This window comes from Hippocampus zosterae, chromosome 19 (assembly GCF_025434085.1).
Source record: "Hippocampus zosterae strain Florida chromosome 19, ASM2543408v3, whole genome shotgun sequence".
In the NCBI taxonomy this organism is placed as follows: Eukaryota; Metazoa; Chordata; class Actinopteri; order Syngnathiformes; family Syngnathidae; genus Hippocampus; species Hippocampus zosterae.
Window position 1 is genome coordinate 5,411,575 of NC_067469.1, and position 120,852 is coordinate 5,532,426.

General features: G+C 44.5%; 8 protein-coding genes and 1 long non-coding RNA gene across 27 annotated transcripts; 4 read left to right on the forward strand and 5 right to left on the reverse strand.

The window, feature by feature from the left end:
• Nucleotides 1-2,330: 2,330 nt before the first annotated feature.
• Nucleotides 2,331-31,199, forward strand: LOC127592380 (1-phosphatidylinositol 4,5-bisphosphate phosphodiesterase beta-4-like). 3 transcript variants are annotated; one of them, XM_052053083.1, is made up of 40 exons: nucleotides 2,331-2,503; nucleotides 4,464-4,513; nucleotides 9,179-9,256; nucleotides 15,347-15,445; nucleotides 15,974-16,054; nucleotides 16,224-16,283; nucleotides 17,246-17,389; nucleotides 18,122-18,201; nucleotides 18,279-18,332; nucleotides 18,417-18,498; nucleotides 18,578-18,678; nucleotides 19,147-19,204; nucleotides 19,684-19,792; nucleotides 20,062-20,272; nucleotides 20,339-20,432; nucleotides 20,526-20,605; nucleotides 20,781-20,865; nucleotides 20,940-21,030; nucleotides 21,117-21,212; nucleotides 21,341-21,489; nucleotides 21,559-21,654; nucleotides 21,751-21,895; nucleotides 21,993-22,077; nucleotides 22,497-22,621; nucleotides 23,260-23,311; nucleotides 23,697-23,799; nucleotides 24,019-24,183; nucleotides 25,763-25,967; nucleotides 26,744-26,832; nucleotides 26,904-27,063; nucleotides 27,155-27,204; nucleotides 27,287-27,352; nucleotides 27,488-27,603; nucleotides 27,882-27,957; nucleotides 28,028-28,203; nucleotides 28,301-28,402; nucleotides 28,620-28,677; nucleotides 28,768-28,854; nucleotides 29,085-29,118; nucleotides 29,523-31,199. In XM_052053083.1, the coding sequence occupies exons 4-40, from the start codon at nucleotides 15,362-15,364 to the stop codon at nucleotides 29,597-29,599; spliced, it is 3,726 nt and encodes a 1,241-aa protein (XP_051909043.1). In that variant the 5' UTR covers nucleotides 2,331-2,503; nucleotides 4,464-4,513; nucleotides 9,179-9,256; nucleotides 15,347-15,361; the 3' UTR covers nucleotides 29,600-31,199. The 3 variants fall into 3 exon arrangements, with proteins under 3 accessions (XP_051909043.1, XP_051909046.1, XP_051909045.1); XM_052053085.1 differs by lacking the exon at nucleotides 2,331-2,503 and adding an exon at nucleotides 2,520-2,771; XM_052053086.1 differs by lacking the exon at nucleotides 29,085-29,118.
• A 1,303-nt stretch (nucleotides 31,200-32,502) lies between these two features.
• lamp5 (lysosomal associated membrane protein family member 5) lies at nucleotides 32,503-35,593 on the forward strand. The gene is made up of 6 exons (XM_052053544.1): nucleotides 32,503-32,670; nucleotides 33,599-33,777; nucleotides 34,161-34,289; nucleotides 34,607-34,703; nucleotides 34,835-35,023; nucleotides 35,229-35,593. The coding sequence occupies exons 1-6, from the start codon at nucleotides 32,619-32,621 to the stop codon at nucleotides 35,408-35,410; spliced, it is 828 nt and encodes a 275-aa protein (XP_051909504.1). The 5' UTR covers nucleotides 32,503-32,618; the 3' UTR covers nucleotides 35,411-35,593.
• Nucleotides 35,594-37,175: 1,582 nt separating this feature from the next.
• On the reverse strand, nucleotides 37,176-73,561 carry pak5 (p21 protein (Cdc42/Rac)-activated kinase 5). 5 transcript variants are annotated; one of them, XM_052053533.1, is made up of 14 exons: nucleotides 72,887-73,561; nucleotides 62,714-62,818; nucleotides 62,476-62,548; nucleotides 61,666-61,889; nucleotides 60,514-60,552; nucleotides 49,904-50,740; nucleotides 47,256-47,465; nucleotides 47,027-47,153; nucleotides 46,505-46,659; nucleotides 46,155-46,288; nucleotides 43,648-43,774; nucleotides 43,414-43,539; nucleotides 43,187-43,321; nucleotides 37,176-38,409 (listed from the first exon to the last, which is right to left on the reverse strand). In XM_052053533.1, exons 2-14 carry the CDS (start codon nucleotides 62,732-62,734, stop codon nucleotides 38,254-38,256), a joined length of 2,364 nt encoding a protein of 787 aa, XP_051909493.1. In that variant the 5' UTR covers nucleotides 62,735-62,818; nucleotides 72,887-73,561; the 3' UTR covers nucleotides 37,176-38,253. The 5 variants fall into 5 exon arrangements, with proteins under 5 accessions (XP_051909493.1, XP_051909494.1, XP_051909495.1 ...); XM_052053534.1 differs by lacking the exon at nucleotides 60,514-60,552 and having other exon boundaries at nucleotides 72,887-73,557; XM_052053535.1 differs by lacking the exons at nucleotides 62,476-62,548; nucleotides 62,714-62,818 and having other exon boundaries at nucleotides 72,887-73,558.
• Nucleotides 73,562-73,732: 171 nt separating this feature from the next.
• On the forward strand, nucleotides 73,733-78,445 carry LOC127592623 (galectin-3). 4 transcript variants are annotated; one of them, XM_052053540.1, is made up of 8 exons: nucleotides 73,733-74,657; nucleotides 75,881-75,919; nucleotides 76,027-76,296; nucleotides 76,388-76,855; nucleotides 76,933-77,021; nucleotides 77,366-77,537; nucleotides 77,618-77,742; nucleotides 78,069-78,195. In XM_052053540.1, the coding sequence occupies exons 2-8, from the start codon at nucleotides 75,914-75,916 to the stop codon at nucleotides 78,070-78,072; spliced, it is 1,134 nt and encodes a 377-aa protein (XP_051909500.1). In that variant the 5' UTR covers nucleotides 73,733-74,657; nucleotides 75,881-75,913; the 3' UTR covers nucleotides 78,073-78,195. The 4 variants fall into 4 exon arrangements, with proteins under 4 accessions (XP_051909500.1, XP_051909501.1, XP_051909499.1 ...); XM_052053541.1 differs by having other exon boundaries at nucleotides 73,736-74,657; nucleotides 77,645-77,742; XM_052053539.1 differs by lacking the exon at nucleotides 77,618-77,742 and having other exon boundaries at nucleotides 74,049-74,657; nucleotides 78,069-78,445.
• Nucleotides 74,706-75,968, reverse strand: LOC127592626 (uncharacterized). Its single transcript, XR_007960160.1, has 2 exons — nucleotides 75,829-75,968; nucleotides 74,706-75,727 (listed from the first exon to the last, which is right to left on the reverse strand). It is a non-coding gene; the product is annotated as an uncharacterized LOC127592626 (long non-coding RNA).
• Nucleotides 78,446-78,825: 380 nt separating the features above from the next.
• LOC127592620 (mitogen-activated protein kinase-binding protein 1-like) lies at nucleotides 78,826-91,555 on the reverse strand. Of its 3 annotated transcripts, none has more exons than XM_052053532.1 (30): nucleotides 90,975-91,555; nucleotides 90,635-90,726; nucleotides 90,133-90,195; nucleotides 90,004-90,061; nucleotides 88,479-88,649; nucleotides 88,269-88,406; nucleotides 87,415-87,597; nucleotides 87,126-87,286; nucleotides 86,822-87,011; nucleotides 86,398-86,535; nucleotides 86,141-86,310; nucleotides 85,872-85,963; nucleotides 85,576-85,701; nucleotides 85,055-85,125; nucleotides 84,288-84,409; nucleotides 84,144-84,219; nucleotides 83,951-84,062; nucleotides 83,681-83,744; nucleotides 83,495-83,590; nucleotides 83,222-83,414; nucleotides 82,659-83,011; nucleotides 82,469-82,572; nucleotides 82,255-82,404; nucleotides 82,118-82,184; nucleotides 81,630-81,773; nucleotides 81,385-81,542; nucleotides 80,850-81,302; nucleotides 80,346-80,426; nucleotides 79,938-80,023; nucleotides 78,826-79,515 (listed from the first exon to the last, which is right to left on the reverse strand). In XM_052053532.1, exons 1-30 carry the CDS (start codon nucleotides 91,074-91,076, stop codon nucleotides 79,276-79,278), a joined length of 4,254 nt encoding a protein of 1,417 aa, XP_051909492.1. In that variant the 5' UTR covers nucleotides 91,077-91,555; the 3' UTR covers nucleotides 78,826-79,275. The 3 variants fall into 3 exon arrangements, with proteins under 3 accessions (XP_051909492.1, XP_051909491.1, XP_051909490.1); XM_052053531.1 differs by having other exon boundaries at nucleotides 80,181-80,426; nucleotides 83,510-83,590; nucleotides 90,975-91,554; XM_052053530.1 differs by having other exon boundaries at nucleotides 80,181-80,426; nucleotides 90,975-91,554.
• Nucleotides 91,556-92,018: 463 nt separating this feature from the next.
• On the reverse strand, nucleotides 92,019-106,136 carry magl (MAX dimerization protein MGA-like). 8 transcript variants are annotated; one of them, XM_052053524.1, is made up of 20 exons: nucleotides 106,067-106,136; nucleotides 102,722-103,785; nucleotides 101,697-102,123; nucleotides 100,454-100,553; nucleotides 100,259-100,372; nucleotides 100,049-100,141; nucleotides 99,720-99,821; nucleotides 99,322-99,643; nucleotides 98,671-98,839; nucleotides 98,143-98,362; nucleotides 97,755-97,918; nucleotides 97,501-97,675; nucleotides 97,208-97,422; nucleotides 96,692-96,895; nucleotides 96,075-96,363; nucleotides 95,164-95,606; nucleotides 94,702-94,953; nucleotides 94,445-94,556; nucleotides 93,894-94,337; nucleotides 92,019-93,401 (listed from the first exon to the last, which is right to left on the reverse strand). In XM_052053524.1, the coding sequence occupies exons 2-20, from the start codon at nucleotides 103,753-103,755 to the stop codon at nucleotides 92,869-92,871; spliced, it is 5,412 nt and encodes a 1,803-aa protein (XP_051909484.1). In that variant the 5' UTR covers nucleotides 103,756-103,785; nucleotides 106,067-106,136; the 3' UTR covers nucleotides 92,019-92,868. The 8 variants fall into 8 exon arrangements, with proteins under 8 accessions (XP_051909484.1, XP_051909482.1, XP_051909485.1 ...); XM_052053522.1 differs by having other exon boundaries at nucleotides 102,722-103,781; nucleotides 105,578-106,128; XM_052053525.1 differs by having other exon boundaries at nucleotides 100,259-100,369; nucleotides 105,578-106,128.
• A 1,041-nt stretch (nucleotides 106,137-107,177) lies between these two features.
• On the reverse strand, nucleotides 107,178-108,561 carry LOC127592624 (uncharacterized). The gene has a single exon (XM_052053543.1). It carries the CDS (start codon nucleotides 108,201-108,203, stop codon nucleotides 107,262-107,264), a length of 942 nt encoding a protein of 313 aa, XP_051909503.1. The 5' UTR covers nucleotides 108,204-108,561; the 3' UTR covers nucleotides 107,178-107,261.
• Nucleotides 108,562-114,560: 5,999 nt separating this feature from the next.
• Nucleotides 114,561-120,283, forward strand: LOC127592398 (bromo adjacent homology domain-containing 1 protein). The gene is made up of 6 exons (XM_052053130.1): nucleotides 114,561-116,160; nucleotides 116,723-117,045; nucleotides 117,128-117,287; nucleotides 117,373-117,452; nucleotides 117,700-117,791; nucleotides 118,009-120,283. Exons 1-6 carry the CDS (start codon nucleotides 114,597-114,599, stop codon nucleotides 118,202-118,204), a joined length of 2,415 nt encoding a protein of 804 aa, XP_051909090.1. The 5' UTR covers nucleotides 114,561-114,596; the 3' UTR covers nucleotides 118,205-120,283.
• The last annotated feature ends 569 nt before the right edge of the window (nucleotides 120,284-120,852 follow it).

The window sequence follows — 120,852 nt, forward strand, 5'->3', positions numbered from 1 at the left end:
GTACATTGTCTGCTGCACTGATGATGGTTGGGGTGGGGGTGGTGATTCCGTGTGTGCCTGGGGAGAAGGGGAAGCCCTTAACCACCAACTTCCTGCCATTGCCTTGGCAACAACAATTCTCAAAGAATTCCCAAGAGGAAGGCGACTGACTGTCGGACAAGCTCTGCTGCAAACACGCTGCCTGGATTGTTTGCTGCAGCGGATGAGAGATTTCAGCTCAGTGAGCATCTGATGGATTACCTTCTGCACGTGGCCTTTTTCCCCTCTGTGATGACGAATAATAGTAGAGGAATATGATTTTCACGAAAAAGTGAGTTGTTTCAGACTCACCTCCCAGGCACATGCTGAAGACTGTGAAGGGTGAGTTTGACATTCCTTTGCCCATTTACATTTCAGAATGTGATTTGAAACGCTCTCTGTACTTTTCATGAAATTTTGATCATGGCCACGGTTTGAACCAGGAACAGATAAATCCCGTGATCATAGTCTGCTTTTGCTGTCTGAAAAGCTTCGTTTGAAACCTTCAAAGCCCATTTTGGGACCCTAACCTTGATATTAGCATAACTTCACTTTTTTTTTTGGTTCATCTAGGGAAGCTGTCGCAAGCATAAACTGTGTTCAACATATGTAGCCTCCCCCTCTTCTCAGGTCGCCCCCCTAACGAGTGGCCAGTGACCAGTTTTCACAAGATTGAGCATGTTACGTAAGCGTAGTCGGAGGATGGCAACGAGGTGTCCTTGGAGTGGACGTTAATGAGGCTCTTCAACACGCCGCGACTAAGGTAGGAGAAACATTCACACACAAGAGAATGCAGCATACGCATACGAATTAGCACGGGAATTGTGATTTGATATGTATAATCGGAACGCCGCCCCCCCCCCCCCCCACACACAAAAAAAAACGCTTTTTGTTGTGTTTTTCTTCATAAAACTTTTTCTGAGCCTTGAAAAACTTTGGCAGTCACACAAGTCTGAAAGATGAACTATTTACTGAAAGGAAAAGCTTTAAAAAAAAAATCTTTTCAGTTCGACAGATCAGTGACAATGTGACGAGCGAGTACCTTTCTATGTGTGACGTGTCCTCAAACCTGTTGCGTGACTGCGATGTGTTATTGGTTCAGCCTAATAACCTGCAGCCATTGTCCTGACTCTTGTTTGCTGCGCCAATATTCTGCGATGTTCTATTAAGCGCCACCGTCAAGCCGCTTGCGCAACATTGTCACTTTGCATTCATGTTTGTGTGTGTGTGTGTGTTATGGTATAGTTTGTGCTGCAGGAGGAGTGACTCATTGTTGTCCGCATGCAAAACGTCAGTGCCGGGAAAGGTTACAATCATTACGTATTGATTTTTGGTTTTCACAATTCCTTACAAATTGTTTCTCGACAACGCACGTTTTATTTTCAAGGTCACAACAATTCCAAAATGTCCCCGCGCGTGCCTTTTTTCCATGTCATTTCAACAGCCACAGTGATGGGCGTGGCCTGTGTTTTTACTGCCTTTTTCGTTGGCCGTCGCAGCAGCTCCTGTATGATATTAATATTACAATCTCGAACATTGCTGGTGCCAAATCATGATTTATGCCAGATGCAGCAAAGCAGCGTTTCAACATCACGACGACATACAGTAGTTTTCTGGCATTCCTCATTTTGGTGGCTCATTTTGCTTCAGAATGCTTTCGAGATTTCACTGAACCCTGCATCAGCTCAAGACCTTCGCAAACCACCCAGAAAAAAAATGTCAATCCAGAATGGCTTGAAATTATCATGACTTAATTGTTTCCCGAACAGTTCTCAAACTACCTTGCGCCGGATACAGCCAAACATCCCGAGAACGTAGTCGATACATCAACCATTCTGACATTGGGCCACGAGCTTGCTTTAATGTGTTGAGATTGCCCTTGCAACAACTCAAGACTGGATACAGCAAAGTAGTAGAACATAACTAAGACAGAATTTCTGGCGATGGGATCAAGACATTCCTGTGCTGGATGCAGCACATTTTCTATTAATTCACTATTGGGGCTGTATTTTCCAAGCTTCAAGATCCGTGTTGTCACCATTTGCTCCCACGCATATCATTAGAAATTGGTTACTGTATTTCTTTGGCGACATGTGCAGTCTATTGTGCGTGCAAAGGGGGGGGGGGGGGGGCGCGCTTTTAGTGTTTGCCCGGATCAAGGGACGGCGGCTCCACTCGTCAGCTGTTAGACAGGCAGGGAGGAGCTGGATGTGCTTGGGCTGGATGACTCACTCTCCGCGCACTCACCCCCCCCCCCCCCCCGTCTCTCTCTCCATCTCTCTCTCTCTCTACCCCCCACCCCGCCCACCCCCTCTTACAATCAAGCATAACAAAAAGAAGAGCAGCTTGTGAGTCGGACGTCCGCTGCTCCGTCTCCACGAGCCGGGACCACCACCAGCAGCAGCAGCAGCACTTGCGGGAAGACAAAAAGGAGATAGCTGGGGAGGGAACGAGTCGCACTGGACTGCTTGTTGGACTCCTCTGGGTACTCAGCATCCTTCTTCTTCGTGGATAAAAATAAAAAACACATTAAAAGCTTGCGAATCTTCTAAGAAGCTAGCGCTACTCGTACTTGTTTAAAACGATCCTTTGCAGATCTTTTTTTGCAATGCAACGCTCGTGTTGTTTTTTAAGAATACAAAAAAAAAACTTGAATAGGATAGCTCGCGTCACATTTATTCCACGCACAGCTGGAGACAGTTCTTCGCTCATGGCTAACTTGCTAGCGTACGCGGAGCTTGAAACGTTAGCAGGTTAAAAAAAAAAAACGTGACACATTTTGTTTCGATGCGTGTGTACGTGTAAGCGCGCGGGGGCTTTAAATGCAAAAGAGGGGGGGGAGAGTATTGATGTTTCCGCGGTCTGTAAGGGTAGTGGCGGTGAGGGGAAGGCACAGCTAGCCGTGTAGCGGGACAGAGGCAGACTGCAGCCGGGCAATGACAAAGCCGGTGCCCGCCGTGCAAAGGCTGCTGGAGTGTTTGTTTTTATCAGGTTGTTTACCGGAGGTGCTATGCATTTGTTGTGTGTGTGTCCGTGTCCCATATAATACTGCTGCATGCAAGGTGTCATTGCTCAAGGTCTCTCCTCCAGCATCATGGAGGCAATACGAGGAACCCTGCAGGATGTTTTTGTCCCCCCCCCCCCAACCTGGTGTTGTTTTCCTGAAACTGGAGAGGTGCAGGATATAAAAATAAATTATAGATAATATATGAATATATAAAATATGAGAAAAGTATAATATTCCCAGGATACAATTATAAATAAAACATTGAAACATATAATATTCCCAGAAAATACACCTCTAATTTTGGAGGAATGTTGAATTATAAGAAACATTTCCAGGGGGAAAAAATTAATATATGAGAATAAAGTCTTCAGGTTAAGAGAATATTTTATTTTTTAGGCTTAACGTTGAAATATTAGGAATTTAAAGTTATATTGTCAGGACAAAATTATTACAAGAATGAAGTCGTTAACATTATGAGAGTTAAATTGTGAAGTTCATCATTTTACATCGTAAAGCACAGGGATATTCTCGTAAAACATGAAATAAAATGGAGGGTTTTAAATGAAATTATCATTATCATACTGGGAAAAGTCACAATTTCTCCCAAAAAAAAAGGTCGATATTATAAATAGACGTATGTTAACCCAAACCTGTGTTATGATAGCTATGTTTTCGTCAGTTTCAATTATAACAAACAGTATTCCTTTCTGCTCTGTTGCGATTAATTTCCCGAAGCAAACGTCAATGGCAACATGTCTGTTGCTCGGTGTGACAAGTGTTTGTTCACGTGCACCCGGCATATTAAGTGCTCCATATTTGTTCAGTGTAATAACCCGCAGGCAAGCCGCTGGGTGTATTTGCTCTATAAACAGCTCCCAACTCTTTGTGTAGCATTTTCCAGAAACTTTTTTTCTTCATGTCAAACCATCTTCCCAAAGATGGCGTCATGTGAGTGGTGTGCGATGCCGTTTTATTTACGTCCCCTTTCAGTTTTACAGGTGCCATATTGCAACACATCAGTCTTAGTATTACCATTTGAGATGTGGTGTTTATTCATTCACATCGACCATCCATACTGGTAATTGGGGCATGTTTATGAGAGGAGACTTGTTCTCTCCTTCTGCTTTTTTCTGTGCCTCCTTTGCTTGTCCTTCAGGTGAGCGGCTTCCAGTCCCATCGAGTCACTTCCATACTTTCTCTTCACGTCGGCATCCGTGACAAGGTTTCATTGTTGCCTGTTTGCTCTGATAAGGCGCGTGTCTGACTCCGCTGCTGGTAGGCGTTATGATTTGTGCCATGCTTTTCCCCAACGGGAGGGAACCGGCGGCCTCCTCCCAGGCGAGCTTCCGACTGTAAAGCAGCCAAATAAGCCCCAATGGCGTGATTGATGAAATACTCTCCCCTTCTTACCGTATGTCCTTTTTTTTTGTCTCTGCAGGCTGGCCGAGATATGAGCGTTTCCCGCTGAATGTAATTAATGCAGAACTGGTGAGTTGTTTTTTTTTTTTTCCTTCTTGGATATTAGGCCTTTACATCTTGAAACTGCTTCGTCATTATTCTTAGGCCAAATAAATCACCATTTTGGTGACATTTCTCATATTGTGGTGCCTTGAGATACGTGTTACTCCACTTGCGGGTTTGTTTTTTTCCCCCGATATGAGGCGTTGTTTGGATAATTTATTGTATTTTGTTTTGCTTTGACTCCACCAAACTCACTTTACACTACATAGCACCTTGGCAGACAGCGAACAATTCGTCAACGAAGATTGATATAAACCAGAACTCAAATGTGATTTGGCAAAATTCAGCCTCAACAGTCTTATTTTGCTGCGTGAAATTTGGGAGGCGAGTCTGAGTAGAGCCACAAAACATTCTCGAGAAGCCATGCCCAAAAACACGCAGGAAGACTGCCATTTTGGTTTGAAGCCACCATTTTGCCCATTGCCTTTAACATCTCATTCATCCATCAGATTTTGTCCGATACCAATTAAGAACTGTGCATCCTATGCAGAAACTTGACCAGATTTGTCAGTTTACGTCATCGTGTGTAAGGCGTGGTGTGCATGCGCCGCACCGTGACAACACAGTCACTGCGAAACAGGGCCACTGCTGCTGCTGCTGCGTTGAAGCTTCCCAGAAGGATGCCGTAATGAGGCAGGGAAGTGATAGCTCCCCATACGAGGTTCTCTGCGTATTATGTAATCTGTATTAATGATGACATCATGTGTAGCACAAGGCCTGCGAGGGCGTGATTAGCATTCGGGTGTTTTACGCCTTCTCTGTATATCAGATTCTCAAATCATGTCTTGAAGTTATCGAGTCATAGTCTAAAATTAAGTCCTGTAAAAAAAGGATCTTTAAAGTCATTTAAGAAATGATAGCAAAGAAGAAAACAAGCAGGCAGCTACTTAGTGCTAACGTAGCTGTAATTGTCGTCCACTTTTTTTTCCTCTTGAAGGCGACAAAAGCTATCAGTCTTTTTTTTTTCTTATGCTAGCGCTCTGTTCAATGCATGCCCACACACGTGAACACCCGCCATCTTCCCCCATGGCTGCGTCCACGGTGGGGATACACGTGAATGAATTGTGCTCTTCCAATTAAACTGCCGACCTTCGCTCCAGAACGTCGCAATACTCGACGGCGTCCCATCCTCTGCTGGATTGCTATTATTACACACAGCCGGCCCGCTAAAGGCTCTTTAGTAGAAGTCAGCAATAAAAATAAAAAAAATAGCAAGAGCACAGATTATTATTACTGTAGATCAAGCAAAATAAATAATTATGTAACATTTATCCATCGATATGTGGCGCGTGGTGCGTTCGTGCCGATTGACTTGCATCATCCAAAGCCGCCGTCCTCGCTTTTCATCCAAAGGATTGAGCCTAATTTATGGCCTGCGTTTTCACAACCGTCCTTTGAACTTTATTGCTTGTAAAACAAAAACCCGAGGATTGCATTTGAGTATTATAAACGGGGGGGCGGTGGGGGCAATGGATTTCCCAAGCCAGCGCCAGATATTCGTCAGCAGCCACTTCTCGTCGCTGTCGTTTAAACAAACATCAGGGCCCGGCGTATAAATCCGTTATTAGGAGGCTGTCATAACAAACGGTGAACATTTGGGAAAAGTGCATCGCCGTTTCGTGAACGCTACTTTGAGAAATTCTTTAACAGAAAAAGAAATGGACCACTTTTTTTTTCTTCTTTTTTTTTTTTTTAAATTACAACGATGAAAGTAAAGCATAAGTAACCACTGTTTATTTTACGATATATACAGCGGAACAAAAATCTATTCCAGGACTACCCCAAAGGAAATAATAGAAATAACAATCGATTCTGGAACCAAACCATTATTTTCAACTTTTTTTTTTCCGTTGACCAGCTAGGCATTTTTTAAAAACATTTTAACCTCCTTTTAACACATTTCTATCCATCCGGTTATTAATACAGTGGCCCACATCTCTCCTTTAATCACTCACGAATGAGTAAACGCTCATTCGGTGCGACGCTGACTTGATTCTTGGACAAGGAAACGCTGTCGTTCTTTTCAAGGTGCGGGAACTGATGATTCGATCCGTGTTCTCTTGCTGACTCGCTCAGTGGAAGAACAGAAAAATGACCGAGTCTCAACTCCCCACTCCAACCTTGGAATTGAAACTTTGGCTCCTGACAAGCTTTTATAAGTCCGTGCCGGATGTAATAATTCATTTGTTCCACTTATGATCAGGCTTTGCTGCAGATTCTTCTGCTGCTTCGTGGATTTGCCTAAAACCTTGACAGAACCAGACCTCAAAGTGCATCTTTTATTTGGAGTCTTATCCTATTTGCATTTTTTTCTCTATCTTTTAGTTTAAACTTTGTTAAAATTCTGTCATCGATGACACAGTGACGTTTTTATTAGTTTTCCCCCACGAGCTACATCATGAATAAAAATAAAGTCAGCTGATTTCAGAAGTAGGCATGCAAGCCTGAGGCCAAACCTGCGCCATGCTTCACAAATGAGCTTGTGTGTTTTTTTTGGATCACAAGCACATCCTTTATTTCTTCATACATTGGGCCTTTCCACCTGTCTTGAGGTGAACCTCTACCAAAATGACGGAAATTTGGATTGGTTTCTACTTCCTTTTTTTTTTTTTTTTTTTGCTCCCATCCTTGCGGGTCTCTTTGCCGGTATCGATCAGCTTTTTTTGCGATTTGCACTGACTTGTCTCGGATGCCGTGGAGCCTTTGATTCTTGTTTGCGCTGTCTGACAAAGACGTCGACTGGCTGCTTCTCTAGCTCGCCACCCTATGCGTCGAAACTTGGTCCCGTGTTTGTCTTCTTCGTTTTCAACCGAGGGCGGTGTTTAAAGAGCATTTTATTGTCGTTGACTTATTCTTATTAGACTGGCTCACCTCTATTTACTCACGCATGACAGTTAGGACCATTGAAAGGTTACTAAAACGTGTACAGTTGACTCAGGTTTTGCGGCTGTGGCAGTTCTCTCAAACAAGAGAACATGTTGCAAATCTAACTCACCTCAGCAGGAAAACGGTCCCCCTTTGAACCCCAAAGACCCTTTGCCCATTGCGCTCCTCTGTTTAATTGATTAAACACCAGAATAAACCGTCCCTTCCATTCCGCTGCCTTAAAGCCGCTCTTTCCAATCCGGCAAAAAAAACAAAAACAAAAAAAAAACTCCCAGCGGGCCTGTGGGGATGCAGCTGCATGACAAAAACCTGCGTATTTGCTTTGGAGAGCGCTGCCGTCGTTTTATGTCCCAGAGGAGCCATATGAAACGGGAAGATGGCTGAGAAATAACCCCCCGCGGGGTGTTTGGGGCAACTGATATTCCAGCAGACACCAGGGACAGGGCCATGTTTTTTGATTCAGACCACCAAATGTATTTTGCTAGCACTGATGTCACTTGTAAAAACGTCCTTCCTTGCCACCTTGGCTTCTATGACCTCCAAAGAGCTCAGAGAAGCCAAGTCGGAACCACAATTTCCGTTGGTTGTTCATTGACCTGACATGATTGTCTAAAAAAAATTACAACAAAAATGTTCTGTACATAGAGTGAAAAGGTGTTGCGTCTAAATAAAAAGGAAATGTTAATCAAGCAAGTCCTATTCTAGCAATGAGCCCGCTAATGGATGTTATCGTCCTTCAAAACTCCTCCCTATCACTCGGTACATCAGGAATTTTCAGTAAAACTACTCTCGTGGTCGAAATCTATCTGCCTCGGTGGAGTTCTGCGCTCTGCGTTGATTGCATAAAACATCAGGTAGTCTGTGAGGCTGCGTTATATTTAGAAGAGCCTATTCCAGGTAACATGGGAGCGAATGACACTTCGCCGTGTCCCATCTCATGATACCTGTGGGATATGGTGTGTGTGTGTGTGTGCGTGTTTGTGTCTGAGTGCGCGTGAGTCTTTGTGCACCCGTTGTTTTAATCCCTTGCGGCATTGTCGATGGTGAAGTGACGCCGCCGGGGCTCTGCCTCTGTGTACACCTCGTAAATCCTCACATAGACTGCCGCTTTAATGGTAATTGCACACGTCGTGTCCCATCCAAATACGGTCGACGCCTATACGGTACAGTACGTCCTTAACGCGGTCTCAATCTCGATGGTCTATATCGGTTCCATTTGTTTCCCAACTGCTCACCTAACTAAAAATTAAAAAAAATGCAATCAAAAATCAGTATTCCCCATTGAAATGAATGGAAATGGCATTTTGCTTCTGGTGTTGTGCCCCCGCGCTGCCTCCATTTATCCGTTTTTCTTTTTACCAAGCAGGCCTCAAGCACTTCCTGTCCTGCTTGGGAAAAGCCATGGAATTATTGAGCGCTTTATCTCCTCAAATGTCTTCTTCTTGAAATGCATTTACAGTAATTGGTACTTTTTGTAATGTCGCAAAGCAAACTAATGCAGAGAAAGAACGATCGTTTGTAAACAGTAATCACCATTGTACCTCGGGTGTGTGTGTGTGTGTGTGTGTGTGTGCGGGCGCATGCGCATGTGCCCACGAAACCCCCTCTAGGCGCCCTTATTATTACTGTAAGTGTACACCATGAGACTGAAGTCAGCAGCGTGATTACACTCAAGAAAGATTAAATTTTCTTCTCGCTGTCTCCATGACCCCCTTTTATTTATTTTTTTATTTTTTCTGCTTTCAGAGTGGTCTCGTGCTGGCCTTTGCTGTTTACCCTCCTCCCCCCTATACCTCCCCTCATTTTGCCGCCCCACCCTGCTCGGTAAGTACATCAAGATAACGTCACTTTTGAAATGCGAGAATATTAACTGTGGTCTGTGAAGTTGTGTACAAATGAAAAATCTGCCTCCCTCTCGCTAATCATGAATAAAATGCAGCAATGATACAGTTGAAATCAAGTCCTGGGCATCATACTGGGGTCGTTAAAGGCAATCATTCAAATCGACTACTTTCGCTAAGCAGCACAAACACGAGAAGTGTTTACTCCACGGGTGGGGATGGAAACATAACTTAGTATGTGTGTCTAATGATGGGTCAAGCAATTTGTGTCAAGGCCCAAGGGAACGCTCAGGCCCGGTGGCCTTGTGAGCCCCCCGTCCCCCCCCCCCCCCCGTCCCTGTCAGTATAAATACACACTGGGGTGCAGATCACAGGAATGTTTGTCTGTGTACTTGTTATTGAGTTGTGTGTGTGGTGTACGGCGACATCTGCATGATGTCGCCGCTATAAGCAGGCGAACTGAAGGCCATGACTGGCCCGCGGGTTGCTATGGCGACCAGTTGGGTCAGAGATGAGCAACCTCTGTGGAGTGTTTGTTTGTCAGGCAGGTTTTCCTCCTCCAGCTCATCTCGCCGTCTGCCTGAGAAACACTCGTTACAAAAAAAGAGGATATCTATGAGATAGTCGCTTTCATACTCAAGGGCCTTCGTTATATTTATACAATTACGGAGGTGCGCCTGAATTGTGGCCTTGAATTTATTCCCCCCACGTCATTTTGGTCCATATTAAGCTCTTAGCTGCTCGGTCCAGAGCAAGTCAGTCCCTTGCGGCTCACGCAACCTTCCAGTTTCCCAAGTCGCTGCCAGAATGAGAGTCAACTTTCAAGGTGTGACTCAAGTGGCGGCGATAGTTGCAATGATTCCTTCTAGTTGGCCTCGGGACCCTCTCACAGTAGGTTGAGCCCAGCGCAAGACTCACATTACGGGGGAAGCATGTGACCCCTGGACCTCGGAGCTGCTCCTCCTCCACCTTCTCTCTATATGGACATGTTCTATTTTCCTCAGCCCCCGAGCCTAGCAGGGATGCGCACATTCTCTATCAATTCATACTTATTTGGGCAATGGGAGAAATCCCTTATTTTTGTCCAGCTCATCTTTCCCCCCCCTCCCCTCCCGTCTTCCCCTTTGCTGTCTCTAACTCACGAGCGTGTTTATAGCAAGTTTCCCCTCGTTGGGGTCATGTTGTGGATAGCAGCCGCATCATCGGCTCACATTTCAGACTTAACATTACTGTACCGCGGCCAGGTGGAATGCATTGTAGTGTACTCCGCTAGTTAGTAACGGGTGCATGGCTCTCTTACAGACCCTCTCTCAGAAATAGGCAGATCTTTATTTTTTCTTTTTTCACTTGGTTGTTTAGTTATACACTTGACTGTCGAGTTGGCACCCCGGAGACCAATCTATTGCTTTGCAAGACATTAAAAAGCTCATTTTTTAAAATGTTTCTTTGAAGACAGAGCCCCCAATTAGGTACGTTAAGTCAGGAGGGCCTGAAAGTTGACCTTGTGGAAAGTTGAAATCATTTTCCATTAAAATCGCAAGCGTCTCAGATACCACTGTACACTTTGGTTAGTGTGTGTGTGTGTGTTTTGGGGGAGGGGTGTCCTTAGTTTGTACTTTGAATATTTTTGACCATGTTAGGGCAAATGCGCTTCAGGAGAGCCTTCCTCAAGTTATGTGTAGTTGGGCAAACTGAACCTTTGACCTCCTAATCTGCTATCACCGAGACCATCACACACACACACACACACACACACACACACACACACACACACACACACACACACACACACACACACAGTTTCTTACAGCAGTGGGGACCGCGCGTGATGTAACACGGTAATTTGGGTATAATTTGATGTTTTCACTCTGGAGGCCAAAGCCTTGTTATCTAACGTATTCTGACCAAAGAATTCCAACGCTGGCAGGTTGTCCTCGCCTGTGGCACCTTTTGTCACCTCCAAGTCGGGCACAAACGCATCCGTGCTCAGATTAGGTTTAAGCCTGTCCATTTAGATTGCGGTGTCCTCACATGCCAGCAGGAAAGATTATTGTATGAATATTAGGCCATCTGTGTGTGTGTGTGTGTTCGCCGCGTGCCAGCGCAGCCTGAAACGACATGCAGTTTGGAGGCAAATGCACCCTGTCCACGTTGTGAGAATTTTGACTCGATTTAGCTTTTTTTTTCCCCCCCCCGCCTATTATGTTGTGTTCCTGTTTTTTGTCCTCGGTCAGCATCCATCAATCCCAACAGTAGTTGCGAATATATTGATGAAATGAATGTCATTGAACTCGTCTTCCACTCCCACGCTTGCTTCCATTCAACGTGCTCCCAAATAACCCGAGGACAGACTTTATTTAACCGCCCGTTCAACCCATTCACCCCACCACCTCCTCAAAAGCCTTCTTTCACTGATGTTATTGCCCTCAGCTCAGCAAACACACACACACACAAATTCAGTTTAGTATCCTCTATTCAGTAAAAGCTTCAGGCCGTCATTTATTAGGGAGACGCTTCGTCCATTAAGCCACGTGTTAAATTCTTTGGATAGCTCAATTTGGCAGCGTGCGGATAGTGAAGTCTATATGTAGAGCTCTTTAGGCCATACCTGGTCTTGGGTGTTTGTATGGATGTATTTTATCAACTAATTGACATCTTCCAGTGGGAATTAGTACTGGATATTAGCCCCCACGGCCATGTTTGAATATGGCTAAGCCAACGAATGATTGATATTTGAGGCAACATTGGAACTCGTCACGTTGGTACTTTTTAGAACAGCAAATGAATGACGTAACCCGGGGACCCGTGAGTGATGGTGAACTATAATAGGCAAAAAGAAACATTGGGGGGAGGCCTCGCTTGGGTCACAGCAATCTTCCTTGAAACAGTTTTAAAGTCTGATTTAGGTTGACATGAAATGCGGATTAGTGGTTTTTACAAACACGGTAAGATCTTAATGCGTTTGTACTTAAAAAATCTCTCGAACAAATGTGATGTTTAGAAAAGGGAGCTTTTAACCTCTTATGTTGTGGGTCAAATTGACCTGTTTGAAACATCCCCAAAATATATGGTGGCGGTAATGCAAGGCAGGGGAAAAAGGAGATCGGGTCTAGCAGGAATTGCATGAGTTGTAATTCTAAAGTATTAACAACGTGTAATCCATGGGATGTCACAATGAATATTTCTTCATAAAAGACATTGCATGTCCAAAGTTTGGAGTCATTTCACACAAAGATAAAGTGCACTGCGTCTATTACCAAGCAGAACCGGCTTACGCAACAGCATGTGTGCAATTGCCCACCCAGAATAATACAATCATCGTTTGCTAATTTAATATATCTTACCACCCCTAGTTAGAACATATTTTAATGGACCGGTCAAGGAACGACACAGCTGCCGGGTGGCGCTTTCAATTGCTTTATTGAGCAAACTGCGCACTTTTGGTACCAACCCTCGTGTCACAGGGCCAGGGAAGGATCTCCATCCGTGTTTGCTTTGCTGCACCTTCAGCCTGCTGTTGACTGACTCATGAGCCAGGAAAAAGAAAAAAAAAAAAAAGATGGCTGCCTTGCTTCCACTGTCATATTTGCTGTTTGCTCAGAGAACACGGGCCGTATTGCAGTCGTAAAATCTCATATTGGATTAGAGAACTTTTCCCCCCTGTGTAAATGTCGGACCCGTATGGGTGATATGCGCTGCGCAGTCAAGGCAAACATGAAATCTGACACAAAGAGCATTTCATATGACATGTCACTCATGTATATGTGTAACCCTAACCCTTTTTTTTTTGGGTCATGTTTTGTTTGTTTTTACAAATAGGGCAAATATCTTCCAGCAAAAGGAGCTCATCTCATGTTGTTCCTTCGACCGCAAACTGGTCGAGACCAATTTAAAAGCGCATCTGCTGGTTGCGGCCAAATAAGGTACTCTTATTTTGCCTCTGTTGGTTCGGGACGCCGTTTTTCAACAATCGGTTCCATTTGGCTGTAGAGAATCAATAAAAAAAAGAGAGAAATGAAATTGTCGAGTCTTAATGCCACTCGTCCTGAGCACCTAAGGCGAATTGAACCCGTCCTCTCTCAACCTTTACACTGCCTGACGGATGTAGCCTCATTTTGGTTTATGAGGTGTGGGACCGCTGGGTGTTCTCTATCTTTTGTAATTATCTCCTTGTCAGGGTTTTGGGCAGACGGTGCTCGGACCTTACTCGCTCCCGCCTCAGTCTCTCACCTGCGCGGTACGACCGCAACCCAAAGCTGTTCTTGGACTTGCGTCATCTCTCAGGGAAAATATTACCTAACGCATTCTGTGGAGATCTAGCCTAGCGCAACCCCGACAGGACGGCGCAACCCAATTAGACTAAATTAGGATCCAGCTACAATCTGATTTGGGATTATTCGTTAGATTTAATCAGATGTTAAAGACCATCTGTTCAATTGCGGAATACTTCTTCTAGCTGTGTAAAACACAACTGGATTTACTTACGGAATAAAATGCCATTTTGAGGGCTTTCCCGTGTTGATAAATATATTGTTATATAGATTTTTTTTTGGAATGATTAAATGATCACAGCGTGAAGTGATTCATAGTATACATGAGATAAAAAAAAAAAGAATGATAAACAAATTCAAATTTCTATCCATTAACTCATTCACTCCCAAAGACGGTTTTAAACGTCTTTTCAGACTTGGTCCAGAATTGGCTGGCACTGAATGAGTTAAGGTGTTGTCGAGCTAATGGTTGTGCCGGTACTGGAACCAGATTGTTAAGGCTTAAAACCCTAAAAGTCCAATAATATACTATTTGAGCACTTTCATTTTTCATCATTTTATGCTAATCCATGCTTTTGGCCAAGTGCACTGACATGAAGTTGTTTTTCTGGGTTTCTGTACTGACTCCCTGCCCGGTCTTGGTCATTAATCAGCAGAGGACGTAAGCGTCAATGTCCCCCCCCCCACCTCTCGACACACCTCGTTCATCTGTTCTCACGGTCTCCCGGTAGGATGCCACAGATGGTAGAGCGTTGGGTTAGATGGACTCGGCCCATTTAGTTTTATTTCGCCGTTGACGGGCGCGATGAACTTGCCAAGCGCGCTGTGGAGCCGTGATGCAAAACAAGCAAACGGGAAGGAAATACCAGTTGGTAAACAAACACAGGCTTTCAATCCGCTGCGAAATGGACTTGTTTTTCATGCAATGACATCATCGACAGGGGATCTGTTCGTCGTTACCATGACATTACAAACGACAAATATTAGACGTCAATGGTCGGTGAAATGATTTTCTTCCATGTGGCCAACAGAAAAAAGCTCCACGGCAGGGAGTGAGTTAAGTCGTATCTTGACATCAAAAGATGCTTCATCTGCTCTTGGCATGCCAGTGTTCATCGCCCCCCATCAAGAGCAGACACCCCCCGCCCCGCCCATTGGCCTCTTTCTACTCTCTGTCACATACAGCGGTTTGCCTCACCCGTCTCACCCCCCGACTGATCGCCAGCCACTTTTTTTTTGTGGCATCTCGCCTCTTGTCACTTGTCTGTGCTTATTTTCCCCGCTTGTGCCCTTCTTACTGACTTCTCTTTAGTTTGTTTTTTAGCATGAAGCCTGTTCGCACACCATCTATTCGGTATCGAGTAGGGATTTTTCATGGGTGACCACGGGAGGCGAAACTGCCCCCCCCCCTTGCAAGAGTGTCTCCATTTTGAAATAGTCATAAAAATAAAGATATACACCACTCAAATCGAATCAATAAATGTTCCAGGCTGTTAATCGCGCCGCATTCCACAGCGAGAGCTGCGATATTGCGTCAGGCTGGAATGGGGGGAAAGAGCATTAACAAGGTTAGGCAATTTTTTAAAAACGATAAAAGCCGGGGAATGAAGATAAACGAGAGCTGTCAGCGCGATCAAGATTGGAGTCACAGTTTATGACACGTCGTTTTGTTCTCGAATATTCGATTTTTCGCGACAGTCCACCCAAAAAGAAGCGAAATGACGTTTCCGTGTCCTATGCCAACTGTATTTTGCAGATGTTCAACTAATTGTCCGACTTGCGTGACTCGCCTTGTGTCGCAGGTCAGGTGAGCAGCCATGACAAAGTCGTACGAGTTCAACTGGCAGAAGCACGTGCCCGAGTTCATGCAGGAGGGCGCCCCATTCGACAGGTTTGATGAGGTACAAAAAAATAAAAATCTGCGGTTTTCTACGGGTATATCACCTGTGCAATTTTTGGAGTATTCTTTTATCTTGCACATCAATTGAATGCTCAGAGCAAAGGTAAACCTGGCATCTCGCTGACAAGCCGTAAGTCCGTTGTTTGTATTTTTACGTGTGAATTTGAGCCAATAAACAGTCGGCATTTCGGAAACTAGAAAGCCCGCAGGCGATATTCTTGTCTTGATTTTAAATCGCCTTTGCCAATTACACCCTCCACCCACGCGCACACACTCAAGCAAATATGCTAAACAGCATGGATTTTATTTTTTTTCTCTTCTCCCACAAGCGACACCCCGCTGAGTGACTGATTCTTTAGAGAGTTACTGTTTGTTATTATGCGCGAGCCCGTCAGCAACCTGTTTATATACTTTTTGACGGTCGTATTCCAGGCCCGCCCACAATAGGCGAACATCTAAACCATAGGGAGAGAACGCGTCCAAATATCCACTGATGGATTGATGAATGAACTATTTTGCCTCTGTTCAGGACCCGTACATCTTTGAACCCAATTGTCAGGTTAAAGTGGACGAGTATGGCTTCTTCATCACCTGGAAAAGCGAAGGAAAGGTACCAACTACGGCGAGCACCCATTTAAAACCCACAAATGAAGTTCTTCTTGAGCTTTGATAAGAGTCTCATTTTGCTGGAGGTGTTATATTTAAGACAAACGCATGTCTGGTTCCTTGCTCATTAATTGTCATTACCTTTCCTCGCCGCGACCTCGTCTCCCCCGCAGGAGGGCCAGGTGCTGGAGTGCTCCCTCATCAACAGTATCCGTGTCGGCGCCGTCCCCAGGGTGAGGAAAAAGCCCCCCCATCCCGCAGTCATGAAAAAGCAGCATAGGGATATTATTTATGTCGAGAGCTGCGCTTTTATTTTTGATGCACCGGGTTAAGGAGTTTGCACGTTCGGGTCAAAAGCTGACACCGAGAAGACACCGTTCCTCTCTGAGAATTCATTATGCCACGATATGAGAGCGAGGTCGAAATAGACAGCGGCTCGTAATAGTCATGTTGGAAGCCAGCTTGCTTTTCTTTATTTTTGATCATATGGAGGAAGATAGAGGTGCAAATGTCAGACAGACAAAAGGAGAGAGAGACGTGTGTGGTGTACATATGAAATATCAATAACAGTGTCCAGACGGCCCCCGTAATGTAGAATTAAGAAGCAAGCCATCAAGTTGCCCACCTGCACGACACAGGTTTGAGGCGGCTTACGTGGCCATTAGCAGCTCGCTCTGCACTGTTGACATTCAGCAGACGTGCGCTTGTTTTATCCCTAAGTGGTGTGTGTGTGTGAGGGGGGGGGGGGGGTGTATGCATGCATGCGTGCGTGCGTACGTGCATGTAAGGCCACCTATCAAGATGCTGTGGCCAGATATTGGCTCCTCTTGTTGCTGTAGCCGTGCTGCGTGAGGCGCGATGAGGGGGCTTCTCCTGCGAGGCTAACGTTATTACTTACACAAGCAGACATAATGCAATGAGCCACGCGGGAGACGAATGGCACTTGGTTTGCAAATATGTTGGCCTCGCTCTGCCTGTTGCTAGGTGCCTTGCTTTCACCCTTAACACACACGCACGCACACACTTGAACACAATTTCATATAGCGCACGTGATTGGCCGCGTGTTGTGCAGTGGTGGGAAGTAATAAAGTACAAACACCTTGTTGCTATACTTGAGTCCATTTTTCAGTTGTGGAAAAAAGAATGAAAAATTAGGAGATATACGCCTGATTTTGGTTCTTCTTTCCCATGCCAGGACCCAAAGATCCTGTCGTCGTTTGAGGCCACGGGCAAGACGGAGGCGGACTTGGAGGGCTGCGTCATCTGCATTTGCAGCGGCGCCGACTTGGTTAACCTCAGCTTCATGTTCATGGTGGCGGAGAACCCAGACACGGCCAGGGTGAGTTTGTTTTCAAGAATGTGCTGCTTGTCGCTATTTCTCACTGAACTCGGTAAGAATAAAAACAACTTTGTTGGCATCCCAACAGCAACATGCAAATAAAGTCGGCTAAGCTCACTTAAAAAAAAAAAAAAAGCTGAATTTATATCTCACTTGCAAACAGACAAGTTGATTTTAGCATCGCGACGAAAGCAAGAATTCTCAGCCAAGCGAGCTAATTTGACATCACAATTGATATTAATTCCTAAAATCATCTACAGCTTTGTGTCATTTGAATAATTTTTTTTTTTTTAAATCTTGAAAAGTCACAAAAGTCATAACAATTGCCTAGAAACTGTCAATTCCAGCCTTAAAAGAGGCCGTGTGTGGTTTTATCGAGGATGTCTACGCTCTGCAGTGTTTGCCGCCACGGGGTGACCCGATATTTATTCATCAACACACACACACACACATGCACGCGCGTGTTTGCCCACAGGTTTACGCTTTCACACACACTCACCAAGACACCATCAGCACCTTCCGGCATGCACGTGGCCCGTCGTAGCAGACCTCAAGACATGATAGAGTTATTTACATCAACACGCACGCGCGCGCGCGTGTGCGCGCACACACACACACACACACACACACACACACACACACACACACACCATAAAGAGCTCGTGTCATCTTGCTTAATGGCTTGTTTAGTTAGTTTCCTAATACGCAGCTCCTGCCGTCTTGTGTGTCCAGAAATGGACGGAGGGGTTGAGGTCGGTGATTCACAACTTCAAGGCCAACAACGTGTGTCCGATGACTTGCCTAAAGAAGCAGTGAGTGCAACCGGCAGCCGAGCAACGTACAGGTCGTCGACTAAATTGTGTCATACGTCCGTGTGCCCTTGTCTCAGCTGGATGAAAATGTGCGTCCTGACCAATGTTAACGGCAAGATTCCCGTGAGAGGGTAAGAGCCAATTGGCACGGAGGCACGGACTCCTTTTTATGCCACTCACTCTTTTTTTTTTTTTTCCCCCCCTCCAACTCCAAGGATTACCCGGACGTTTGCGTCAGGCAAGACGGAGAAGGGCATCTTCCAGGCTCTTAAAGATTTGGGCCTTCCCAGCGGCAAGGTGGGCTCTCTCATGCGGCAACATGCAAGCTGAAGCTTAAATGAATGACGATTTTTTTTTTTTTTTTTTTTGCCCGCAGAATGACGAGATCGAACCCTCGGTGTTCACCTTTGACATTTTCTACGCGCTCACGCAGAAGATCTGCCCTCGCACGGACCTCGAGGACCTCTTCAAGAAGATGTGCGAATCCGTCTTCCTTCTTCTTAAGACGTTGGACCGCACTTTGTGTACTTGTGGACAAATCCCGACAGACAAGTTGACTTCGGAGGTTCCACTGTAGCTGACTTTTTTTTTTTTAACCTTGACAATGAACACAAAACGTAGTGCCCTTGCGCCGCGTCGGATTCACGTTAGCTTCGCCAAAACGAGAATCGCCGTTAGCTTACCCACCGACCGCTGCATCCTCTTGCGAATAATTGTGACAAACATTGTCGCTGCGCCTGCCGCACTAACGAAAGCCTCTAACCCACTTCTCAAAGCATTAATGATCTTCGACCTAACGAAATTTTCCCCACAAAAAAAAAAAAAAAAAACCCGAAGAGCTTGTTGTTCCGAATCATGTGAATGGACTGCCTGCTGCGTGAACGACTGACCATTTCCAGACGCCTAACATTTTTGTTTTCTCTCTTCTAATCGATTCCTTTGCAGCAATGGAAGCAAAAGTGATTATTTAACAGTAGACCAGTTAGTCAGCTTTCTCAATGAAGTAAGCGCTTTATTTGTTTATTTTTCTCTCTCCGCGTGGGTGTGTCTTTCTGAGAGAGTTGGCACGTTTTGTGTGAGCGCCCGTGTGTTTGCCTTGCCTTCACCACCCTCGGTGTCTCCAATAGGACTCCATTAAGGAGACTATTTCAATTCCAAGGGCGACTTCTTTCAACGCCAACTCTGCATGCCATCCCTCAACCCCCCTCACCCCACCACCCCCCAGCCCCTCACCGTCCTCACTCCCTCTTGCTTCAGCCTAAGCCAGTGTCTGATGGGTGTTGCCACGGCAACGGGAGGGTAGACGTTTCCATCCTGTTGCTTCCCGCTGGCTGTGTTGTGTTTCTGTGGCCACTGCATCCCACGTGATACAACAGAGAGCATCTATTTGTGATTTGGCGTCACGTTCGAGTTATCATCCCTGACGTGCAACTTTTTCGTTCAAGCCTTTTCTTTTCTCATTTTTTTACGCTTGCTCCCCAGAATCAGCGGGACCCCCGGCTCAACGAGATCCTCTTCCCGTTCTATGATCCCAAGAGAGCCACACAGATCATTGAGAAATATGAACGGGATGAAGAGCTAAAGAAGAAAGGTGAGAGAGGAGGAGGAGGAGGAGGGATGAAACCGGAAGCAAGAGTTCTGTGGACCTCTGCTGCCATCTGTCAGTGGTCAAAAGAAACTACAACTAGTTGTTCCATATTGTTGGCAAGAACGGCTCAGTTAGTTTTTTAAAAAAATCTAAATTTCTATTCAAATTAAGAAATTATTCCCATTATTGCACAAGCAACTTACAAACGTAATTACGACATGTGTACCAATCAATCAAGTTGATGAAATGTCATCCATTTCAATCCTCTCCAGGCCGCATGTCCAGCGACGGTTTCTGCCGCTACCTGATGTCAGACGAGAACGCGCCGGTGTTCCTGGACCGCCTGGAGCTCTACCAGGACATGGACCAACCACTGGCCCACTACTTTATCAGCTCGTCCCACAACTCCTACCTGACAGGCCGACAGTTTGGCGGCAAGTCGTCAGTGGAGATGTATCGTCAGGCCCTGCTCTCAGGCTGCAGGTAGTTAATTCAGCACGTGAATCCACATGAGCGGCTCGGTATGCAGATGTTGATTGTGGGCGTCAGATGTGTTGAGCTGGATTGCTGGGACGGCAAAGGAGAGGACCAGGAGCCCATCATCACTCACGGCAAGGCCATGTGCACCGACATCCTGTTCAAGGTGAACTTCGGCTTTCGGGAACATTTTTGCATGGGGTGGTGGCACCCTCTTGTGGATAAAGTTGGTTACTACATGCACCGTGATTCCACGCAGGATGTCATCCAGGCCATCAAAGACACAGCTTTTGTCACCTCGGAGTTTCCTGTTATTTTATCCTTTGAGAACCACTGCAGGTATGTTGCACTGTTGCGATGACGTCGTGTTTTGACGCGGCGTACAATTGTCACCGTGTCACATACACAGTTCAGGGCCTTTGCCCAATACTTTGTAAATGCGCCTTTCTCAGCAATTACAGCCTCGAGTCTTTTTTTGTGTGTGTGTAGCACATCTGCGTATGTGTGTGTCCAGTAAACCGCAACAGTACAAAATGGCCAAGTATTGCGAGGAAATCTTTGGTGACTTTCTCCAGAGGCTGCCACTGGACAACTTTCCGGTAACGTCTCCTCTCTCCCGAATCACTTCAGCTACTCGCTCCAATTGCACCGTATGACCGTTCAATTTTTGCAGATCGAATCTGGCCGTCCTTTACCCTCGCCCAATGACCTCAAACGAAAAATCCTCATCAAAAACAAACGCTTGAAACCGGAAGTGGAGCAGAGTAAGTACGCCACCTGTCTAACGCGTCTTCATCTTTATTCCCGAGCCATTCGGTGGTTTTAACGTGTTTTGTTGCGCGTCATCCAGAGCAACTGGAGGCCTTCAAGAAGCACATGGAGGCGGGCGAGACCAACACCACAGCCATCATCATGGGAGAGGAGAACGAGGACGACGCGGAAAACGGTTGCACTTCAATGTCATTTTCATTCGACAGCAGAGGGCGCTCTAATGACAACATGGCCGCAAAATGAAAAACAATCGTCGCTCGAGTAGCCGCTTTTTTTCTCAATATGCGATGACGGTCTGCGCAGGAGAAAAGGAGCCTGAAGAGAAGGACGTGACCTCAGAGGCACCGAGCAGCCTTTCGGAGGCGGCCAGTGACAAAGAGGCCAACAGTGACTCTCAACCAAACGCCGCGAGCGCCAAAAAAGCCGAGGAGCGCGGCAACAGTCTCAAAAAGGTGAGACGAAGCCACTTTTACCAGACGAGCTCCACTACCGTCGCTTCATACCGTCCCATTGCGGTCCAGGTGCCTGAAGACGAGGCGACCGAGGTCTCCGAAGCTACGGAAGTAGCCGACACGACAGATATCTCTGAAGCATCTGACCCGGATAACAACAAAAAGGTTCGCGTTTGACATCCCCCACATCCGGACCGGCAGAACATGGGGCCTGATCCAGTTTTTTAAAATATTTTTATTTATTGTTTTTTTTTTAATCAGGGCGGCGAAGGCTCCGAGGACTTGGAGGAGGCTCTGATCGCACAGTACACATACGTGGGCGCCACCACAAACATCCACCCGTACCTCTCCGCCATGGTCAACTACGCGCAGCCCGTCAAGTTCCAGAGTTTTGATGTGGCTGAGGGTAACTTTGTGTTTATCTCTTAAAATTGATCGTGCTTATGCATGAAAGAATGTTTGATGGCAGTACTGACATTGACCTTGTGACTTTTGCTCCGTAGAGAAAAACATCCACCACAACATGTCGTCTTTCAACGAGTCGGTGGGCCTCGGCTACTTGAAGACCAACGCCATCGAATTTGTCAAGTATCCTTTGGATTCTGGGACAGACGGTGTTTCCCAACCTTTACATAGCCCCCCCCCCCCAAAAAAAAAATGCTTGTCCGCTTTGCTTTGCATTCACATCACATCACATTTGTGAGTAAACTATTAGTACAATAGTATTAGACAATTAAGTGAATTTGGGTCATCAAACAATTTGTCGTTTTTTTTGTGATGCTTTTTGCTGTTGGATAAAATTTGAACCATGTTTGATTGGGCCTCACATATTGCCGCACAATGCTGTCTTCTTCCAAAGGGACAGCTTGACCCAAGCTGTTCACACTAAAAATAGTTCCGCCGATGCACATGATGCGCAAGCGCGCACCCATGCGCACACACATGAACACGCACCCGTGCACATACACGCTGCGTCTTTGTCGGAATGTTCCTGAGCCCGAGCGCAGCTACAACAAGCGTCAGATGAGCCGTATCTACCCCAAAGGGGGCCGAGTGGACTCCAGTAATTACATGCCTCAGATCTTCTGGAACGCCGGCTGCCAGATGGTCTCGCTCAACTTTCAGACCCCAGGTACCTCATCACGCCACGCTGGGCCCCCCCTGGAGTGTGCACACTCAGTTTAACATTTTTTTTTAAGCAATTTATTCCATTGGAAGTAATGAGCATGGAAATTTTATATGCCGCAGTCAGTGAATTGTTTGATCTAATTCTATTCTAATAATTCTAATAAAAATCTACATTTATTTTGAAGGGTCTGGAAGCAAAGAAATGCTTGCAATATATCAATGTTTTTCAAAGTGAAGACAATTTGCATATTTATTACTTAGCAAGAAACATGAATTTGCATTGGAGGGCCACATAGAATGACGCGGCAGGCCAAATCTGGGCCCCGGGCCTCGAGTTTGACATATTCTTTTGTCCGTACCTGGCAACGCAAATGAGCAAAGCGCTTTCAAAAATGGACAGAAAAGACGAGCGGCGGTCTCTGTTTTGCCACACTGCACTTCCTCGCCATGCCATTATCGCGGGCGCCAGCCTGTTGTAAAGCAGCTGTTGCCCCGCCGCCCGAGGCTAAAGGACCGTTGAACATATGGCGTCTCCCGCAGCTGGCCATGTGCGAGGCCAGAGGCATTGGCACGAGAGGATGAGCACTGTGAGCCCTTGCTATACTTTTGATTTTTCTGTGTGTTTTCCCTCCTCCTCCTCAGATCTGGCCATGCAGCTGAACCAGGGAAAGTTTGAGTACAACGGCTCCTGCGGGTGAGAGCATCTCCTTCCTCTCTCTCTCTCATATCACTTAAAGCTTGTCACATCTCATTAGCGGTTGCCGTTGGCAACTGTAGCCGCCGCCTCGTGCTCCCCGGGGCCTGTAAGTGTGTTTTCTGGGATGTCATCTGTCTATCCCCTCCTCGGAAACGCCGCCCCCACTCACCCCGAGGACTCGGACCTCACCGTTAATGCTGGAAATGTAATATGTGTAATATACAAGGAGGTCACGGGGCTTTTGCCAAACAGACGTTATGTCTAATGGGACATGGGGGCACATGACGGTCCCCCCTCGGGATCTATTAGAAAGACATCCAGTGAAAGTGAAAAATAGGATTTCATCCATTTTCTTTGTCCCCCCCGTTCTTGTGCGCATCAGGTACCTGCTGAAGCCCGACTTCATGCGGCGGTCAGACCGGATGTTTGATCCCTTCTCAGAGACGCCGGTAGATGGCGTCATCGCCGCCACATGCAGTGTACAGGTTAGCCGGCGAACGTGATCTCATGTGTGGCTTTTTGCACTGTTCCAACATATACGCTCACAAACATCTCGGCATCCTCATATGAGATTCAAAGAAAGAGCTCGCATCAAAGCAAATCATTTTAGGCTCTTTCTTAATGTGTACAAAAATCCATCTTGCCTATCTATCGATGCCAGCGCAGCCGACATAGGACGCACTCCTTTGCCCTTCCCAACGCAGGTGTTCTCAGGCCAGTTCCTGTCAGATAAGAAGATCGGCACCTACGTGGAGGTGGACATGTACGGCCTGCCGACCGACACCATACGCAAAGAGTTTCGCACCCGCATGGTGATGAACAATGGGCTCAATCCCGCATACAACGAGGAACCGTTCGTTTTTCGGAAGGTACACCTGATTGATTTTTCCCTCTACGGTGCTCGGAAAAAAAGAGATCTCACTCGTTATCGACCAGGTGTACGCTCATGAAAATCTAAGAATTTATTATTAGTGCTGTCAAACGATTAAAATATTTAATCGCGATCAAATGAATAATTTCATAGTTAACTCCCAATGATCCGTAATTAATCAGATTTTTATCTATTCTAAATTTCATCCTATTTTTCCCATTTTAATGCTCTCATCAACATGGACTCGCGGATCAGTTTTCTTTGTGAAAAATGCAAACAACAATTTTGACTTTCAATTTTACATTCACGTTTTTCACTTGGAGCAGTTATTCAAACTTGAAGCACATTTTATTATTTGAGCGCCGCATTAATCTCGCGACATGAAGATTAATCGCGTTAAAATTGTCTTAAATGAATGCCGATAATAACGTGTTAAACTGACGGCACTATTTATTATATATGAAAAACGTCATAAATGCATCGTTGACACTGCGGGGGTGGTGACAGGTTGCCGTGAACGTGCGTGCGTGCAAACGTGCGAGTGAGTGTGAGAGCGTCGGAGAGAAATATCGCTGCTCTCAGCACAATGAGAAGTCCCTCAGCCGTGACTGTGACTCCAGCTCCCCTTTAACGCGCACCATCAATCACGGCGCCATGCAAAACTACACACACACACACACACACACACACACACACACACCAAATTACTGTACACACGCACACACATTGAGCACCCTCAGCGAGGGGTGTCGCAGGCTGCCGGCAAGATCCTTTTTGTCACGTGCGCGGGAAGCGACAAACGCCTTGGAAAAAGCTCCGCGGGCGTGCGTACGTGCCGGCGTGCAAGCAAGACTCGCGGGATGAGTCACAAAGCAGGGCGGGGTGGCGCCACGCCCCGCTTGGTATCCGTTCATTCATCTCGAGTGAGGATTCGCGATGGCAGATGAGAACACAAGAAATAGATATACGGGTGATTGGTGGCTTTTATCGATTCATTTGCATTTTTTTGTGGGGCGGGATAAATTTAGGTCCGGTACCGGGTTCGATTCCAGCTGCGACCTCCCTGTGTGGAGTTTGCATGTTCTCCCCGGGTCTGCGTGGGTTTTCTCCGGGTGCTCCGGTTTCCTCCCACATTCCAAAAATATGCATGGCAGGCTGATTGAACACTCTAAATTGTCCTTAGGTGTGAGTGTGAGTGCGAATGGTTGTTCGTCTCTGTGTGCCTTGCGATTGGCTGGCAACCGATTCAGGGTGTCCCCCGCCTACTGCCCGGAGACAGCTGGGATAGGCTCCAGCACCCCCCGCGACCCTAGTGAGGATCAAGCGGTTAGGAAGATGAATGAATGAATGAATGGTAAAAATAAATAAATAGTTCACAACAGCGGTGACTCATGTCAGTGGCTTTTTTAAAAAAAAAATTTTGACATGGTGCTCGTCAATCGCAAGCTGCAACATTCTGTTTGCCGTTTTATGGTTAGCATCGCAACATCCTCTTCATCGGGGAAAAATACGCAGATAAAGAAGCCTTGGAAAATGCAAAAATGCCCTTTCGGTGACTCGTTTGCATTTCCTCGCAGGTGATCTTGCCGGATCTGGCGGTGCTGCGCCTGGCCGTGTACGACGACAACAACAAGTTGATCGGCCAGCGCATCCTGCCGCTGGACGGCCTGCAGGCCGGCTACCGTCACATCTCGCTGCGGAACGAAGGCAACAAGCCCCTCTCGTTGCCCACCATCTTCTGCCAGATCATCCTCAAAACCTACGTGCCCGACGGCTTCGGGGGTGAGTCCAACAAAAATTCCACCGCTGTTACACGAATTGTTTGCGGGTAGATTTCACGCCGCTCGGTTTATAAGAAGCCGTCAGGGGGGGGGGGGGGGGGGGGGGGGGGACTTTGTTGGTTTGACTTCCTTCCCTCTGTGCCGCCGGTTGTCACGACGGCGCAAGGCAACGTGTTTTGCCACAAAGGCTTTAAATATGCAAATGAGAAGACATTTGCAGTTGTCATTAAAGGAAGCCGAAGGGTTGGGGAGCAGGGAAATAATGACCGCGCTCCATCACGCCTCCTCCTTCTGGGGGGGTGCGGGGGGGGATTCTGATGCTCGAATCACTTTGTGTCATTGTTTAGTGATTGTTTTTTCTTTTTGTACTTCTGTCAAACCCTTTTTGTGTTTTCACAGATGCTTGTAGTGGATCATAAAGGGAAGGGTTGGGGGAGTTTTTTTCCCGTTTTTTTTTGGGGGGGGTGGGGTTGATAGTTCCATTACAGTTTGATGACAGTTAAAATCGTTTTAATCGTTTTATATTATAGTTTCCTGACCTCTATTACACCTTTATGTTCATTAAACTTAAATGCTTCCCTCTATCGGGATACATACGACATAGCTATTTGTTTTCCTTTTTTGGGGGGTTTGGAGGGGGGGGGCTCTAATATTTAATGTATTTTCCTTTGGATTCCAAAAAGTCAATTCAAGTTGGAAGCCGATATGACAAACGTGTAAGCCTCGGCGGAGTTCTCCAAAGCTGAGCCTTTGCGGATTTCGATCCCATTTTTGCAGCTATCGTCGACGCTCTGTCCGACCCCAAGAAGTTCCTGACCATCGCGGAGAAAAGAGCCGACCAGATGAAAGCCCTCGGCATTGACACGGTAAACCGTCGCGCAAAACGGAATGAAACGATCCGCCGCCCGCCGTCGTGAAAACGGACTCTCGCTTCCAGAACGACATCGCCGACGTCCCGAACGGAAGTTCCAAGAATGACAAAAAGGGAAAAGGCAAAGGGGATAATATGGTCAAGGCCAACGTGACGCCGCAGAGCAGCTCCGAGCTCGCTCAGACCTCCAACATTGCCCAGAACAACACGGCCGAGATCAAGAAGGGTACGTGGACCACACACACACACACACACACACACATGCGTTCTTTCAAAAACACACACGGCGTCATTTTATGTTGTCCGCACTGTTGCAGGTAACGCGCTTGTACCTAATGTCAGCATTGACGACTTGAAGCAAATGAAGGTACGTTTAAAGAAGTCATTTGTGTATTTTTTTTTTTTTTTTAACGGTATTCGTGAAGTCATGTGATTCTCTCCCCCGGCAGACGTATATTAAACTCATAAAAAAGCAACAGAAGGAGCTCAGCGCCTTAAAAAAGAAGCACTTGAAGGTGAGCGGCGCAGTCCTCCAATGCTTTCTTCTCCTTCGATCGCAACTGAATGTTTGTGTGTGTGTGTGTGGGGGGGGGGGGGTATTTATTTATTTATTTGTTTATTTATTTATTTATTTATTGTGGTTTTTACAGGATCAAAACGCGACGCAGAAATCCCACGGCACGCAGGTGGACAAGATGGCGTCAACGCACGACAAGGAGAAGAGCACGCTGGAGAAATTGCTGGAGAAAGCCATCAAAAAACGAGGGTAAAACAGCTGCTGCACTCCCGCCGATTTTCTTTTTTTAATTACACAACAAAGAGAAAACAAAGACGTACGCTGCATCCCAAATGAGTTTTTTTGCTCCAATTTTGCCAAATAGTTGATGCTAATGATAGTCAGTGTAAGTCATGAACAAATTGATTGTTTTTTTTTTTACAAACCTCACGAGGGGAAAAAAAAAATTCACGACACTCATCAGGGAATAATTGATTGTGCCGACTAATTTGAAAGCCTGCTGGTGACCCACGCGTGTCGTTCACCAGGGAAAACAATTGCCATGAACTGAAGAAGGAAACGGAAGACAAGATCCAAACGCTGGTCACCGACCACAAAGCCAAGGTGCAACCTTCACCCCAAAACGTGCGCCCCCCCCCCTCACCATCCTGAAGCCTTTGTGTATGCGCGTCAGGCGAAGGACGTAAAGGCGCAGCACGCCAAGGAATGGTCGGAGCTGATCAGCGGCCACGGCGGCGAAGAGCAGGAGATGAAGGACGCCCACGTCGCGCAGCAGTGCGAGCACCTCAAGAAGCTGCTGAGTAGCGTGCAGGAGCAGCAGACCGGACAGCTCAAACTCATACACGAGCGGTGAGACGCGCTTTCAAATCCACTCTTGCGTGTCTGTGCCGCGTATGACCGCCAGCTTGGTGTCATCCCCCCCCCCCCATTTGTTGTCATCGCACAGGCAGAGCAAAGAGATGCGAGCTAACCAGGCTAAAATGTCCATGGAGAACAGCAAAGCCATCAGCCAGGACAAAAGCATTAAAAACAAAGCGGAGAGGGAAAGGTGCAACACACACACACACACACACACACACACACAAAAAACATGGAGTGTCGGATCGTCCGCATCTTCTCGGGGTTCCGCTGACTCTGTGTCCAAGGACGTACTGTTTACCGTACGCCATTGCGTCCCGCTCGCGCAACGCGACTCGTAAATAACACACCCTGCGTGTCGTCCCCGTTGGAAGTGCGCCGACGCCATTTTGTTTTGTGACGCGCAGGCGAGTGCGAGAGTTGAACAGCAGCAACACCAAGAAGTTCATGGATGAGAGGAAGAGGGTGCGTATGCGAGCGAGGAAAGGAAAACGTGTGCTCGTAAAGAGGTTGACGCTGTACATTTTTGTGTGTGTGTGTGTGTGTGTGTGTTAGTTGGCCATGAAGCAACAGAAGGAAATGGAGCAGCTGGAGAAGAATCAGAGAGAGCAAGTGGAGAAACTGGACAAGTTCAATGAGCAGGTGCAACAAAACATGACGTCTCACATCCCCCCCTCGCCCCCACCCAAAAAAAGATGACAGACAGACATTCACCAGACATTTCATTAGGAACACCTCTCTCAATGGATGACCCGCCCCCATTACTCATTCAGCTCCACCCCTCCACGTGTTTCTCCATGCGCGACACATACGCATATGTTCATTTTTTTTTTGTTCATGTTTTTAAATATGATTTGCTTCTCCCGGCACAGCTTTTGGCATCACACCATGCAAACAAACAACAAGGTAGGCACCTCCTCCACCTTTTTAACCACGGCGCGCTTTTGTTTCTTTCATTCTTCATCGTCAAGTCTTTAAAATGCCCCTCAAGGCCGCTGCGCTTCCAACGGTAGTTTGAAAGGTTTTCGCGTGTATTTCACGGCCACGTGCTCACGGGGGGGTTTTTATTGCCAATTGAAGACTTAAAGAAACTAAGCAAAGCAGCCATCTGGCAAAAGAGAGCTGTTTTCGTTTAAGGGGCCCAGCAGGGGGGGAACTTCAAGTTTCTAGGGGGCTGGGGGGGGTGAACGTAACTTGAACATGAACAGGTGTAAGTCGACTTTTCAAATCCATTGTGTGCTTCATGAACGGATTTGTGTGCGCGCCGTCCTCGGATATGTTCTTGATGCTTTGTGTGCCTGCTGTGAAAGGCAAAGGACATGCTGCAGATGGCCAAGTTGGAGGAGGAGATGGAGCGCCGACCTGCCACAGTGGTGTGAACGTCTGACCCAACACCCCCCCCCCCCCCCACACACACACACACCGTAGCCCACCTACAATACCATTTAGCTTTGAAACTGTGCACATAAACACTTTGTTTGTACGTGACATGATTGGAATGTAGCACTGTTTGTACAACCACACTTGATTTCTTACGCATTTTTTAAAAATCATATTTTGTTGATGTAGCACGGTCTGACCCAAAAAAAAACTAAACAAACAAAAATCCACAGTGGTGATGTTCCACCTATGTGCCCCCCCCCTCCCCACACAAATCGATACTCCAAACAAGATCAATTCAATTGATTCAGATTTTCTCATCAACACTTCCAGACAATTAATTATCATTATCACTCCCAAAGACGTATTTCTCTTTTCAGACGCCACATTCAATCCCAGGTCCTTTTTTTTCTCCAAAATTTATGGTTTAAAAAAAAGGATCTGGAAATGGCTGGTTCTGTCATGAGCAGTTTTTTTAATCCAATTGTGTGGAAGCATTCGGCAAAAAATTCCTTTCTATGATTTTACTGCCAAAGAAAACCAATTGTGTTGCCTGAAATATTTACATTTGAAAATGTTTGAGCGATTTTCCCCCTCTGCAAAGTTTGTTTTTAACCAGAGAAACGGGCGTTGGGCGTGTGGGCGTGTGGGCGTGTGGGCGTGTTCTTTCTTTTCAGCGTTGACATTTGATTATCAGGCGTTTTGCGTTTGTTCGTTTCGTTCATTTCTTTTTCCTCAAAAATATTGTTCAGTGAAATGTATTTATTGATATTTATTTATTTGTGTTTTCATCACATTCGATAATTTGTTAGCTGTAATTGGAAAACATAAAAGTATTAAAACAATTACAGGAAAATGTATTTTTTAAACACTTTTTTTTTTACCTACATCCGATCCAAACTATTTTTACAGAACCATTTTACCTTTTTTTTTTTTTTAACCTAATCTACACATGGCTCAGTGTCCATTTTTCAAATTAAACGTTACTACAGAGGACAAAAGTTTAATGTGAAACGATTCACATTAGCCATAATGCCAAGCGGAGGCGGTGGGGGGAAAAAACTACAAAAATGGCCACCTAAATCCTCATGACAACATCGGGACGTCGTCACATGTGGTGAATGACGATCAGTCTTTTTTTTTTCTCTCTCTTTTTGTTTTCCGTCTAATTGGTATGAGCAGAGGAATGACCTCCCCCTAAGGCGAGAAAAAAAAGTGCTTTTATTCTTTGGCTTTACAAACGTGCCACTCAATGTCTGCTAGGATTGTTTTAACTTATTTGAGCAAGTCTCAATGCCAAATTCAAGAGTTATTTATACAGAGATACATATATATATATATATAAATAAATGAACATATTAAAAAAAATGATGTTTAGTTGAATTTGTCTGTTAGGGGCTTTTTTTTTATACTGTACCTCTCCAACCAACCCTAATGTGTGTATGTGTTCTTTCTTGTCTCATTTATTTTATTTTATTTTATTTTTTGTATTTCTAGTGTACTGTTAAACTTTAAGCGAAGATGACTTGGTTGTTACCTGACTCCTTTAATACTGTTTTATAGTATGTGTACCAATAAATGGCAGTGGAAGAGGGGGCCTGAAAGCATCAGCTTGCTTGCCTTTTTTTCCTAATTATGTAACAGCAAGAAATCTTCAATCCTACAAAAAAAATATATAATTTTAACATTTGAACTCTAATTAGGAAGCATCTAGAGCAGTGGTTCATATGCACATTCCTCAATCCTTCATGAGTGAAAAATAAAATTACGCTTTTTAAACAAACGCCCTTTTTAAAACCTGAAAAATATAAAGACAAAAAGTATAAAGTATATGTTTCTTCATTGTGCGCAAAACGAACCAGCCAGCCCCCTCCCTCCCTGTGCTCTGCAATTTCAAGTCACTGCGCTACCTGCCGTTGAGATGCCTGTCATTACAAGTCCAAATGAAATGAATGCAATCATTCACATCGAACCTCAATTGTGGACAAATCTTTCGATTAAAAAGAGCAACGGGCCGCATCCGGCCCGCGGGTCGTAGTTTGCCCACCCCTATATTCCAGAAGGTGACAACAACTTGACTGTTTTCAATGCGTGTCCGCTTACGTCACATAAGTTCCTGAATGTGCTTAAAAAAAAAACATTCATCCAGAATCAGTCATAAATGGAGTGGGGAAAATATGGGATAGAATTTTCCAAGCAGACTTTTTACACCAAAAATACAAAAATAAAACTTTGTAAAATAGACGTTCCAACAAAAGCCTTCTGAGTACCGGTAATTCAGTTGTACTCTGAAGAAAAAGTGCCCGGGTCCTGCCTGTGAGGATCCGCAGTGTACGTCAAAGGGGGGGGGGGGGGTGGGAGGGGGGGGGGGAGATTGGCGCCACCTACCCCTCTCGCCCCAGCCTGACACTATCACAACCCCACCCCAAAAAGAAAACCACTTTTATGTCTCATAAACCACCTTGAACAACAGCTAAGTCGCATGAAAGCGTTGACGCCAGACTTGCCTTGCAAAATCGCCGTTTGTCTCCTTGATTCGCTCCGAGTAGAACGTAAAAGCTCCAGTGTACTTTTGTGCAGGCGCAGGGGTGAAGGCGAACCCTTCGGCAGCCTCCGGGGGGGAGTTAGGTGGGGGGGCTCTCACGGTCACACCTCACTGGTAGCGCAACCTGCAACCGAGTGGAGAGCCACTGCGGGGATGTGAAGTGACGCGTACCAGATGACTTCACTTTGTCACATTTCGTCTTTCGTGTACTGGATCAAGTATCATTTTGTTCCATGCTATGTATGTATTTATTTTTTTTGGGGGGGTGCATCTGTGAGGATTTGAGGGGCGGGATTCCCCCCACCGCCACTCTCTCTCTCTCTCTCTTTCTCTCTCTCTCTCTCTCTCTCTCACTCACCCCCCCCCCCCCCCCCCGCGCCGCCTCTTCCTCCTCTCTTTCCCGCTCAGCTCAGGTACTCGCAAGTCGCTCCGGGTTGTCGTCTCCGCCGGCTTTGGTGGTGGAGGGAAACCTGCTTGAAAGATGGGACGAGCGGGCTTCAGCACCATGGAGAGCGGACAGCTTCTTCTACTGGGTCAGTGAGGATTGGACGTCTTCAGTGTGCGCGCGTTTGTGTGTGTATGTGGGGAAGAAAAGTGACTTATTCAAAGCTGAATTTCAATCAAGGGTTGGTGATTTTTTTATGTTTTTTTTGTCCATCAAAATAATATTTTGAAATCTGATCAGCAGCTTTAGGAAAGTATTTCTATCCAGGTTTTATTCAACTTAAAAGGAATGTAATTTAACCTTTGTAAATGGACCACAAGCCAAAAATTCCTCAACTCAGTTTTTTTTTTAAATTTCTTTTTTTGTGCTGACTCTGCTTGATTTTGGGCGTTCTGAATTTGTGTGTGTGTGTGTGTGTTGCAGTCGTTACTCCACACTGCAATGTGCACAGTATTTGTGTTCCCCCCCCCCCCCCCCCCCGCCCCGCTCCAAAAAAATGTGACTCCTCCAAGCACATTTTTATCATTTTTGGATTGGATTACACCAAATGTATTAAACCAACAAAAAAAATAAATCATAAAATCCAATGAGCGTTTCTCTGTCAAATGATTACGTGAGTTCAACTTAAATCTCAGGGGCCCATAATTGGCCCACGAGCTATAGATTCCTCACTTCATTTTTTTTTGGGGGGGGTGGGGGGCTGCATCTTTTTCTCTTCGGGAGCCCTGATCTCATTCCTGCTTTTATGTAGTGTGCGTGGGTTTGTTGTTTCGTTGACTCAACACTCCATTTTAATCGCAGCATCAGAGCACACGGAGTGTATGAAAACGTCAATATTGAATCCAACGACTTGGGATTTTATCTTTTTTTTTTTTTTTAATTAAATTTTTGACTCGGATGTCATCAAAATGGAGGCTCATTTCTGCTTGTTTTTTTTAATGCTGACTGTGCATTTTTGTTGTTGTTGTTGTTGTTTGTTTGTTTTGGAGTACAGTACTGATCGTGTTCCCGTGCAGGCGCGTTGCTGCTGTCGCTGTCGGTGGGCGAGCAGGAAGGGGAGAACCTGTCGGGTCTGTCGGAGAACCCCGACCGGGCCATCTTCGCCGTGCGGGAGAACGGGACCACCTGCCTCATGGTGGAGTTCGCCGTCAAACTGGTCGTGCCATACGACGTGCTGGCGCTCAACCGGATAGACGTAAGGAGGACCCCCCCCCCCCACTCCGCCCCCCCATTGTCATGCGGCATATACACCCCACCCTCATTCCCCCTCCAACCCCCACCGCCCCCTGCCACCCCCTCAAATCAAACACTTTAAAGTGCCATAATACATATAGACACAGATCAAATCAATAAATAATTGAATTCAATGTAAAAAAAAAAACACATCATACAATATTTTTATTTTGCTTCTTTTTAACCGATGTTAGGCTCCAAGGCTTTTTCTAGGGTTGTAACTGGCATGGGATGCTGACTGGGCAAAATTAAAAGATCGATGCTGCGAGCGAAAAGGACTGCACATCCATATTTGTTAGCGCCACTCAATCAATGATGTTCTCTTGCCATTGTGCGCGGCGGCAGCTGATCACAGAGCAGGCGTCGTTCACGTTGCCTCGCGGCGCGCAGATCGACGGCAAGTGCGGCCGCACCGAGTCGGAGATCCACATCAGCTGGAAGAATGCCTACACACTGCGCATCTTCTTCTCTAAGGTGCCACACACACACACACACACACACACACACACAACAGTTGACCGCGATGTGACATAGTAGCACCTCCAACTAAAACACCAACTTGAAAGTACTTTATCAGCTATCGTTATCTTTATTTTAAAAGGTTTACAAATGTGATAGTTGAAATGTTTAAATTGTGGGTATGCATACATGCAAGGCCAATTCCCACATTTTATTCAAGTCTGATTAAGATTTTATTTAGGATTTTTTTTTTTTGTGACTTGTCACCTCCCTCCTGTGAATGTTGTTGCGAAGATGGCCTTAATTCTCGCCCGTGTTGTCGCGCGTGGCAGGAACTGCGCGCCAAGGGTGCAGAGGTGTGGAAGATCAGCAAGGTTCAGTTCGTGTACGACACATCAGAAAGTACTCACTTCATCAACGCCTACAACCGTGAGTCGGATTATTCGAGCGTGACTCGGCAGCTTTGCCGCGACATCATCCACGTTGAACTCATCGCCTTATCCTACGGTATGAGTTGAATGCTTTGGTTGTTTGACAATGTTTTTTGCATTCGCCATCAGCGGGCAAGCGCACGGCAAGCACCCACCGCCTGTCGGCGTTGGTGACGCCGGCCGGCCATTCGTACGTGTGCACCGCCCAGCAGACGCTGACCCTCATCAGCAGCGACCACCAGAAAGGCGTCACCGTCCACATGTACGACATCCAGATTCAACCCTTCGACATGGCTGCGGATTTTGTCTTCAGCGAGCGTGAGTACAACAAGCGGCCGCTGGTAGCGTAGCGCTTCACACGCTGGAATGTGGAAGCCAATGGGATGCATTGCAGCTCTCAGTCTATTTTTGCGGCTCAAAGATGAAGTTATCGCCGTCGGAATGATGTGAGATGTAGCAGAAAATTATTTTTTTTTCTTCCAACTAAATTACCACTTTTTTTTTTTCCTTGTCACACACTCAGCATACAAGTGCATCACAGACCAACGCGAGCGCCTGGAGGAGACTCTACCGCTCATCCTGGGTTTCATTCTGGCGCTGATCATCATCATCACGCTGACCATCTACCACTTCCACCTCAAGCTGAGTGCCAGCAACACACCACCGCAGCTACCACGCGACCGCTCTATGTATAAGAACATGTAGTGGACTTCCTTCCTCGTCTTGACCATCTCCAGCCTGGCATGGATGTTAGCATAAAACGCTATGCATTTGGAAAGCCATTTGATCATTTAGCCCATATCTTTGATGTCCATCAAATTAAAAAAAAAAAAGTGTACAATGATATTTTCCTGCAATGCTATGCCTAAAAAACCTCTCCTGAAAACACTCGTCGTTGTTGTTTTTTTTCCCCCCCCTCCTCACACTCATTGATGTCTTGCAGGCATTCTGTCCAAGAGATAGATGAGTGGAGTCGGTGCACAGATGAACTATTGATTTTGTCATTGAAATTGACAGCGGCATTTATTTCATTCTATGCAGCTGAAGTCTCGCGGTGCAATTTGTGTTTGAAATTTGATTTAGTTATGTTTCATTTCGTGTTTTCGTTTCCCCACTCCCAGCATTCACAAATTGAGGTGAATTTATATCCGGCGTATCGGCCCTCGTGTTTTGATTGAGTGACGTGCCGTGGAAGGCCGAGAAAAGAAGAGGGGCTGTTCTCTGCTTTCCCGCCTCAATCAATATCCCATTTTGCTGCAAAGCACTCGCAGCACACCGAGACAAATCAGACCGTAAATGACGTCACCTCCTCCCACTCCGTTTTTTTCTTGGCTCCAAGCCGCTGCGGATTTGGGGGGAGATGACGAGTCGATTGAAGACGGCAGTAAGGGAATGCCCTGGGAAAAATACTATCAATTATTATCATCAAAAATTTGTTTTTCAAAATCCGGCGGGAAGGTCAAAATGTCACATTTCAGAGGCCTTTAAAAAAAACAAAACAATTAATGAAACATCAAATCTGAATGCGGGTACTGTGGGTGGACACCTGAGGTGTCCTAGCGTGTCGAACCTGGTGTGGTTGCGGGATAACTTGGAATCATTTTTAAATTATCAAGTGAAATTGACAATGATTTTCCATCTCAACTTGAGAACGCTTCTTGGCGCTGTTCTGGGAGTTTACATGCATACACACGTGTGTGAGTGTGTGTGTGCAGTAAGTGTGTGTTTGTGTGTATATATATTCCAAAGAATTACCAAAGAGAATCAAAGCGATATCCAAGCAGAACAAGTATTTAACACACTTTTTATTTCAAACACATTTTTATATGATCCAAAAGTCGAGATCAACACAATAATTTTCAATTTCATTTTTTTAGTCGCCCCTAACCCCCAAGTACAAAACTTTTGTCCCTTATCTAACTCCATAACGCACACGCACTATGTACAAATCACAGTGACTGATGGGTCAAAATGGATGCAAGCAGGTTTTAAACTGCCGAATTACAGGGGATTTCATGACAATGACGAGCTATAGTCGTCGTGTATTTGTTTTTCATTTTCTAACCTCCTTTTTTTCTTATTGGTTTCTTCAGTAAGTGCTACAGTCAGTGCATCTTGTGACACGAGTGTACAAACCCATTTCATTGGCTCCCTGCAATTGCCAAAGATACACTCAAAGCATAAAATGCTGACTTCAATGATATATATACCGGTATACATTTTTAAAAACTATTTCAATGACATGTTTTGGACATATGTAGATGTTTGTCATTTAATTAATAGGTTGAAATTTGTGAAAATGTGTACGGCTGGCACTGGTGACATGCTTGTATCATTTTAATCAATCGCTGAAATAATTTTTGCTGATTTTTTTTTCAGCAAATGAAAATTATTGTGTTGATATATCGACAGCATGATGTATATGATACATCATGATGTTGCCGCATCGTTCACCTCGAAACTATACAACGTATAGTTTCGAGGTGAACGATGCTGCGTTGGCTCACTAAAGAGTGAGGATTCTGCCCGACCGCAATGATCGAGTTTTGCCAAAGTGTCTTTTTTTTTTTTTGTCCACAACATTCATGTGACATCAATGGTCTTTTTTTATTATCTATTTGGTACAGTATTCATGTTTATTTTAGTGAAAAAAACGTTTCAAAGGGTTTTTATTTTTGTGTTGAATTGACAAGATCATAAAATGTGTAATCCTATTCATAAATTATCATTCAATCATTTAAATGTCCATTAATGTCTTGACACAAAAACAAAGTGAAGTCACAGTTTCATTGCATTTGAGTGTATTTGAAGAGATCGTTATCGACCGCTGGGTTTCTTGTTCATTCAATAATTTAAACAATAAAATGACTGATTAAAAAAAGAAAAAAAGGCCACACTTGACAAAAATGAATTGCAATAAATAAATACTTTAAAAAGCTCATAGAAAATGCCTTAACTTACCCTTTTTTGCCCAAAGTTTTGAAGTTCTGTCTACAAAGATGGATAGTGGTAATATATATTTAGTTGCTTCTTTTTATAGTAACAGGTGGGTTAAAGTGGGATATTTGGAATTTTTCATGTTTATGTGTGTATATCAAAATATGTAGATCTAGAGATCGAGATCAGTCGACAGTACAGTAGCTGTATATCGTCAGATCTAGATCTGTGTATTTGTGTGTGTGTGTGTTTATATACATTTGTTTATGAAAAAATGTTTTCATAAATTATAAAGCTGAGGAAGGTCTACTGAATACTGCTCCAAACACAATGGCTACCACACCATCAAATACTCAAAGTTATCAAAACTGTACACTCAATCTTACAAGTTGCTCTGAAAATACATGTGCAGCTGGAGTGTGGGTAGTTATTCGCCCACACAGGCCTAAAACAACAGGAGTCCGCTTCAGAGTTCCATAATTTCCTCATAGTTGTTTTTGCATGTCTGTCGGTTAACTAATCTACGTCACGGTTACAAGAGGAATCAGTTTTGACAATGGGTGGGCAGGATGGCAGTCACCACCGAAGTGTGTGTGTGTGTGTGTGTGTTTTCAGCGGTGGCGGTAGTGTCTCATGAGGGGCACGATGCAGGACGGTGGTCCCGACAGTTTGAGGAAGGGATGCTGGAGAAGCTCCTGTGCGGTGGATCGCTGGGAAGGCTCGCGTACCAGCATCAGGTCCAGGAAGGAACGCAGCACCGATGACACCTAACACAACACAATCACAAATTACTCAGTTTGTCCTATTTTCTTCTGTCCTTTTTTTCTTTTGAAAAAAAAAAAGTCTTATTATTCATGGTTGTTTTTTTTCCGGCAAAAAATGCCTGACTATATATGGTCATTTTTTTGGGCTAAAAACGCAGTAGTATACATAACATTCACTAGTGGTGTAGAGGTACACTTTCAGTCCAGGCAATGTGGGTTCAAACCTCGCTCAGTGATGTGAAAATGCAACACCAGGCACTTAGTTATTTTTCCTGGAAACCCTCGAAAGTACATGTCAAATACGCCTTTTAGTCCAAAAAACGCCCATGTAAACGAAGGCATTTTCTGGTGAAAAAAACGACCATGTATAGTAAGGTGTTTTTTGCCCGTAAAAACTGACATAGTATAGTAAGGCCTTTTTAGCCCGAAAAAAACTGCCATGTATAGTAAGGTGTTTTTAGCTCGAAAAAATCCGACATAGTATAGTAAGGCGTTTTTATCCCCCCCAAAAAACGACATAGTATAGTAAGGCGTTTTTAGCCGAAAAAAAACGACCATGTATAGTAAGGCGTTTTTAGCCGAAAAAAAACGACCATGTATAGTAAGGCGTTTTTAGCCCGAAAAAAACGGCCATGTATAGTAAGGCGTTTTTAGCCCCAAAAAAACGGCATAGTATAGTAAGCCGTTTTTAGCCCCCCCAAAAAACGACATAGTATGGTAAGGCGTTTTTAGCCCAAAAAAAACGACATAGTATAGTAAGGCGTTTTTAACCGGAAAAAACGACCATGTATAGTAAGCCGTTTTTAGCTGAAAAAAATGAAATAGTATATATGGTAAGGCGTTTTTAGCCCCGCAAAAAACGACATAGTATAGTAAGCCGTTTTTAGCCCCCCAAAAAAACGACAGTACAGTAAGGCGTTTTTAGCCGAAAAAAACCGACCATGTATAGTAAGGCGTTTTTAGCCCCAAAAAAACGGCATAGTATAGTAAGCCGTTTTTAGCCGAAAAAAACGACCATGTATAGTAAGGCGTTTTTAGCCTGAAAAAAAACGACATAGTATAGTAAGGCGTTTTTAGCCCCAAAAAACGACATAGTATGGTAAGGCGTTTTTAGCCCAAAAAAAACGACATAGTATAGTAAGGCGTTTTTAACCGGAAAAAACGACCATGTATAGTAAGGCGTTTTTAGCTGAAAAAAACGACCATGTATAGTAAGGTGTTTTTAGCCCCCCAAAAAAACGACAGTATGGTAAGGCGTTTTAGCTGAAAAAAACGACCGCTCAGTGACGTGTAAAAATGTAACACATTTTACTGGAAACCCTTGAAAGTGCACGTCAAATAGGCCTAAAGTGGAGGACAAGTCACAGTGACAGGTAGTGTAGCGGTATACACCCAGCTGTTTGGTCCAGTCAACCCCGGTTCAAATGCTGCTCAGATTTGTGTGAAAATACAACACGTAGTTACTTTTTCCTAGAAACCCTCAAAGGTGCATGTCAAAGACGCCGGTCGTGCGGAAATGAATACAGTTACTGGTGGTGTAGAGGAATACACCCTGGTGTTTGGTCCAGGCAACCCTGGTTCAAGACCTGCTCAGTTATGTGTGAAAATACAGCACTTAGTTACTTTTTCCTGTAAACCCTCAAAAGTGCATGTCAAATAGGCCTAAAGTGGAGGATAAGTCACAGTGACAGGTAGCGTAGAGCTATACACCCAGCTGTTTGGTCCAGGCAACCCAGGTTCAAACCCTGCTCAGATTTGTATGAAAATACAATACTTACTTTTTCCTGGAAACCCTCAAAGGTGCATGTCAAATACGTCTCTGGTGCAAAATAGATACAGTCACTGGTGGTGTAGAGATATACACCCCGGTGTTTGGTCCATGTAACCCCGGTTCAAACCCTGCTCAATTATGTGTGAAAATACAACACGTAGTTTTTCCTGGAAGACCTCGAGAGTGCACGTCAAACAGGCCTAAAGTTCAGGCGAAGTAACAGTCACAGGTAGTGTAGAGGTATACACCCAGCTGTTTGGGCCAGGCAACCCCGGTTCAAACCCACTCAAAAGTAATTAGTGAAAATACAATACTTGGTAATTTTTTCTTGAAAACCCTCGAAAGTACATGTCAGATAAGCCAATAGTGCAGAGCAAGTCACAGTCACTGGTAGTGTAGAGGTATACACGCAGGCTTTGCGTCCAGGGAGCACGGGTTCAAACCCTGTCCAGCTTTTAGCTCGAAAAAACGACCAAGTATAGTAAGGCGTTTTTAGCCGAAAAAAACGACCATGTATAGTAAGGCGTTTTTCGCCCCCAAAAAAAATGTATAGTAAGGCGTTTTTAGCCGAAAAAAAAGACCATGTATAGTAAGGCGTTTTTAGCCCCCCAGAAAATGACATAGTATAGTAAGGCGTTTTTAGCCCGAAAAAAAACCCGACAGTATAGTAAGGCGTTTTTAGCCCCCCAAAAAATGACATTGTATAGTAAGGCGATTTTAGCCGAAAAAAACGACCATGTATAGTAAGGCGTTTTTAGCCCCAAAAAAAACGACATAGTATAGTAAGGCGATTTTAGCCGAAAAAAACGACCATGTATAGTAAGGCGTTTTTAGCCCCAAAAAACCGACCATGTATAGTAAGGCGTTTTTAGCCGAAAAAAAATGACATAGTATAGTAAGGCGTTTTTAGCCCAAAAAAAACAACCATGTATAGTAAGGCGTTTTTAGCCGAAAAAAACGACCATGTATAGTAAGGCGTTTTTAGCCAAAAAAAATGACATAGTATAGTAAGGCGTTTTTAGCCCCAAAAAAACGACATAGTATAGTAAGGCGTTTTTAGCCCCCAAAAAACCGACATAGTATAGTAAGGCGTTTTTAGCCCGAAAAACCCCGACAGTATAGTAAGGCGTTTTTAGCCGAACAACATAGTATAGTAAGGCATTTTTAGCCCCCCAAAAAATGACATAGTATAGTAAGGCGATTTTAGCCGAAAAAAAAGACCATGTATAGTAAGGCGTTTTTAGCCCCAAAAAAACGACGTAGTATAGTAAGGCGTTTTTAGCCCCCCAAAAAACGACAGTATAGTAAGGCGTTTTTAGCCCCCCAAAAAACGACAGTATAGTAAGGCGTTTTTAGCTGAAAAAAACGACCATGTATAGTAAGGCGTTTTTAGCCCCCAAAAAAACGACATAGTATAGTAAGGCGTTTTTAGCCGAAAAAAAACGACCATGTATAGTAAGGCGTTTTTAGCCCCCCAAAAACGACATAGTATAGTAAGGCGCTTTTAACCGAAAAAAAACGACCATGTATAGTAAGGCGTTTTTAGCCCCAAAAAAACGACCATGTATAGTAAGGCGTTTTTAGCCCCAAAAAACCGACCATGTATAGTAAGCCGTTTTTAGCCGAAAAAAAATGACATAGTATAGTAAGGCGTTTTTAGCCCAAAAAAACCAACCATGTAGTAAGACGTTTTTAGCCCCAAAAAACGACATAGTATAGTAAGGCGTTTTTAGCCGAAAAAAACGACCGTAGTAAGGCATTTTTAGCCCGAAATTAAATGACCATGTATAGTAAGGCGTATTTAGCTGGAAAAAAACAACCATGTATAGTAAGGCGTTTTTCGCCCGTAAAAACCAACATAGTATAGTAAGAAAGAAAGTAATTACGGCTTAATTTGACACAACACGGGAAACCTCACCCGGCCCGGACACGGACAGGATTGACAGCTTTTTTTTTTCGGGCCAGAAACGCCTTACTATATACTATGTCATTTTTTTCGGGCTAAAAACGCCTTCCTATACATGGTTGTTTTTTTGGGGGGGCTAAAAACGCCTTATTATACATGGTCGTTTTTTTCGGGCTAAAAATGCCTTACTATACTATATCGGGTTTTTTCCGGGCTAAAAACGCCTTACTATACATGCCCGTTTTTTTCGGGCTAAAAACGCCCTACTATACTATGTCGTTTTTACGGGCAAAAAACGCCTTACTATACTATGACGTTTTTTTCGGGCTAAAAACGCCTTGCTATACATGGTCGTTTTTTCGGCTAAAAACGCCTTACTATCCTATGTCGTTTTATTTGGGCTAAAAACGCCTTACTATACATGGTCGGTTTTTTTCGAGCTAAAAACACCTTACTATAATATATCGTTTTTTTTCGGGCTAAAAACGGCTTACTCTACTATGTCGTTTTTTTCGGCTAAAAACGCCTTACTATACATGGTTGTTTTACTCGGGCTAAAAACGCCTTACTATACATTGTTGTTTTTTTCGAGCTAATTCGAAAAGTAGCTAATTCGAAATTCGAGCTAATAATTGTAATAATTCGATAATTCGAAAATAATTCGAGCTAATTCGAAAAATAAATCGAGCTAAAAACACCTTACTATACACGGTCGTCTTTTTTCGGGCTAAAAACGCCTTACTGTACTGTCGGTTTTTTTCGGGCTAAAAACGCCTTACTATACATGGTCATTTAATTTCGGGCTAAAAATGCCTTACTATACTATATCGGGGTTTTTTCGGGCCAGAAAAGCCTTACTATACATGGTTGTTTTTTTGGGGGGCTAAAAACGCCTTACTATACATGGTCGTTTTTGTATCATTTATTTGTACTTTTTAGTATTTGTTTGCAGCCGTCTTCGGGCAGTAGGCGGAGTCACCCTGAACTCATTGCCAGCCAATCGCAAATTAGCAACTGGGCTAGCTGTCCATTTAGCTCCTGGTATGCTGACAAACATTTCAGACATTACAAATTAACATTTGGTTCGGCTAGCTTACGCTCACCTTATGCAACTCTTTTAGTCGCGGAGGCAGGTTGTCACGTATCCTCCTCATGGCTTGCAAGGGGGGCTCGTTAAAGTACGGGGGCTCACCATCTACCATTTCAATCACCATGATGCCCAGCGACCACACATCTACCTGCACACGTGTTCACACACACACACACACGTCATGATAAATACAATCATGAAATAAAATCGATGATGTGGCAGAATCAGTATGTGTATTACCTCTGTTCCATAAGGCAGTCTGGAGATGACTTCCGGCGCCATCCAATATGGTGTCCCTACCAGTGACTTCCTCTTGGGCACCTCTTTGGACACTTGGGCACAAAAGCCAAAGTCGGACAGCTTGATCTGCGTGCACACGTCAAAAAGTTACCTGCTTGATTGGCTGATGAGTTTTTGACCTGTTTGATCAGAGTACACATCTCTGTTAAGGTGGTGACGCATGCATGTGTTTACCCGTCCATCGCTGGTGAGAAGGATGGAATCACTTTTGATGTCTCGGTGGATGACACCTTGCGTGTGAAGGTAGCACAGGGCACGCAGCACCGACAAGCACACCGTAGCAATCTGCTCCTCGTTCATCCTGTCACACGTGCGCATAAACACATATCATATGCAGTCGTACTGTGTACTATTTTAAATGGTTGTGAAATCTACGTAAAAGTTGGAGGTTGTATTTTCAGGGGTGATGCGCAGAGCAAGAGGTCCCAGATGGAGGTTCAGGTGCAGTGCGGCGCCTCACACACACACACGCACACACATTTACAGCTTTAATGAACCTACGCACACATGGCCAGCTGGCAACTATGTGTGCCTTCTGGTGTGGCACAACCCTTAAACTACTATTGGGTTTTTGTGTGTGTGCGCGCGCGTGTGTGTGAGATTCTGTGATAGCACTTGTGTCAAATACAAACACGTACACTCACTGACACAAATACACTCCCTCTGAAGTCAATGCGTCACACGTTTGCAACAAGACAAATGAGTCTTTAGTTAATGAACAGTCAGTGGATGTGTGTATACACACGCACACTGTATGAATGCTAAAATAAGCCAACCTTAGGTAAAAAAAAATTGTGCTAAAATAATTGAACTCAAGTGTTTATGCGTACCTTAGATGACTGTCAAGGTGTTCTAGCAGGATGCAATGGTTCTGGGCTGACGGAGGACTTGAATGGCCTCATTCGTAAATTCAAAGAAAGTACACATGCTGGATCTCACTTGACAGTGGTACTTATGGGTGGAGAGTTAGGACGTCAGATTGAATTTTTGAATGCACCTTTGTGCTTGTCTAAGCTCACTTTGCACTGGTGCAAAGCTAAGATGACTTGGTCTTCATCCTAAAATAAATCAACTGTCTCCGAGCTAAAATAACTTAAAGTGCACTTAGCTTCTTGTACTAAACTAAGCTCACTCTAATTTAGCGCAAAGCTCACTCTTTGTGCCATGATCATTTTTGTTGTTGTTGTTGGTGGTGGTGTTAAGATAACTCTGCTTTGATGCTCTCCTAAGCTAATTGGGTTTTGTTACTGATCTTACTCAGTCTAGAAGCATTTTAGTGAGTTTGCTGTAAAGGCTTTAAGCAACACTTGTGTGGTCGTCGTGACGACTTTAATTTCCATTGTATTATTTGAGGCTAAAAAGATCCTACAAGCATTCGTTTAATGATGTACAGCTAATTGAAATTTGAGTTGAAGAGGGGTTTTTTTTTTCATTTCCTTTATGAGGGGACATTACGTCAGCCGACTGTTCCTCAGCCAATCTTTTTATTAGCATGCACCAACAATCCACAGAAGTGATGGGAATTAAAGTACCAAAACAATCAGCGTGGAAACTCATTAACACAGGCAGACAATTAAGGGAAAGTTGGTGAGTTAAAAAAAAAAGTCTCAAATGTTGTGAAAGACTTCATTACAAACCATCTGTGTCATGTTCCTCCACTGCTCACGTGTCCTCTGTTTTAACTCCCTCCAGCCTCACAATTACATATTACATCTGTGGAGCCATTTGGAGTTACACTCCAGGTATATTTTACCATCAGCTAAACACACTAATATTTTTATAACCGTTCCTGTATACACAACATGTGATCACTTGTGAATAGAAAGGTGGTAAAAATCAATACAACTAAACCAGGGTTCCCACGGGTCCTTAAAGTTAATAAAAATCCATTAAAAAAAAGAAGCTGTAAAATTATGTTCTTCATTATTCTTAATTTTCAGGGAAAGCTCAAATCAATAAAAATCCTTAAACATTTACCTGTGGTGTTCATTTCATTTGTGTATGTCATTTTCCCCACCCTTCCAATTCATAGTTTTGTCATGCCTTCCTGGTTCCCGCTCTGCTTTTCCCGCTGATTCCGATCAGTTCCAATGATCATCACGTGATCATTTTCGGTCATTTCGGGCCAATTTGACATACGGTATGTCAAATAAAGGGCTTGTTGATTGCCCATAAAAATAAAGATGCAAGTGGAAGAGTGGGAGTGTGTGGAGTTTGCATGTTCTCCCCGGGCCTGCGTGGGTTTTCTCCGGGTGCTCCGGTTTCATCCCACGTCAAAAAAAAAAAAAAAACATGCGTGGCAGGCTGATTGAGCACTCTACATTGTCCCTAGGTGTGAGTGTGAGCGTGGATGGTTGTTCGTCTCTGTGTGCCCTGCGATTGGCTGGCAACCGATTCAGGGTGTCCCCCGCCTACTGCCCGGAGACAGCTGGGGTAGGCTCCAGCACCCCCCGCGACCCTAGTGAGGATCAAGCGGTTCGGAAGATGAATGAATGAATGAATGAATGACCTTTAAGGACCCGTTGGAACCCTGCAAACGACACTGGACTGGTTGTCAGAGAAGTACGTATATATATTGCACTGGCATCACTTAGCATCGCACATGCTCAAAATCACCTAAGTGGTGTTTCAAAGCACATTTGTTGTCTTTGATATGCGTATGTGTGTGTTTAGTTCTTTACCTGGTGTGTGTGACGATGTCAGTGAGCGCCCCTCCCTCCAGGAACTCCATGACCACCCACAGCTCGTCTCCCACCAGGTAGCTATTGTACATGTCCACTACGTTCTCATGGTGGTAGTCCCTCATGATAACTACCTACACACACACACACACACACACACACACGTCATTTAATATTAGCTCTTCATTGAAATGACTCTCTCTCTGAACAGATTCCGGAGTTTTAACCATAACAGGATTACATGTGCGGATTATGAGGATTACAATGAAACTAATTAGCTCCAGAATCAACACCCTCTGATGTGCGCATGCCGAGAACATGCGCGCGCACACACGCGGCGGTATTGGCACCTCATTGAAGAGCAGCTCCCTCCTCTGCTGCTTCCTCAGGTCCATCTTCTTGACAGCCACCTGTTTTCCACTGTTTTTCTCGTTGGCGATGCACACGATGCCTGTGGAGCCCTCACCGATCTTGATGAAGCTGTCCAGGTATTCACGGGGGTCACCTGATGACAGCGTCCAGACAACAAATTTTATTTAGAAGACAAATAAATCATCCTCTATGTGTCAATGTGTAAAAAAACTACAACAGAAAATGGCAAACAAATGGCCAATTTTCACAGATTTTAAAAGAGATGTATGAAAAAACAACCGGAATTAAATCCGATATAAAATCCCACAAAACAATTACGACACTGTGTTACACCGTGTTACAGTGGCTTACCATCATAAACGTCTATCATTTTTGATGACTAGTTAGGCCTACGTAACTTTATTCAAATGTTGGTCATTATCGTGACAATTGTAGAACAGAGTAATTTTGAGGAGCTACTTTGGTGAAAAAAAGTTTGAGAACGACCAACTACTAGTTACCTGGATTGACTACTAGCTGCAGTGCGGCTCGGAACTGCTCGTGCGACACTCTGGAGGGCTGAGTGTCAGAGCTGGAGCCCCACGAGGGAGGAGGGTACGCCCCCGGGGGGATGTAGGGTGACGATGGCTGGGAGTACGCCCCGCACAGTGGAAAAACATTGAGAAATAGCAAGATGGGAATTCAATCACGTGTTTTGCTTGTGGTGCTTAGCGTCTCTTGCTAGCCTACCTGTGGGGTGTATGGCGGGCTAGGCTGGGAGGGCGGATGGTGGTAGGGCGACGGCTTGTAATGGTGAAAGACGGGCGGGTAGGGCAGGTGTATGGGCGGGTAGCCGGGGGGCTTGGCGTGGTTCTGAGGTAGCTTGAGGGGCCCGCGGGGGTAGGTGTCTCCGGCCGTTGCGTGGGGGCTGCCGTCCCGCGACGGACGCTCGTAGTCACCCTGCGGGCGGTCATGCGGCAACTTCAGTCATGCACGCGGGCAATTACAAAAGACACCGAATCACACTCGCGTGAAGTAAAGCACTAAATACAGTTTATAAAGCTCAGTCATCGAGTTCACAATGAGATGTACAGGCCATTTTGATTGGGTTGGACACTTTTACTCAATCAACAAGCATGGGGCCCAACTTGGGATTCAAGGGAAACAACATTGGTGTCAATGAGGAACTAAATTCTCTGGTGGCATGTGGGCGCACGCACACGGACAGGACTGGAAGAGGAGGAGGATCATTCCTGACGTGTTAAGATGGTGTATAATTACATGGTGCGAACTTTTATAATCAATCACTCCATGCAGCCTGAGAAAGAGGTGCTCCACGCCACCCCCCCAATCCCAATCGAGCCTCCTTCCCACTGTATCGTTGTCTGGCTGGCTGTCAGCCAAAGGGGGTCTCCTGATCCATGTTGGTTAAACGCGCATTAATCTGAGTTTGGCAGGGTAATCAACAACCTAACTCAAGTGTGAAATTGAATTCGGTGGCGGAACACGGTCAAGCCCGCTTTTATGCTAAGGCTGCAAAAGAGAGAGGGGGGGGAAAGTGCCGCAACATCAATTTGTCACTGAGAGCTGCTGCAGAGAAAAGGGGGAGAAAAGAGAGAGGGAGTGTGTGTTTATTATTGTGCGAGAGAGGGGATAAATAAAGCTGGTGTGGGACTGTGTTGGTTACATCGAAGAAGTAAAAAAAGGCAGAGGGGGTTTGTTACAAGAAGAATGGCCCTGATTTCTGAGTGTTGGAGCGTGTTTTTTTTCCCCTCTCCCTACCCAGCGTTTTCCTTTCAGAATTCTGATTGTAATTTTCCCATTGCGGGACAAATAAAGGATATCTTAATTTGACAGAAAATAAGGTGAATAAAATTGTAAAAAAGAATCAGTCTTCATTCAACACAGTTATTATGTTCAAGGAAGTAGGAATATCCATCCCTTATGCCAAGTGCTCATCCTCAAGAGGGTCGCAGGGGTGCTGGAGTCAGGCAGTAGGCGTCGTACACCCTGAACAAAATTTTCCCACCCCGGCTTTAGCAAACGAATGAAAAAAAATGACCTCCCCCATTACTACTGCAGTCCAATCCTGCATTGCTTGCATTCTGCATTTCTTTTTCTATTTGGTGAAGCGTGGAGGTTAAAAACGCTTTTTCATCAAGGCGCCCTGGGATCCACATCAGCAAACCTACTGGACTCGTCGCTGTGTGGAGGGAGGAGAAGGAGGAGGAGGAGGAGGTACGGTAGTAGTGCCGCAGATGCCATCACGCTGCGCGGCTGCCTTAATGGAGCCCAGAGAGTGAGCATAAGGACCGAACCCCCCTCCTCCTCCTATTGCAGGTTGACTGCATCGCTACTTTCTGCCCGCACGGCAAGCGCTCCAAAATTGACAGTCCAAGCTCTATGCTGCAGTTCAGTTTGTAACAGGAAATCCTCATCTGAAGTGGGATGGCAGATAAGTCAAGTCACAGCATCTTTTATATGGTTTACAGACACAATGTAATGAGACAATGGATTCAACAACCGTAAATGACAACGGATAACTTTTTGTCTGGGTATTCATATTGATTTAAGAAAACTTGTATTCGGGTGTGTAGATAAATCATTCACCTTTTCTGGTGTCCAAATTTATTGTTGGCATGGGTAACACAGCGTCAGGTGAGACTTTAGAATCTGGCAGGAGTCATCGATTCCACCACTAGGTTAGATTTGTTCAATGAAAACTAATTGTGAAGTGAAGGGAATTGTACAGAAGGTTGCTTTACTCTATTACCAAGTTTCTACACAAAATCCTTTTTGGAGCGTCTTTCTCATTGTGATCTTACATAACAACCCCATTAAAATGGAACATATTATTACTTAAATGTAGTCTTGCTCTGGGACATCTCTATTCTTTTTGTCATATACTTCCCCTGTCCCCTTCTTTTGTTCCCCTTCGACTTCAAGTTCTGTCCGCTCTCCTCGTGTTCAGTGTGTCACGGCCCTGCCCTCGATGATTTAAGCGCTAATTGATCCGACTGCGGAGAAGGAATGAAAAGGTGTCTGTTAATGTCGGCAGGAAAGCCAGACAAATTAGTCTGGAAATAAAGCGTGAGTGTACTGAGAAACAAACTAAGGAGCTCACTGGACACTTCAATAGGTACACCTATACTTGTAGTTTAAGAGCTGCAGTATCATGGGAAATGTTTTTTTTTGTGGTATTTTTTAGCTATATATAATATCAATTTTGGCCAGTGGATGAGCTGTAGAAAATTGCAGCTGACTTGGGTCAGATGTGTATTACACCTTGAAGTGGATGAAAGTCATAATTCAGTTTTACGTGGGAACCACTATCCACTGTGCGGACAGTCTAAATATTCCGCGCTGTGCAAGCACATGAATAAACACACAGTGTTTACCTTGTTGATGGTCTGTGAGGCGGCGAGGCTCTCTGACAGGCGTGGGTAGGTGTATGAGCTGTATGGGTGGGCTTGGGCAGGGTTCTTGAAGGGACCACCCGCCACATAGGGGACATTGTGTTCCTGGAGACCGGACCCCGAGCGAGACCTCTGTCTGATGGCCGGCATGGGGCTGGTCTGCATCACGTATGAGCTCTTGGGCCTCTTGTCGTAGTCGTCCCGCATGCCACCGTAGCTCCACTCGCTGTCGGGGTAGTTGATCTGCTCGCTATGAAGGGAGGCACGGGACGGGGTTCCCACCGACGTGTCCCGGTAGTCCTGGCTGGACGAGCCGCCCACCGACGCCCGGTAGTAGCCACTGGAACCCACCCCGCTCCCCACCGTGGACGCCACCTCGTCGATGGAGCGCCCCTTGCTCTCCAGGTAGGTGTGGTAGTCTGGCGGGAGCTTGCCATAGTCCGACTTTTGGGGCATGGCGTCCGGGTAGAAGGGGCTGCGGATGTGGTGCGAATGGCCGTTGTGCTTGGTGAAGCGGTAATGGCGGCCCAGGGCCCATTCGCCGTCAGCAGAGAAGCCGGGCTTGTCCAGAGAGTAGTCCCGGCTCCCGGAGGTGTCCAGATCGCAAGAGTAGCGCGAGTAATAGTGGCCAAAGCCATTCTCCTCTGGGCCGCCGGCATGGGCGCCCGCTGAGGTCCTGGAGCCAGCGCCCGCCTGGTGAGCGCCCGGTGGACTCTCCTTTCGCAATGAATTGGAACGCGTCACAGAGATGTTGTCAAACTCCTCCAGCAGGCCATTGATGGATGCGTCTTTGGGGGGCCGGTTCCCCCGCACGATTGTCTACGAGAGGTGAAGGGGTGGGAGGGGAAGAAAAAACTTCAGTGACAAGAACCAAGAGGGGGTTGGCAGGATAATAAAGATGGGGGTGCATTCCGCTTCAGTTCAGCCATTCCAGTCTGAGAACTGAATGAATTGAAATTCATTAGGGGACACAATTTCAATTCTTTGACTTTAGAACAAGTATGACGTCAATCATCACTTGCAATGAAGAAACAAGCAATTCTCTAGCTGGATTTACATTACATGCTGCAAGTCATACAATTCAGTGCCGAATTTGTTCTTATAAGTGGTAAAATTCTGATATGAATACAATAATAAACAAACAAAAATATATTCCGAGATTGAAATCAACGTCCTCAAAGATACAAAACCTTGTACTGTGAGGCAGGCATGCTAACCATGAGGCTAAAAACAGATCTGGTGATGCGTAAACAGACAGATAGGATCTACCCCTTCAATGCAAACCTCTAACACTGGAATACTGGAATACTGTGAGCGCTGACTTGTAGGTCATATTTTCTAGATTGCCCCGATAAGCACCAAGCACATTCTTTTTGTCATTCTTTTCCATGGATGGAAGAGAAGAGGTAGGATGACATCGTCCAAATGTGGATAAAAACAGACCTGACGATGCGTAAACAGACAAATAGGAAATTTAAAAATGCGGCCATTTTGGCTATTTCCAGGCATCACTCAAGATTTTGCCTGACTGCTACACAAATACTAGACCCAAATTGCCATTCGTTTTGTCATATGGGTGGAGTATGTTGGCATGCTAGACTCACCAAAAAACATGTGACTCAATTTGAAAACTTAGCAAAAACATTTTTGTTGGCATGACTATCATGAGTAGATCCATTAAAAAAGTCTCCAAGACCAAAACTGCAAAAGAAGTACAAAGTAACACTGGGATACTGTGTTACTTTCAGTTTGAAGTCCATAGAAATATTGAGATTTTTACAAAATGTGAACTTTTTCAGGCTTCTATCATCCACCCAACACACACAAAAAAAAGCCTCAGCTTCAGATGCTAACAGGAAGCCAGCGGTGGATCTGAGCTGCTACTTTCCCTGCCCCATTTCCCTCGCAACAGATTAGCTTCATTTTCAGTGGGCGTACCGGGGGAGGCATTGTAGTAGTCGTGACATCGTGCGAATGCACACACACACACACGCGCGCGTATACACAAAGCAAGAGTGATTAGGGGTGCACGCATACATGTGCCTGGGTGCAGAGGCGGCTTAAACATCAGGGGTGCTTCTCATCCCCTCCTACCTCACGCTAAGCCCTTTACACGCCGCGGCCGCGGTGACTCACGACAAGCTGGTGCTGCACTAGTAGTGGATCACGACACAAAAGGCGTACTTTGGCGTGTAGGGAAAAGTATGAAGCGAATCCAGAGACAGGAGGCGCATTTGGAATTGTTGCATAAGGTACATAAGTTGTCAGGCAAAGGAAAATTTCCAGGGTAGGATTAAGCAATTAATCGATTTTAGCAATTGCTTCATTGGTCGGTTATTTTTAAATGCAATTTAAGCAGGTTCTGTAGTTCAAAGCTCACCCGCATTGACTGCCAACTTAGTGATCAGGTCACTTACTAGACCTCGGATCAAGGATCAATTTCACTGACAAAACATTTCTACTGGTTTTTAAAATATGCGGAATAAGCTACAAGATTAAGACACACAGAAGATTTAATATACAAAAGCCAGTTCAAACCGATAAAGGCACACATCAGCAAAAACCAGTTGTCAAATCTCTATCCATTTAAATATGACCATTCAAAATGACCACTATTTCTTTTTTTGCCTTTGATGTGGCACTTAAATCATTTATTCACATTTAAAATGTTAAAATGTCTATTTTGTGCGTCACACATGCAAATGTTCACTTTTAACCTTCCAACGTTCATGCTCATTTGATGCCTTTCGTATTCTTTTTTTTTTTTTGCACGTCAATATGGGTGACATGTCAGTGCTAACGCGTGAAAGCTCGGTGTTGTGCATGTATTAGAAGCCAGGCCGAATCTTTAATACAGCAGTGTATTTTAAATTGGTGGCAATCACAATGACGCGCATGAAAGCCGCTAAATTAGCTGTCAGCAGCAAATGCATACGTTTTGATTCCCCCTGAGGAAGAAAAACTGTGCACCTTTTTTTTAGTAGAAGGGTGGGTCAGAACTCAGCAACTTTTGCAGCCATGTAAAAACCACACGTTCCCAAACATTTCAAACTAAGGGGCTGAGGCATGCCGACGGCATTTTGAGTAGACCCATTTTGGTTTGCAATACACGGGACTGGGGCGTGGCGTGATTAATCTCAACGTCAGCCATCAGCAAATTCTTGGTTTGGACGGACTGTCACGCGTCTCTGTCATGCTCTTGTCACATGTGCTGAGGCAGAAAGGCGGCAAAGTGGCGATGTGCTGACACAACAATACATCTGTATGTCTTCAAACACCTACACCAGCCTCCACCTTTAACGCTCCGTACGCGCGCCGTTCATCCATCAGTGTCGACACGCATATCAGAATCTCCAGCTTCAATGCATGGGTATAAAGTATGCATTAACACAACAGTCAAGACCTTTGGGATCGTATGCGGGCTCATAACTCTGGAGGATTCAACATCTGATCACAAAGGAGATTGTACATCACCTACTATAAATGTGTTAATATATGACCACGGATGTCATTGCATGGGTCACAAAGAATCATGACTCTGCAATTTGAAACATCCAGTTGCTGTCAGGTACTGATTTTTTTTATTGATGTCAAGTCACTGAACTCCATTTCAATTTCCTTTGCAGCAAATTATGGAGAATAAAGGAAATGAGTGCTCCATATTTTGTCACAAAGACATTGAGGTTGTGATGCAGCATTTCCTTGGCGCCAAAATGCGGATAGGACAGGAGGCGCTTTTGTTTTTGATTAAACATAATTGCATGTTTGCCGAATATATGCTTTAGTCCAGCTGTAAGGAAAAACAAAACCGATGTTTAAATTGAGAAGGTGGTGGAGTCATTTGCTGTTCTTCATTTCGGCAGATATGAACAATAAAAATACAAACAGGAATGGTTGCCTTTGACATATTGCAATGACTCGAGGGGCTCATCTGCTCACATTTATTCACAATTTTTTAGCGCTACCTTTAGGCTAGTTGGGCTTTTTTTCAGCGCATACATATGCTTCAGACGATAAACCGTTGAAGTCACCTCTCTCTCTCCAAGCAAGATCCCCCTAAGAGTCCCCCCCCTGCTATGAGCTGCCTGGGTGCCGTGAACTGGAACACAAGGTGAAATGTCCGCTATATGCAGCGACTACATCAAGCTGAGCGGCTGCAAGATGGATTTTCTCAGGGACACAAATCTGTCATGATTTGGACAGATGCTGCAGTTTGTCCAACAAGCTGTACCTGACGGAAACAGCACAGAAGAGATCGCCTCCATCAAACTCGTTGCATTCTTACCCAGCCGGGTGATCTTAACATTTTGAATATCAAAAATAAGACCAAAAGCAGGTCATTTTGACATTATTACACATGTACCAATGATGTCGCCGACACAGAATCGGGGAACAAAGTCAACCGGCCTTCAGACAATTTTGCAGATCTCTGCGTGAAAGAAGTTTGCAATCATTTGTCAGGCCACATTGCAAAGGCGAGCAATATATATTTCTTGCGTTCGGACACGAACGGGGCAGACAATCAGCAGCCTCTCTCATTTTGCTACTTACCAGAATAATAAATTAATTGCCCGTTACGGGTCTGATGTGGCACTCTGCGTGAAAGTTGCTTTACATGCAGGCTAACTCAATTTAATATAGCTGCTTATCAATATCTACATGTGGAGACATGGATGGTGGCTGCTCGGAAGGCAGAAACAGCCCAGTGTTGACGGGGAGAGAGAAAGTTAATTGTGTCACTAAAGTGTGCGGGATCGCGCCTGGAAATCTTCCCATTAATTTGAATTAGAGGGCTTATAGGGACGAGCCTCGCCAGAAATCGCCCCCTGTACGCCAAGTGTAACCCTACCCACCCACCCCTCCGCTCCCTCTATACGTCCTTACGCCAGCGTGAGTCGGGTCGTGCTCGCCGTTGGCTCTGACAGCGGCCATATTTCACTGGTGTGCCGCGTTGGCCTGTCCTTTAGAGATAAGCTGTAATAGATCTACTCACCATGGCCTGTTCAAGTTAAGTACAGCAGAGAGGGAGAAGAGGAGTAGGATGGGAAGAAATGAGAGGGGGATGGGGGGGGCAGGAGAAAGGAAAGGATAGGACAGGAAACGACAAGGAAGATGGCAGGAAAGGAAATGAGAGTGGAGTAATGACAAAAAGAAAAGGATGGAGGAATGGAAATTGCAAAGATGTGAGGAGAAAGGAACATAAAAGAAAAGGAAAGTACAGCACTTAACAGGACAAGAAAGGAAAGTGGGGAAAGAATGAAGAGGGAAAAAAGGAAAGGACAAGACAGCGAAGTCAAGGAATGTCATGATAGGACAAGAATCGAAAGTATGGATCAGGACAGGACAAGAGAGGAAAAAAAGGAAGGGGGTAAAAATGAAAAGAAAGGATCATACACGGTGGAAAAAAGGAGTACAGGACAAAACGGGCTGGAGAAGGAAGAAGACAGGACACGAAATGAGCAGGGAGTTGACAGTAAAGAAACGAGAGTGAAAGAATGACAAACGAAATGAGAAAATGAGAGGGAAACTTCAGGAAAATCAACAAGGGCGGAAATGTAAAGGAGAAGGGAATGTAAAAGGAAAGGAACATGACAGAACAAGGAAAAAAAGAAAGGGAAAATAGGAAGAGAGTGGGAGTGGATAATACGAAAAATACGAAGAAGGAAATCTAATGTGACAAATGACACAACAAGGAAGGATAAAATGAGGAAAAAGAAAGTCAACTTTCTCGGAGAAAGAAAAGAAACACGTACGGGGAGGAGGCGGCTGCATGACAAATGAGGCTCATTGGGAGATAAGGGGGGATTAACCTTGCTGGTAATGAAGGCGGGCATAATTAATGAGCGTGTGCTTCTGCTGACTCCTGGAGGGTGGATGCTCAGCGGACAGCAGCATCTACAGGCGGCAGGACCAGGGACACTAAAAAGTAGACGTCTGGAGGAGGGGGTGGCGCTTCATTGCATCGGCCAGCCTGGGACTGATATTACATGTCACTAGACAATTACTGATTTGATGCTTTACCGTGGTTTTAAAAAGTCAAGGTTTCAAGAACCACTAATACTGTGTCACCGGTAATGAGGTCTTGTTTGTCTTTTGTTTTTTGAGGGGATTTCTAAGCTGTGCACAATATGATTGGCTGCTTGCAGAGCTGAGTAAGTGAGCAGCCTCTCTGAAGTTCCTGTCAACATCACACAGGGGAGGGGTGAGTAGTTACACACTGATGTAGAGGAGGGAGCACAACGAAAGACACTGCAAATACAGAATCCTTTATCTCAATGTGCATGGTCCTAAAAAGGGGGTTCGGGGGGGGGGGGTGCCAGAGGTACTAGTTAGCCCCAAGAGCATCATGAGTAGCCCACGGGTCTGTTCTAGAAAAAAAAGGCTCACCAGTTAACCTTGATGTCGTTGTGATTTATGGTGTTGTGTTGGAAACCTGGCAGGCACGCAACACGCCGAGTGTAGCAATGCAGATAAGTATCTCTGCTCCTTGTTCACACACACATATGAAGCACATCACCTTGGCTACAGGCACACGTGCGTACACATTCCCACCATTCATTATCAACACAACAAGAACAACAACGTATCACATCTTGAATTTAGCAGGATCATATGGTGCATCGCTAAGCCGGAGTTAAGATTTTTTGGAGGACATGGGGAAATATTTTCAAAATGTTGTCTTTGGTAGTATTTTCAAGAGGTTTGGGAAACTCTTCTCTTGGGGGTGCTGGGGGGGATCTGTAGAGCTGTACTTAACTGACTGGGAAAAAAATGCAGCAAAGGAGCAAAAATAGTTGGACAAAATGCAACTGAGTGTCTTAGCCTCTGACGTCCTCTGCTGGGTGTTGCCAGTTCATGCAACACGCCAAGTTACAATGATTCTGTAACCCGTGGTAAGAGAACCATGAGTGGGAGGCGAGCGCCCTCCTTGCGGTACGCCAAGAAATCACTTAATTAAATGTACAAATTGCATCATGTGGCTTCAAAAAGTCAGGATGGTTTTGTACAGTTTAAACTAAAATAATATTTTAAGTATTTTTCTGAACTTTTTTCCGGAGTTGTTTCATTACTTTCATTTTTTCAATTTTTTTCTCTTAAACACACAAATTAGGACTGTAATAAAGCACAGTGCAGTACAGTACTGTATTCCGACTTGTCACTGTTTTAAAAAATGTAGTTCACTATTCAGCCACACGAGGGTGGCATAAGACCGCATTTTGAGCGTTGAACGACTGACATTAGCTTGTACTTGTAATTGCCTTCATTATCAAATTCCTATTCTGCAAGGCTATTACACCTGTACCATTTCGATGCACAAATTGTTGTCTACTTTTAATTAACTGTGTGGAAGTGCTTCCAAAAATTGCAACTCAATAAATCATTCAATAAGGCGGTGAAGGTAAATTCGCTGGCATTTTGAAAACCGTTCTGGCAAAGCACGCAAGAGGTTGGTAGAAGTCAGCAATCAACAGAATGACAACAGTGAGGGAATGGATCAATGGGATCTACTCCAGCTCCCTACCCCAGAAAGACAAAAGCCTCTCACTCTCTTTTTCCATCAGCAGCTATTCTGCTTCAAGTGAATTCCTACAAACACTAACTTAATCCCACATCAATTCAGACTGGGCTTGGTTCGATTGGACTTGAAATTAAAGGCGTATTGATCAGCAACAGTAGCGCCACTGAATGAATGGCACAGCCAATGATGAGGAGGATGATGAAAATGTGTCAATGCCATTATTACTTTGCCGTACGAATGAAAGGGTTACTATATAGTGGAGAAGGCCATTACAATCCAACCAAGTATCCACATTCATTCTTAACTTGTGCTTTCTGTCTTTGTGGCCATCCGCTTCTTCCTTGACAAACACCTCATGCTTTTGTGGTGCAACAGAAAGGAAAATGGTAGCCTATACTGTAATTGGAAGCTCAAACCCTGACATCTCTAAAGAGCACAGAACCACCAAAAATAGAAGGTCACAGTCAAATGTGTGACCTCAAGCAGCATCGGCTCTTCCACCAGAAAGATCTCACTTTCTAAATCAGTAAAAGCTGACGTTTGGTCTCAACCGAAATCCCACCTGTTGTAGTGTCCCCTCCATCTGGCTGGACTCCGGCCTAACGTCAGGTCCTTCAAAGCCCCTCGTTTGTCTGGCCTCAGTGGCTCCTTGCCCCCCTGCCATGATTGATACCGTTGGCCCCCAGCTGGAGACCCTCTAGCGTCTGAGCAGTGTCACGATCAGGTTTCCTCTAAAAGCGTGGGTGGGTGCAGCAGGGCATTGGGCTGACATTTACAACTTAGCGGGTATCACGTGCCGCCATTTTGACATTGATGCCCTACTGCCCCCTTACGAATGTCCAAGGTATTAAACCTCCCGATGAGCCGATTTATTATATATATATTTTTTTTTTGGGGGGGGGGGGCATTAAAATGGCAACATTGTGTTACAAAACAATTCTCCATGCGCCATCTGTTCACAATCCACCTCTTCCAGGATGATGTAAGGCTTAATGTTGAGCTTCCTGAAAATATCCACAGAGATTTCTACTCCCACACTACCCCACAGTGTATGCAGTTTACGGAGACGTGTGTGCGTGTAGTGGTGGTGGGCGGGGTAGCTCCATGGAGACGGAATAAAAAATAAATGTGAAAAAGTGTATAAAAGATCTCAGAGCAATGATGGTTTCATTTTTGTCCATTTTATGTCTCTAAAATGAATTATTTGATTTTATTCAATGAAGGGCAAGGTTGTCTTGTGGTTAGCAAGTCTGCCTTGACTGTTCCGAGGTTTGCGGTATGAATCTCGGCAAATGGTTGTTTGTCTATCCACTTCATTCCTGGGGCCTTTGATGTCAAAAAGATTATGGGCACAACTTTATGTGCGACACCGGAAGTAGCAGTGAGCCATTAGTTATTCGCGGTCTTCATTTCCTGCAGTGGTTTGTTTGAACGTTTTTTTGTTTCCTTGTCTAAACGATTATCAGCTTTGTTGCGAAGTACAAGTTGAATCTGTGGCAACGAGAGCAATGTTTTTCCACATGCACCACAGATAAAGAATGCTGCTGTGCGAATGCACCTCCTACCCAGGGATGACAAACACCGAAGGATTAGGCTGAAAATCATCAACTGAAGGAGCACAGAAACTTCATGCATGCGCTCCTTTCATTCTGTGGTATTTTTGCTGAATGTTTCTTCCGAATATTTTTGTCATACGGTAATCTATTTGCTGAGGATCGGGACTGAGGCTTCCCGCAAAACGGCGAGTAGACTGTCGAGACCGCTGCAAACCGAAGGACTTCCTGCAATCAAGTCACCACAAATGCTACGAGAGCAAACCGCTCACTTTCTCCACATCTTCCGTCTACTGTGAAAGTAGCCCCGGGTAGCCTAAGCAAGCTGCAAGGACGAGACAAAACGCGCTCACATCAACATACATGCTAACGTTCATGTGAACGAACAAGGAGGCAAACACACACCATAATCACTGTAAATAAGCCCCTCGGAGGGTGTGAAAGTCGAGGTGCAACATGAGACGATTTTCATTACTCAGGCGTTAACACGCACACGCACGCAGACACTGGAATTCAAAGCTCAACGTGCCGTTACTGAGACGGCCATGTTGAAGACATGCTGCTGTGGGGATGCGTTAACCCACACTTGTGGATTAGCCTTTGCGATGATGATGGCGGCGAGGAGGCCGGAAGCAATACTGATGCTCCAGTGGAGATGAACAGGCTGACAAGTAGGCTACAGGCCTCACACACAAACCATGAGACAACCAGTGGAAGTGCAGTGGTGCTAGAAGACGTTACTGCGGCGCAATGGCGTGGACGACTTCTCGACGAGACACTGCACTCTCAGACGCACGCACGGACACTACAATACAGTAATCAATACTCCATCACGGGTGTAACATTCAAGAGCACCCACACTGTGGGTGAAATCCATGTCAACACAGCAGAATGATCTTTCAAGAGGCACTTTGCAGCGATCATTATTTTCATTATTAGCATGATCATAATCAACATCAGGAGGGGGATCATGAGAACATGCTGCTATAGCTCGTCAAGTGGTTCCTTGGGGGGAGGGCAGTGAGGGTTTTTGGGAAGTGTTGGAACTCATGCAGAAGAGTGGAAATGAGTTCTAAAGCCCGTATCTCACTGAGCGGCAGAGGTTTGCAAGTGGGTGCGCACGGGTCAAATGTTCATTCAAGGTCACAAACGGTCACAAAGACGTCCGCTTTAAATGGTCTCAAGCCGTTTCTCTTGTCGCAAAGAAATTTTGAATACGTTCAGAATTTGATGGTGATAAGGAAAACTTTGCAACCATTAAAACTGTTTGGGAATGTCGAGCGAACGTCTTTGCAACTCCCTTCGCCGCTCAGTGTACTAATACAAGACTTGGCAGAGCAATGTAGTTATGTCATGTGTGGAGTCATTTTGCCACTTCCCGCCCCCACCTGGATGCATGGTAGCAGCAGGCAGCGGTGAGGAGGTGCAGAAAAAAACTCAGTGGTGGGGGTGGGGGTGGGTGCAAAGTAAGGGGGAGAAGAATGGTGAGGGTGTGGACAGACGGGTAGAGGGAGTCATACTTTGGGCGTTTCGGACAGCCGGACCTTCTTGGGAGATATCTGTGAAGAGAGCAAGACAATTACTTTCTTGTTCCCCCCTCTTCAGAGATATTTCCTGTGGCATATTGCTGTTCTTGGTTGTGGCCATTTCACTTGTGTGGCTAACAAGCTGAGATGCTAATAACTGTGTGCACTCCAAACAGCACGAGAGTAAGTCATTCATCGTGAGAGTTAAGGCAGACTTGATTCACACCCCACATCGGATCAATGACGGACAGTGTAGGTGGAAATCGGGGGGGTGTCAAGAATACAAGTTGGGGGCTCAGGCCGTTTCAAATTTACTGAAACGTCTTTAAGAGCATTAGTGTGGAAGCCAATGAACAACAACACAACAGAGGAGACACTCAGAAGGGTCAGGGATGAGGAGACACAAAGAAAATGGAGACTTGCATTGATGTTAATGAAAAATATTCTTGTTTGAACAAATTACAAATTTAAATCCTGCATTAAGCATATTTTCCTCGTTCTTTTTTTGCCACTGAGTCATGTTTTTGCAGCCATCTGCTAAGTCAGTTTACTCAACAAGTCATGTTTGAGTGTCACTTACTCCCCCCAAAAATGTAGGTCTGCTCTATTTTTACAACAACAATAAGCATCAGCTGTGAGCGGCATTTGTTCTTTATCTCTTTGATTCTCTGCTGCTCAGATCTCTGATGCTTTGTTCATGATTTTTTAGGCGCCACACCACTGGGGTGAGTAGGAGGCGGGGGGTCTTTTTAGATGAGCTTAATGAAAGGGGCTACAATTGGGGATCACTTAAAACACGACAAGTTAGGAGTGAGCTTCGGATGTTCAACATCAAAACCGTGTTCACGGGTTTCTTCTATAAATGCACGTTCAACGCAGCACACTAGGATGTGATTATTAGATGGCATATTAAGAGTGATGTAATGGTGCGAGATGGCCAGATGGTATTGGAGAAGACAAAGGAACAAGTGTCGGATGGAGTGGTGTGAAGCAGACATGCTCGAGTGAAAATGTATCCTTTAAAGAAAAATAAACATTAGAATCACAGGAATGAATCTGAAAAAAAAGCCAAACTGGAGGAATAAGCGGGTTCAGAACTTTAGGAAATGTTCATGTATGGTTGGATCCATGCACCCTCACTCTTACCTTCATGGGTGCAAGCTGGATGGGGGTGATGTAGGAGGGGTCCACCATGGGCTTTGGCCGGTTGGCGGTGTCGGCCAGGAGGCTCTGCCATTGCTGCGGCAGCCCCGTGAACCTCTGCTCCCGTGGATCGAAGCCCGTGTGGACCCGGTGCTCGAAATTGGATGGGGCCGAGATCTCCAGCCGTTTCTTCTTCTTACCGAACATGCTGGAAAGCCCTGACAAACCTGAAGAAAAATGAGGACAAATCACATTACTTGTTGCTAGATCTGATGTCACTTTTCATCGAACTGTCGCATGATTTGCTAATGCTATCCCCCCGCTGACAGTTTTCAGCATTGTCTCATGTCTCTTGACAGCTATTTGCTCTTCAAACGTATGATGCTAGCTTCAATGTTAAGTAGCAATTATGATTCATTTTGTAAAATCTGCCTCGCTTGGACCAGTTAGTGACACAGTAACTAAATTAAATGTGTTATGTATTCTACAGTCGAGTCTCACAATGATGCAAGACAGAAAGGAGGCAGGAACAAGCACAAGTGTCTGAACATGCCAGAAAATAACAAGTCCAGTTTGGTTATGTAATTTAAACAGCAGAGGAAAAAAAATGAACTCCTTCCTCTGTGGTGGAACGAAATGTCAGACAAATGGTGCCAACTTGGGATTTTATTGCTTGCATTGGGACTCAGAGTGTCCTATGAGAGTCACATGAAATGCGTGGTGTCCCTGGGACAAAATGTCATGACGTTCACTGTGAAAGGAGCTCATTGTTTTTCTCTTTGTAGGAGCCATTGTTGCCACAGTCATACTTACAGCACCCGGATTTTTCCTTATCCGAGTCTGCAATGGCGCGCAACATATTACTCGCTAGCGCCACCTGGAAAGCCTGAAATATTTGTTCACTGTCATTAAAATGTGCTGGCAAGTTAATCCTTATCAGATGACAAAAAAAAAAGTGTCATAAAGCAAAGTGACCCATTTGGCTTCAGAGAGATCCAGCAAATTTGTGTGCATCACAATAGAAGATCGAGCATTTGTGGCACCTACCCACCTGCGTTACAGCTTTGAACATTTCCAGGTCAACTCCGTCAAACCCATTTTGTGTGTGTGATTTTCACGCAGGTCAGCGACACAAGAAAATGGAAGCCTCGCAAGTCTGAAAAAGGCAATTGTTGGAGGACTTGCTTGGGAAACATTCAGCACCAACAATAGGAAATCTTAAACAAGCTCACAAATCATGCAAGCCAAGTGAATGTCACTGCTAAGGTTTTAAATTGAGGACTAAAAAAAGTGTAAATTCTCATTTATGTTTTACATAAATTGAGCGACGCACACACGTACTAATTAGCACGCCTAATTTGAGCATTTCCACTCCCTTGCGATCAAAGTCCAAAGGACCCATTGTCAGTTATATGTAAAGATGATCTTCAGCAATTATCCTGTCGTGCGGAGGCATGTGTGGGCTCACTCACAGTAAATTAGGCGTCGGATGAAAAAGTCGTCCCTGACTGTTAATTCTTCATTTTAGCAAGACATGCTGGACTACTGGACTTTTTGCAAAGGATTACTTGGATGATCTAAGTCCTCAACAAAGTTCAACATCAGTGATGCCAAAAGCAGGCAAAACTCTGCATTGTTTTGGGGGGGGCGGGGGGGGGGGGGGGGTACAATGTAAAATCTCTCCAAAAGCATCCTCTACTAGGTAAGCAGCCTGGAGCACAAAGTTCATCCTTCCACTTTGCGCAATCTTATGCAATATATATGGGCTGACATCCAGATCTACTACCGCGACTCCAAGACCACGCTAACCTTGTTTCCGTTTTTAGCACCAGCACTGCACAAGGTGACCACCGCAAGTTGGAATATCGACACGCGGATCAGTCCGCGGACCAAACATGACGAGGCTGGAAACAATGTATAAAGACGGAGGGAGCCGAGTGCAACCATTTCCCAAATACAAATAAACAAGTGTATTGTTTTAGCTGAGCATTCAGTATCGCATACGAAAGCGTTAAATTCTGGTATGATGGTACTTGTCTTCATCTGTCATTTCCTAAAAAGACGACAGCTACCGATGTTGCACTTTCCTCAAAAGAAAAAAATTAAAATATAGGGGGGGGGGTCCATTTTGGAGTTGTCGTTACATTTGGTATTAGCGAATTTACTACTGGAGCAATTTGCAGTTTTGCATTGAATGTTTTGCAATCTGAAAAGCAAATTATTGTCCAAACATCAAACAAAAATCCCAAACCCAATAAAAAAAGTGAATATAGGCCACTACAATCTGCTGCACAACGGATAATCAAAAGATGGCAAATAACTTCCGAGTAAGATTTGAAGAAGACCGGAAACAAATTCTGATGATGGTGGCCTGCAGGGAGGGTAGCCATGACAAAGAGGGCAGACTCCTGACCTTGTTGGCCTCATTTTGGGATTATTAAAGGCTTACGGGGGCTTAAATTGTCTCTCGCAAGGTTCAAGCGCTGAGAAACGACAACGCATACGCTGTCTCACCGAGGCCACGCATGACCTGTACAAGTGTTGAGGCCTAGTGGAAGAAACTCCATTGGTAGGAAAGACCCCCCCCCCCCCCCCTCACCCCATCCCTGCACGTCACATGCCCTTGAGGTGTTATAGGTAGACTGTAAGGTTACACATTTAACGTTATGCCTCCACACAGCAACAGTGTCTCACAGTAATGAGCAGAGGTAATATATCGCAGACGTTACCAAGTGTGAAACACAGGTCAGCTCCACTTCTCAAAATAAAATGCACACAAACACAAAGTGAAAGGGCTGAGTCGTCCCAGGGCAAAGATACTGATTCACAGGCTGATTTGTCTCCAAACCATCTGTCATCCTCTCCAGTCTCCACAGGCATTTCCCCACCCCATCCTTTTCTTTTTTTTTTTTTTTGAGACAGCCAACGGCCACAACAACACAATCTGACCGGAGCCTGATGCACCTTGCACAGTGCATTCGGAAATTATTCACAGCACTTCACCCTACACATGTCAAAAATGTTTTGGGGTAGAGTTTGTCACATTTAAAGTAAACAAAAATAAAAAGTCACGGCCATCGTGCGCTGAAAAGTTGTCATTGACTGGTTGTCAGGCACTGAAACCCCATCGTGACCCGCGGGGTGCGGCCCTCACGTTGCCGGTGTGAGGCGGGGCTGCTCGTGGCCGTGATGGCCAGAACTGGCCCGGGAATAGACCGACCATTCAGATGAACAATTATTTATAATTCTGGATGACCACTTCGCCGGTAAACACAATTGACTCACTCACCACACATCTAATTGTGTTTATTGGGGAAACTGCATCGGCATACACATTTGGGTTTCCATTGCTGCCACCTTAAGCCTGTTGTAAACTGCAGTGTATCCCGTCCAGCGTAAATGCCACCTGAATGAGACAGTTGAGTTGCTGTTCTTACCTAGTAACAAATGCCCAGTGTCTTTGAACCAGTCAAGTGCTGGAGGTAGGCCATGGCCAAATGCTCCGATGCACTCAGATCCTGGTCACATGCTGGACCATAAGTGCATCTCTAATGGCTCCATTATCCACCACAAAAAAACAACGAGCCTTGGAATCCCTTGGGGATGGCGGGGGCGTCGGTACAAGTGATGATTCAGGATAGCTCGCGGACTCTTAGCAGCCCCCCAAGAGAGATGTCGTTACTACGACGACAAGCCCGTGACTGCGTTTGTGCCTACATGCTCTGATAACTCCCAATGCGAGACTAAAAAAAACGTTGATGCCAGTGGCCCGGCTCGAACGCCAAGGCTCGGCCAGACAGCTAAAGCCCGGGCCCATCCCATTCTGCTTTCATTGTTTGCTTAACTCCGTCTGACCCGGCCGCATCCCGAACTAACCACCCTCTCTTCTTGCACTGTCGAGCATCCCGCGGACGTGACACGCGAGGATGCGAGTTGTGGCAAAGTGATGTCGTTTCCTCTTAGGCTAGGACAAATGGCCTCGCGGAGAAGATACGATAGATGCCACCGAAGGAAACAGCTAGTCCGGTCAGTGGCCGTGACACAGCCTGGAAGCTTGCCGAGTGCTGAGGAGAATTATGGTCACTGACGGCCATCGAAACACTGCGTTGGGGTTCCAGCACCATGTATCACACAAGCTTCACTGAGCCAAGGAACGTATTTGACATTGGGAAAAAAAATCTCCTGGCACTCCACCAAGCCAAAAATGTCACATTAACCCAGTAAAGTACATTTTCGACAGCAATGCTATTGATGCCGATAGGATGGGGGGGGTATTGACATTAAGCACCAAAAATACTGGATACAGACTCGTGTCACATTTTCTTTCAAGGGATCAGTGCGTTTGGATGATACCCTACATACTGTTTGAAGCTTGCTCACAGGATGAATAAAGTGTCTATCCATCCATCCCTCTATCCTACACTGTTTGTGGTGCATGGTCACATCGCCACACACAGATACCTTACATTTTAAAAATAACATTTGCTTCTGGTGGTTTTTCTGAGCTAAAAGCAACGTGTGTCTTTGAAAGCCTCATGCTTCTCGCGACCATTATTTCACATTAAAGGCTCAACTTAATCATGTAATATTGATAGCCCGGTGAGAAGCCCTCCCTCCCTTTTGTCAGGGGAAAAAAAGAGTGCTGTGTTTGTCATCAGGAGGACATAAAGATGAAGGTTGACAGTTTTTTTACAATGCATTTAAACAATTTGGAAAATTTAAATTTGAGGAACAAATTCATTATAACTGCAACTTTATTTCCTGCTATGACCGTACTCACATAAGATCAGGTATTTATGATGGTAATACTACGACTTTTTTTTCCCCTAAAAATTTTGGGGGTGAAATCTAGACTATTTTTGTGATAATACATTTTTTCTCACAAAACTTCTTTCCGTAACAATATTTATCATAACTTTTTTCTTGGCAAATGGTATTACAATTTTCAATAACATTTCCTCCGTGAAAGAACATCGCAACTTTTGATTGTGAGTGGCATGTTGTCACTACATTAAATTATGCCTTTTTCTTGTCAAGTCTGATTCTTTTCATTTGTAAATTACTTTTTTTCTTCAGAATATTTGACTCGCTTCAATTTTAAATCATTCTCACATTTAAAATGTTCTTGTGAATTTTGTCGAGTACAATTACAAACAAATTCTTGTTAAATATCACCCCCCCCCCAAAAAAAATAAAAGAAAATAAAAAAGCACTCTGGCTATTCCACTGCAGTTGTCAGCCTTATGACAGCTGCTTGAGTACAAGCGTGATTTTTCATTGGTCAAGCTTATGTTAAGTTTATGAGTAAGGCAATGTGGCACATTCAATCTCTCTTACTGTGGCCAAGGTTAGCCAGCAGCCAAAAAAAAAAAAAAAAGATGGCAGCTTTGACAGATGACGCACTGACAGGATTTTCCCCGCATGTCCCGTTTGCCGTTTGCTGTGTTAATCCTCGGAAAGAGGAACATCGGTGTGACCTCGATTTGGGAAGAGCAAAAGTTCACATGACCATCCACTTGCGAACAAGTAGGAGAAGGTAAAGACAACAGGAGCTGGGCAACTGCAATCTTGATGTCTTGTTAGTCAGAACGAAACAATTTGCGCTGGTGCATTTGTCCTTAGATGCTAACTGAAATGAGGCTTCAAATTGGCCAGTGTGTATTCAGTGGCTGACTGCCGGTTGCTGGGAGCTTGCGATTGGCATAGGACATAAATGTAGGTGGCGTCTGGCTTTGTGTTTTTGTTTTCCGGAGAACACAACACAATAAGGCGAGTTTTATCTTGACCAAACAGGCCACAGCATCACCCCGCGCAGATAAACTGAAACGTATACAACATTGATCAGAACGCCACAATGTACTGGCCGTTTTCGCGTGCTATAGAAAATTCCTGCTGTAAGAACTGAAACTGACGAACGCCCGTGTTATACTTTTCAAATTTGAATTTGTGTTATCGTATTTAGCGAGCGGCAATGAAAAAGCAAAAACAACTATCAACAAAGCAATGCTGAATTGCACGCCTTGGTCAAATTGGCATTTCCCGTTTTACGTACAGTATTATACTAGCCATTAAGCTAGTAGGGACGACGCTATGATGTATAAGCTCGAGCATCTCTTCAAAGTAACACTTAAATGTTGATGTGCGTATTTCTTTGCAAGAAAAGATGCTCTTTTAATCCTCGCTGGTTCTCCAACCATGAGAAGAGGCGGAATTATTCATGACACGAGTGGTAGGGGAGGTGAGCGGAGAGCTAGTTGCTATCAAAGGGCACTCCAAGGCCACTGCCTGTAACTACTCCAGCTGCGCTTTGCTCATGTGGCCCTCTGCCGCTTCAGCTTTGACGGCTTGACTGGGAGAGACAAGCTGGTTTGACGGCGACTCCGGTTTGGACTGGACTTGACATTTCAGAGTGTGCCTCTGCTCTCTTGACTTATTTCCAGAGTTATTTTCGGAAGCACTGTAAACTGACGTACATTATTCATTATGTGGAGCAAGAAGGAGCATCACTTGAGGACAAACCAGTCACAAAACACTACTCTGAAAGGAACAAACTCCCTTCCTACTGCTTCTTGAGTTTTAAGACGAGCAGATCCAGGGAGTTACTTTGCGGGCTCGTATGGCAATCGCATGGTTTCTGGTGCATCAGATATGTCGTCGTCTTCTAATCAATGAGATTTCCTGTTACAATTGTGATTCGTACGATGGGGCGACAGGCCTCAGTGCGACCCACCAGCCTGAGGTTCCCAGCAGAGATGTTCTCATCAGAGCAGCAGACTCATACCAGTCCACATGACTTCACACCACCGATGCGCTGAGATAACACGTCAGGATTAGCGCCACATCACGTCCCTCCGCAGTTGCGTGCACCAATTTGGGCGAATCCTAACTGAGGAACGAGAAGAGGCTATGGCGGCAATTCCCAAAATGGGGGGATTAAAAACTGCTGCCGGGGTGACGAATGAATATCTGCAGGATGATTCTTGCAACTGTACTGTCATTAGTTGGCAAACACAATGTCAACTCACACTTACCTACACCGTCAAGCTAATGCTAATGTTATGAGAGAAATTAGCCATTTCATACTGTGTTCTAACAGCGTGAGAGCGAGACAGAGAGAGCGAAATAGAGAGAGAGTGACACAACGACAGTAATCGACGTAATGGGTCTGATGAGCGTGCAGCTGCTGGTTATAGAGCGCTATGCTATGCAGGCTGGCATGCCACGCACGCCAGCGTGCATCTTTTTTTTTCTTCATTTTTCTTTTTTGTGAGCCGTTTCATGCCTGCGCATCAAAGAGGGCACAGCTGTGTCACCAGATAACCACTTTCATCCATTCAGCCGCCGCATCTGCGCTAACGCTTTGTGCTATGTCATGAGCAACCGACATCATAAGATCTTCAGGCTGTAATGTTCACTCGCATGCATACAGAAAGTTTGTGTATTCGCACTGAAAAATCACATCAAAAAAGGGAGACGAAACGCCTTTTGACACTGAACTTATGTGCCATCAACCAAACAACTTGTTGTGTAACTGCTGCCGTGGTGCAGCAATGCCACGGCATGCCTGCAAGCGCTGTGTATTGCAAAATTATTTTTAACTATAAAAATGTGAGCTTAAAATGAAAGAGGCTACTTTAGTTGTATCACCTTTCCAACTTCTGATCAAGCCACAGCTTTCCAATGGATTTGGCCGATTTTCAGCCTGATTTACATTGAATCTAGAAAGAAAAGGCTCCAGGCTACTTCCTGTTTGGTTGTTTAGCAACCAAGGCCAAATAAGGTCTAACTGTACTTCTGGCAGCAAATGCTTCGAAGACACGCTTTTCTCATATTTCTCCTGTTGGACTGGTTCACCTCCTAGCCAAGGTTTGTTTTGGATGTGGTTACATCTGCACTCTACATATTCATCCGCAAAGGTAATTGGGGCAATGATGACTTAAGTCTGATGTTGGGCGGGCGCAGTTGAGATAAAAGCATTTTAAATACTCTGGTGCTTAACGGTGGCATTTGCTGGTGTTAATAAAGCAGCAGAAAGTGAGTGACGGAGCAGACGCCGAAGCAATTGGCTTGCTCAGCCCAGCCCTTTCCAAATAGGTATCGTTTTAAAAGGCGATTAAACTGGAATTAGGCGGCAACTGGTCGAGTCTGTGCACATGAAACCAAACGACGAGGAGTTTTGCACAATTCACCGGCTGACAAGAATAAAGGAAACTAACAAATTAAAATCAACAAAATTGAATCCCAAATGGGTACGTTACAAATCCAGAAGATAACTGATAATAAATAAATAAACCGAAGTGTTGTTAACAACACTGCCAAATTTGAATGTTCAAAAAAAACAACAAAAACATCCAGGATATTAGAATAAGGCTATCTGAAGGGAAGATGCATTCGAGGGGTGGGCATAGCTAGCAAACTGACTCCACGTCCCAATTGTCCAAAATCACAGCTGATATTTAGTTATATATATATATACATACATTATTTTTTTTTTAACAGCACGCCTGCCTCAGCCTGTCGGGCAGCTGAGGCAGATGCGGTGCTCCAAGCCCTTGAGGCAAAGCTGGATGTTCAGGCTTCACTAGACCTCCTCAGCAACACAGACGCACACACGCGCACACACATTGCCAGAAGAAGTAGAACAGCCTCATTGAGCGGAGAAATGTGAAGAGGATTTAGGTTATGTGTGCTAATTCTATGGAAGTACGCAGCTTAAGGCTTTGTGTGCGTGCGTGTGCGTGCGCACTGAACACTGGAAATGACGAAAATTGCCATGGCGTCAGCATTCGCTTGAGGTATGGTGTTGAAAAAGTGAAAACTTCAAAATGGCTTCCACCACTATTTTCTTTATTTCTGTTTAGCGCCAACGTGCTGCACTTGGGCATATATAAAACAGCTCTGTGGTTTGCATGTTGGTGACACAGCTATAGTATAAATGTATTGTTCACAGGCAAAATGAAACTTGAGCATTTCATGCATTTACATTTTCCCTCCATAGAGAGCTCTCTGGGTTTCATCTTGGTTATACCTCTGGCTAAATGCATGACATTCCAAGTTAACTGTCCTGCCCTCATCTCATCTTTCTCCTCAGCCCTTACAAGGTCCCTTGTCCTCATCTGCCTCACCGGGCTATCTGTGCACTTTCCAAGTGTCATTTGTAAAGGTTGGGGCCTAATTTGCAAAAACCAGGCGACCAGAGAAAGGCTGCCAAAAAAAAACATCCAGCTGGCTTTTCCGAGAGGCTCCAAACTGTCACACAGGTAAGCACTCTAGCATAAAGATGCCGCTTCGAATGATGTAACGGGACCAGTGGGGGAGTCACGCATAACCACCGACTTCCTCCTCCTGGTTAAATTATTCACCGTGTGACTCCATCTTATGTAATTTAGCGTGAGCAACCAAGGACACCAAAAATAGATGATAGCTACTGTTGCCTGTTTAGTCTTTGCGTCAAGCTGACATTTTAATTTGTATTAGTTATGTCTTGCTCAGATTGTTTTTAGTCCAGTAAAATTCTGAGCATTTTAGTCTTATTCTCATTTTAGTCAAGTTTGTCTATGACTATTTTAGTTGAGTTTTAGTCAGAGAACAGATGATATTTCAGCAGAGATGCCCAATTCAGGTCCAGAAAGTTAAAACCGCAGTTTGGCGGGGGGAGGCATTTACCAGAAATTCCATCTTCTTCTGATCAAAAAAAAAAAGGAAGAAAAGGATATACTGTATCGGTCATCAGGACTTGGGGAAAGGGGTTGCCACCCAGACAACAGAAATAAAACGACATGTATGAGATTTCATGACATAGCAGACGTACTTTATTTTGTGAATCACATTTAGTCTCGTTTTAATTTGTCATCCATATGACATGATAGATTTAGGTCCAGTTATCAACACATGACCAACAATTTGCATCTCGTGTCCCTTAAGTGATTAAAGTCTTTTTGACGATATTTTGTCCTAATTTTTGTTGATGAGAGCAATAGTGATGATAGCCAAGTATCCAGAAATGGGGGGGGGGGGGGGGAGTACATCTACAGTTAATGATGGATTGAACACTGGTTATGAGTCATATTAGTCGTGTAGGCTATAGCATTCCCTCAAGCTTCCCCAGTATCCCCCAGTTGTAAATCCCCGGTATCAAGAGTACATGCTAGGACACGCATGCAGACACTACTGTTCAAAAGTTTGATGCTCACTTAAAAAATGCCCATCTCCTGTTTTGTTAACAGTTTGGTATAAAACTAACAAAATGAAGCCGAGCAAGGATTTTTTTTTCATGATGGGAAACGGCATGGGTCTGCCAGAGCCATTTATTTGTTTTCAGTGGATTGACACACCTTTTGAGGTGCACTATTTGAGGAAATACATGAAATACTGTAGCTCTTATTTTGCACAAATCCCTCCTCCACTCTGAGGAAACAAGGTCAAGCTCCAATGCCGCGAATAAAAGCCAAAATCAAACAATTGGCAATCCAACCGGTGCTCGAGGTGTTGCATACAGCGCGTTTAGTTCTTATTACTGTACCTCCATTAGGGTGATGTTTGCGCCCATGGCGATTATGAGTTTAGCAAGTGTGAGGGGGGAACCCCAGCAAACACACTTAATTTTCCTCTTCCCGACACTATTCTAATCCCATAGTGAATTTGAAATGCAGCTATCTGCCGTCCTTTATTTACCTGCCCTACATTATCACACAGTGAAGGCTGAGTGTGTGTGTGTGTATACAGTACCATGTTTCATGCTTGTCATACAGTAGTTGTGCTGCAAAAATACACAAGTAGTATACCAGCAGTGGAAGCGATATGGCCATGACATATAAAACAGTTAAAAGGAAGCTAAAGCATATTATCAGCGTTCGACGGGAATAGGAAACACGCATGCAAAATGATGCAAAAACACGCACTCCGATCCAGAACGGGGAATGTGTGATGCCCACCCGCTACTACCAAGGACAGCTGCCGAAGCGCGGCGAGGAAGCTGACAGCCATAACAACAGCACACGCTCCGGCCCCGCAAATGACAGCTCTCTTACCGCATGAATGAGTAGCCACAGCCCGGATTGAGCCAAGCCGAACCCCGGTTGTTCGGACACATTAGGCCGAAGAGAGCGTCGCACATCCCGCCGACGAGCGTTCGCTTTCTCCGCTTTTCTCCTCCACCACCGTCATCAACCTACCATTGACTACACTCGCTCAAAATAGAATCCAAACAGACGCCGGCACTCACCTGCTCGTCGCCGAGTGGAAGAGCTCACATGTCCCGTGGCTTTCTCCGGTTCTCTCCTATGCGATTGTGGCGAGAGAGGAGTCGGGTAGCGTTACGTGTGAGCCAACGGCGCCATGTTGAGTCTCCAGGAGCAGTTCTCCTGCTGTGCGCCACATCCGGGCCGCTCGGAGAACCGAATTAGTGGCCGGAGTGGGGCGTTGAGCACCGTGGGAGAAAGTGTAGGTGCACCTGTGTTAGCCCCGGGGATAAACTCACCCTCTCGGTCATTGAGAAGGCTCCTTCGCTAAGTGTAAACGCGGGTTGTTGCCGCCATGTCGTCAGCAGCTCCTGTCGTGCTTGTGCTAGCGTGATGCTAACGCTCCATTCCAATTACATTAACGACACATACCGGGTTTAGTGCTGACGTCACTGTTGATTAGCATGCACAGGTTCGAGAGTTGAGCTTTGATAACCTTAAAATGTACAATTTGACTCAACTGGGCCGTCATAACTCAGCTTTAAAATGACATTTGGCTCAACCTGGAGTGTAAAAAACGACAGAAAGCGTTTAAAAGTGAAGCTGTTTGATCGCGTGACGTCATAGAAAAAAGATGACGGCGCCATCTCGTGGTGTATTGTGAAAGTGCGGCTAAAACGGAACCTACCGAGACAAAAAAACGCAACATAAAAATATATAGTTTACTGTATTTTAAAAATCGGATAAAATGGCAACTTTCGATACATTTAGCTAAAGTCATGAAAGTTTATTTTATGTAAAATAATTTTAAAATTTTAATTTACATGTATCTTTGGATTCATTCGATTGTTTTACTCATTTCATGATAGGTTTAGTTTTTCTATTCTTTTAAATTCTAATTTATTTGTTAATATATTGCATTTAGATGTACATTTTGATGAAGTGTTTAATTTTTGGTTATTCATTTTATGCATAGTGGTCGTTTTTCATTTGTTCTGTGATTTTAATATGTATTCTATTTCTATTTCAAAATGTTTATTTTACTCTTCTAATCTTTCTATTTACATTTTATATTTACCTCAACTGCCTTTTTTAAAATAACCATTTCATGTTCGTCATTCAAAATCAATGATAATGCATCTGCTTGTTTTTATACAATTAAAGGTCACCCAGTAAACATCATGTTGAAGAATTCCAAGATTCGCTGTAATTTAGGACTTTTTTTGTTAGCGTGTTGGCTAATCTAATAAAGATGTGCACAGACAAACCACTGCCATTGTCAAATCCTGAGTGTTATTTGTCATGTTGTTACCTGACGATTTATTGCAAACATATATGGAAGCAAGCGCTTGTCTCACTTGATATGGTTATATCACATTTCGCTGTAAGTTACTTTAGTTGTTGCCATGCCAATGGTGACTTGTGAGAATTAAATGTAAATGAAATTAAAGGGCACAAAAACAGAAATTGCACTGTAACGATAAATGACAGAAAGTTGCACACAAATAAACCCTGGTGGAGGTAATCAGCACATTAGAAATATTTATAAGGGAAACCTGCTTGGATAGTAACGTCATCTGTTTTTTTAGGGGTGGGGGATTTAATAGATGCGTTGAGGTAAAAATGCACTTACGTGTTATGTTCATGTGTCACACTAGCAGGGCAGTGCTGAAAAGTGGGCATGTCCAGTGAGTGAGCATGTTTTCGTGAATATAAAAGTAGATTTTAGTTCTGCCTGCTTGACTGCTCCCAGCCGACTCAAAGGCATAAGTAATTACAGTACACTGCAGCCTGCCAGCACCTCCAACACCACAGGTAAGCGTTTGTTACCGGTACATACTTTTGATTATTTTGCTAAAGACCTTGATGCTCAATGACAAAAGGTCATTAAAATATAGTCATTTAATATTATATAGATTAAGATGCATGGTAAAATACTGAGATGACTGAATCAAAACTGTTTCGCTTCCCCTATTTCCATACACAAGAGTGAAATATTAGAGTTGCTTTTAGTATGGTTGACAACCAAAGCAAACTATATTGAACATAATATATGAAGAGCTCAAGAAATATATCAGCCAACCTGTCATAAAGAGACCATACCGTATCATGAAATGCTACTTTAATATGGGCTCAAAGAATAATAATAATGTGAAAATTAAAAAAAACTTATATCCCAGCAAGGGAATTTGTAACATTAACAAGTAAGCATTTTTATTATAATAGGATTAAAACAAAAAAGTTTTACAAATGTAAAGGTCAATCTAATATACAAGGAAAATAATTTTTAAATATAGTCAAAAATATATTGGCAACAAAACGTAATATGTTTGTAAAAAACAAATAATTTGTTGAGCTACCAAGTTTATTTTTTTGGTAAAAAGTTACATTTAAAAAATGCATGGAACCATAATTGGATTTTAGCTTTAAAAACTATTTCAATCATGTTGCTTTATTAAAATCAAAAACAGATATTAAGGCAGTTTTCTACGCTATTATTTTAGGTGAGCTAGTGTAATGTGCTAATCTCTGTATTTATGTATCTTTTCACTTTATACGTACATACTTAAACCCTAATTTAATTAGCAGTCACAAGGGCAAACAATGTGCTGAAGTCAGGACACTCACATTGTTGACTTGTCCTCACACTCAATGATCCTCTGTGTCATCTGTGTGAGTCACCGTCCTTCCTCAAGTCATTGGTTCGTTGAGGACTTTTAGTGCCACCACAGCAACATTCACTCAACTTGGAGAAATAGGTGAGCTCACATTGTCAATCGCATTGGCGTTAGTCTTTGATAAATGTACTCTTTCATCTACATTAAGAGTTCAAGATAATTGAATCTACAATCAATCTCACACTATTTAGAATCTTCGAGGAGCCGCTTATGTTTTTTTTTAAATATCAGATTGCACTCCATCAAACCTCACGTTAACATTTTTTGCAAACACTGAAGGCAGACTTTTCAGTGTACCTAACTTCAACCTAGTGGTGTTTTTGTAAAAATTACACAGTTGTTGTTGAAATTTTTACACAGATTTTCGGGAGCGGCTTGTTTTGCCCAGGCAGCATGGATGTAAGTAGCTCCCCACAGTATCAGATGCAAGCACAGGTAAGAATATTTGCTTATTTCCTGTATCTTAACATGAATGTTGATGCTTGTGTCAATGTCGCACCGTCAAGTTGGTGTCCTCCATACTCTCAACCCTCTCTCTGCCTCGTATCTCCATCCTGGCCCCCGACCCTCCACCCTCCACACCCTCTCCTCCTCCTCTACCTCCTTCCCCCCTTCAGCATGCTGATGTTCTGTGTGGCAGCTGCCCGCCTGGTTCTGCCCCACAGACTAGCGCCGTTTGGCCAGGCCAGACGCCTGGAACCGGCTTCCCCAGCTGGCCTGCGCAGGCCACCCAGCAGATATTGCCCACCCAGCAGCAGGTCCAGCCCACCCAGCAGGTCCTGCTACACAGTTCAGACTATAATTTTAATGATGTCAGCATTAAAACGCCATCAAAATGCATGTTTTTTTTTTGCCTTCATGTTTCAGGCCTCGCAACCTGCACCGTGCTGGACCGGGCAGCCTAACACTCCATGCTGGTTGGGGACTCAACCGTTGCCCGTCTCTGGACCCAGCCCTCTTCCGGTCCCACCTCAGATCCTAACACCCTCGCCTGCTCCACCTGCAAGCATGATCCCTGCTTCAGCTCCGGCTCAGACCGTGGCTCCGGCTCCGAGTCAAATCTGCCAGCCTTGTTGGCCTGGCCAGTATCAGCCTGCCCAGCCTCCGGTTCAGGTTCAGGTACCCTTTCAGGTCCCGGCTTTATCTCCAGTTCCTGTTCCAGCACCCGCTCCCATTTCCACCCCTACTCATGCTCCAACCCCGAGCCTCCATCCATCTTTGCCAACATGGGCTGCCCATCCTGGTTGGCCATACAACCCCGGACAGCCAGGATGGCCCGGACAGAACCCGGCCCTGGTGCCGAAACACTGGCTGCCGCCAACATCAGGACCACTAGTAAGTAACAACGCAGAAAAAATGATGAGTAACTTCCATAATAATGATTTTGTTCTTGGTTCGGTTTTGACGTTTAGAGCGTACCATACAATCTAAACCTGGCTCGAGGTGTCTACGACAAGATGATGATGACCATTCTGGGCCAGATAAAACCTAATGCGAAAATGTAAGTACTCCAGGGGAAGATTACCGCACTCTGAAAAGTGCCGGGTTAAAAGTAACCCATATTGGGTGAAAGCCAGGCCAACATTGGGTCCAAATGGGACCCAGCCAATGCTCCGCTATATTTATACCCAGTGTATTGGGTTGAGGATTTCACTTGGTACGTTGGGTCAAGATTTTGATCCAACAAGGGGTAAATATTATCAATGCAGATGAGTTAAAGCTAACAAGAAACCGGTTACCAAGTTATTAGTAGGCCCCCCAAGAATCTCCTAAAAAGACACAAAACGGCACTTATCCTCTCAAATTTCAACCATTTGAGGTATTCATCAAACAATATTTTCATAGGTTCACTATAAACTTCCTACGAGGCAATGACATCGCCTTCCACATCAACCCTCGCTTCGGTGAAGGGGGAAAGCAAGTGTTGGTGCGTAATCACAAGGTGGGCGAGCATTGGGGTCCGGAGGAGAGGGACCTGAAGGGACCCTTCCCCTTTGCCCTGGGGAGCCCCTTTGAGGTGAGCTAAAGGAAGAGTTGCACCCCAACCGCCTGGTCTGCACATGAGCTCAGACACATGACGCCCTTGACTGACTCCAGGTTACCTCTCCTCGGGTTGAATGTCAGGCTAACGTTTGGCTGAAAAGATGGAAAGGGTTGGAAAGGCGATTGGGAAAGCTGATCCTAAATCAGGGAAATGACGCCCCACAGGGAGACTCCTGGAGGTCAGTCGCGGTCTCGTGTTGTTGCTCAATTGCCTCACTAACCAAAACAAAAAAGTACAATGAACCCACCAAAGTCAAGGGCATAAACAATTTGGACTTTGACTAATCTCATACATCTATGCAATTGTCTACTAAAATAATTTCGATCTTTTAGGCCAACTGTACGTGTTTAATTGAATATGAAAAACAATTTAGCGTTAAACAGAACGGGTTTCAAAATAGTGGCATCAGCTGGACCAGGTGGGGCACTTCTACAGTTGCTCCTAAAGTAAAATGCTCACAGATTTGTGTGTGTGTGTGTGTGTGCGTGCGTGCATACATTTTAGATGAAGATCTTGTGCACACAAGACTCCTTCCGCGTGGCGGTCAACAACATTCCGTTGTTTGAATTCCGCCACCGTGTCCGCGAGCTCAACCAGATCAACAGAATCAACATCCTGCATGATGTTGTCCTCACTTATGTCAATGTGGAGACACTTCCGTAGGACGGCCTCCCAAATTCATCGATTAATGAACATAACATGATATTGACATTTTGTAAGTGTGAGTAAATATGTTACACGCTCCTTCGCCATTAAAGCCACACTAATATTGATGAATGTATACACATGATATTTAAACAGCTTTGTTTTCAACGTGTGCATTCTACCACTTATGAATTTGTATGAATGTTCTTTAAACAATTAAATAGCCTCCAACAGAATGTTGAGGTTTCTCTCAATTTTTGATTTTCAAATGTAAATTTAATATGCTCATTTTTATGTTGGTACCACATTTCCGCTGAATAATCGTTTATCATAATCGGCATTAAAAAGAAATCCTTATCAGTTGGGTCTTTTTATAATTACGTTTATTTTTTATTTTTTTATTTATAATTTATATGCACAATGGTCTACCAATAGGTTAAATATACCATCAGTAAATTCTATCAGTATAAATTTATTACACGTCTGTGCGATGTGAATGTTTCCTTTGCCATCATCAGGATGATGCTATTTTTTTTATATATTGTGCAGCCTTAAATGTTATGCAACATTAAAAATGTATCCTAAAGATAAACAAAAACACAAAAAAAGAAATTAATCAATGTTTTCCCCATTTCATGGACTTTATATGCACACTGTACATAGAAACAATCATCAAACACACAACATCAAAAATGTTGCACAATTTATAATAATGTTTTTTTTCACGATTAAGTATCTGATTGTTCTATTTACTTTTAGCTAAGTTCAGGAATGGGCAGCTAGCTCCCACATACTTGCAGGCCGGCACCTGTGGATGCCGCTTGTTGCGCATTTGTTTTAAATACTTTTGTTGTTTTTGTTGTTGTTGTTTTTTTGTAGGGTAGCCAACCGCCTTTTTTTGTGGAAAACTGAAACTGGTTTTCCGAATTTGTATTGTTGTCTGTATTGTATTAAAAAGCCAATTTTAACATGTAAAAAACAAGTGAAAGAGAGCTAAGGCAATAACTGTCATTTAGAAAATTAGAGCAACCACCGGTGTTTTGAAAACAGAAACTGGCCTTCCGTTTCACATCTTGCTCTCCAGCTTTCTCTCAACTGACTTGAGCAAGAGCTCTGCATACTGCTCCAACAGAGCCAGGGCTTTGTCACCTTCACCTTTGACCTCTGAGCCCCAAGGGGCACCGTTGGGTGGCCAGGAACCCGGCAGCAGGTCCAGCTCGGCCTTGGTCGACGTCAACGCCCCAAACAGAACCTTCACCATCTCCTGACAAACTTCTTCTCCGCAGTCCGGAGAGCAGTGCAGCACCTGATGTAAACAGAGATAAGTGAAAGGAAAACCTACAGTGGTCACAGAAATAACATGCATCTGACAATAGTATTAATAAATAAAAGCTTAATCGATGATAATCAATTGTGGTTCAAAATAATTCTTTAGATATGAGAATTATTTTGATATAGATGTATATTATTTCAAAATATATTCTTCTTTGGCGTAGCTACCACCATCACCACCACCTCCATCCCCCACTTTTTATAGGAAACACATTTTGGAGTGGCACTAAACAGCTTGAAGCCTCTTTGAGGAATTGTAACTGCCATATCTGCCAAACTGCTGCATGTTGTGAATTGTGTTGAGTCACTGTCATCATACAGCAACAAAATCAGCCAACCGCTGGCTTCTATCTTCAAACATTCTCTCAGGGCATCACTGTATAAACGCAGACTGACCTCGGTGTAGAGCGTGACGGTTCGCCTCAGACTGCAATGAAGGTCAATGGCAGCCTGCTTGCACACTTCCAAAGTAATGGGATCACCTGCAGAGTAAACACGAGTAAAAATATAACGAATGGAACATTATAACGACACACACATTTTCAATGTCTGTGCATACTGTTGTGAAAAAGTGAAGAGTTGTCCTCAAGAGAATACAAACAACCCAATAATTGTTGACTGCATCGCAAGTCCACTCACCGGCATGGCACTGCCGGGAGGCCATCGGGGACAGAGAGGTCGAAACGCAAGCTTGCGGCGGCCAGTGCGAGGCAGAGTGACGACGAAAAGGATGAAGCGGAGTAGGAGGTAGAAGGAATGGAAAAGGAGAGCTCGGAAACGGTAGGTCGGCGGAAGGAGAGAGACCTGGATGTGCGAGTGGATGTTCCACCACCACGGGGAGCACTTCAGGTGGCGAGCCTTCGGAAGTCGACACTTTGTTCTTCTCTGCACACATAAAAGAAGAACATAGATTCAAAAAAAAGGAACAAATCCGTGTTGTGTTCCCAGCAGCCACATTTGCCTGAAACAGGGCACCGTGGGATTTGGGGCATTTATTTCCCTTTGTATTCAAGTCTTTTCAAGGCCTATCATGTATTGCTGACATGGTGCCGAGGCTCAAAGACGCTCTATGTATCGGCACACCGGTTACCACGGAGGCCGGTCGGTATGTTATTGGCCGACCCGTTACGTTCTGATGAGGTCCCTCGCGTTCATCGGGTTTCTATTGACGAAATATGGCAGCTGACTTAGGAAGTGGACTTCCACACCAATAACTGTTTGCCCATCCCATCCCCCGTTTTGCCTGCGGTAGGCTGAAATGGATCTGCAGTGCCCGTCGGGAAAAACATATTGTAAACGTAGCCTTACCTGTGTAGGATGCGACATCACACGCTGGTCCCACGGTGGGAGAGGAAGCTTTTGTTGGACTTCCCTGACAAAAGGAGCCAGCTTTCAGCTCCAAGCTGCGTCGAGGGCTGAGAGGCTGTCTGGGCTGAGGGATTCGAGAGGACATCGGCGTGACGGCAGCGAGGGGATGCCAAGATGTCTCTGCTACGTCCAAATCCCCCCAGGACCTACGGGCCTTGGGGAAGTGGGGGAGGTCGAGGCCGATGTGGACGCCCTCACCCACGGATAATGAGCGGCTGCTTTTGGCCATGGAGCTGGCTGTGGGGTTCATGTAGGAGCAAGGAGACTGCGGCGAACCTGGCGAGGGCGAAGACGAGCGCGCGGACGAGGCTTTGAGAGGGCCTCGGTCCAGGAGGAGACACTGGGGTCTTTTGCACGATTCCTTATTCTCACAGGGCGGCGGAGATCGCGGAGCTGTGGAGAGGAGTCGTTTTTTTTACAACTTAAATGTAAATGCGGTCTTCTCTTATGAAATTGCAGTGGAAAGGTAACGTACAGGCGATGGTGAGGTTCTGAACGGACTGCGACTTATGCAGACTGGCGTTTCTGTCAGGCAGCGGAGGTTTGGATGGCGGCGTGGAGAATCTCCAAGTGTGGGACCCCAATGTGGTCTTCTTCTGGGGTCTCAGGATGACTGTGGAGTCTGTGACGAGCCTAGTGAGACAAATAATATAATAATAATAATAATAATCAGAATTTACTAAATGCCACATTTGAATTCACAATCTCGTGACATCTTACTCTGGCCTCTGGGAGACACTCGGGGACACAGGGCTCTTGTCCTCTGTGGTACTGCTCTGCCCGTTTTCCATCAAGGGGCGCACTTTGGATACAGGAAGCTTGTGGGAGAGCCCGTGGCCTGCTTTGGAAAACAGAGGCTCTCGCCTGCACGCACATGAGCAACGTATAATGTGAACTGTCAAATCACAAATCAAATCACTTTCTGAAAGCGGTACTTAAGATGAACTGTGAGACATTTTTTTGTATTAATTGTTGTATTTTGTTTTAACGTAGAACCTGTATCTCTGTTGTTTCTCAATTTTGATAAATGTATTGAATTTTTACTTCATTTTAGTTTTTTTAGCAACTTCACCCTTGAGGGCGAGACACTGTGCCTGTCATATTGAAACGCATGATAAAAGCAGGTGTCCAATGGTCTTTCACAACAATGTAGTTCAAATTTATGTTATTTAACTCGACCTGTAGCTCCTTGAAGTGGTGCTACGTACCTGCTGTGATCTCCTCTGGCCAGGAAGCGTGAAGAAATGCTGCGCCTCAGGACTCTGCTCGGCTCGGCTGCAAGTCGCACGACAACTACATCAAACAATAACCTCGAAAAATCCATAAGCATTAAAGATCATCCTACCTGTGTTGCAGGCGTCCGCCAGTGTCTCAAAATTCTGTCTGAGGAAATCTTCTTGTCCCGCCTCGTCCACAATGGCCGCCTTTGCCTTTGCTACCTCTTCTTGCTCATCCTCCGAGCTGCCCAGGCTAAGGGACGCGTTGTCTGCAGAATCTGTTGATGGTTGTTTTTAGGCTAAGCTTCACGCAAGAGTTCCTTCTAATTTTACAAGTCTTACCATCCAGGATGCCATCGGGACTGGTTCCTCGGCTGCCATAGCCCATCGAGCAGGCGCTGTCTGGGCTACAGCTGTCCTGGCTCTGTCTGAGCACCCGACGCTTCCTGTGAAGCAAATCAATTTGCAGGTGTCAATATTTTGTATGGTGCTTTTGGCGACATTATGAGATTGTGCACAAACATGATCGTACTTATCTTGTAGCGCCGCATCATCTTCATCATCCTCTTGTAGCGCCGCGTCATCTTCATCATCCTCCCTCACCAGTCCGATCATTTCAGAACTCTCCACGCCTTCAGGCGAAAGCCAATCACATCGGATGATAGGCTGACGTAAGTTTTTTTTATCGGGGCGATCCGAGCGCAGAACAGAGTCGTGGAGAATGGGGGTGCTACTGCATGCTTCCGTGTCGGTGTGATTGCCGGGAGTGAAGGTCTCCAGCTGCCTCAGTTCTAACATGGACTTAACCTTCAGCTCCAGAGAGCCCCTACGACGAGACCAGCGACGGCGAGGACGACGTCTGGCGACAGGCACGGCTAAGTCGGGCTGGAAACAACATGGGGTGTAGGGGGGGCTTTTAAGTAAGCAAAATATACAATTCTAATTACAAATAATAAATAATATAAATATACTGTATATCAGTGCTTCTCAATTATTTTCTTACCACCTCGCACCCCCCAAAGTATGTGAGCTCATGAAAAGATGATACAGTAAGATGCTCCAAAAAGATTCAGTGAAGAAGCGCCTGCCACTTACTTTTACTGGCTCCCAGTAAGGCGCTTCTCCCGAGCCGCAAGCGTCATCTTCTCCGTGGCTGCTGTCAGTGAACGCATTGTTGCTGGAGTCGTCTTCGCGGCCATCGGAGTCTCGGTGGACGGCGCCGTCCTCGTCGTCGCGCTCGCTGTCTGAGGAGAGCCCCACCACAGCAGGAGCACTGTGCACCTCTCGCCTGCCCATCGATTGTCACAAATGAAATCAAGAGTTGGTAGAATCTGGGGGGAAAAAAAAGGGGAGGAGAGGTGAGGTCACCTGAAGGCAGCACACTTGAGTGGCTGTCGGAGCTGAAACAGCTTCTGTTGCATGCTTATGGTCAACTCTGGAGCCAGACGCCATACAAATATGCAGCTATGCCATGGAAACAAAAGAACAATGGGTTAGTACTGAGTCATTAAATTCACTGACAATGTTTTGTCTGGTCTGAAATGACATCCTCACCTGTCCCCTGACACGCTGATCAAATGCTTGCAGTCGTTGGTGAATCTCAGACCAGTCACAATTTCTGAAACACGCAACAAGTGGGATGCACTGCTTGTCTTTGGCTATCTAGTCTAATGAAACCAGATTTATGACCTCACATGGACAAATGTGGTGCTGTCCTATATGACTATCATTTATGATGCATTCAAACCTAATCTTAACGCATCCCATTTACAATGTTTTCACCCCTATAATGTTCACATTCTTACGGGTCACCATATCTTTTACCTGAATGGCCAAACATGGTGGCAACACACTCTCCAGTGCGAAAGTCAAAGATGCTGATGTTTTTGTTGGAGCAGCTGGCAGCCACGTACTGACCAGACGGATCGATTTGAACCTGCACAAGCACACACGCATGCGCGCACACTTTATTTGGTACACCATGCACAGGTAATCTCAGATCAGCAGCCCTTCTCACCCTAAGCAGGCTGCCGTCATCACAGAGTGATCCTCTGTACAGTTTCTTCTGTTTGCCATTGCTGATGTTGAAGATCCTGTTGATACAAAAACACCTGACCTTACACACGCGCACGCATGTACGCACGCACGCATGCACACACACCTGATGCAGCGGTCCTGGCAGCCTATGGCCACGTGCTTGCAGCTGGGTTCCACGCCCATGTCATACAGTGTGGTCTTCCTCACCGTATGGTGGGAACACCTGAACTCCGTTCCTGTGTCGTTCTGCAAAAAACATCATATAAGAGATACACATGCAGGTAAATATTACACAGTATATTTTATATTTCACATTCATGTTAGATACAAGCACATTCGGGTGCAGGATTCATACAAAGTTTCTTTTCAGCAAGTGGCAAAAAAAAAGAAAATTATTTTTTTTAGGTGTTGTAGTGTCCCCCCCATTGTTGGATTTTGAGCATTTTCTTTGGGAGTGTGTCCTCTTTCTTTTTGTAAAAAAATAAATAAATAAAAATAAAAATACATAACCCATTCATTTTCTCGTAGAAGAATAATGTGTATTTACCTCCGGTGGGACTGAGGGTTACTTCCTATACTGTATCTGTTGACAAATGTTCGAAGCGGTGTTGGCACTCATTAACCATGCTGTGCGATTATGAGGATGCTGCCTGAGGCTGTGCAAAGAGCCCCATAAATCTTAGTGGTGACTAACAAGCGGTTGTTTATCACGCCCCATAAAAGTTAACAGTCACAGGCGGAAAATAAGAATGAACACAGAAATAAAAATGGACCCTGATTGGAAAAGGTTTACTGGTCCACACTTTATGCTAAGCTACTTACGGCAGATTCAAGGCGAGGCACATGTGTGTGAATGTGAATGTGCGTGTGCGTGACAGTGAGTGTACCTACCGTGTGTGCGGTGCGGAAATAGATGCTTTTATCTGCCCCACAACTGATCAACCTCACTTTGCCGTCAATGGCTGTAAGGAAAAATTCAAATTGTTGTATGTTCACAGAATAAATCAAATTATGTGTTATACACAATGTGAACAAAACTATTGGGGCACAGTATTCCGTCAAAAGGCCTCTCATTAATAAGAACCCTATGATATGTTTTCTTTAATGTGCTACAAATTGTGATTTTTTTTCCTGGTGTTCCAATCAGGAACAATAACAATGCCTTATAATGTAAACATAATCATTTTTTAAGTTATGATCCTACATGCGACGCTAGCATCATTGCTACTTGCAAACGTGACCAATCAAAAGATGACACGATTGATTGCTGCTTTCCTCCTGTCTATGTTATGTCACAATTATTTTGTCCATACAATATAAGATTAAGGCACATGTGAGCATGCATAATCAATAGTTATGGATTATTTAAAGAAGTGGTGCGCACAAGGACTAAAAGGTCTCAGTAGGCTCACCGGCGAAGCATACGGCCGTGATGGAGGACGAATGCTCGTCCAGCGTTTGCACAAGGCCGTAGTCGGAGGTGGCATCTAGCACGTGAATCAGGCGATCTCTGCTTGCCGTGGCCAAAAGTTGCAGACCTGCACGGGAACCAAATTATTCAATACAATGCAGAATTCACCTTGCTTGTGGATCAGGAGGGAAGAATGTAGGAATAAGGGTAGAATGAAAGGCGAAAGCGAAACAAGGATGGTCTGACAGGAAGGAAGGAAGAAAGGAAGGATTGACATGACACATGCGCGCTGTTGACCTGTTTGTGGTTTGCTGTATTCCAGACAGAGGATTTCAGCATCATGAGCTTCCACTTTAAGAATCTCCTCCATGCTGCTGAGGTTATGGATTCTGAACAGAACAACAAACAAGGCCAAGCTTCATTTACTGTATCCGAATTGATTGGCACAATAGTAGGCACACCTGTACAATTAAAGGACAGCAAGTGGTGCTTTGAAATACAAATTCAATTCAGTCCGTGACCAATCAATTCTCTCAAATCATCTTTCCCCCATTGAAATAAATGACCTGAGAATTCCGTCGCGATCTCCGGACGCCAAGTGTTTTCCATCTGGGCTGACACAGATAGTGCGGACGCCCACCCTGCTTTCCACCGGCTGTCCATCCGTGTTGGTCAGATTTTCTGCTTCCTGCAAGGCAGCCGTGCTCGTGCCTGTATAGATGATCTTGAGGAGGTCCTTTGCCCACAACAACAACAAAGCAAAAGACATGAGCAGTTTTTAAAAAAAAATATTGAATATGTTTTTAAGTGAAGTCACACTGACGGTGCTGAGGATGTTCCGAGAATGAACATGGGTGCGCTCATCCACGTGCCACAGTCTGATGGTGCTGTCGGACGAGCAGCTGAGAAATGCGCCGGGCCGCACACTCGCCACCATCTCCCCAGGAATATCCGGAAACATCTGAGAACATAATAAAAAATGTGTATAGAGCAGCCTATATGGGTCAATCAGGATTCATTTGTTGCTTTAAAAAAAAAAATCCTGACTCTTTATGTATGTGGATGTATGTATTTGTAATGCTATTATGTTGGAATTGTATTGCAATGTTTTCATGAATCCTTATATTTTGATTGCAATTGGATATTTTTTTATAGTCTTTATACATACCTCAGGAGGACAAGGGGAAAAAGGGGAAATAATTCCTTTTCCTCTTTTTATTTTTATCACATAATGCAGGTTTGGTTACCTCTAGGTCCCAGACACAGGCGGCATGGAAGAGGGCAGAGTGGACCTTGGCCACCCGGGTGAGGTCGGTGACATCCCACACGAACACACTGTGGTCGGCGTATATACAGCTTAGCCAGCGACTGATGGGGTCGTATGTTACGGCCGTGGCGTCCGGGTAACGGGCATCCACCTGGCTGCAGAGTAAGTGACTGGAAGGAGAGACAGACAGGACGATAGTTCAAGGTTTTTGTCCACCTGTCGCTTTAATTGATGTTTAAAGTGGTGTTGTGGAGGTAGGAATGTGTTTATGTGCGCTTCCTCACCTGGCTTCTGTGACGGACGCGACGTCTGCTCCGAGCGGGTGTGGTCGAGGCAGTGTACAGACAAAACGTAGGTCTAGTGGGCTGAAGACTCGTACTGTTCCGTCAGCACAGCTGCAGAAAATCCGGTCCCAGGACAGAGACAGTGACTGGGCCACGCTGGTCTGAACAACACAGAGAAGAATAGGTCACTCATATAGTACAGTACAGTAATACTGTTTAGTGTTAGATACAAAATGAAGTGTATGAAGTGTGTACTATAATTGAATACCTTATTGCAAATCGTTTTTACCTGCAGCTCCACCCACTTATCCAGCATCCTGTTGCCGTTGAACTCACACAGCAGGCCAGAGAACGTGACGCAGAAGGTGGACTTGGACTTTTGGCCTCGTCCACAGGCCACATCGCAGAAGAAGTTGTTCCTCAGCTCACCCAGCAGACCCGAACGGCCCAGCAAAGGCATTGGGGTGCTGGCCTAAAAACAAGACCAGCTCATGATTTGGCTCATTACCCTCCAAATGTACCCTAACATATATTTTATAACCGATATAGAGCAGTGATTCAGTGCTCGTGAACAAATGTCCAGCACAGGCGAACCGTGCCAGCGTTCAGCTAAATTGCTCTGCACACAAGTTCAGTTACTGCGGTCACACCTGACCAGGTGAAGTGTCCCGAAGAAGAGACACAAATTAAAGTGTGATTGAAAAAAAAGCTGATGACTAGGGACTAATGTGTGTTTGGAATTAACTAAAAGAATAAATCTAATGAACTGTATTATCACGATTGACTGTATGAATAAAATGACTTAAAAGTACAGTATGACTCAAATAAACTCAAGAATAATTAATAGAGACCAATGCATTATTTAAAGATACAAACGTATGGCTGAAACTAATGTAAACTCAAGTGTGACTGAGAAGAAGTAAAGAATGGCTGAAACAAACAAAATTCTGACTAAAACATATTTAAGTATGGACGAGATGAACTCAGGTATAATTAATACAGACCACAAGTCGAATTGAAACAAATTCACGTGTGTCTGACATGAACTCAAGTATGATTAAAACAAACTCCACTGTGTTAAGGCAAACTCAAGTCCGATTTCGAGATTTTATGATAAATGCGAGGTTAGTATGCGAGCAGTACCTTATTGGCCTTGCAGTGGTCCAGATACCAGAACTTGACATGTCTGTTGCCCACGGTAACAAAGTAAGAGCTATCCTCAGAGAAGGACACGCCCGTTACCTTGCTGGACACCTTATTGGCAGCGATGACCACATCCTTCTGCGATAAAATGACCGACACGTTATAAACTCAAGTGCTCATGCAGTATAAAGTAGGCAGTTGCACACATACTTTCCACGCCCAGACGTTAACCATCATGTCGTGCTGGTTGCCCACGCTGACGATGTGCTTGCCATCGGGTGAGAATGCCACACAGGAGATGCCGTATTCATGCTTTTGGAGTTCAGACACCTGCCGGCGCTCCGACACGTCCCACAGTCGCACGGCGGGAAGGTGGCCGCTCTGTGGAAGCAATCGGTCGGAATGTTGAGTTGCTTTTTTTTTTAAGCGAACCAGTTCAGTTAAAGTCGAAATGACAATCAAATCGAAGAAGAGAATAGAACAGAAGAAGAAACAAAAAAAGGCTATTCACAAAACAAGCTTAAGTATGATTAAAATGAACTCAAGTATATTATTTATATTATGTATAGGAGACATGATAGGGATAAAACAATAAGCCACGATTAGCTTCAATTAAACTAAAGTACAATTAAAACAGACTAAATTGATTTTTTTGTGATTTTCCTCTCATTTCTTTCCTTTTTTAAAAACTCTGTAGTATGGATCCCTCTGGGTCCGAAATAAAGAATAAATTAGGTAAAGTAAAGCAGCACTGGTGGTGCATGAAAACATAATGGAGACTGTGGTGTTCTGTTCTGAGGTTTCAATGTCAAGGCAAAGTGTAGAGATTACTCTTTGGCTACACAGTTGCAAGAATTGTAACCCTCTCACATCTCTCTCTCTCTCTGTCGCTCGCTCTGTATGGGATCACTGAGCTATTTCCACCACCTATCGTTTTAAAATGGCAAAGTCAAGGTCAGAGCTAATAGGTGAGATAGGTCGTCCAGCAAGGAGGACACCAGAAGAGTTGGCTCGCATATAGAGAAGACGGTACAATACAAGAGACACTACTATACTATACTATACTATACTATACTATACTATACTATACTATACTATACTACTATAGAGATACTATAGTAACGTTTCCGTCCATTTTCCATCCATCTATCCAGTTTTGAAAAAAATGCAGGCGTCTGTTACAATAGAAATACACTTGGGAAAATTGTTCCGTACAAATCAGCCATCCGCAATCCACAATGAGTTAACCCTGCAAATATGCAAATGACTATATAAAAAGGTCTCTGTTCTCGAATTGGCCCAATTAAGAAGAATGCCGATGAAATAATCCTGTTTTATTAAGAGGCAAAACAGGGGCCAACTTGGTATCGAACTTTGCTCTGCTGTCACAATAACTGGCATACACGCATCCACTTCCACACTGAAGTCCTTTAATCAGCCGATTGGGACAGATTACGCTGGCACTCCAGAAGCCATAGATGCCAATCGGTGATCCTAAAACAGCCTATAGGAACACTGAATCCTTAATCGACCGGCATGTGCACCTAAATCCTGCATGGGATTTTCTCAGTGAAACCACAGCATGAAGTTATTTTACGAGTTGCTATGGTTGACTGCCAAGTTTTATTGACATTACATTTCTAAACAGCTTTTATAAATCAATTTATTGTTAGTTGAGGCCAGGGCATACCCCGCCTCGCACGCCACAATCAGTTCTGATCGATAAGCGCCTCACCTCGCCTGTGACGAGGTATTTGCCATCCTGAGAGAAGGACAGAGCCGTGATGGTCTTCCTGCAATGAGGAATATGCGATGTATCCATCATGCGTTGACATTGTCGCCATTTCAATGTAAACCAGCTCACCTTGACGTGTTGATGAGGTGCTGCTGTCTGTTCTTTCTGGGGTTCAGCAATACCACAACACACCTACCCAACACACACACAATGAAAACATGCAAAATAAAATGAAACATGCATGCAGCTTTATGTACTGGAATGGGACCAATGTGAGTAATCGCCGTTAAGCTGCTATTAGCTTTGTTCAGTGTACTGTTAAATAACAACCGCAGGATGGATTATACGACACACACAAGAACAATAAAACGAACTAAAGTACAATTAAAACAAACTCAAATAAGAAAGAACTTGTGATTAACAAGCTCAAGTATTACAGAAACACAGGTTTGAAATGAATAAAAGCATGATCAAAATTAATTTGTGTGATTGAAACAGATTTAAATATGATTGAAATGAACTAAAATATGATGGAAACACAAATAAAACGTGAAAAAGTACATATTGGATGAAATCCATTGAAAATAAAGACGCTCCAGTTTGGGGGGGGGGGGGTTGCACCCTTCCTCACCCTGCAGGATAAGCCACGAGTCCAGTTTTGGGGTCACAGGCCAGGCAGCTGTTGCCCAAAGCAGTGATGCCAAGAACCTTTTCCAACGTAACCTACAAAGCAACACATCAGTGAGTGTTTGGACAAAATACCACTTAAATCTTTGCAACTTGATGGTGCATCCATTTTGATTATCCAGTCCTTTAAATATGCAGTTTGTGTCCATTTAATACCAAATTATAACAACATATATTAGATGAGCGTTGCCATATTGCAGTCGTGCTCATAGGCACTAACTCCAGATGTCAACAAACTGGCTGATCATCTATCACTGTGTTGTCGCTCATTTATGTAAACTTGCCTTGCTGGCCAGGTTGTCCCTGCAGTCTTTCCCATGTTTGTCCGACGGCGAGCTCAGCAACTTCCTGATTCGGCTCTTGATGGTCAGTCCATCACCAGGCATGGTGACCCCGGGACCCTCCAGTGGCGGGCCTGGTAGTTGACTTCGTCAATGCAAAACGATCAATTCAACGTTTCCTTTCCAGAGAGTGAGGAAGGAGTGTCTCGCAAAGTGGGATAGCCTCCCTGCTGGCGGGACATGTGGATGCTTAATCTCCTGAGAACGGTTTAGCCGGAGGCCCGCCTGTCGCCTCAACCCAAGCTCCAGGAGTTCCGCCTTGTGATTACATCAATGGTGGCGTTTGTGCCTAATTAACTGACTTGATTGGATTAAAAGGCAGGGGGAGAGAGAGAGAGAGAGGATGGATGCTCTTTTTGCTTTGAGTTTACTGTTTTCGCAATTAACATAGTATGAATCTCGTGTCATTATTATTATGAAAATTAATTTGTCACTAGCATCGTGTTGCCATTTGTGGTTGCGCATTTACCAATGACTCAAAACACGTAAGCCAAGTATACAACATCGAATCAAACCACAAATGTTCTTGCTATGAAAAACAATAAATATTACTTAAATAATGAATTTCCTTTTTCGTTTTCGCTCACCATGTTGTTGTATCGTGTTGCCAAGGGGGTAGAGTGTTAAGAACTTGTCGTCTAGGGTAGGTCGGGGTCTGCCTTCATGCTGTAGGGATAAAACCTAAAGGATGATATTGAGAGTGGCCTTAATATCAATTCAGTCTATTCCAAGAACCCTTGTAAAACAAACCTATAAAAAATTTTGTTGCAACAAACCTACGGCAAGAAAATAAATCATCATTGCATATAACTCATTTCAGCTTGACCATCGCTCATTGACATCAATATATTAATAAAACACACAATCATATATTTAAAAAATGCTAAATAAATGTGAGACATGTATACTGAGTACCAGTACTCAATTTAACAGCAAAAAGAATCCCATTGAGAAAAGCATAGTCAAAGTACAAAAGGGTTACATTCATTCACAATATTAGTCCTTTTAATAGATACAACACATGGTAGTCTTTATGTTGTTCAAATCATTTACTTTCAAAAAACAAAGTGCTCGTAACAAACATGATTTCCACAGGCCAACAGAAAAAAAAATCTATTAAAATCCTCATAACAGTAGTGTGTGTTAAAATGCAATGCTTAACATTTACAGCAGAGGCTTTTTATTCGGGCCACTAAATGGAAAACAACAGCAACAACTAAATCACAAATAGTGGTGGAAGCTGTGACATGTTTCATGAAGCTACATTCAGCAGGTCAATTAATGCTTCCTGACGTCTTGGCACCAAAATATCCTGATTCAGTGAGACCAGTGAGGAGCATTGAATATTCACAGTGGTCTTGGTCTTCATATCCCCAAACCAAGATTACAAAATTCACATTGTGAACTTTATGTCAAAATTAATGGAAATCCATGAGGGGAAGAGAAATGTACTAATATAAAGGTTGCTCTTACTACAGAACTTAAATATATCTATTTGAGCAAATCCATACAACTCAATTTCATACAAGTATTGAAAAAAATTTACAGTAAATAATTGCTACTTGGTTATTTACGGTGTATGTGGACTTTACATAAGCAGCTGCTCAATTGAATTTGTAAGGGTGTTTGCTGATGGAAAAACATATTGATGTTTGTGATTATGATGTAATTTTCAGGATTTAAAGCATTCCCCAATCTTTTAACTTCCAATGGAAATGTCTTATGAATGTTCCTTCCTTTTGCAACCCTGACGCAAACACAGACACACGCACGCAAAAACATAGGTAGGCACATCTGGTGTGAACAAGTCGGCCTGAGGTTGTAGTCAAAAATGTTCTTATTCTGAGTCTGAATCGGGGTCCAGCTCCATCTCTATGTCTATCCAGGACTGGCGCTTGGCGCTGGGGAAGTCCTTACCCAGGGAGCCTCGCGTGCGTGGCCGTGACGCCCCACCACCAACATTGTATTCGGGGCTTGCAGAGGGCTCGCTTTTGCGGGGTCGCCCTCTCCTGCGTTTAATTGGCTGGTCCTTACAATTGTTTGGAATGAATGTTTCATCCTTGTCTGGTTTTTCTTTCCTTTTCAGGATGCTTTCACCCTTTCGAGGTCTTCCTCTTGGCCGACGTGCGGCAGATGCGCTCAAATTAGACTGCTGTGGCACCTGCTTCCCAGGAGCTGCTGTCGGCACGCTTTGAAGACCATTGGTGGAGATCGCCTTCTGTTCAGGACTATCCTGGTTTATGGGTTTTGCTGCATAGGGAGGTGACGCTAGGTCCAGGGGGATGGTCGAGTCGGTGCTGGAAGACTGGGTAGTAACGTCTGCATCCTGGTTGGGGTTCATGAGCATGAACGTGTAGATGCCTTGGCCTGCTAAGAGAAGACACAAACGCGTAATTGGAACTGTTCATAATTCATACTACTGTATAGTAATATTCGGAACCCCCCCCCCCCCCCCACAATAGGTGAAGAACACAACATGCACAAGAGACGATAACAAGAAAACCAAGTCAACAGTTTTAGCCCTTCTGCATCACACATGTCTTAAACACATTTTAATTGTCAATACTTTTTTTTAAATCATTAACTACAGAGGGGAAAAATGTTCAGTATTGAAAAGTTTGTCGTTTTCTCTGCTTTCTGGTCAGAACAGGTGATTTTGTGAAACCAACCCATGTTCTATTGCTAACTACGAAAGAGCAGAAAAGGCTAGGGGGAAATAAACTACTCAATTCGATTCAATTCTTACATTTGATAGATTTGGCACTTATGACAAACCAATATTAAGTAGGTTTTAAAATCAGTCAAAATGCACTGTAAAGCCATTAACAATGCATGGGTGGTCCTGGACATGTGCAAACTTACCAGGTCTCATCGACGAAGGCAGGATGAGTCTGCCTGTCTTGGAGCGAACCAGAGGGATGGCAAATTGTTGTGCAGGTTGGGTCAACACCTCCTTGGGGGGTGGAGCCGACACAGCAGGTGCTGAGGCATCGTTGAGATTTGGAGCAGGTGGAACAATCTTTTGGGGTGTGGGAGGCGGAAGTGATGGGGTTTCAGATTGGCATTCTGGAACTTCGGACAGCGGGGGCGGTGTTAGTGGAAGGAGCTCGGGGGGTGGCTTTGGTGGTGGTGATGGAAGTAGTTGAGTGGTTGGGACTGGGGGGGGTGGACTGGTGGCATCTTTGGCATGCTCCTTTTTGGATTGGTACAGACGCATGAAGAAAGGCTCTGCTTTTGAGCCACCTTTGTCCTTCAAGCTACTGAAGATCAGGTCCAAATTGCCTTTGATCAGTTCCTCAGGCTTCCCTATTTCCCCCCCAAAAAAATCCAAGAACACAGAAGACTTCAGTTTGATTGATCTTTTTTTTCTTTTTCTTTTTAAACTCTGATCTAACAAAAGGGGAAACACACACCAGTCAAGCAGGACAATTTCTTCAAGTAAATCGCTTGGATCTGGGCCAGCTTCTTCTTCCTCTCCAGAAGGCCGTCAGAGATGGCTCTCAGCATATGGATTTCCTTTAAAGCCTAAAAACCATACATAACAAGCGGGATATCGATTTTTCACCAAAACACACTCAGTTCAACATTTTCAGCACGTACAATGACAAAAGGAACAGCAATCAACAAAATACAGCCAAAGCATTGAATATGAAACCGATGAAATACCAACCATTGAGAGAAGGTGTAGTTTGGAACCTCCAGGTTGACCGAGGACATTCTGCAGCTCGTCAAAAAGTGCACGTTGCTCCAAGCGCCGTTGCTTCTCGGTAACAGAATGGTCCCTGCGCCTCCTTGTGCTGGGGTTTTCCAATTTGCCCGTGCACAATACGGTTGATTCACTCCGGGCCGCTTCCTTCAGTCTTGCAATGGCCACTTCCTGTTTGGACTCCTCGATGGTCTCGATGTCTACAGTGGAGTCCACCTGGAGACGACAACAACAAAAATGATGGAAGGTGGAGCACGCTGTTTTCATATCATAGCCTTGATAGAATCCTCAATTTTTTATACCATGCTCTACCCACATTGCCAAGTGAAGGTTAACATCTTCGGCAATTTAACACGGCCTATCAGTCTCCATAGATTTTTGTCAAAGTACTAGCTTTAATTTTCGGGCATAAAAAGTTTTACGCACATCACTGTCATGGTCTGCGCTGTCGTCAGACAAACTGGATTCACAGTCTTCTGAAGAACAAATTGGTTGCTCGTCCTTCATTCCCTGGGTTCCTTTAGTGGCCACCGGCACATCCTCGTTAGTTGTCCCCTGCTGCGCCACTATATTTGTGGGTTCGTTCGGCCTGTCTGACTTGGGTAAGCGAATGAGGGTAAAGCCCCCCGGCAGGGTGACGCTGGGACAGTTATTGTCCTTCTTGCTCGGGTTACACGGTGGGCAGATTCTGAAGGAATAGGTGCCGCTCTGGCTCAAGAAGCTGGGTGTCTTCAGTGAAGGTGACACTGTGAGTGAGACGGTCGAGCGGCCCGACCGCTGGAAAGGGTTGATGGCAGCGAGAGGGCCGAGCTGCCTCCCCGTTGGACTTTCGGGGTCTTTTTTCACACACGGTTGCTTTAACAATGGAACTGGGGAAACAAAAGTTAACATCATGAAAACAAATTTAAGTCAATATGGTAATTTGCATTTGTTGGCGTAATTTGTTCTTTCCATTTTCAAATGCCAATCAAAATGTAATGATACATATTTTTTAAAATCCACTAAAAGCCAGATTTTCAAAAATATACCAATTAATGTTTCAATATATTTTTGCCCGTTATTCTCTATACAGCTAACATATCTTAACTCATTCACTCCCAAAGACGTTTTTAAGATGTCTTTTCAGACTTGGTCCAGAATTGGCTGGTACTGAATGAGTTAATGCGTGTTGTGAAAAACCTCTGGGTCACATAAACCTGACCAATTAAATATTATTATTTTTATCTTTAAAAAAAAAATCCAAATGAGATGTTTCCACTTTTTTGTTTTTTGGACTGCCAACTGAAAATGGACTGAACAAATCATACACCGATTTTTCAGAAATAAAATGATCATACAAAGCGGATGGGTCTGAACATCAGTACTGTCCTTCGCTGGCATCGCTATGGGCATCAGTCTGCCAGTAGCCTTCAAGTTCTGAATGTCAGGTTTTGCATTCAAGTTTTGATTGTCTAGTTTTGCCCCAACTTTGCGCACAGCAGTGATGGGGGAATGGTCCACCTTGCGAGTTAGGTCGGAGCGCCGCTGCAGCCTGCCTGTGGCGTACGCCGCAAGCCGGTTGGCTGGGTGCAGTGACCCCATGCTGCCAAGCAGCAGGTTAACATAGTTGTAGGGTTTGCCATTGACCTGTTTATGGAAAAAAAAACAATAATTAAGAAAATGGTACAGAATATAAATAATATAACAGGAATGTAACAGGATGAAAATTCTCACAAAAACATGTCCGAAAAGTTGAATAAATCAATACATTGTCATAAATAGGTTGAAATATAAAACCATAAAAAATAATTAAATGCTAAAAGTACATAAAGCTCATAATGTATTTTTGGTTATATAACGGTATGAGGATAGAACTGAAAATGCATTCATGAGGTGATAAATGATCAAAATAATTGATCTCAATTGTTTCCTCAGTTAAAATCCCAACCAATATCATATCATTCTTGAGTCTCACCTGTATGAGTTCAGACGTTTGGCCGCTAACTGGTTTGGTTCTGGCCACCATCAGGCCAGCGGGCAACACGCCACTTAGGAAGGGCTTGACTTCGGATTGCCACACGAGCTGCTTGGTTTTTTTTTCCATTGGGTCCGGCGCGTCCTCATTAGAGTTCTGCTCCTCAGCTTCGACGCGAACGTTTGCCGGTCGACTGACGCGCACCTGAGGACACATGACGATGTCATTTTCTATCTTACCCCACAGACTGTTCACATACTAGAGTGCTTGTGTTTGCTATAACAGAGAATTGCAACTTCCAAGGTAGGGTTTGGAAGATGTGGTACACGATGTGTATTTCAAAAATGGTCTGTGTGTGTATCACAAAAGTGAGGCATATTTACACAGTAATCCATAGTAATGATACTAAGGGCCTGAAGTGCAACACACCCACAAAGAGCGCGGGCTCTCGGCTAGGGTGAATACGCAATGTACGGTCCACTATATGCAACCTTAGATTAGGCACAGAAAACTCACCCTATAGGTGAGGTTGGACTCGCTAGGCTTCTGGATAAAGATCTTGGTGACAGGGTGGATGAGGTATGGTCCAATGTTGAAGGGCTCGCACAGTTTATCCTGATTAAGGCGCGTGCACAAAATCTGCAAGATCATCTCACGGTCTTCCTCCCAGCGGCATACCGACTGGATCTCGATCTGTTTTTTAATCAGTTTCTCTTTTAATACTGTGTTTTCTGCAAAATAACAAACAGGCGTTACTGTAAACTCATTAGGAGGTCAATTTAAACATACATCACCGTAATGGTTCTTACCTTGCTTTTTGGGTTCGCATGGGGCCCGACTACGCTTCTTGGAGTTGGTGGCCAGTGTTGGAATGTAATCAATGGTGTTTTGAGATGGCGGCTTGCTTTTGAACGGGCGAACCCGCGCGCAAGTCAGGAAGCTCTCCAGGTACTTGTACACAGGATCCTTGTCCTCTTCTTGAATCTGCAATTATAGGTTGATGTTGCTCATTTATAGGAAACCTTTATTTATTCATTTAATAATTCATGTAATTATTTTGAACCTGTTGCCTGGGAAGTGCCATATACGGCTTGAGGGGGTTTACAGGGGGCGCACATTGGCTTTTGGGTTGATAGAGCGGATCTGGATCCGCGTCAAAAATATTGCGATTCCACAGTTTATTGGACTGCGAGGTGGAACACGGCTTGTGCTCAAGACTGGTCCCTGCTGGCAGAAAAAAAAACAACCACTTGAATGACCATGACCCCTATTGTAGCACTGTTAGGGACATACAAGTAAAAAAATTAATTAATAAATCCAAAACACACAAAAATTAAAAAAATATGCATTCATAAATGTTTTTTACAGTGTGTCATAGTGGTTAGATATATTCAGGATCACATTTGCATGCTGTCAAGAAAAGATTTGAATATGCCAACTCATAATCTTACCACTATTCACTTCATCCTGCTGCCAAGTATCTTGTGTAGTCCGCTTGGAGCAAGCACAGCCAAACATGCATGCAGGCTGGCGGCAGTGGAGCGGACCCACGACGGGATAACTGAGACTGAAGCACACACAGCCCAGTCGGCAGAACTCTTGTCTGCATTCTGGCCTCGTCATCTTCCGAAGTGGATGTGGGGGGGATTTCTCTGCCTGCTGGTGCAGTGTCTGATTTAAAAAACAGAGGAGGAGTGGGAGGAGGTCTCGAGATCTTTTCTGATGGAAATGCTTGACCTTCACATGACTGACTCTGATCATTATCATACTGTATATTGTGCAATGTACATCAGCAACATTTTTGCGCACGCCCGCCATTTGTTGGTTAGTCAGTTAAGAGCTACTGGACATCACGGATCACAATGAAATATTGTGGTGCAGGTCTGGACAAAGGTGTAAGGCGCTGATGGAGCTTTTGTGGTCGCTGAGTGGATATTTAGACGTGTAAATAAAATGCACAATTGGCAATTGTTTGGTACCTCTTTGGTTAGCATAGCAGCCAGCGAGGCTGAGACCCTCGTTGGTGTCAGGCACGTTCGGGTACAACCCTGGCTAATGACATCGTCCTCCATTTCCAACAGTTTCTGCTGGACAATCGGTGGGGCAGTTGACGTGATGGCAGTCATCAGCCGGGAAGCCTCCGTTGATCTGACCGCAAGGGGATAGAAAAATGTCCCATTATATAAACATGTTTTATCACATTGATTTTTCGCCATCTGCTGGCAGAAGTGTTCATTAAAGCTGCTTTCAAGGCTTCTCGAGAATGAAAAAGATTTGTGGTTATTTTGATTTAATGAACTAAGTGTTGAGTAAATTTGTCATTCTCGATGCCGCTTAGCCTGTAGAGGATTGTGGTGGTGGGTGGTTTGAGTGCTGGAGCCTAACCCAGCTAACTTCATGCAAAAGACGGATTACACCCTGAACACATTGCTAGCCAATCGCCACTTCTCAAAATATGACTTGTGCCAAAAGCAGGTCACTAGCCATGGTGTCTGCTAGCCAGAGGCTGAGCTGCACTGTATTGGTGTGAGTAGCGTGCAAGGCCCCTCATCTATTATGTTTTATGTACTACGTTCCATATGGAACACCGAAAAACACTCCAAGAGAGGAACTCGCCAGCAAGTTGTTACCTCTGTGGATTCGAGGCACGAAGCATGGTGTTGGTCGGAGTTCTCGTCAGGTACGGGGGTGGCGATGTCAATGCAGCATAGAGCAGTGGCTTAAAGGAGAGAGGGCAGGGCTTGTTGTTGATGCCAGCGGGCGTCTTGCGATGCTTGAGGACACTGTCCAGCGTCTTCACGTAGCTGGCGCTTTTAGCGGGCAGCTGGTAGGCCACGGGGGCTTCGGGGCCGGTGGAGAATGCGGCGGCGCGTTCGCTGATCTGCTGGGCCTCGCTCTCCAAGTACTCATCCAGCATGTTGCTGCAGAAGGCCGACAGGTTTTTCTGGGAGCCTGGAAAAAAGAAACAAAATGATATTCATATTTAAAACCCAGTAAGGGACTCGGGAGAAGGTAAAAGCCACCTCACCATCGCTTGGCTGCTTGCTTTGAACAAACTTGTTCTTCCAACCCTTTATTTTAGTCACGTCACTTGTTTTTCCTGTTCGGGAGATGAAAGTCAAACCCTCACCTGCAAAGCAAACGTGCTGAATCAAGCTGTCACTTTCAAAAGGGCACATAAACTACTCGGGCGGGGGAATTCAGCCCTTTCTTGATTAATTTGAGGTTGTTGCTCAGGTGGTTTAATTATCATTTTAGTTGCTTCTGGAGTTCAAAGTGTGCTGTGTCCTGTGCTGCACTATGAGTAGCTAGCTTGCATTTCTGAGGTATGTCTTAACTAGACTTGTGCTGACTTACTGTCATGGTTGAAGGGTGGCAGTGGCAGGCGAACCCCCAAGTAGAGCAGGTCAACGGGCATGCTGGGATCCAGAGAGCTCAACTTCAAGCCCACTAAAAAAAAGAACACAATTCATGTTTGATATTCTACTATTATTATTATAAGGGCACAGCAAGGGTCATATTTTGTGCCTTGTGTGGAATTGTCATGGTGTCAATGCATCCGCTCACCCTCCTCCAGGACAGGATGGATCACCTGTCTGTGCTTGGCCACTTTGAGGTCCTGTAGTAAAATGGCCTCAAGGCGACCAATCTTCTCCTCTGTAGTCTCTGGAGTGGCCTCTTCTGAAATATGTGAAATGATTAGATTTGCGAGATTAGATACAAATAGTAGAACAACTGTAAAACAACACGTGGGCTTTGTACCAGTTTTCATTTGCTGCGTGGGAGTCATCAGGGAGGAATCAGGTGATACCGGCAGAGACTTGTTGGATGGCTCGGCTCGGATGTGACTCTCCAGAGCTTCCTGTATCACGGAAAAGAAGCCCAGTTGAAAGGCATACGAACATGCTATGGGATGCATCGGCTTGGTACGTCACGCATTGCAGGTATTTTGGGGATTTTTTTTTTTTGCTGTATAGTTGCCATCAATGGGTTTCATAGAAAGTGAAAATGAAACTGTTATAAGGAAGCCTGAAAAATTACTGCTTAAAAAAAGGAGCTAAGAGCTAAATATTTAGCAATATTGTTATGCAGTTTGGTTTGGTGAAATCTACCATTTTACTATTGTAATAAATTTGCACAGTTATATTTGTATGGCATTATTTTCTGAATAGGATGCTTCAGAAAAAGTGTGCACAAAACAAAAAAGTGCAAAGAAACAATCAAACAAAAAAGCTCAGATTCTCTGTGGATACAGCATGGGCAGCAGAGTTAGGAGCCCTCCATAGCTTTTACTCCGTGGAAGAAGAAGCTGCAGGCTAGCTACGATTAGCAGGCACAAGGAGGAGACATCGGTTCCAACCAACGAGTGTAAAACACAACAGGGGAGGTGAAAGTCTGTGCAGGTTCCATGTTCGGCGCGCTAGGTGATGATATTGTTCGAAAGGTCTAACGTTTCCTGATAAATTACCTTTCGTTTCTTGCATTTTAACATGCAGTCCTTCACTCACGTGACTACACAGCCTTGTTTATGTTCACCATAGATACCGCAAACCAAAATGGCTGCCACATTTTACAATGAAACACTGTTCCCAATGCCTATCATGTTCGAAGCAAAAAGAATAAGATGTTGCAAGTTATTTGCTTGCCCTGCGATTTGTTTTTCATAATAAAATGTACTTTCCACTTATTTTCATCATGTACTATATTTATTTTGAACCACACACTGATCAAAATAAGGTGAGTATAACTCTACTCTTGGGATGGAATGGATTAATTTAATTTCACCCATCAATCCATTTTCTAATACGCTTGACGAAATATGAAAAAAAATGTTTTACATTTTAAAATGTGTATTTTATGGTACACATTTTATTTATATATAAATAAACTGATGACCAGAAAAAACAACCATTTATGACTCTAATTACATTGATTGTGTTTTGGAAACTAAACATTTATGAAGCAGACAAAAACATTGTTGAATCTGTAGTTTGCAGGCATTTACCCTGGTGGCGAATGAGACAAAGGTGAGGCCCTCGACTTCATCCAATTCAGGCTCTGTGGTGGAGCTCGCTGAGGGTCTGCCACAAGCTAAGGTAGCAGGATTCCATCCTCCCTCCAATCTGCTCCAGTGCCCGTTCCTGTTGTTGTGGCGCCGATACAAGGTTCTCTGGAGCGACGGCGCAGAACTCACAGAGGATTTTTGGGGGGTCTCAATGTGTAGCCGCTTGCTGGGCGACTTGTCGTCGTCTGTGTTTTCGCCTTTCGTCAGTGAACGTTTCAGTACAATCCTCAAGTCTCCGGCGGCTTGTCTGCCTTGCACGCACTGAGTGACTGAATCGTGGTTGATGGTGGGAGAGAATGTGATTGGCTTCAGGACAAGATTGGACTCTTGTTCAGTGGGAAGATAGGCCGAGTCAGCACTCAGAAGGCTACGAGAAAACACAAATCAACATACAACATACAGCGATGGCTCGATTGGCTTTTCTGCTGCTAAATCTGTCAAACGAGTAATTGGCAATATTGTTTAGCATACACGTTTGAAGAATTTTTTTTTTTTTATAAAAAGGAAATTATCGATTACCGGTAAGTTACTTGAGTGAAATATATTTGTGAATCTTGTAAATCTGCAACCTGCAATATAATTGAAGTGATTCTTCTGTTGCCCGGGAACCTCAACAGGTTTATGAATGATCTATTGCAACGGAGTAGCTTAATCTTGCGCCTTGGCGGAGGTTAATGTTCACATAGAGATGAAATCGGTTCACAGGACCGGTACCACGTCCGCAACGTAAACAAAATTTATGTGCAAGTCTGAACATGCTGTAGTTTATCACTTGCCTAATCTAACAAAGAACAGTTAGTAGTAAGAACTGATGACGCCATGAATTGGTTGCTAAATTCGGCTACTTGGTGGATGTAAATGGTTACATGCAGATAAATATTATGATGAAATGAATACATGTGAACCATTTATTCCTATTTGAGAAAAAACTCCATACACCCAAAAAAAAACCCCAAAACCCCTACCTTAGGTCAACAGGTTTGCATTCTGGCTGCTCCTCGGGTGGTTCCATCTTGAGCTGCAGTTTCTCTACCGGGACATCGCTCAAGTTGGGTCCGAACCTGTCCTCCCTGAAGCCCTTGGCGAAAGGATTGTGGTTGATCTTCAGCTGTGTGACGAGAACATTCTGGTAGGTGGTCACTGCCATGAACTCCGTCTGCGGGAAGGTGAACGTCAAGCTTTCGGGTCCCACGACCGGTGGCGTTGTGATGTCGTTGGACAGGGGAATGATGTGGAGCTGGGGAATGTAGCGGTGCATGGAGGTGAGGATGATATGGCCCTCCATGTCTTTGGGGTTGTTGGTGACTTTGAGTTTGTAGAAGGACAACATGCTATCCATGAGGTCCGAGCCGCGGCACGGTGAGTGGTGGTGGGGAAAGGCCCGCGCCGCAACCTGGGCCTGGATCTCTGCCGGGCCCACCACCTCCCACTTGGGGGAGTTCCAGCGGTACTTGTATTTGTCTGAAGGTACAATGGAGAGCATCAGGCTGTAGTGTCGCTCAGGGTCCAGTCCAGCCAGGCGGTAGCGGCAGTAAGGGAACATGCGGCGGCCCTGCTTGGTGAGGATCATCTCCGTGCCGCAGCTGTGGAACTGCTTCCACACGCGGTCGTTCTCCAGGGTCACGCTCACGCCTTTGCACATCAGCATATTAGGTTGCTCATCGTCAGGGTTTGGACGCCCAAAATCCACCACCGCCGATTTTGTGATGCTCGCAGAAAACGCCGGCGAATCCGATGCAGAGGCGATGTGCGAGCCAGCCGGGCTCATCCCCGAGACGGTGGGCAATGCCACAGTGGGCTTTGCCGGGCTGGCCTCGGCAGGAGAGTGGAGGGCTGTCACACTTTTGTTGGTACTCGCCACAGAGATGGCCGTGGTGGGAGAATGAGGTGTGGAGGAAAGGACAGCCGTGGCCGGACCTGAGACGGGGATATTAGCCATGGGTCCCTCTTCAACATGCTGGTCCTGCATAGATACGGGTTGAGGGTGTGTCGCGGGCATCACTAATGCTTGCACTGGATTCACTTCTTCCTAGATGAAAATAATACATACCTCAAAATACAAGATGGCAACCCCCAAAATCACCATTAGAAAGGTGTTTAATATGGGTCCTGGTTTGCTGGTATCTTTATTATCAGAGTGAAGATTATGAATAGATAAATATTCAAACCAGGTTAAAAACGTGGCTCTTTTGCCATAATTCTGATTCAGTGCTTTCAAAGTATTTTTAAAATCATGGTTTTTGAAAACCTTGTTCTTGCAACTGTATGCCCACACAATAAATATATATATATATATATATATATTTTTTTTTTTTTTTTTACTTTGCTTTTAAATCTCTTTAACCATGTGACTAGTTTTATGGCATTATGTGAAGCATGTTAAGTTACAGTGTGTATGAAAGGCATTCATTTTGGCTGCATTTACACTGTTCCATGTTTACGCGAATTTTAGTGTGACGTGAGCCTTTTATTTCTCCACATGTAACCCATGCTAAGTTATCTCACGGTACTGCAGTACATCGAATCAAACCAAATCTTTAACTTAAAAATCTACAGAGGTGCACAAACAATCTTTCATTGGAAAGTTATATCTTTCAAGAAAATTGACATTAACAGAAATCTACTGACAATTCATATTGTAAAACAACAGGAAACTCATTGCAACATGCCCTCTCTAACTGAATTGTACTATATTGAATCAAATTGTAAACAATCAATTGTTCTACTTTAAAAGAAACCGTTCTTGACTTGTATCCCACCTCATGTAGTATCAAATCATTTATTGGAGAGATGCACCCCCCTGTTGTTTTGCTTTCATTCCTTTGATGTGAGTCCAAAAGCCATTCGTACTTATAAGTACAGCTCATAATCCCAGTTGCTGTGCAGAATCCTTGCATCTCCAAAACCTTCATTTTTTTCAGTTTGTTGATCCTTTAACATTACAGTACATCATTAAAGAGAGCAAGCCATTTTCAACACTTTAGAAACAACAGTAATTGGGGTAGGGGGTAGACTTAATGAACGTTCGAAAGTTTCATGTTTATGGTATTTTTATGGTTTAAGATTTGAATATAGGCAACGTGTTTAGGAGGGGATGGGGGTCATGATGCCTAAATGCAAAAAAAAATAAGTAAACGGGAATAACAGTACACTGACAGTATGGTTCTAAGTTAAACAACAATTGACACTCAAAAAATAGTTTCAACTGCTCATGGATTTCTCCCTAAAAAGACAATTCTGTAGAACGTGAGCTGGTTTAACACAGCACTGCATCACACCCATCGATACATCCGTGACCCACAACGACACAACGTCACTCGTGAGTGTTTTTAAACGTTTTAGTGACTGTTTCTCGTTCGGTCCGACACCGACAAAAGTGGACTTTGACTTTCCCGCTACAAGTGGGACCTTCGACGGCGTGACCGACCAATGGCAGCTCGGTGTCTCCGCGTGGAGGACATGGCTGACACGGCTGGCCAAGGATCCCGTCCTCTTTCAACTCGAAATAAATCAAATAAAAACGCCACGAGAGTCCATGTCGCGTTGACGTGTGGAATTTAAAACGAGATTAAATTCAATTAACGTCGGGTTTTGTTGAAGAGGAGGACAAGTCGACAACGCCATAAAGCTACACACAAACATACAGAGGTGTTAATCGCTATCAAAAGGCACGTCGCCGCTATGTTTACCCCCTCAAATGCTGTCTCATATCCGTCTAAATGTTAATAATATCGTAAAGCCACACGAAGTGATGGGGTCTTGGGGAGAAGCAAGAGAGTGAGAGATAAATAGAAAGAGTGCTTAGGCAGGCCGCCACTCACCAAGTTGGAAAAGTTGCAGTTTCCTCAAACGCCTCACCTCTCCGCTCCGGCAGGCCCGCCTCGTGCGTGGCCTCGGTGGCGGCCGTGCAAGCCGACTTGCGCCGGCAGAGTGTCGGAGGGGACACACAAACACTCCTAAACTGTTGGTCCGTCGAGGCAAAGTGGCAAATAATCGAGGCCGGAGAGAGCCACGCTAAGGCCGGCCCAGTCAAGATCTTTCTCTCTCTCTTGCATCGATCGACCCTGCGCGCGTACACGCCGACGAGCCAAGAAGGCGCATGCACAGTATCAGCCTCCCCCCACCTTCTGCTTACCCCATCCCCCGTCCTTCTCTTCCTCCAATAGCGCGTGATCCTCGCTTAGCAAACGTGTCGAGAGCGGGAGATTTTTTTTCTTCCGCCTCCCGATGTAAATAAACAACAAAAACTACGATAAGTTATTCACAAAATGTTTCACAAGACTTATTCCTCGTGGCGCTTGATATCTTACCTGCTCGGACTCGTCGACGCGCGTACACGCGCACACACAACAAACGTTGGGTAGTGGGCTGTGACGTCACACATTGGCGCCACAGCTCCTCGGTAGCCAATGAGCATGCTTCTTCTTCATCGCCCAAACTCAACTGAAGTCGTCAATATGTTACACTCGAACGCTTTTTATACAACTGAAAATAATAATGGTGACGTACTAAACAGAGACACGGTGCGGTACAAAATAAGCCGTAATCAATAATAAGCAACTTTTCACACGATTGAAATGAGGCGAAGGTGGCTTGTCATTGGTCAGTCATTTGTTTGGGACAAAATGGCGGCTACTGTAAACAGTACTGTGTGCAAGTGTCAAGATTCTAAGAAAATTCATTTTATGGCATTAAAAAAAGCACAACTATGGTGACACTTGGAAAAAAATCAAGAGTAAAGTAATTTTCTCAATTTTCAAAATCTATATTTGTGGCTTTGTTGTGCCAAAATGCATGGCAAAACATGACTCCATATGTCATCATATTTCATACATAAATTAACAGCAGTCTACACCAAGCCCTCTGAGTCATTACAGAAGTCAATTCACTGAATGCTTTCTTATTACTGTATATTTTTAAAAATATCTTCCTACTAGCTACTGCATAGCTACTGGGGGCATTACAGGACACGCACAGACATGGACGATGGCGGGGAAGGTGTTTCCAAGTGCCCACTTCACAGCGTAGATCTTTGATCTCCCTGGCCAACTTTACATCATCTGCCCGTGGAGGTCTGCTTGCTGCCTTTGACGTCCCTGAATCGAGCAAATCAGTTTCTTCTTCTGCCATGTCAAGGACTGTCACTGCGCCTCCCATCCTCTGCATTTAGAGGGAATGAGAGGAGCCGCTTGGTCTCTGAGCGAAGCAAGTCGGCTGTGTTCACACACACACAATGGCGCAAACCACCAAGCTGAGTGTGTCTGCAAAAATACCAACACTCGGTCCAAACCACTCCCTCGCACAGTTAGCAGGAACACTATGTAAACTTTGTTTCAGGCACCTTTAATCTGAATGTAATTAAAGATGAAATGTGAAAAGAGTCATTGTTATTCACTGTTCACAATTTAGGTTAGGGTGGATCTTGACAACTGTCCTAAAGTGCAAATGTTGCATTGACAGTTTTTTATTTTTTATGACAGTCTTAATGAGACAACATCAAAACAATTACTTTTTGCAAAAGTTCTTGTTGGAAAACATGCTTTTACCAATACCAAACACATATGGACTGATGGATGTGTAGGACGTTGAAATAAAGAATTCCAATTCTGCCCAAAAAGGAAAGTCAGTGGCGGTGAAAGTCATTTGGAAAACCAAATAAAGAGTCCAATCTACCTGAAACAATGTCATTGCCACCAGGATTGCAATGGTGCTCCGGCGGAGCCCTCGAACGTTACACCTTTTCTGATTCTGGGTCAAGCCACTCACGGTGGTGATGGGCTTCACTGTGGTCCTGGGGCCAAGCAACACTGTGACGATGAGGCAACTTGTAAGCGTCACAATAGTCAGAGGCAACAGGTAACACAACAGAATGAAGGTGTACTTGTAAACGCGGTTAACCGTCGGACAGTGGTTGTTGTTGCATAGAAAGAAGTCCGGCGGGCATCCCGTGTGATTCCATGTATAGTTCCCCTTGAGATTCCCTGTCGAGCCTTGCAAGTTCATGACAAAAATGGGAGCACTCAAGACGATGGAGATACCAATGCAAAGCCCAATTGCTGTCCAAGCGGCATGGATGTTATCCAGGCAGATGGGAAGGTGGACTCTCTTGTTGGCGTATCTGAGTTTCTGGTAGCGATAGATGCTGATGAGGACGGTGAAGAGGATGCTGCCGATTTCCCCCAACACCGTCAAGAATTTCAGCGAGCGGCACAACCATGCCTCCACGACCTCGTAGGACTTCTGAAGAATGATAATGTCATAGATGTTGACAATGACAATCTCCTCCAGGTTGGCTGAAGCCAGCCCTAGAAGAAACAGCTGAAACGTCTTGACCGAGGAGACCCTGGTCTGAATTATGGAGAAGATGAGAAAAACATTCCCCACAAAGCCAATGCAAGACATTAAGACTCTTAAAGTCAGGAGGTGGAAAGAACCTTTCAGCATCATTAAAGTTACGTGTGATCGGTGCAAGGTTTAGAAAGACTCTCCCTCTATCTGTCTGAGACCAAACAATCTTGTTATGGAGTACTCAGAGATGCTGGGAGCTTGCCGATTGGTGGACTGGCTGTGTTCATTATCCAAACGGTAAAACAAAAAGCAGGAAGGAAAAATTTGAAGGCTGGGCATCATTAAATTTTCACCTCTGAGCTTTTCATAAGTGCCACCCAGAGACGAGAGCTTCGTTCGGGTTGGATTTGGGGCAGTGGCATGTTGTTGGGATGTTTTTTTTCTCACTGACTGACATCTACAAATGCATATTGACTACGTCAGTATTATGAAAAAGTGAGCATATGAAGAGTGTATTTAAAGGCTGACACAGTTCCGGTAAGTTAGTTTCTTTAATGTTTTATAGTCCATTTTTTATGGTTATAAGACTCTATTTTAATTTTTATTTTTTGCATGACGTGATCTCTAGATGATGAGCCGAACAGCGGAGAAGCCATAATGGCACACAGGGGTCTCGTGATGTTGACAGAGGACCAGTTCATGTTTCAGCTTGTCTCTTTTTCCTTTGCTAGTGCATCATCTATTCGTTAGCACAACTGAACTCCCTCCATACTGAATCAGCTTAATGGTGAATCCCACTGTGTGCATGTGTGTGTGTGTGATTAAGGCTAAGCCCTATACTGGCAGCAAATGGGGAAAAGGGAACGTCGGGGATGGAAGTTTTGGCAGCTTAGCCTTCGATAATTATCAATCAAGAACCTGGAGAAATAAAAAATGTTTTTGTTGTGTGAATGTAAGCTTGTTTTTCTCATTCTTAATTATTCTTGTTTAATATATTTCATAATTATTTACTTTTATTCTATATGACTGACTTTACCGGGTACAGGATGCTTAATGCTTAATGTTTTGATGTGCAGATGGTTAGGGTCGTTTTTGCCTGTGGTTGTGAATAAAAGCCTGCATTTTACATTACACTTTTTGGTCTGTTTGCTTTAAATTGTGAGTACAGTACTGACTTGAAACATGCAAGCTGTATGGTGGCGATGGGATCAGTTCAACTCACTTCATTGCAGTGCTTTGGAAAATGGTGAACAATTCTTCAAAAAAAGAAGCTTCAAGCTGTTAATTCATTCTCCCAGTTGAAGTTTGCTGTTACACTGAACATAAAAAAAAGATATAGTGTATTTAAAACATGAGGAGAGATGAGCATTCCAGTCTAATATGCTAAACTGGACGCTAATTCCCATCTATGTCACCTATTACAACAGGTTGAACACAAATGGTGCAACAACACATGTAGAGTGAAAATATAGCACTGAAAGTGATGTGTTCTTTATCATCTGTGAAGAACAGCAAGTATTTGTGCCGTACTGATGATCTTAAAAGAGTTGCGACATCTCAATGAACAGTGCATCTGCCTGCCTGTCTTTTACTGGGACTGGAATGGATTAATAGCATCTTCATTTATTTCAATGTGAAAAGATGATTGATGAGACATATACACGTTATTTTACCCAAATTTTGACACAAATAAAAGGTGAGTAAGTAATCAACAGGCACTCAGGTGGATTAAGAAGAGTACACAGGTGCTCGTGTCCAGTGACGTCATAGTGGACCCCTCCAGCAAAGTTATCAGGGCGGGTCGTGCATACGTGTCCTACGCGTGCGTGCGCGACGCGAGCTTGCCCCACGGTATACCGTCACGCGTGGATACCCCTTTAAAACGCTCACCATGTTGCCATCACATGCTCCGGCGGCGCGCGCGAGAGAAGGATGTAGACGTCCCTTCTTCACCTCCGCTTCTTTTTAAACATTTGGAGAAAAGCCAGGAATCGTCCAGCAGCCTGCAGACTTTTTCCATTCGGATTCCGCTGTCTGCCGCCTGAGCTGTTGTTGTTCCGCACGCTGGCCGGAGGCGGCTGCGCCAAGCGAGAAGCTCCGTGCACTCGGCTCCGTTTAGCGGCTACAAGCCAACCGAGCTGGCCGAGCAGGGCTGGCGGTTCCGGGGAGGTGGAAGTGGTGGAGGCGCTGGTGAACAGAGCTGCGAATTGTTTTTAAAACGAACTTCAAACGATAGATCGAAAGAGAGAGAGAGCGATCGGGAAGAGGACTCGTTGGATCGGAGTATTGAGAAGCGGTTCCCCCGGCTGGCTGGACTGCCGCACCAGTGAGCTTGAAACGGCTGCGAGGTTCAACTCCATCGCGGTAAGTCGTCCGGTATTTTCCCCTCTCGTCGCGGGCCTCTTAACAAAGTCATGTCTTGAGGTCCTTTTCAGACAAAAAATCCTGTTATATCCTCATCATGGTGGGGAAGAGATTGCCAGGGAGTGGTAGTCTAGGACTTGTTTGTTATCCCGGTGCACCCCCACCAGCAGCAGCAGCAGCTTCACACACATTTTCATCCACCGGTAAAGTGCAAGGCAAACAATGTCGTAAGAGAACGAAATGAAGCAAATTAGTCTGTACAATTACATAAAACACTGTTGGAAATGCAGCCCAGAGAACATTTTATTGTATTATTGAACGTTTTACTTGGCCCCAAAAGGCACCGTTATGCTTTAAAAGTCAAGTGTCAAGGGTATAGAAATGGCCAAAAACAATGAAATCCTGCCCCCAATAAATTATGGCACTCAAACATCATTATTGTATTTATCATATCCAAAAAGGCACCGATCGGTGCATTCTGAACATAAGTACCAAAGGTATTAAAAAAAAAAAAGGAATTCTGCAAATGTGCAAAATGTGCATGTGTACTGCAAATCACTGGATCCCAGCTGTACAAGAGTTCAGGCCGTTTGGCTTTTTCCTGAACCAAAAATGATCCAGGTGCTGTAAAGCTCAAGTGTCAAGGATCTAAACGGGAGTCGGGAGGCCGGGATTGTTTGGGGAGTGGAAGTGGGGGATTGCATTGGAACTCTCTCGCTAGCAATCCATTTATGTTGCTTGAGCTCCTTCATTGGATTTATTGCGCCTTTTTACGGGACCAACTATATACCGGTATGCTGTAAAAGTGAATGGTAAAGACGACAAAACAGAAGCAATATTGTAACCCTGCAGTATTCGAGTCAAGCTACAATAATTATTAGACTTACTGTCCTCTTTCCAGAACCAAAAATGTACAGTACATGTGTTTTTTTTTTAAGCTGTAAATGTCAAGTGTCAAGGGTAGAAAATGGAAAAACATTGGAACCAAGACAAGTAATACATTTATTTACCGGTATATTCATTTGAGCCAAAATTGTACCCTTTCCAGGACCAAAAAACGTCAAAGTATTGTAAGCCATAAAACTTGAGTGTCAAGTGTACACAAAAAAAACCAGTCATGTACAAAGTCGTAAATGGACAAAAAAATGTGTACGTATGTAAGTGTTGGAAAAATAGACATTGGAACTTTCCAGTGTAGGAGTTAAGTCACTGCAAACTCCACCTAAGTGGCCACACCAGTGCCAAGACGCGCTGATCACACACACTGACTGTCATATAAAAAAAAAATACATAAAATAACTCCTCCACACTTCTTCCATGACGTGTGCACACTCACAGCCAACAACAAGGCACTCTAGGGAACATAAACACATCGTACATTCACATTAAAGCTCAACAGTGGTTCATTGGCTACGCATGTTGGCAGGTACAGCAGTCCCGTGACAACAGTCAACTAACAGTATGAGAACCCCGAGAGTACTTTTAATGTTCTGACTTGTACAGTATGTGGATATGTGATTATAGACAGAATGAATTGCCATGATCCCGGTCCCATCAACGCTCGTAGTTGACAATTAGGTCATGAGTGCAATGAGCTCACAAGGGGGATGATAACATCATGACATCACTGATAAATCAGATGCTACAGTGCTCCGGGTGTTTTTATGGTGGGGGGATGACGTGATTCACTTGCCTCTATCCACAAGGTGACGATAGAAAATCTCTCCTCTAAATGTAAAAATTAATATAGCGATTTTTATTGAAATACAGATTCAACTTTTAAGATGATAATGAAATATGAGATACACCCACTATCATCTTATATTCAGCCTGCAGAGCATTTACATTATCAAGAGTTCTGTCATATTTCGAGCTGCAATTTTATGCCATTTTTCATTTAAATAACTTATGGGTTAATTTATTGTAAACAACAACAAAAAAATAGTCAAATGTTTTTACATGTAGAGTTGCCGTGTGATAAAAGTTGTTCATTCCACAGTGAGTCTTTTACCCCTCCCACTCCCCTTACTATAGAGTCATAAATGTCTCACGCCAAGATTTTAATTAGTGACGCCTACTATATTAAGCTCAATAAGCAATACTTATCATTGAGCCAGAGCAATAGAGCAATGATCAGTGGACCTCGGCCAGTGTAGAACACTAATGAATCGCTGAATGAGTGACGGGCTGGCCATTAACTGACATGCACTCAGTCTTTTTGTTAGATGTGACCTGCACCATTCAACATTTAGATTTAAACTGTAAAAAAATGATAGAAAGCAATGGGGATAAACCACCAATGAGCATTTTCCATGAAAAAACAAGGAATGGTATAGTTGAACTACAACACTAGTCATCCCAAAATACTCTTCAATAATGCCAAGTGAGCGAGTTTGCAAAATGCGTTACATTTTAAGCCTCCACCTCTGACACGGTTTGAGTGGAATGCTAATTGACGGTAAAGACGCCATCATCATATACTGTGAAATAAGTTTGGAATTTATTTAATCCATTTGAGATGATTGAGGCATGTGTCTTAAAGGGATGATGAGCACCCAGGCACTAATTTGTGCTATATTAGCGGCATAATCGCTATTCATGTGGTTTGTTTTTCATTTTTAGGTTTTAATATTTACTTTTAGTTTCCTTGCAAAGATGAAATATTTTTGGCAGGTGCGTAGCTGCGAACCATGTGATTCTTCTGTAGCCAAAACAAGAGAACTTCCACAGAAACATCTTGGAACTGAACTCACTTGGGCTAGCCTTCTTAATAAGATACATTCATTCTCATTTCAAAGTTTGACCTGATGGTGACGCCGGAGGACAGGTCAACTCGCTGATAAGTTTTATTATCAAGAGGGTATTATGTAGTCAACAAATAAACAACAAAAACTAGGCCAACAAATTCATATGCATCATTTTCTGGAGCCAAATATCCCTGGGGTCTGATTGACCCCAAGGGTAAAATGTTTTTGCTTGTTAATGTAAAAAGCTACAAAAATGAACTCCGTTTGAAATTCATTTGGCGTTTCACTGTCAAAATATTCATATTGAACATCGTTTTGAAAGGTTACGAGAACAATCAGACACTCTATTTAATAAACCTGGTCGATTTTGCCCGCTTAATTTGAGGGAAAACACAATTAGGATCGTTTGCTTCAACATGCAACCAGGAAGAAAAACATTGGAACGCACACTCGTCCACGCGCACGCGTCCACAGCGCCGACGATCACTTCCACAACTCCCAAGCTATACCGGTTCTGGGGGCCGTGCCAACATCTCACCAGTCCGGCTCCCTCGCGCACGATCTTTCACCCCCCACCCCCTCCTCCACCCCCTCCCGCGAGCAGCAGGAAGTGCGGCGGTAAGTTGTCACATCGATCGGGGTCGTCGCCAACTTGTTCCGACGAGAGCAGAAGAGAATTTGTTGAAAATGGCTTATTTATTTGTCGAGGGGGAAGGGAGACAGCGAGTGAATCTACCGTAGCTGTCGGTTCGGTTGGGGAGGCGCTCAATCGTGTCCGCCGACGTGTCGACTCGTTTAAGAGGAAACCGTTTAGAAAATGTGATCGGATGGAAAAGCGAGGCAAGGAGGGAGGGAGTGCCTTTTATTTTGCTTCTGTCCGCGTGCGCCCCCCCCCCCAACACACACCTTCCTACCTCACCTCCCTCCCCCAGCCCATATTTAGAGCCTATTCGCATGCGTGAGCCACTCAGCCTTTCCTATATCCCATCCTTCCGACACATACATGAATGCATGCAAATATGGATGTAAGGAATCATTTAAAGTAAAATGTGATTTGCATGTGCTGCAATCAAGTGTGTGTGTGGTAAACAAAACTCGGAATTCTTTCCAAGCTTTTTTTTCTGTAATCGCTCAGAACCTCAAACACCCCAGCACTGTCTGTCCGTCCGTCTTTCTAGCCATCTGTTTCTACCATTGGATTACATCCAACGTGCCCAAAAACACATTTTGGTTTGCTTTCAGTGTTAACCAATAAAATGTACTGTGACAATATGTGCAAAAATGGAATTCAATGTAGTGTCAAGTACATAATATAGATGTGAAAAGAAATGGTGCAGCAACACAGAGTGACAATTGAACAATACTCACAAGTATCTGTCTCGTTATTTCTATAATTTTGGGGACCATTTGTCTGCTGTGATGTCGCCTCCAGAAGCATGTGATGACCCACACCAGTCAGAAAGGTTCCCGCCGGGACCGCAGTCCACTGCAGCCGCGCGGCCGCAACATGGGCGGGGAGCAGGCTGAGCGCGCCCTCCGCTATGGCCGGACGAAGAAGATCGGCGAGGTCATCCGGCGAGAGAAAAATAACAAGGCAATGAAGGACAAGAGGGCCAATAAAGATGAGGAAAAGAAGTCCGACAGGAAATTGTATCCGCTCCGAGGGAGGCTTGGAGAGGGATTTAGCTGCCGTGTTCTCCTCACAAGGTTGGAGGAAAGCATCAGAAAGAAAGCTGAAGAGAGATCTCTCAGAGCCAAGTCCAGGAAAGGGAAGCTCGGCAAGCCCAAGTTGGCATCTAAAGTCAAATCAAAGCTTGTAAGGGCTCACGTCTCACAACCCCGCAAGCGTCGCCTGGCCTCCCTCAACGCAGAGGCCGTCAACACTCTGCTCCTGGAAAGGCCCACCGACCTCCAACTGGCAGCCAAGTTGGCCAAAAGACACCAGGGGGAACCTATCAATGGATCAGGTTCCCTAGATGTAGTGGCACCAAAACCCTCTCGAGGGATGGTCTCTAATCCGTCCTGTTCCCACAAATTCGACCAAATCTCCAAGAAGGTCAAGAAAGCCAGGCCTACCAGAGTAGACAAGAAACGGGCCATGAGCTTGGAAATTTTGGATGTGCCGACCCCAAGGCGACTGGCTGGACTCAATGCTGCCGCCCTGCTGAAGCTGACCAGCTTGTCTGCTGTGTCCAAACAGCGAGTCAAGACCACCACCACCACCACCACCACGTCGGACTGCAAGACTCCTTCCCAGATCCAGACTCAAAAACAGCCTTCAAGAGTTAAACACAAAGAGCGACCTCAGAAGCAAAAAGAGGCTCCCACGAAGGTCTCCCCCATGCACTGTTGTTGCGCAGCCTGCAAGGATAAAGCCGACTTTGAGCCCAAAGTGGACTGGGAGTCTGGCAACCACGTGCTGGCCAAACCGGGCTACCAGTTCCGCAGCATGTTAAGTTACTCCCTCAAAAACGTGAAGGAAGAACAGCTGGAAACTGAACTGAGCCCCTGCTATTGCTGCCCCCCTGAGGGCTCCATGGAATACTGCCACCGTCTGGCCTTCTTCCTGGGGCACCCTGAGTCGGGCAACCGAGGTGGCACACCCGTCAAACGCGAGTGCCTGGTGACCACGCCGTCCCTGACACACTCCCACCCGGCACTCACCCTAAGCCCCCATCCCTGCCTCTGTTACTACGTCCACATCGCCCCACACCCGCCGCCACCTCACGCGGCAACGTCGGCCACGCTTGCCCCACGTCCTCTGAACTTTGTGCCACCTGCCTTGTGCCCAAACCGGATGATGGGTTCTAAGCTGCTGCCAGGCCCCCGCGTCGCCCACGCCTCAGGCATACCTCACCCTGCATGCTGCAACTCTGTGGCGTCCCCATGTTACGGCGACACCTGCGGGATGGGCAACTACACGTGCAGAGCCGTGCCCACCGTCGCCAGCAGAGGGTGCTCTTTCAACGTGGGCTGCACTGGATGCTCGCATGGTATCAAAACAGGTTTGTAGGAAACAAACTTTTGCATTTGATAGTTATTAATGTTTGTTGCACACAAGTTTTTTTTCATCATCTGATCTCCTGCAGTCTACAAACTGATTAGGTCTTCCATGATAAGATTTACCCCAAACAAATGCCGTGACAAACTACACGACAACCACAACAATTGGACTCCATTGTCAAATAGCCCAAGACCTCGAGATAACCTTGGCTAGCTCCACCCAAATAAAATTTCAAATACTATCAAATATGGTCAACTGCACATTCAGAATGGTACTGTCGGTGCAAGGGTCAGGTTCTCCTCTCGTCGTCGTCACGGCAACAAAAGCCAGATTCGCCATTGTCCCAGAGTTACGGTAGAATAGGGTAGCGGTTGCTCATTTGCATGAGCCGTAACGCTCCCAAAGCACGTCAGCAAGGCTCGATCTGCGATAATTTTTGATTATCTGTGCACTGTACAATAATGTGGCAGACGTTATTAAGACAAGAATGATGCATAATAAGTCAGTTTTTAAGACATTAGTATGAGAAGTTTTCAAATGTGCCGACTGTGTTTATTTTCCAGAAACTTACTCCTCCCCTCAAGGTGACCACAACCCGTCTATTCTGGTGCCGCCGTCCTTGCCTCTCTCCAACTGCCCTTTATCCAGCATGCCCACTTCCACCCAGACTACTAACCCCCACCCGCTCAACCCACTGTCGGACCATGAGCAGCATCAGGTGCCACGCCGAGCCTGGCTAAAAGCGGCCGCCAATCTGTCTGGCATCTCCAACGGAGACCAAAGCGCCGGGCCTCGGCCCCAACAACAAAGGCGAATTGGCCGCAGACGCGCTACCAACGGATGGCGGCCCGTGGGGGTCTCCACAGAGAAGGAGGTTTTCATCGCGGTGAGATTAAAAAAAAAAAAAAAAAAGTGATATCCTCTTGGAAGCAGTAGAAGAATGCTGATTTCTGTTTGTGCGGGTCCAGGGAGAGGACGAGACGGCACTCAGGCAGTGCTATGAGGGCGTGGAGAGGGACGGCGAGGTGATCCGCGTCCGAGACACGGTGCTGCTGCGCTCGGGCCCGAGGAAGAAGTCCCTGCCTTACGTGGCCAAAATATCCGCCTTGTGGGAGGATCCCAAAACTGGTATGCAAGGATTGATGGATGGAGTGTCAAGGTTGCTGACGTATGTGGTGTGTGTGTGTGTGTGTTTTTTTATTGGTTGCCTCAGGGGAGCTCATGATGAGTCTTTTCTGGTACTACCGGCCAGAGCACACACAGGGAGGCCGAGACCCCAGCGTACATTGCGAGGTGAGCTGACTACTACTACTGTCACGGCAGAAACATCATTGTCATTTCTCAAATTTTACAGGAGAATACTCATAGTGTTAAATCCTTTCAGACACAACTACCATGTTCATACTTGATTTTTAAAAAATGTTTTGGGAATCTGCGATCACCATAAATGTTTTTTTTTTAGTTTTCCGGATTGTGATGCCACCACACAAGGTGATGGGAGACAACTAAAAATGTAAAGCTGTTTTTTTTTTCTTTTCAGAACGAGATCTTTGCCTCTCGACATCAAGACGAGAACAGCGTAGCCTGCATTGAAGACAGATGCTACGTCCTCCCGCTAGCCCAGTACTGTAGGTGAGGGACAACTATCACATCGTGATCAGTTTCAGTGTGGATAAAGGTAGAATTTGAAGTCAATTGAAAGTTTGGACTAGACCCACAAAAATCAAGAACAAGTTCTTGTCTGATCCTCTGGTTCCAATGCAACAATTCCGTTTGAATGAGGCTGTCCCAATAAATTTGCTGAACCTGAGAAATTCCGAATAATGCGTGTTTGTTTTTGTGTATGTAGATATTGTGCCTTGATGAAGCGTCGTTCTGAAGGCGCCCGACCCAGCGCCGGCATCAGCAGCGTGGTGCCCTGCTGCCAGGATTTTGCCCCGCCCTCCCACCGCTGTGTACCCACAGATGTGGACCCCGAGCTGGTCTACCTCTGCCGACACGTCTACGACTTCCGCTATGGACGCATGCTCAAGAACCTGCAGTAAAAAAAAAGGGACTGGCGACACAGTGGGTGGAGACGATGTTGTCTTTCCTGTGACATTGTCATTCATAGGCATAGGCTGGTATCAAATTCTGATGGTGGTATGACAACCGAAAGTTAAAAAAAATATTGCAAAATGGGAATCGCAGTGCACTTATATAGCGCTTTAATTAGACCATCGCAGTGCCCAAGGTGCTTCACGGAAGCTCACATTCACCCATTCGCACACACATATTGAAACATTTGGGTAAAAAAAAAGTTTTTCCATTTAACATACTTCGTAGATAGATTAATTTAAAAAAAAAAAAGATATTTTTTCCCCCCTAAATAAAATCAAAATGGTATCATGTTTCCACCAGTAAATGTAGTTATTTCTCAGCAGAGGAGTAGCTACGAGAGCGGAAACGAATTGATGTGAGCCCCGCTGGTTAGCTAATTAGCTGCTTCTGTAGCGAATGTAATGGATTTATTTCAGCAATTGTAGACACGCCAACTCTCGTAGCTGGTTGCAGACATTTATTTCAAGAAAGTGTTATCTTAATAGATCAATGTCACATTGAATTTCTCAAAGAGTGGTGGTGCGCTCGCAAATTTGATATCGCCCTCGGAGTATTGCTTGCAGACGCTTTTCAAAAGCATGTTTTGCATATCATTCTTCTACCGGTCCATGGTACCTGTGACAGGATTAACACAATAATTTTTTCAATTTGCAGCAGTTAAGTGGCCCAAAAATGTGTTTTTTTTCCACCCACCCTGGTCATTGCTCTGAAGCAACGATGGTGCGACGCACGGAGCCCTTGAGCTGGCTAAAGAGGTTACAGTTATATCATTGTACAGTGACTCGGTTGAGCTCGCTTGTATTTTCTGCTTCCATCAAATCAGATTTTTCTGCCTTCCTCCCCTCTCCACCATCCCCCCATTGCCTGCCAGGCAGGCTGAACTCGAGGCTGATCTGAGCGACTGTCTCTCACATATCTCCTCCCCGAACGCACCTTAGCTCCGTGTTTGTTCCGTTCTTAAGCCAGCGGCTCAAGGTTCCGACGCTGAACTGTCACCGAGTTTTTAACCACTGCTCCAACTGGCCGTATATGACTGAAGCCATTGCTTATGAATATATATGTATGCATCTATTTATGCGTAAGAAGGTGCATGAATTCAAAGGTCTGGCCCCAATCAGAGCCTGATCACATGTCATATTGATCCGGATGCAGCCCTTATTAATTTGGAATATTTGAAGATACTTTTCTATGATGGCACTTGCAATATTTTTAGGTGATTTCTTGTTTTGCCCCCTCAGGTGTAAAGCAACTTAATTGTATTTAATGTCATTATTTTCTGTTAAATTAACAGGTTAGATTCCCCTGCTAAAATAAATGCATAAAAATGGAAGTGTACATATTTCATCTGACTAGAAACATTGTGTAGTATTTTTGCAAGAGCTGTCTAAATTATATTTAAGGATATGTAAATGAGGTTAACTGTACTTAAGTGGTCAATTTAAGTTATTGGAGAGCATGCTTTGTTGAATTGATGATCTCCTTTGATCGATGGAAATTGATTGTTTAATTTATATGGTAAAGGTAAAAAGTCAACTCCCTCCCCCACAACCCCCAAAAGAGGTGCTGTGGGTCATTCGTTTAAAAAAAAACATCTTGAATCAACCATAGAGCAATCAAAATTCTCATTCATTCGGCAAGCGCAAGCCTCCGGCAAACACTGTGGACTATCTCAGTTCACTGCCGCCGTCTTGTGTGTTAAAGAAGCTGAGAGGATAAGCGATTAGACATGGGTTTTGTCACACACGAAAGAAAACTGGTTTGGAACAAAATTGATTTGCACCGATGCTTCTCATGGATGTATATTTTGATATATTCGGAAAAAAGTCTTGGGACGAACGGGGTATAAACAAAAAAAAAACAATCTTTTGATATTTTTGCAGTAGAGACGTGTCTCTCCGGTATTATTGTCACTTTTTTTGTCACACCCTGGAAGAGCTCTTGAATTAATGTAACATCCCTACTGTTTTTAGTGTTGCATTGAAAGAATATTGATACATTTTAATGAAGTTCTTTGTGAAATTTCATTGTTCAAGTGTATTTTTTCCCCCCCTCGCATTTAACCCAGGAATGTTCATCGTGGGCGTCGACTGGTAAGCACGTCCGCCTCACAGTGCTGAGGCGCAGGGTTCGAATCCGGGCTCCGGCCTTCTTTTCCTACCATACAATAGGGAGCATGTCACACTAACATTGTACATTCATAATTTTGCATTGACATTTTACTTTTATTTAATATTGATGCATATGCCATATTACTTTTACAGATTTTAAGATATTATTAATGATTATTATGGAATACAATTCCACGGTCAGTTTTGAGGAAATAATGTGCCCTTGAAAGGCTTTTTAAAGCTCAGCAAAAAACAAACAAAAAACAAAAAAAAACTATCGTTTGTAATATCATATAATTAAAATGACCCCTCTCTTTGGCTGTACTCGACATGATTATTTTTTTTTGTTCCGCTTCTAGATGCCGTTTGAGTGCAAAAGGGAAGCTCTCCTTTCTATGCATGTGATCAAAACAGGAAGTGTGCGATGGTCCCCGGTCATCGTAGGAGGGCAGTAGTGAGTCCAATGTATGTTTGTGTTAGTTGTG

Bases quoted from the DNA above. Each gene is read 5' to 3' on its own strand.
- LOC127592624 (XM_052053543.1), bottom strand. From the start codon at position 108,203: ATGATGCTGAAAGGTTCTTTCCACCTCCTGACTTTAAGAGTCTTAATG.
- LOC127592623 (XM_052053539.1), top strand. The intron at 76,856-76,932 runs GTAAGTAACAAC...TTTGACGTTTAG, and splicing joins CGCCAACATCAGGACCACTA to AGCGTACCATACAATCTAAA. The intron at 77,538-78,068 runs GTGAGCTAAAGG...CATACATTTTAG, and splicing joins CCCTGGGGAGCCCCTTTGAG to ATGAAGATCTTGTGCACACA.
- pak5 (XM_052053533.1), bottom strand. From the start codon at position 62,734: ATGTTCAAAGCTGTAACGCAG. The intron at 50,741-60,513 runs GTATGACTCCCT...CACCTCTCGTAG, and splicing joins GGCTGTCCGAAACGCCCAAA to ACAATCGTGCGGGGGAACCG. The intron at 46,660-47,026 runs GTAACTAGTAGT...CGCTGTCATCAG, and splicing joins GCAGCTAGTAGTCAATCCAG to GTGACCCCCGTGAATACCTG.
- LOC127592620 (XM_052053530.1), bottom strand. From the start codon at position 91,076: ATGCCTGGTGATGGACTGACCATCAAGAGCCGAATCAGGAAGTTGCTG. The intron at 80,024-80,180 runs GTGAGTGGACTT...TTTACTCTGCAG, and splicing joins CTCCCGGCAGTGCCATGCCG to GTGATCCCATTACTTTGGAA. The intron at 79,516-79,937 runs GTCAGTCTGCGT...TGTTTACATCAG, and splicing joins CCGTCACGCTCTACACCGAG to GTGCTGCACTGCTCTCCGGA.
- LOC127592398 (XM_052053130.1), top strand. From the start codon at position 114,597: ATGACCCACACCAGTCAGAAAGGTTCCCGCCGGGACCGCAGTCCACTG. The intron at 117,288-117,372 runs GTATGCAAGGAT...TGGTTGCCTCAG, and splicing joins GTGGGAGGATCCCAAAACTG to GGGAGCTCATGATGAGTCTT. The intron at 117,792-118,008 runs GTGAGGGACAAC...TTGTGTATGTAG, and splicing joins CCGCTAGCCCAGTACTGTAG to ATATTGTGCCTTGATGAAGC.
- LOC127592380 (XM_052053083.1), top strand. From the start codon at position 15,362: ATGACAAAGTCGTACGAGTTCAACTGGCAGAAGCACGTGCCCGAGTTC. The intron at 18,679-19,146 runs GTGCGAATCCGT...ATTCCTTTGCAG, and splicing joins GAGGACCTCTTCAAGAAGAT to CAATGGAAGCAAAAGTGATT. The intron at 21,213-21,340 runs GTTGCACTTCAA...CGGTCTGCGCAG, and splicing joins CGAGGACGACGCGGAAAACG to GAGAAAAGGAGCCTGAAGAG.
- magl (XM_052053524.1), bottom strand. From the start codon at position 103,755: ATGCCCGCGACACACCCTCAACCCGTATCTATGCAGGACCAGCATGTT. The intron at 99,822-100,048 runs GTAAGTCAGCAC...TTTGCTTTGCAG, and splicing joins GCCACCCTTCAACCATGACA to GTGAGGGTTTGACTTTCATC. The intron at 99,644-99,719 runs GTGAGGTGGCTT...TCTTTTTTCCAG, and splicing joins AAGCAAGCAGCCAAGCGATG to GCTCCCAGAAAAACCTGTCG.
- lamp5 (XM_052053544.1), top strand. From the start codon at position 32,619: ATGGGACGAGCGGGCTTCAGCACCATGGAGAGCGGACAGCTTCTTCTA. The intron at 33,778-34,160 runs GTAAGGAGGACC...GCGCGGCGGCAG, and splicing joins TGGCGCTCAACCGGATAGAC to CTGATCACAGAGCAGGCGTC. The intron at 34,704-34,834 runs GTGAGTCGGATT...ATTCGCCATCAG, and splicing joins CTTCATCAACGCCTACAACC to CGGGCAAGCGCACGGCAAGC.